Here is a 144,179-nt window from a genome sequence, read left to right as displayed (position 1 = left end):
TAATGTTACCAAGCTAAGGGTATATTTCTGGTTTAAACCCACGTAGAATTAGTTTTAGTACTTGTGCCTATTTCGTAAAACATTTATAAAAGCAGCGCATGTATTCTCAGTCCCAAAAATATATATAAAAGGGAGCAAATGAAACTCATCATACTGTATTTCGTAGTAAAAATACATATAACGTCATTTAACAAGTGCAAGGTTGGCCTCGGATTCACGAACCTATATTAATTATATATATTTATATGTTGGTCAATATTTGTCTAACAATTTTTGGTCAAGTCATAGTGTACCACAATCCTAATGCTCGAGACTAATATGCAAAAGTCAACAAAAGTCAACTTGACTCAAAATGACTTCTAAAATTTATACGTGTTTATTATATAACTTAACTATAGTCGTTTTATATATTTAAATATATTTATTAGATTTTATAATAATAAAAGTCATTTATTAATAAAAATTTATATTAACGTTTATATATAATAAAATATACTTTTATATATCTTAAGTAGTAAAATTTATAAAGTTCACTTAATATCGTAAAACTATAGTGGTAAGTATTATTAATGTAATTATATTACGCGTGGTGAAAAATATCTTTGTATCCCCTATTTATTTGATAAAATAATATTGATCATAATAATAATAAGTAAAAGTTGTATTATTTTGTAATAATAATTATTATTATTCTATAACAATATTTATATTTACTAAAAATGGTATTATGATAAAATGATAATACTAACATAATAGTAATAATGATATTTTCTAATAACAATGATATTTTTATTAAAATAATAACGACGATAGTAATAATAATCATTTTAACAATAATACTAAAATTCAGTTGACTATAACTTCTAATCCGTTCATCGAAACCATTCGATATCTAAATGAAAAGTTCTTAATTTTTCGCTAGCTTTCCAATGACATGCATATCATATACCCTATCTCAGTAGCATATGTATCTAATTCAGGATTCAACAAACCTATCTAAGGACAATATCGAATGTACAAGCATGCATAATCCTATATACTCGAGCACTAGTCAGGGATACACTATTGATATATAAAAGTTAAGTTATGAGTGCTCACGAATCAATATTGAGATTCAATATTGCAGGACAGTACGTAGACGCAACGGAGATGATAAACACTAGATTGACCTCACGAGCATACCCATGAACCATACCCATCACCTCCATAGCTATAACCCATAATTTCCTTAGCTTTGACTCATTCAAAAAACTATTTTGAAATCACTCGGACATCACTCCGTCGTAATATTTTATGTATACTAATAATATCTTGAAATAATACAGAGCAAATATATATATATATATATATATATATATATATATATATATATATATATATATATATATATATATATATATATATATATATATATATATATATATATATATATATATATATATATATATATCGATTGAGAGAGTTTAGAGAAATATATTTTCAAGTTTCTATGAAATAATGAAACCTATTGAATTCTATTTATAATAGATTTTTGAATTATTAAAGTGAATTATTAAAGTATGAATTATTAAAGTGAATTATTAAAGTATGAATTATTAAAGTGAATTATTAAAGTATGAATTATTAAAGTGAATTATTAAAGTATGAATTATTAAAGTGAATTATTAAAGTATGAATTATTAAAGTGAATTATTAAAGTTAAAGTAAAGTAAGAGTAAAGTAAAGGTAGAGTTAAAGTATAGTAAAAGTATAAAAACTATGTATGTATAATACGCGTATAAATATATATAATATTAATTTAAATCGTTATATATATTTAATGAAATAAAATATAAATATCGTTATATTTATTATACTGGTTAAGTAATGAGTTGTCAAAAGTGATTCTAGATATTTATAAAAGTTATATACGTTTTAATAATAAAGTTCTTTTTAAACTGAAAATATTTTTGTACATTTGAAAATAGATTAATAGAATATTATGGAAACCAATTTTCCACTAGCTTTTGTCTAACTTTCGTAAATGACACTTTTTATTTTTATTTATAAATAGCTTTACAAATTATTCCGAATATCGTTAAGAGGAATAGATTTTCTCAAATCATAGTGGACCTCTCAACAGAGAATTGTAATCATAATTCAATGTTTCTGATAATTCAATCATTTAATATATTTTTTTTTAATTTCGTCGATAATCATATTGAAAAAAATACGTTCATATAAAGCATTATACATTTAAATACTTTGTTGACATTTTCAATTTATAACATATACACATATACATACATATTCATATATGTTCATTTAATGGTTCGTGAATCATTCGAATTTGGTCGAGGTTTAAATGAATGTATAAACATAGTTTAAAATCCTTGAGATTTAACTTAACAAACTTTGCTTATCATGTCAGAATAATATAAAGATTAAAGTTTAAATTTGGTCAGAAATTTCCGGGTCGTCACAGTACCTACCCGTTAAAGAAATTTCGTCCCCGAAATTTGATAGAGGTCGTCATGACTAACAATGAGAATGTTATTATAACGATTATAGAGTTTTATCATGTTCAAGAAGAATGGATAAAATAATTCGATTACTCGAAGCGTGTGAGTGAAGTTATCATAAATGAATGAAATAAGATAATAGTGATTCGTCGTATCTTTTGACGTCATCACGATTGATCTCCGAAATGAAAATCTTTGTAATCTATATTGGATTTGATTATTCGGCGATTAAGGAAATTATGATCCTCTTCGAATTAATGCGATAATCCATTTTGATTTCTCTGTCGGATATTTCACTATAAATCCACCTCATTTATTTTCTTACAACTCACACCTTCTCAACTCATATTTTAAAGTATTTGTCAATATGCTTCATCCAGTGCTGATTCTTGATATACTCCTCACTTTCATATCTGTCGCTCTTCTTTTTCATCTGCCTCCGGAAGAATCTATTTACTTCTACTATACTCTTGGTTTTATAGTGTTTTTAGTTCTTCCGTGTCTTTATATTGCTATATGCATTGATATATACGGTTTGTGATTTCTGGGTTGTTGTTGGGTTTTATATCTTCCCTTATATTTCAAAGTCCTTGCTTCTTCTATAATCATTGTCATCCACAGTTAATGCTCTCTTCTATTTGCTATGATTTATACTCCCATTTCTAGTTCGGAGCTTTGTCCTTTCGTTTCTTCTTCTTGAGATTAAGCACCGCTTGTAATAGTCCAGAATTCGCAGATATAAATTTCGGAATGAACATTGTTATTGTTCTAGGAAGAAAATTGTAATGGCACGATCTTGACTTGTCAAATTACCAGAATACCTCGGAAAAGGCCGAATCATCAAGAAATATTTTCTTGATATTTAGAGATCAAAGAGAATACAAGAGTCGTGTAACATAGCACATGATGACGTTATGATCTGTGAATCATCATGTTCCATTTAGAAACTCAGCATGAATTACTGTAATATAATCACGTTGATCAAGTGTCATTATATTATACTAACTCATGCTTCAGCTCCCAACACTTCTTCAAGAATATTCCTATTTTAAATTCAAATTTTTTTTTTTTAGAATTTAGAAACTAACACAGTTTCTTTTTATGTTGTAACGCAGATATTGCGAAGAGATAAAAGATTTCAGATAAGAATAGTTGTGAAAATATCTTCAGGAATATCGAAGATATTATAATAAAAGATACGATAATATGGATGATGAAGAAGATTTGTCTGTGAAGGTTTAGAATAAGAAGTAAGGTGTTTTCTAACTATTTCAGTAGACACTGAATCATTTAGATCCTTTGAAGGCAGGTTTAGTCTTTGTGATTTATCCACAGCCTCCTTCATGGTCTGCTCAATCTGTTTTCCAGTTTCAAACCTTCTCTTTTTCTCAGCTTTACCACCATACTATTCTTTATCATCAAACTTTTGACTGTTAAAGTCTTTTACAGTTTTTGCTGCTTCATCAGCATTTTTCCAATTTCGGAGAACTAGTTCATATTTTGGGATGTTTTTTCAGAAAATTCACATTCGAAGTATGTAAGTCTAGGAGATAGACGTTATATGTATAACTTTTGACGTAAAATTGTCGCGAAATTCAAAATACTGATTGCTAATTCCCAGTAGTTGGTGTGACAATTATTGTTACAGGATGTAGGTGAGTACATGATGGGGTTTTAATGAATAATTATAGTGGCTTTTCGGAGAGGCTTAAGTCGAAGGTTAATGAAAGTTTACTGCTAATGTGGCGAGATATGAAAGGTTCCCCAGTAACAATGATGAAGGGATAATTGTTATAATAAGGTTTATTCGTATAAATAAATGAAGGTGATTTGCTGGAGCTGTGAAAAAACTGTCTATTTTGGAAAGAGAATGAAAAATTATATTTGGTAATAAATATCAAAGGATCTGACACGGATACGTGTTAAACTATAACTTTGGTTTCAAGAGCTTTTCAGATGCATGACAGTGGGTAATATGTGGTTGGATCATCATCTCGCATGTCTTTAGGAATTTTGAAGTGTTTGAACACATATTGTAATTGTTAATATACATATGATGTTCTAAGATTTTGAATGATACAAATATTTTTGTGAGTTCCATGAATAGAAATGAGGTTCTAGGACAGTTTTGAAGTCAAAGTATAGTTTTGAAAGATGTAGGAATCTAAGAGTGATGATTTCGGTTATATCTTGAATCGAATTATGAGATTTAAAAATTAGAATATGTAATTAGATTTTGAATGAGTATGGTTGTTTTGATTTCTATAAAAGAATGTATATTGTTGTGAAAATAGGGAGTATAATGGATGATTTGCTGAATCAGATTCGAAGAATGTAACATATTAATTGTGAATTTATATATCTCTCGGGTATTACATACCCGTTAAAAAAATTTCACAATTAATATTTTGTACAAAAGAATTTTATTACAGTCTTTATGGAAATATATATGTGTATATTTCTTTAGATGTAATATTGATTTAATGAGTTAATATTAAATTAAACTCATTTGATTTATGGTTAAGGCTAGTATAGATAATTTCTAAACTTTAGAAATTACATAATCGCCGTAGAATGTTTCTCCAATGAAGTTATGAATCAATACTTCATCGTTGTGGTATTCCTTGGTATCTACATGGCGTATGACGTCGATGCTCGTGGGACAGATTGTGAAGTTGAGGTTTGCGATGCGGTTGTTGTTGGTGGTGGTAATGGTACTGTTGATGTTGTTGATGGTGGTACTAGTTATGCTGCTGGTGCTGCTGCTGGTGTTTGTAACCTTCGCACCATATTCTCCAAAGCCACTACTCGAGCGCGAAGCTCGTTGATTCTTCTATTACACCGGGGTGATTGTCGGTTCGGATGAGCGGATAAATAAGATCTAGAATTTGGTGTAGTATATAATCATGACGAGATACTCTGGAAATGAGAGAGAAAATGGTGTTTCGGACAGGTTCGCCGGTAAGTGCTTCAGGTTCATTGCCAAGAGGGCAATGCGGTGGGTGAAAGGGATCACCTTCTTCTTGTCTCCAATGGTTAAGTAGATTACGAACCCATCCCCAATTCATCCAGAATAGATGATGGCTAATTGGTTGATCCATTCCGGTCACGCTGCTTTCGAAGCTCATGTGGATATCCATATCGGCATAGCTGTCGGAATCCGAGGAACTCGAACTGGTTGAGGGATCCATCTTGTATGATCAGGGAAAGAATTTTTGGTATGAAATAGATTGTAGAATTTAGATTTGGTATTCTTCAATACATAATTTACATATGTATATATAATACCAAAATCCCATAAATTACGGAGGAATTTACGTGATATGTCAGGCAAAGTTTACAGTAACAGATACGCTAAGATATGGATTAGCAGATACGCTAAGATATGAATTTTGTCTATACACTATTTATGCAATCAATGCAGTAAGACGTGTCTAGACTAAGAATGATAAGCAGGCAATTCCGACAAAAATGATAAGCAAAAATGCAGACACGGTCGAAGTTCAAGCTCACTAATGCATCCTAACAACTATCAGTTAGACACACTAATGCAGACCTGGTTCGCTAAGACCACCGCTCTGATACCAACTGAAAGGACCCGTTCATATATATTATAAACGATTCACAATAGTTGATTACATCGCGAGGTATTTAACCTCTATATGATACATTTTACAAACATTGCATTCGTTTTTAAAAGACAAACTTTCTTTACAACGAAAGTTGACGGCATGCACACCATTTGATAATACATCCAACTATAATTGACATAATAATAATCTTGATGAACTCAATGACTCGAATGCAACGTCTTTCAAAATATGCCATGAATGACTCCAAGTAATATCCTTAAAATGAGCTAATGCACAGCGGAAGATTTCTTTAATACCTAAGAATAAACATGCTTTAAAGTGTCAACCAAAAGGTTGGTGAGTTCATAGGTTTATCATAACAATCATTTCAATATATTAATAGACCACAAGATTTTTGTTTATAAATATATGTACACTCGCAAGTGTATAAAAGTATTCTATAAGTTGTAGGCACTCGGTAACAAGCCTTAACGTTCATGTTTTACCCTCTGAAGTACACCAGATCAGGTGTGTTTAAAATAACCTCGAAGTACTAAAGCATCCCATAGTCAGGATGGGGTTTGTCAGGCTCAATAGATCTATCTTTAGGATTCGCGCCTACCGTACATAGACAAGTAGTTTAATGTTACCAAGCTAAGGGTATATTTCTGGTTTAAACCCACGTAGAATTAGTTTTAGTACTTGTGCCTATTTCGTAAAACATTTATAAAAGCAGCGCATGTATTCTCAGTCCCAAAAATATATATAAAAGGGAGCAAATGAAACTCACCATACTGTATTTCGTAGTAAAAATACATATAACGTCATTTAACAAGTGCAAGGTTGGCCTCGGATTCACGAACCTATATTAATTATATATATTTATATGTTGGTCAATATTTGTATAACAATTTTTGGTCAAGTCATAGTGTACCACAATCCTAATGCTCGAGACTAATATGCAAAAGTCAACAAAAGTCAACTTGACTCAAAATGACTTCTAAAATTTATACGTGTTTATTATATAACTTAACTATAGTCGTTTTATATATTTAAATATATTTATTAGATTTTATAATAATAAAAGTCATTTATTAATAAAAATTTATATTAACGTTTATATATAATAAAATATACTTTTATATATCTTAAGTAGTAAAATTTATAAAGTTCACTTAATATCGTAAAACTATAGTGGTAAGTATTATTAATGTAATTATATTACGCGTGGTGAAAAATATCTTTGTATCCCCTATTTATTTGATAAAAAAATATTGATCATAATAATAATAAGTAAAAGTTGTATTATTTTGTAATAATAATTATTATTATTCTATAACAATATTTATATTTACTAAAAATGGTATTATGATAAAATGATAATACTAACATAATAGTAATAATGATATTTTATAATAACAATGATATTTTTATTAAAATAATAACGACGATAGTAATAATAATCATTTTAACAATAATACTAAAATTCAGTTGACTATAACTTCTAATCCGTTCATCGAAACCATTCGATATCTAAATGAAAAGTTCATAATTTTTCGCTAGCTTTCCTATGACATGCATATCATATACCCTATCTCAGTAGCATATGTATCTAATTCAGGATTCAACAAACCTATCTAAGGACAATATCGAATGTACAAGCATGCATAATCCTATATACTCGAGCACTAGTCAGGGATACACTATTGATATATAAAAGTTAAGTTATGAGTGCTCACGAATCAATATTGAGATTCAATATTGCAGGACAGTACGTAGATGCAACAGAGATGATAAACACTAGATTGACCTCACGAGCATACCCATGAACCATACCCATCACCTCCATAGCTATAACCCATAATTTTCTTAGCTTCGACTCATTCAAAAAACTATTTTGAAATCACTCGGACATCACTCCGTCGTAATATTTTATGTATACTAATAATATCTTGAAATAATACAGAGCAAATATATATATATATATATATATATATATATATATATATATATATATATATATATATATATATATATATGTAAATCGATTGAGAGAGTTTAGAGAAATATATTTTCAAGTTTCTATGAAATAATGAAACCTATTGCATTCTATTTATAATAGATTTTTGAATTATTAAAGTGAATTATTAAAGTATGAATTATTAAAGTGAATTATTAAAGTATGAATTATTAAAGTGAATTATTAAAGTATGAATTATTAAAGTGAATTATTAAAGTATGAATTATTAAAGTGAATTATTAAAGTATGAATTATTAAAGTGAATTATTAAAGTTAAAGTAAAGTAAAAGTAAAGTAAAGGTAGAGTTAAAGTATAAAAACTATATATGTATAATACGCGTATAAATATATATAATATTAATTTAAATCGTTATATATATTTAATGAAATAAAATATAAATATCGTTATATTTATTATACTGGTTAAGTAATGAGTTGTCAAAAGTGATTCTAGATATTTATAAAAGTTATATACGTTTTAATAATAAAGTTCTTTTTAAACTGAAAATGTTTTTGTACGTTTGAAAATAGATTAATAGAATATTATGGAAACCAATTTTCCACTAGCTTTTGTCTAACTTTCGTAAATGACACTTTTTATTTTTATTTATAAATAGCTTTACAAATTATTCCGAATATCGTTAAGAGGAATAGATTTTCTCAAATCATAGTGGACCTCTCAACAGAGACTTGTAATCATAATTCAATGTTTCTGATAATTCAATCATTTAATATATATTTTTTTAATTTCGTCGATAATCATATTGAAACAAATACGTTCATATAAAGCATTATACATTTAAATACTTTGTTGACATTTTCAATTTATAACATATACACATATACATACATATTCATATATGTTCATTTAATGGTTCGTGAATCATTCGAATTTGGTCGAGGTTTAAATGAATGTATAAACATAGTTTAAAATCCTTGAGATTTAACTTAACAAACTTTGCTTATCATGTCGGAATAATATAAAGATTAAAGTTTAAATTTGGTCAGGAATTTCCGGGTCCTCACAATCCGAGAGACTTCCCAATAACAGAGCCAATAACTACGTTCTATTAATTGGAAAAGCGATTGAGTTTAAAGCATAATCGGAATGCATCTAAACAACATACACAAGCCATAATATTATTTCGGCATTATAACTGACTACATTATAGCATACACTAAAGATAATGAAAGGACCCGTTCATATACATTATAAACAATTCACAATAGTTGATTACATCACGAGTTATTTGACCTCTATATGATACCTTTTACAGACATTGCATTCGTTTTTAAAATACAAACTTTCTTTACACCGAAAGTTGACAGTATGCATACCATTTCATAATACATTCAACTATAATTGACTTAACAACAATCTTGATGAACTCAACGACTCGAATGCAACGTCTTTCAAAATATGCCATGAATGACTCCAAATAATATCCTTAAAATTATCTAATGCACAGCGGAAGATTTCTTTAATACCTGAGAATAAACATGCTTTAAAGTGTCAACCAAAAGATTGGTGAGTTCATTATTTTATCATAAACAATTATTTTTTATCATTTTAATAGACCACAAGATTTCCAGATATATAATTGTACACGTAACCCGAGTATAAAATAACACGCGTAAACTGTGAATTAAAAAAAATCCATCTCATATCAGGCATTTCTCATAAACTGCATAGAGATAAAAATCATTCATATGGTGAACACCTGATAATCGACATTAACAAAAAGCGTCTAGAATATCCCCATCATTCCGGGACTCTCATCGGACATGATAAAATTGAAGTACTAAAGCATCCGTAACCCGGATGGGGTTTGTTAGGCCCAATAGATCTATTTTTAGGATTCGCGTCAATTAGGGTTTTTGTCCCCTAATTCTAAGATTACCAGACTAAAAAGGGTGATATTCAATTTGATAATCCAACCATAGAATGTAGTTTCGATTACTTGTGTCTATTCCGTAAAACATTTATAAAAGCAGCGCATGTATTCTCAGTCCCAAAAATGTAAAGAGTAAAAGGGAGCAAATGAAACTCACAATACTGTATTTCGTAGTAAAAATACATATGACGTCATTGAACAAGTGCAAGGTTGGCCTCGGATTCACGAACCTATATTAAGTATATATATAATTATATAATGGTCAATATCCGTCTAACAATTTAGGTCAAGTCATAGTGTATCACAATCCTAATGCTCGAGATTATCATGCAAAAGTTAACAAAAGTCAATTTGACCCCAAATGATTTCCAAAATTTATACACGTTTATTATATAACTTAAATGTAATCGTTTTATATATTTAAATATATTTATTTGATTTTATTATGGTAAATAATAGAAGTCATTTATTAAAAAAAATTATATCAACGTTTATATATGATAAAATATACTTTTATATATCTTAAGTAGTAAAATTTATAAAGTTCACTTAATATCATAAAAATATAGTGATATGTATTATTAATGTAATTATATTACGTGTGGTAAAAATATCTTTGTACCACATATTTATTTGATAAAATAATATCGATAATAACAATAATAAGTAAAAGTTGTATTATTTTGTAATAATAATAATTATTATTATTCTACTAATAATAATAACATTATTTATATTTATTAAAGAGGATATTAATTATGATAAGATGATAACCCTAATCATGATAATCTTAATAATAACGATACTTTTTAATATTAACAGTGATAATAATAATATTTTATAAAGAAAATAGTTCTATTAAAATTAATAATACTAAGATGATAATAATAATGATATCTTATAATAACAATGATATTTCTATTAAAATGATAATTTTAATAAAAATGATGGTTTTAATATTAATGATACTTTAAATAATAATAATGATAAAAATAATAAGAACGATAAATTTATCTAAATCAATATCTTACAATATTTTAATTTCGTCATTATACTCATACTCATTATTTCCTAATCGATTTGTTTAATAGTTTTTAATCGTATTTTATATCGCATTCATATTAATGATAATAATAGTAATCATAATAATTAGGTGTTACTAATATTAGTTTTAATTATAATAATACTAATGATAATAAATATTATGATAATATTAATGATAATACTAATTATAACTTTAACGATAATAACGATAGTAATAATAATAATGATAATACCTTTTATTGATAATGATAATAATAATAATAATAATAATAATAATAATAATAATAATAATAATAATAATAATAATAATAATAATAATAATAATAATAATAATAATTAGATAAAAACTATAACGACGATAATAACGACGATAATAATAATCATTTTTAATAATAATACAAAAATTCAATTGACTATAACTTCTAATCCGTTCATCGAAACCATTCGATATCTAAATGAAAAGTTCTTAATTTTCCGCTAGCTTTCCAACGACATGCATATCTTATACCTTATCTCAACAGCATATGTACTTAGTTCAGGATTCAACATAACCTATCTAACGACAAAATTAAACATACAGGCATGCATAATCATATATACTCGAGCACTAGTCAGGGATACACTATTAATATATAAAAGTTAAGTTATGAGTGCTCACGTATCAATATCGAGATTTGATATTGTAGGAAAGGTACGTAGATGCAACGGAGATGATAAACACTAGTTTGACCTCGTGAGCATACCCCTGAACCATACCCATAACCTCAATAGCTATAACCCATAATTTCCTTTCGTACGCTTAGAAAACATGTACTTTACGTTTCACGACACGTACCTTTATCAATAACTAGACTTAGTCAACGATGAATCATATTATAAGGAATGTAACTTATATAATTGAGCGTTGTGGTCATTTGCTTCTATAAATCAGTGGCTCGTTGTTTATCAAAATATATTATTTTAAATTAGGACGTTTTATGACTAAGTTAAAATATATAGATATATTATATATATATATATATATATATATATATATATATATATATATTTATATATATATATATATTTAGAATTATAAATTTATACATAATATATATATATATATATATATTTTTTTTTTTTGAAATATTTATCTAATGATATAATATTTGTCATTTCAAAACTAATTATATTTCAAAGTTCATTTTTATTTCGTTTAGAAAAATATTATAACACGTAACGTTTTCATTTTTGAAACTTAAATAAATACGATTCATTTATGTACTAACGTTTCAAATATCAATCGCATCACTAAGCGAGTGTTACTATCGCGTACTTAACTAATTTGAAAACATATATTTTTAATGAATACTTCTTAAATACAAGTTGCAAGTTATATATATATTTAACAACCAATATTTCAACTTACGTTTATTTAATCAAAGACATTTTAAATAATCAAGTTCTATTATATCGAAAAGCGTTTTCGTACAATTGAAATTAAATCAATTGATTAATATGCAATTTAGTCTTCCACTAACCTTTGTCTAATTCTTGCTAATGACACTTTTGTTTTATTTATAAATCACTTTACCACATTTTCCGAATACCGTTAAAAAGGAAAGGTTTGCTAAATCAAAAGTGGTCCTCTCAACAGAGACTCTTAATCATACACCGTACCTGATAAATCAATTATTTGATATTATCTTCTAATTCCATCGATAAACATATTGAAACAAATATGTTTATGTAAAGTATTATACGTTTAATACTTTGTTAATATTCTCAAGTTATAATATATACATATACATATATATACATATTCATATCCAATTATATAATGGTTCGTGAATCGTCGGAATTTGGTCGAGATTAAATGAATGTATGAACATAGTTTAAAACTCTTGAGATTTAACTTAACAAACTTTGCTTATCATATTGGAATAATATAAAGATTAGAGTTTAAATTTGGTCGAAAATTTCCGGGTTGTCACAGTACCTACCCGTTAAAGAAATTTCGTCCCTGAAATTTGATCGAGGTCGTCATGACTAATAGTAAGAATGTTATTATGACGAATATAAGCTGATACATAAAATTTTTACCATGATTAAGAAATACAGATAAAATAATTTGATTTCTCGAAGCGTATGAGTGAAGCTATCGTAGAAGAGTGAAATGAGAAAATAGAAATTTGCCTTATCTTTTGACGTCATCACGATTGATCTCTGGATTAAAGAAAAACTTTGTAATCTATATAAGATTTGATTCTTCGGCGATTAAGAAAATTATGATCCTCTTCGATTTAATGCGATAATCCATCTCGATTTCTCTGTCGGATATTTCACTATAAATCTACCTCCTTCGTTTTCTTACAACTCACACCTTATATTCTTTCTCCCTCAACTCATATTTTAAAGTATTCGTCCATATGCTCCATCCAGTACTGATTCTTGATATACTCCTCACTTTCATATATGTCATTCTTCTTTTTCATCTACCACTAGAGGATTTTATTTACTTTTACTATTGCCTTGGGGTTATAGTAATTTTAATTCTCCCGTGCCTTTACGTCGCAATACGTATTGATATGCACGGTTTGTAATTTATGTGTTATTGTCGAGCTTTATATTTTTTTTATATTCAAGAATTCCGTACTTTTGTCTCCTCTTCCCGACTTCAAGTCAAGCGAATAATGGTCAAGAATTCGTAGGTATGAATTTTGGAATGAACATAGTTAATGTTCTAAGAAGGAAATTGTAATGGCACGATCTTGATTTGTCAAATTACCAGAATATCCTTAAAAAGACCGAATCATCAAGAAAATATTTTCTTAATATGTTTAGAGTTTAAGTAGAATACAAGAGTCGTGTAACATGGCACATGATGACGTTATGATCTGTGAATTATCGCGTTCCATTTAGAAACTCAGCATGACTTACTGTAATATAATCACGTTGATCAAGTGTCATTATATTATACTAACTCATGCTTCAGTTCCCAACACTACTTCAAAAATATTTCTTTTTTAAACTCGAAAGTTTCAAAATTTAGAAACTAAAATAGTCTCTTTTATGATGTAATACAGATAGCGCGAAGTGGTAAATGATTTCAGATAGGAATAATTATAAAAATATCTTCAGAAATATGGAGGATATTTATAATGAAAGATACGATGATATCTTAGAATTTCTAATCTCAGAGGATGATGAAGAATATTATCCGCAAGGGTTTAGAGTCAAGAGCAAGGTATTCGATAATAATTTCAGCAGACACTGAATCATTTGGATTCTTTGAAGGCAAGTTTAGTCTTTGTGATTTGTTCACAGCCTCCTTCATGGTTTGCTTAATCCATTTTCCAGTTCCAAACCTTCTCTTTTTCTAAGCTTTTCCAACACACTATTCTTTATCATCAAACTTTTGACTGTTAAGGTCATTTATAGTTTTTGATGCTTCATCAGCATTTTCCAAACTTCGAAGAACTAATTCGCAGTTTAGGGTGTTTTTCAGAAACTTCACATTCGAAGTATATAAGTCTAGGAGATAGTTATACACCTATAACTGTTGGCGTAGACATACTGCAAGATTTCAAAATACTGATTGTTGATTCCCAGTAATTGGCATGACAATTCTTGTTATAAGATGCAGATGAGTAAATGATGGGGTTTCGATGAGTACATATAATGATTTTTTTAAGAGACTTACGCCAAAGGGGTAACGAGTTGCTGGTACATCTGCTGATAATGTCGTAGAATATAAAAGGTTCCCCGGTAACAAAAGGGTAATCGTATATATCAGGGTTATAATAAGGTTATTCTGAATGAAAAATCAGAGTTGACTTGCTGGAGCTGTGACAGAATTTGCTACTTTGAAAAGGATTTGCATGGTTATTTTTGCTAATAAATGCCAAAGGATTTAACGCGGGTACGTGTTAAACTTTTACTTAGGTTTCAAGAGTTTTCCAGATGCATGATTGTAAATAACATGTGGTTGGATCATCATCTCGATTGTTCATTGTTTGAAGTGTCTTCAGGAATTTCGGAGGGTTTGAACACAGATTGTAATCGTTAATATATATTTGATGTTCTAATATAGTTTTGAAGTCAAAGTATAGCTTTGAAAGATGTAGGAATCTAAGAGTGATGATACCGGTTGAATTTTGACTTAAATTTTGATTTGTCAAAATCAGAATACGTAATCAAATTTGGATGAGAATGGTTGTTTTGATTTCTATAAAAGAATGTATATTTTTGTGAGAGTAGTGAGTACAGTTGATGATTGCTGAATCAGATTTGAAGAATGTAACATATAAATTGTGAGTTTATATATATATATATATATATATATATATATATATATATATATATATATATCTCGAGTATTACCTACCCGTTAAAAAAAAAATTCACAATTATATTTTGTACAAAAGAATTTTATTACAGTCTTTATGAATATATATATATATATATATATTTTCTTTTTTTTTTCTTCAGATGTAACATAGATTTTAATGAGTTAATACTAAATTAAACTCATTCGATTTACGGTTGAAACTATAATTGAATAATCCCTAAAGGCTTTAGAAATTACTTAACTTTTACGGAGCATTTATCCAATGAAATTTGAAATTATGAATTAATACTTCGTTATTTGTTGATGCATGATGTTGGTGGTTGTGGAATTCTTATGAATTTTGCAAGGTACAAATAATGTTATCAGAATAGTTTCGAGTACATCAATGATGAAAGTGTAAAATCAAACATATATTTGAATAATATACTTGATTTATTATGAGCTGGAATTCATTGAATTAAAACAGAGATTGTAGTTAATGATGGTTAAGTTGCTGACGAAGGATGTACATCATAGCAGATTAGTAATATGAATTAACCGAGTAGTTAAGATCCATACATAATAGCTTAGTACAGAAAGATTTATTTTGATCTCAAAATTTATATATATATAAAATATACATATAATTTCTTCAGAGGGAATGAGTTAATACTTCATAACTCGTTGATACAATATACACGTTATTGATTCGTAATGATGTCCACAGTGATTCTTGAACTGACGGAGTTTGTGATGTTATAGGTGCTGCTGATTCTGATGATGCTGACAGCACTGACTGTGATGGTGATGCTACAATACTGTTGATGCTGTTGGTAAAACAAGTCTAACTTGTAAATCACACACCATTCTTGTCAGGGTTCCTACTCTTTCTTCTATCATTGTGTTTCACTAAACTGATTTATGGTTAGGGATAGAATAGATCATCTCTAAGACTTTAGAGACTACATAATCGTCGCAGAATGTTTCTCCAATGAAATTATGAATAAACACTTCATCGTTTGTTGTTGTTGGTATTACTTGGTATCTACAGAGCGTATGACATTGGTGCTCGTGGGATAGATTGTAAATTTGAGGTTTACAACGCGGTTGTGGTCGGAGGTGGTAATGGTATTGTTGGCGTTGATGATGGTGGTACTGGTTATGCTGCTGGTGCTGCTACTGGTGTTTGTAACCTTTGCACCATATTCTCCATAGCCACTACCCGAGCGCGAAGCTCGTTGACTTCTTCTGTTACACCAGGATGATTGGTGGTTCGAACGAGCAGATGAATAAGATCTAGAATGTGAGATAGTATATAATCGTGACGGGATACTCGGGAAATGAGAGAGAAAATGGTATCTCTGACAGGTTCGCCGGTAAGTGCTTCAGGTTCTTCGCCAAGAGGGCAATGTGGTGGATGGAAAGGATCGCCTTCTTCCTGTCTCCAATGATTAAGGAGGCTATGAACCCATCCCCAATTCATCCAGAATAGATGATGGCTGATTGGTTGATCGGTTGATCCATTCCGGTCACACTGCTTTCGAAGCTTGAGTGAAACTCCATATCGGAATTCGAGGGACTTGAACTAGTGGAGAGTTCCATTTCGTACGATTGAATAAAAGATTTTTTGATATAAAATGATTTTTCGGCTATCTGGTGGTATTCTAATTACATAGAATATCTATATATATAGAGCAAAAGATTTCGTAGATTACGGAGGAATTTACGGAATATGCCAGACAAAGTTTACAGTAACAGATACGCTAAGATATGAATTAGCGGATACGGTAGGATATGAATTTTGTCTATACACTATTCATGCAATCAATGCAGTAAGATGTGTCTAGACTTAAGAATGATAAGCTGGTAATTTCCTAAGGATGATAAGTAGGTAATTTTTGACACAAAATGATAAGCAAAACTTTTGACATGCAGACACGGTCGAAGTTCGGACTCACTAATGCATCCTAACGACTTATCAGTTAGACACACTAATGCAGACCTGGTTCGCTAACACCACCGCTCTGATACCAACTGAAAGGACCCGTTCATATACATTATAAACGATTCACAATAGTTGATTTCATCGCGAGGTATTTGACCTCTATATGATACCTTTTACAGACATTGCATTCGTTTTTAAAAGACAAACTTTCTTTACACCGAAAGTTGACAGTATGCATACCATTTCATAATACATTCAACTATAATTGACTTAACAATAATCTTGATGAACTCAACGACTCGAATGCAACGTCTTTCGAAATATGTCATGAATGACTCCAAATAATATCCTTAAAATGAGCTAATGCACAACAGAAGATTTCCTTAATACCTGAGAATAAACATGCTTTAAAGTGTCAACCAAAAGGTTGGTGAGTTCATTATTTTATCATAAACAATCATTTTTCATCATTTTAATAGACCACAAGATTTCCAGATATATAATTTGTAGTGACCCGAACTTTTCCATGTTTATATATATTAATTGAGATTGATATTTACATGACTAAATGTTTCCAACGTGTTAAGCAATCAAACTTGTTAAGATTTGATTAAATGAAATAAGTTTCATATAGACAATTGATCACCCAAGTTGATCGGCGATTCACGAACGTAACATAATTGTAAAAACTACATGTTGTGGTATATATAGACATATATATATGGTTGACATAAGATTATGATGAGTAAGTATCTCACTAAATATATTAACAATGTGTGATATACATAAGAAATGAGATTACTAAGTTAAGAAACTCGAAATGATATATATAACGATTATCGTTATGATAACGTCTACTAAATACATATGTATCATATTAAGATATTGATACACTATATTTAACATGATAAAATGATATTTAAATATATCATTAAGTGTGTTAACAATGAACTACATATGTAAAAACAAGACTACTAACTCAAGAATTACGAAAAGAGACTTATATGTAACGATTATCGTTGTAACGATATTTTAATGTATATATCATATTAAGAGATATTCATACATCATAATATCATGATAATATAATAATTTAATATCTCATTTGATATAATAAACATTGGGTTAACAACATTAATTGAGATCGTTAACTTAAAGGTTTCAAAACAACACTTACATGTAACGACTAACGAAGACTTAACGACTCCATTAGAATGTATATACATGTTGTGTTTTGATATGTATTCTTACACTTTTGAAAGACTTCAAGACACATATCAAAGTACTTCTACTTAATAAAAATGCTTACAATTACATCCTCGTTCAGTTTCATCAACAATTCTACTCGTATGCACCCGTATTCGTACTCGTACAATACAAAGCTTTTAGATGTATGTTGTAACGACCCGGCTTTTTCGACTTGCTTTTGTGCCTTGTGTTTTTGCGAAACTGCGTATTTGTGCGTACTGTGTTACTTTATACTCTGGAAACTTGATTTACGTGGTTTACTTCCATTTATATGTTAAAACGTGCCTTAGAGTACGTAGGATACATAACTTGATCATTGGAAGCCTTTATAACCGTTAGTGTTATTTGACGTTTCGAATAAACCGCGAACTTGCGCGCACGTTTAACTTTTGTCATAATCGGAATATTATGACTGCGAAATATTAATTATTATTTTATAATAATAATTACCTGGGTTTTTGGATGCTTAATTACGCGTAGTAATTTAATTATGCACAATAGTTAGTCTTGTTGGACTTTCTACCTTGTTGGGCTCAAGCCCACCCTACTCTAGCTAGTGACCCAATTAATTAGCCCTTGTCTATGTCATCAATCCTTGTCAAATTCCTTGCTTATAAATACTAGCCCTTGTCCATGTCATCAATCATTGTCAAATTTCTTGTTATAAATACTAGCCCTTGTCCATGTCATCAATCCTTGTCAAATTCCTTGCTTATAAATACTAGCCCTTGTCCATGTCATCAATCCTTGTCAAATTCCTTGCTTATAAATACTAGCCATTTACCTCTCATTCAAATCACTTGCTCATTTGGTTTTCACACACACTTGTTCTTTCTTTCTTCCCTTTCTAGTATTGCTTGTAAGTCTTCTTTTTCTTCTTCTTTTCCTTTCATTTTCATGGCCATCATCATCATATTATGGAGATCAAAGTTCCATTTAGCTTTGATCTTGCTTATATCTTGTTGATTCAAGCATGAATCTTTCAAGAACATGGAAGATTCAAGCTTTCTAGCTTTGAATCTTCACCAACTTTGTAGATTCATCTTTCTTTTACTTTAATCTTGTTATTTTGTGATAAAGATTCAAACTTTTGTTTGTTATCTTCATATATCTTAAAGATCCAAGCTTTATGCTTCAAGATCTTCAAGAACACTAAAGGTTCAAGCTTTCTAGCTTTGTAACCTTATAAATTGTGTGAAAGGGATCCAAGCTCTCTAGCTTAGGGCTCCATCACCTCTTTTGACTTGGATCATGTTCATACTTGTTTGATTAATGTAAAGTTTGTAACTTTGTTTGTAAATAGGACTTGTAATTGTGTTAAGACTAAGGATATGATGTAACATTGGTTCATCATCCATCTAAGACTCTTAAATGAGTTGTGTTACCACTTGGTCTTAACATATTGTGTATTGATGGTAGAATCTTGGTCAAAAGTGATGCTAAACCATCAACGAGTTGTACACTTGAAGCTACAAGCATCAAGGATGAGAACCGTGATGAGCATCAAGCACCAAGAACCTCACCGAAGCACTTGTCCACTGATTTTCGTATCTGATCAGACCACCTGGGCTACTGGAAAGTTGATTTTCAGATAGTTCGGTTCGAGTAGATGATTTTCCGTTTAGGCCTCGTCTTAATCCGAGTTACGGTTTAGGATTTATGGCCCTCCGAGAGTCACTACACCCTATTAACGTTGTGCTGAAATTTCTGACCTACTCGCACTTAAACCGTCGCCACGGTCAAACGAAGACGAGTTAGGTTCTGAAAATTGGTCAGAGGTTAGGGGACTCACATACGGAGCCATATCCACTGACTATGCATCTTTTCGATTTACGTAGAGGTCGCAGCAGCTGACCGAAATCAGCCTATTGTTTCGATCTCTATTCTTGTCAAACTTACTTAGCTTTTATGATGATGAATGATGATGATGATGACACTTAAACTTATTTTATGTACTATTAGAATTTATAAAAACAACCTACTGACCTAGTAACCCTTGATTTAGGTTGACGACCTTTCGGACCGACTTACTACTTGCGTACTTTCATTACCGACTTTACCGCTTTTATCACTGTGAGTTATAGCATTCCCTTTTTACTTTAACTTATTTTGGGAACTGAGAATACATGCGGATTTTATGTTTTACATACTAGGCACGAGTACTTAAACTTTATATATGTGTGGGTTATACAACGGCATAAACTTTCCCCTTAGCTCAGTAACGTTTAGTCATTGGTTTTTGAACCGGTGAACGCGAATCTTAGATATGGATCCATAGGGTTTGACATCCCCACTCGGGCTAGTCGCGCTAGCATTTAACGAGTGTTTAATACTTCGTGAACATACGCACTCGCCAAGTGTACTTTCAGGGGGTTATAAACGTTAAGTCTAGTTACCGAGTGCCCACGGTTATACATATACTTTATCATACTGATTTTAATTATTGATTTGAAACGCTTGTTTGAAGCACTGAAATCTCGTGGCCTACATTATATTACTGAATACAAACAAACTATAGCTCACCAACATTCGTGTTGACTTTTTAAGCATGTATTTCTCAGGTGTTTAGACGTTGTTGCTTCTGCTGTTAGCCTTGCTGTTCTAGTCTCGGTGTATAGACTTGCTGTTACAGACTTGCTGTGTTAGACTTCCGCTGCATTACTTAGAGATGTCTCAAGCATGAAACTTTTACTTTGCATTCCCAACTTATGTTATTTTCAAAACAATAGCTTTGTAATGACCTTAGTATCATGTACTCATGTTAATGTTTCCTATTCATCTTTTGTAAAACGTTATCTGTTCATGAATGCAAAACTGGTTTTCAAACAACATATAGTGTTTGACCTTGTAATGATCCTGTTGTTGATGTACCGTACACGATGATTTTGTACGGGGCGTCACAGTTGGTATCAGAGCATTGGTTGTAGGGAATTAGGTTGCATTAGTGAGTCTAGGACCGACCCAAGTAGGATTCATTAATAGGACTAATCTACAACTTGCTAGTTTACTTGTTTCTGCGGAACCTGCTGCATGCTACTGTGTTATATTACTACATGTTACTGCATACTACTACTGCATGCCACTGCTTACTTTTACTACCGTATGAACTTGCTGCATGCTACCGTTTCCTTTTACTGCTATGTAAACTTGCTGCATGCTTTTGCTTATTCTAGCTACTGCATGCTACTATCTGCTTTCGATTGCATGTTACTTCTGTTTAGTACTGTTAATATTGCCATGCTATATACTGCTATAAACGAGCTAGGTTGCTATAGTGCCTGATTACGTGCTTGCTTCATGCCTGCTATTCGCTGCACCGACTTGGAAAAACTTACCTTTCCTAGTTCAGATGTTCTTCTGAACCCATTTCCCACACGTCTAACCCTAAGGATTAGTATTGTAATCCACCTGTTACTACTGTTCCACCGTTCCAGAGATCGAAACGATTCTTCACGCAATCTAGGAGGAGTACCCCTCGGATTACACGCCCACTAAAGTCGATCCTCGGAGGAGGAGATATTGGAGGATTTGTCAGAGTAACCGCACCCCGAGCTCACTCTAAATAGCCACGTACGACGTGTGAACATTCGAAGGTTGTTCAGTTCCTGCAAGATGGCTCGTATCTTGTACGCTTTCATGACCGTCACTTATCTCTTTCGTTCTTCACCACTACTCGACGATCTGACGACATTTCTGGATTTAGTACCCTGACACTCTTAGGCATTGGAGAAGTTGGGAGGACATCTCCTTTCACAAGGTCAGAGTGCCTTCCACTGATGCTCAGCCATACCCAAGGACTTGGGAGTCCCCTCGAAACATATCGTATTACTACTTGCTACACGTACAACTCGACACGAGATGCATATTGAATTTCTAGAAAGGAACCTAACGACATTACCGGAACCCGAATATTTTGAAGAAATTTCGGGACATTTAGGCATTGATGCATGATCTGCGGGACATATGCACCTACACCGAGGAACCGTGAGATTAACTATGTAGATTATGTTTTGAGATAGCATAGATAAAGCAACGTTATATGAAACTGAGTAGAACTTGAAGTGATCACGTTACATTGACCATATGGAGCGATATTGGAATGAACGTGCGATTTAGTACAATATAATGACGCCAGGCCAGCGTGATTATATTGAAGTAAATCATACAGAAGTCCCAACGTTACTACATAAGGAATATGAAGTGATTCAAAGGAAATTTTGGTAGGAACCGCTTGAGTATACGCATTATGGTCCGTTAGAGGTAGGGAAAGAATAACCACGTAGCCTAGATACTGTAACCCAAAAATTTGTTATAGATATAGACACCCTGAATACTTAAGGAAAAAGTTCTTAAACAGGAAAAACTTTGGACTTACTTGCGGTAGAGCAATCGTTACCTCAGTTATGGAGACTCGCATGGATCCTGATTTTAGTTAGGGTACATTTCTTCACAACGTTTATTGTCTCGAAGTTGTTTAATACTAGAGTGATAGAAACCTTACATCTAAGAACCTTAGAGTTATGACTAGTAAGCCATTAACAACCATGAGGGTTAAGTATTCTCTAAGACAAGTTAATGGTAATCTGACAGAGATAGAGGAATAATTTAAGGTAGTACCTTAAAATTAACAGGTGGGTCATTGGAAATGACCTCATGTCAACAAAACTTGGAAAGTTTTAAAGTAGTAGTTGGAAGTTTTAAAGGATTAGTCATCTACGCACAATCAGATGTTATTTGAGAAGGCTGATAGAATTTTTCGCGGTAGTATAATAAGATTTAGTTGGAACAAATTGGCTTTCAAGGATGAAAGCGTAAGTTATTTATAGTAAGAATATTATTCGTATACCTCGCGAGAATGGTGAGCCAGAAGCCATCTGGGTTACTTCAATAACCCGAGATCCTACAATGGAAATAGGAAGGGATGACAATGGATTTCATCCCGAAACTACCGAAAACAGTCAGCAGTTATGACACTATCGGGGTTATCGTTGATCGCCTCACCAAATCTGCTCACTTTCTAGCCATGAAAGAAACCGATACAATGGACAACGATACATAAAGGAAATTGTATCCCGTCACTTCAGCAATTCAAATTCTATACTACCCAAGAATCGTATTTGATACTCATTCTTATGCGACACTGAATCCTAACTTATTCCGAGAGAATTCTTAATCAATGATAATCACACCATCACCCTTCTTACTTTGATATTAGTCATACCAGTTCGGAATTTCCAAAATCAATGGGTAGTTAATTCCCATCCTCATACTCTCCCTTTCGTTTCTCACTTATAAGCAACAACTTTATACTTAAGCATTTTTGGTCGAAGGACTTATGCCCTACTAATAGTCATCAACCACATTAAAATTCAACAGTTTTCATTACCTCGTAATATTTTTGCTCAAATATCACCCGAGATTTTTAAAAGTCTTTTACTCGATTCTCATCAATCTTTTTTCAACTTGTAACCTCTGAAATATGAAAATTTTGTTTGCCAAAATTTTACTTACACTATTTTACTGTGCGATCCTCTCAAAACTTAATAAAAATAAATTTATTTTATTTTCCATTCGTGCAAATTTTTGAAATCGTATACGTTATATAAAATAAAGTAAATAAATACTTCTTTTTGACAAATACATATGAAATTTTACTTTCACTTTTACAAATCAAATCTTTTATTCAAAGGATATTTTACCTTGAATGGTACGTGTTGTACATAACCCTAGTTTGCTAAGAACTTAATTTCTTTTCTTACATCGTCACCTTAAATGAATTCTATAAAATTTTCGTTGCTTGTCAATATAAAATTTTTCGTTGCTTATTCGTATCCAAGTCATCATGAAGACAGACAACTGTCGAAACTAAGAGATTCATGTGTGTGTATGTGATGAAGGCACTTACTACCACGTCATGCAGAGCCTTCGGGCATCCACAAACACTTAAACCATTCAAAATTACTGCGTTACCCCAGGGATCTTTGATGTCAAAGCAGAGGGGTATAAAATACTATTAAATTTTTGCAGGAAAAACCTTTAAGTACGATACAATTTTACACAAGATATTTATTTATTTATAGAATGGATTTACTTAAACCTTGCTACAACACTTATAGGCAGTGTACCTAATCGTACAGTAGTGTAGTTTTTAGTAAGTCCGGTTCGTTCCACAGGGAAATCTTTAAACAAAGCTCAACGCTATATTAGTTTACTTTTATAAAAATATAAAAATATATATAAGTAATATTATTATTATAAAGGGGGGTTTTTACCGTTTAATGACCGGTTTGTCGATTTTAAGACTTTAGTCGCAGTTAAAACCTAATGTAAAATATAAAATAAATACAAGACTTAAATTAAAGCGTAAAGTAAATAACAATAATGAAATTGCGAATAATAAAAATGCGATAAAATTGCGATAATTAAAAAGTACGATAATTAAAAGTGCGATTAAATAACAATAAATAAAAGTGCGATAATTAGAAGTGTAATTAAATATAAAATAAAGGAAATTAAATATGAAATAAAAGAATTATGCTTATTTAAACTTCCGTAATCATGATGTTTGACGTGTTGATTTTAGTTTTATGCCCATGGGTTAATTGTCCTTTGTCCTGGATTATTTAATATGTCCGTCTGGTTTTTGTCCATAACAGTCCATCAGTCATAAATATAAATTGCGAGTGTCCTTGTCAAATTATTATTATACCCGAAGTTAAATATTCCAACTAATTGGGGATTCGAATTGTAACAAGGTTTTAATACTTTGTTTAATGAATACACCAGGTTATCGACTGCGTGTAAACCAAGGTTTTACCACTTTGTTAACAATTACACCAATTACCCTTGAATGTAATTTCACCCCTGTTTTAATTATTCTAGTGGCTATTAATCCATTCCCGTGTCTGGTTAAATGAACGATTATTCGTACATATAAATACCCCGCCCATCGTGTCCGATCGAGTATATATGGTAATTTATAGGGACGCCCAATTGTAAATCTTTATATTAACATTAACAAACTTTCATTTAGTTAAACAAATATAAAGCCCATTAATAGCCCATAGTCTAATTTCCACAAGTGTCGTTCTTTTGTCCAAACCCTAATTATGGTACAAAGCCCAATTACCCAATTTTAGTAATTAGCCCAACATCATGATTACTTCGTTTTAAATAAGCATAATGATAACTTAGCTACGAGACATTAATATAAAAAGGTTGAACATAACTTACAATGATTAAAAATAGCGTAGCGTTACACGGACAGAATTTCGACTTACACCCTTACAACATTCGCTAACATACCCTTATTATTAGGATTTAAAATTAAAATTAAAATTAAAATATAAATTATATATATATATTACGTATATATTGAGAGAGAGATTGAAATAAGATATGAAATTTGATCAGAATTCGGTTTGCTTTATAGCCAGAGTTGAAAATTGGGGCTCCGCGACTCGCGGCAAAAACCCCTTCAAACTCCGCGAGTCGCGGAGATAGAAATTACAGCTCAGTCCTTGGAGTTTTCTCTGCCGACGGTTTTTAATATATATATATAATATATATATAATTAATATAATTAATTATATATTATATTATATTTATATACATAGTTAACTTGTAATTTTTAGTCCGTTGCGTCGAGCGTTAAGAGTTGACTCTAGTCCCGGTTCCGGATTTTCGAACGTCCTTGCGTACAATTTTATATTTTGTACTTTGCGTTTTGAATCTTGTACTCTTGTAATTTCGAGACGTTTCTTATCAATAATTGGAACCTTTTTGATTGTCTTTTGTACTTTTGAGCTTTTTGGTCGTTTGCGTCTTCAATTTGTCGAATCTGTCTTTTGTCTTCACCTTTTATTATTTAAACGAATATCACTTGTAAATAGAACAATTGCAACTAAAAGCTTGTCTTTCTTGAGGAATAATGCTATGAAATATATGTTCGTTTTTAGCATTATCAAATATTCCCACACTTGAGCGTTGCTTGTCCTCAAGCAATATCGTCTTGAAATACTAGAATCACTTCTTTATTCTTCACACTTTGTACATCAGTGATTTCTATACGGCGGTATAAACAATGGTAGTAACGATATGGTTTACAGTCCCACATGACTATAAAAATTTAGATCCATTAAGGAAATTGGATCTTTATGAAAACATTTGATCTTTTGAAAATTAAATCTAGTTTTTACCCTAGATAAGTTTTCCGGAATAACCCTTTACCGGTGTTTGCAAAATATTTTTGTGGGTTTGGTGGGTTTCAGATTTGAAAATTTTAGCTCAAAACTTGCGGTTTTGTGTCACCCACTTGCTAACCTTGTATTTGGAAAGCAACACGTCCAGTTTACTTGTCCCGTATATTACCTTTCGGCAAACTACCGTCCGGTTGTAAAGGAAAGCGTTGAACAAGCAACTGTTAAGGCAATGTCCCGTGACATGCTTTTGATTATGGTCTATAACGTGTCGGACGCAATTACTATCCTTGGTAGGAGCAATAGTAAAGCTCACCCTTATAATTTTTCGGTCTGGCACAAGGTCCTGTCTTTGACCATGCTATGCAACCACCGTTCTTACGGTTGACACCCGATTTAGTTCAGGTGACCTAATGAATTCCAGGTGAATTCCTAGGATTTTACGTTCAATGGTAATGAACGCATTGAAAATAGGTTTTTCAGAAAACAAATCGGTTTGTAATTTTGATCAAAATATTTTCTCGTTTAAGCTCGAGTTTAGATATCATCGAATTCCATGAGTTTGTAATTCTCAATCTTTAAGGTCAATCTCTAGGATTGAGTAATATCAGTCTTAAAAGCTGATTTTTAATCTTTAAGGAGATTATCCTTTCTGGGGATCTGATTCATTAGTCTTATCCAGCTAATTTGCATGGTGCCCCCCCATTGTACGAGATAAATCCTTCTCATGGTTAGGATAAATCTGACCACTTGGCGACCCTGTTTAATGCTGAGGTCCGTGGATTTCCTGCTGATTTTAGTGATGACTTTTCTAGATTTTTCGTCAACCTACAGCTGGTCTGGACGACAACTTCATGACCTAAATCAAGAAGCGCGTTTCTTTTTCGGAAGACTTTACTTCCTTTTAATGATGGAATTGATTCATCGTGTAGATCCATCTCTTCTTTTCTTTCATTGGGTAAAACAGTTTAGTTTAGTTCAAAGCAAAAGTATTTTCAGTTATTTGTTACAGATATATGTGACATATGTTAAGATAACTTGGTAAATTTTCCCACACTTGGCTTTTATTTTCCTTTTTTATCGTCCTCTATTTCATTTTAAATGAATTTTAACATTTTAGTTTGTTTCTCAATTTATGTCCCTTCCGAGGTAACAATAATTTCGGTGTTAAAACCTAGTTTTATCGTTCATAAATATGTATAAACATGATTTTGAATTCATTTAATTGAAAATTTTACTAGAATTGGGTAGTCAGTATATAAGACTAGGGCTGTTCTTTTTTATCAGAGAGCACTAGATTCTAATACAACTACTGCTTTACTAGTATTTTTAATGGTAACCAAGTGTATAAAGTAAAAAATTTTAAAATCCGAAAGAATTTAACCCCTTCCCACACTTAAGATCTTGCAATGCCCTCATTTGCAAGAAATCAGTAACAATTTAAATTATTGAGGGTGATTTGTGTAAAAATGATTAAATTTTTAACAAAGTTTCCAAATATATTGGCGTTTGTTTGCTGAATGATAAATGGTGCACATCATTTGTTCATTCCGTCTTGTTGTTATTTCACATATATTTTGCATCTTGTCGTCAAAATTAGTTGCTTTTGCTGAACTTAATGCCAGTCTTTGAAAATGCGTTGTTTTACCCTGTTGTGTACATAAGATAAACTGCAAACATATATACATATTTTTGAAGTTTGGTTTATTACCCCACATTCAAAAATTATTAAAATCTAAGAATAAAAGTTAGAAATTATAAAAAATGATTACAATATTAACTAAAATATTAAACATATCAATAATTACAAATTACAAAATAAAAAAAAAAATAAGTATACTAAGGATGATATTGGTACCAATAGGGGTTCCAGGCATAACCATAAGTGCTATAGAATGCTTCGGCAGGGTCATACGTAGGATATGGTGGCTGCATCTCTATAGACCAAGGAGGGAAGACGGGTTTCGGTGTAGGAATATAGTTTCTACCTATATGTTGGCAATGCGCTATGATCTGGTTCTGATGAACTTGCCAATCTTCAAATGCTCTCTGTCTAGCATTTTCGTATTCCTGAGAAGCTATAAACCTATGCATTTCTTGCATCTCATTCCCCCCTCCTACATTACCTTGCTCCTGGTTTCTCTCCACCTGTGGATGTCTACCATGGTATCGTACTGCGGCGTTATTCCGCCTCTTCAAAACTTTCGCACCATGGTATACATTTAAACCTATAGTATCGCGGGGTTCTGGCTCTTCTAGTAATAATCCCCCCCGACTTATATCCACACCGAGATATTCACCAATCAAAGTAATAAAAATACCACCTCCTATTATGCTATGTGGACGCATCCCCCGAACCATAGCTGATAAATAATAACCCACACAATATGGTATACTTACAGCGCTCTGTGGGTCTCGAATACATATATGGTAAAACAAATCTTGTTCATTTACTTTTTCTTTGTTCTTACCCCTTTGTGTAATCGAATTAGCTAAAAACCTATGTATTACTCTTAATTCGGCTCTATCTATATCCAAATAAGAGTAGTTTCCCCCTTTGAAACGGTGATGGCTTGTCATTTGACTCCACACACCGTGTGTATCAAAATTCTCATCTATCTTTCTACCGTTTAGTATCAATCCTCTACAATCGGCAGACGCTAACTCCTCAGGCGTATATATACGTAAAGCCTGAGCCATGTCCAGTAAAGACATGTGGCGCATCGAACCGCCTAACAAAAATCTAATAAAAGAACGATCGGTTAAACTAGCTACCCGATCATTCAACTCTATACTACATAACAACTCTTCACACCATACTTTATATACAGGTCTGCGTATGGTGAATAAACATATCCAGTCATTAAAAGAAGAATTACCATACCTCTGTACAAGTAATTCCCTAATTGGCCCGGCCAATTCTACAGCTTCTAAGGGTCCCCATTCTATGACCCTCGGTACCTCAACAACCTTAGAGTGAAGAGTATGCAAACCCCGTTGATATTTTGGATAATCTATCCAAAGTCTGTCAAATCTCAGGTTCGGGTGCAACTCTTCCAAATGCATATCGGAAAAGGTCATGACTGGATGAGGTACATCCTGCTTGTAGTAGTTATCTACCTCCTGTTGTTCCAAATTCTCAGCAGGAGCATTGCGGGCTTGGGATGAAGATTCACCCCTTTCATTCTGCAAAACACATCAAACACAAATTTTGTGCATCCAAATATGCATTAGTGTCAGCAAAATCATCAATCAAAATAATTACAATGACATTATCAATTTATATCAAACTTAAGCTTATTTTCACATTTTTATCAAATCTACACTTTTTCAAATAAGCATATACGAAAATTTTCGCCAAGTTCATAAGCATTCAACTCAAATAACATGTCAAAATAATCATTACTAGCAATTAAACAAGTCTCAAATGGCATTATCTTTCAAAAATCAAGTTCATGAATTTTAGACTTGAAAAAGTCCACTTTAATTCTCAAAATCATGTTTAGGCTCAAAGTTTGGATCATTTAACTACCTAGACATGTTACACTACTCAATTTAGCAACAATTCATGACAAAAATCGGCCATAACCTGTTTATATCAAAAAGCCCCAAATTTGCTCAAGAACACAAACCCTAGATTACTCAAAATTTGAAGTTTAAGGCTTCTAATCATGTTAAACAGCATCAATCTAGGTTATACAAGCATAATACATAAACAATTTAAGTCTAATTACACTAAAAAGCATCAAAATCAAATTGGGGAAAAAATAGCTCAAGAACACCAAAATTCGAATTAATGGTGTTTAGGTGTAGAAATTTACCGTTTTTCTTGAGTAATTCTTAGATAGCATCCTTCTTAACATGATTTTAGCAAAAGATTTGGTGATTAACGGTTAAAAATTGAGATTTTTGGGGTGTTTTTGGGTGTATTTGCGCAGCTCTTTTCGCAGTGTTTTTGGGTGTTTTTGTGTGTGGGAGCTGATCAGTTCGTGCAGCTCTTTTATTTTTTTTTCTGGGTTTTGGTCCCTCCGCGAGTCGCGGAGATTTAGGCTCCAAACTCCGCGAGTCGCGGAGTTTGGTATTTTTTTTTTTTTTTTTTTTTTTTATAATCATTAACTTTTGAAAACAATTAAGAAATTAATTTTAAAATTTTGTTTCCCTTGTTATTTTGGACGAGGTCGTTTCGGATCGATGTCCTAGTCCGTCCTTCGACAAAATTTTAAAATTTGTCTTTTTGTAGCGATTGTTTTAAAAGCTAAGATTTTTGGGTTTTTTCAATGTTTTTGGCATACTCTAATTCAATAAGATTAAAAATAATGATAATAAAAGTTCTCGTCCCTCCCTCGGGTAAAGCAATTTCGGTTCAAAGACCTAGTCTTCAACTTACGACGAATTTTAAAAATCATATTCTTAACTTAATGAGATAAAGTAAATTTTTATTTTTAAATTCACACAACTTAAATATTAAATTCAAAATTAAAAATTAAAAATTCACACCAAACTTAAAATTTGAAATGCATAAAATTAAAAATTTCATATTTTAAAAATTAAAAATTCACACCAAACTTAATTTAAAAATTCATAAATTCATATCAAACTTATATTAATTTTTCAAATATTTACAATTTTAAATATATTGTTTTTACAAAGTTTACAATATTAATTTAAGATTTAAATATTAATTTTAAAAATATGGTAAAAATAAAATTAAAAATCTTTTTGTCTTTTTATCCCACTTTAATCAATCAAATATTATCAAAAATATGCGCCCCTCTTTTCGGTAAAGTAATTTCGGTTCCAAGACCTAATTTAACTCATGACGAATTTTTGAAATATTTTGGGTTGATTGTTTAAAGATATTTATACCTTAAGAATAAACGTTAAATTTCGCAGTGATGTAATAAATTTTTGAATGATATCAATAATTTCGGTCGCCAAACCTAATTTTATTTAATACCAATTTAATACTTTTTAGCGAACAAATTAGCGTTTATTATCAAAAGGTTAAAAATAAAAATAAAAATAAAAACTGTACAGACATACCTGTGAAATAGATTTCTTAGTTATATGATCTATTCCATTCATAAGATAGTCGGTTTAATTGGTTTTCCATGGCTGCATAGGCGTAACCTCGAGCATTCAGTGTCTTTTCTTCTAAACATATGAACGGTCCGTCTCTGCATAAAGTAACAAATTCGGTATTTGAATAGGTTTGATTATTTGAACATTTACCTCCATGTGACCATTTTCCGCATTTGTGACATCTTTCTAGGTGTCGTGCTCTTCTCTTCGCTGCGGATTTTGATTTTCCTTTACCAAATTGTAACTTATTATCTTCGCATCTGGATCCTTTTCTAACTCCGTCCATTCTTTCTCTGATTACTGATACTAATTCGCTCGGTAGTATGTCATTATTACGTTTAGTGATCAAAGCGTGTAGCATTAGACCATGGTTTAGTTCACAGGCAGTCTTCATTTTGTAAAAACCTAAAAAAAAAATAAAAATTCAGAATGGGGGGAGAAGACTAGTTCTTTAGGGTCTGCTAGGGAAAGACCATACGTGTTCCATTTTCGAGAACTACACGAAAACAGACAATCTAACTCTAACAGAAATACATATTATCCTTTAAAGACTTGATTCTCCCCACACTTAGTTAGCTGTGGTGTCAAAATTGTGATTAACTTCGTTGTCGACTTCCATCGGACCATGTATGTAATGTTTAACTCTGTGACCATTAACTTTAAATTCAATCCCATTTGAATTTATTAATTCTATCGTTCCGTATGGGAAAACTCTTTTGACTATGAATGGTCCAGACCATCTTGATTTCAATTTTCCAGGAAATAGCTTGAATCGTGAATTGAAAAGAAGAACTCTGTCTCCTTCTTTAAATTCTTTTGAACTTCTGATTCTTTTATCATGCCATTTCTTCGTTCTTTCTTTATAGATTAACGAATTTTCGTATGCTTCATGTCTTAATTCTTCTAATTCGTTTAGTTGACTTAATCGTAGACGTCCGGCTTCATGTAAATCAAGATTACATGTCTTCAAAGCCCAAAATGCTTTGTGTTCAATTTCTACTGGAAGATGACATGCTTTTCCATAAACAAGTCTAAAAGGTGTGGTTCCAATTGGAGTTTTGTAGGCTGTTCTAAAAGCCCAGAGTGCATCCTCCAATTTAATGGACCATTCCTTCGAATTTGATCCTACGGTTTTCTCTAGAATACGTTTTAAAGCTCGGTTGGTATTTTCAACTTGTCCACTTGTTTGTGGATGATATGCGGTGGAGATTTTATGAGTTACTCCATATCTTTTAAGAACTTTCTCAAGTTGATTATTACAGAAATGAGTACCCCGATCACTTATTAAAGCTTTCGGTGTTCCAAACCTTGCAAAAAGACGTTTTAAAAAGTTGACTACAACTCGTGCATCATTAGTTGGGAGAGCTTGTGCTTCCGCCCATTTAGATACATAATCAATGGCTACGAGTATATATAGATTATTATGAGATTTTGGAAATGGACCCATAAAGTCAATACCCCAAATGTCAAATACTTCACATACTTGGATGACATTTTGTGGCATTTCATCACGTTGACTTATTTTTCCGGCCCTTTGACATGCATCACAGGATTTGCAAAGAAGGTGTGCGTCTTTGTAAATTGTAGGCCAATAGAATCCAGCTTCATAAACTTTTCTTGCTGTTAGTTGAGGCCCATAATGCCCTCCTGTTGGTCCTGTGTGACAATGGTTTAAAATTTTACTAGCTTCATCTCTAAATACACATCGGCGTATTATTCCATCGGGACAACTTTTAAACAGATGTGGATCTTCCCAGAAATAGTGTTTTATATCACTGAAGAATTTCTTTCGTCTTTGGTACGATAATCCTTTTTCAAGGAATCCACAAACTAAGTAGTTTGCATAGTCTGCAAACCATGGGATTTCTTTATAATCTATCTTCAATAGATATTCATCAGGAAAGTTGTCTTGTATGGCTGATTCATTTAGAACTTCTAATTCGGGATTTTCAAGACGAGAAAGATGATCAGCGACGAGATTTTCTGCTCCTCTTTTATCTCGGATTTCAATATCAAACTCTTGTAAGAGTAAGATCCAACGGATTAATCTTGGTTTAGCATCTTGTTTTGAAAATAGGTATCTAAGAGCAGAATGGTCGGTATAGACCACCGTTTTTGCTAGAACGAGATATGATCGAAATTTGTCAAAAGCAAAGACAATAGCAAGGAGTTCTTTTTCAGTAGTTGTATAGTTCGTTTGTGCTCCTTGTAACGTCTTACTAGCATAATATATAGGTTGAAATCGTTTTTCAATCCTTTGTCCTAAAACGGCTCCCATTGCAAAATCACTTGCATCGCACATTAGTTCAAATGGTAGATTCCAATTTGGTGTTATCAAGATCGGTGCATTAGTGAGTTTTTCTTTAAGAATATTAAAAGATTTGATACACTCATCTGAAAAGATGAATGGCGCATCCTTTTCTAGGAGTTTATTCATAGGAGTGGCAATTTTAGAAAAATCTTTTATGAAACGTCGGTAAAAACCGGCATGCCCTAGAAAACTCCTAACTCCTCTAACATTGGTGGGATGTGGAAGTTTAGCAATTACATCTACTTTAGCTCTATCCACTTCAATTCCTTCTTTTGAAATTTTATGTCCAAGAACGATGCCTTCTTTAACCATGAAATGGCATTTCTCCCAATTAAGTACTAGATTTGATTTTTCGCATCTAATTAGCATTCGTTCCAGATTAACTAGACATGATTTAAATGTATCACCGAAGACTGAAAAGTCATCCATGAAAACTTCCATGCATTCTTCTATCATGTCGTGAAAAATCGCCATCATACACCTTTGAAAGGTTGCAGGGGCGTTACAAAGTCCAAATGGCATGCGTTTGTAAGCAAAAGTACCATAAGGGCACGTGAATGTGGTTTTCTCTTGGTCTTCGGGTGCTATTGGAATTTGAAAATATCCGGAAAATCTATCTAGAAAACAATAGTAACTATTTCCGGCTAATCTTTCCAACATTTGATCTATGAAAGGTAAGGGAAAGTGATCTTTTCTGGTGGCGTCATTTAATTTTCTATAATCAATACATACACGCCATCCTGTTACAGTCCTAGTAGGAATAAGCTCATTTTTCTCATTTGTAATGACAGTCATGCCACCCTTCTTAGGCACGCATTGAACTGGGCTTACCCATGGACTATCAGAAATTGGATATATCAAACCTGCATCTAGCAGTTTAATAATTTCCTTTTTAACAACATCTTGCATATTAGGATTTAGTCTTCGTTGGCGTTGCACATACGTTTTATGACCTTCTTCCATAAGGATTTTATGTGTGCAATACGAAGGACTTATTCCTTTAATATCATGAATCTTCCATGCAATGGCTGGTTTATGAGCTTTCAACACAGAAATGAGTTGTGATTTCTCATTTTCAGTAAGAGAAGACGATATTATTACAGGTAATTCAGATTCACCATGTAAATAAGCGTATTCCAAATGGTTTGGAAGTGGCTTTAATTCTAATTTCGGAGGTTCTTCTATCGATGATTTATATCGATATCTGTCTTCTTCTTTTAGCATTTGAATTTCTTCTGTTGTTGGTTCATATCCATTAGCTATAAGTGTAGCTAACATTTCAGCTTCATCAATTGGTTCATTACCTTCTCCTAAAGAACATTCTCCTGTTCCTTGTAATTCTGGAAATTCTTCTAATAATTCTGCATGTGCATCTATAGTTTGAATATAATAACATGTATCATCTGCAGATTGTGGTTGTTGCATTGATCTATCAACTGAAAAGGTAACACTCTCATCCTCTATACTTAGGGTCAGTTTCTTACCGAACACGTCTATCATTGCTTTAGCCGTGTTTAAGAATGGTCTTCCTAATATGAGAGGAACTTGAGAATCTTCTTCCATGTCCAAAACAACAAAATCTACTGGAAATACTAAAGTACCAACTTTAACTAGCATGTTTTCCATTATCCCTCTAGGATATTTTATTGATCTATCGGCTAGTTGTATGCTTATTCTGGTTGGTTTCAATTCTCCAAGGTCTAGTTTAGCGTATAGTGAATACGGCATTAGATTTATACTAGCACCTAAGTCTGCCAATGCTTCTATTGAACTAAGACTACCCAGAAAACATGGAATTGTGAAACTTCCTGGATCAGATAGTTTTTCTGGTATCTTATTCAACAGCACTGCTGAACAATTAGCATTCATAGTAACAGCCGAGAGTTCTTCCATTTTTTTTCTATTTGAGATTAGATCTTTCAAGAATTTAGCATATCTTGGCATTCCTGAAATCACATCAATGAAAGGAAGATTTACATTTATCTGTTTAAACATATCCAAGAATTTGGATTGCTCGGCTTCAAGTTTTTCTTTCTTCATTTTACTCGGGTAAGGAAGTGGTGGTTGGTATGGTTTAACATAAGGTTTATCCTTAACTGTGTTATTTTCATTAACCTTTTCAACTACCGGTTCTTTTTCCTTATCTTGATCGGATTGTGGTTCTTGTGGAGTAGGAATAGTTTCATCAGAAGTTACAGGTATTTCAGGTGATTTAAGTGTTGTACCACTTCTTGTGGTAATAGCTTTAGCTGTTTCATTCCGGGGGTTAGCATTTGTATCACTAGGTAGACTTCCCGGTTTTCTTTCACCTATTAACCTTGCTAGGTTACTCACTTCTTGTTCCAGATTTTGAATAGAAGCTTGTTGATTTCTAAATGCTTGAGCATTTTGTTCATTAGTTTGTTTTTGAGATGTGAAAAACTGCGTTTGAGTTTCAACTAGCTTCGTCATCATATCTTCTAAATTCGGCTTTTTATCATCGGTTTGTTGTGGTGGTTTGTTTTGAAAATTCGGTCTTTGCTGATTGTAAGTATTATTGGATACTTGTTGATTGCTAGGACCTTGTTGGTTGTTGTATGGAATATTTCGGTTATAATTCTGGTTTTGATTGTAAATCGGTCTTGGCGGTTGATAATTATTCTGATAATTATTTCCAGGCCTTTGGTTTATGTATGAAATATTCTCTCTTTGTTCCATTGTTAATTCAATACTGAGACAATCTTTTGTCAAATGTGGTCCTCCACACTGCTCACAACTAATTCGTATTGAGTGAATATCCTTAGTCATCTTTTCCATTCGTCTTTCGAAAGCATCTATCTTTGCGGAAATGGAATCTAAGTCATGGCTAGAATCGGCTCTAGCTGCTTTAGATGATCTAATGATGTCTTTTTCTTGGTGCCACTCATGTGAGTGGGAAGCAGTATTATCAATAATTTTGTAAGCATCAGTTTCGGTTTTCTTCATAATAGAACCACCAGCTGCTATATCTATGTCTTTTCTTGTAGTGATGTCGCATCCTCGGTAGAATATTTGTACTATTTGACAGGTGTCTAAACCATGTTGCGGACATCCTCTTAATAACTTTCCATATCTTGTCCACGCCTCATATAGAGTTTCATTTGGCTTTTGTGTGAACGTAACAATTTCTGCTTGAAGTCTTACGGCTTTAGATGCAGGAAAGAATTGTTTAAGAAATTTGTCAATTAAAACGTCCCATGTATCGATCGCCCCTTCAGGTAACGATTCCAACCAATCTTTGGCTTCTCCCTTTAAAGTCCAGGGAAATAACATGAGATATATCTGTTCATCCTCCACTTCTCGTATTTTAAATAGTGTGCAGATCCTATTAAAGGTACGTAGATGTTCATTTGGATCTTCCTTCGGCGCACCACTAAATTGGCATTGATTAGTCACCATGTGTAGAATTTGTCCTTTGATTTCATAATCTGGCGCATTAATGTCTGGATGAGTAATTGCGTGACCTTGGCCAGTGCGTTTAGCTCTCATTCGGTCTTCCATACTTAAAGGTTCCAGATTCTCCATAATTGAATTTGTTGAATCGGTATCAATAGATGATTCTGATTTAATGGTTCGTTCCTCAACAATCTCTGTTTGAATGATTGGTGGTTCCGGAGGAAAGTTTAATGGTTCAGGATCTACGAACCGTTCCTGAATATTTTCCGGATTCTCAATTGTGAGGTCGGGTTCAAAAAATGGATTATCGGAAATTTGAACTGAAGTACTTGGTCGACTGGATGACGATTCTAAAGAAAAATCAACGGCGGATATATTTGTTAAACGATGTCTTGATCGAGTTACAGGTGGTGAACGTACAAAAGGTGATGAACGTCTTGCTCGGTGCATTCACTGAATATCCTATTAGTTTTAAAAAGGAAAGAAAAATTATAATAAGTTATCCAATCAATAGACTTTTCTGATTTTGCCCACGTTTCGAATAGCCAAAAGATGCAGCAGAGGGGCAGGATTCGTTTGGTCTCAATATAATTGAGGACTGTTTGGCTCCAATAACCCGGTCCACGTACAAATCCAACTATTACTACGAACCAGAAAATTTTGATGTCTATCAATTTAACCACTCAAAATAAATTTTCGTAATTTAAAGAAATTTAGATAAGAAGTAGAATAAAAATCTATGTCCTAAAACTAGAATAGCGAGAAATAAGAGAGAAAAAGAGTTCGTCGCAAAAGGTTGAAAAAGAAAAAAGGGTTGAAAAATAAAAGGTGACGGAAAATTAAAAGAAACTTATAAAAACTTAAAAATATTTAACTAACCTAACCTTATTACTACAACTAACTTAAAATTATAATCGCAAATTGAAATTACTAATTGGAATGATAATTGGTACATAGTAAAAGGTGTCTAAAAATATTAAAGCTTACAGGAAAAACTAAATCCCAAATGGAAATAACTTAAAAAGAAACTAAAACTTAAAAAGGCGTCGCAAAATTCTAAAGTACCTAAATCTTAGTCTAAAGAAAAAGCACTTAAGGAATTCTACGGCAAAGCCTAAAAATCTAGGAGTAAAAATGACTATAGCAAAAACTAAGTTTAAAATTAAATATGAGCTAAAAATACAAATATTACGCTACAACGATTAAAAAGGTACAAAATATAAAAATATACAAAAAGTTGTAAAAAGTACAATTTTTTATAAAAATATTATTTTTATATTATTTATTTAATAAAACTATTAATTTTACAATTTTATTAAACTAATTTATACTAAATACATTAAATTAAATAAAAAGTAAAATTAAAAATAAAACTAATAATAATAATAATAATTAGGTTTAAAATAATAATAATTAATAATTACCGTAATTAATGCTCGATTAGGGCTTCCTGTGCGCGTGTCAGAGAGGCTCCGCGAGTCGCGGCAATTAAAGAAGAAAACCCCGCGAGTCGCGGGGTTCAGAAATTCAGTTGACAGCTTTAAATTTTTACGCGTTTTTCTTTATTTTTTTTATTTTTTTATTTTTTTATTTTATGTTTTCTGTTTTTTAAATAAATAAAAGATTTTAAAATAAAACTTATATTTTTATAAACTAAAATAAAGATAAAGAAACTTATAAAACTTAAATATTTAACAAAATCTTAAAAATACTTATATTTTTGTTTTTTCTTTTTATATTTTTGAATAATTAAAACGTATTTTTACAAAAACGACTTTTAATAAAAGTAACTAAAAATCCTTTTTTTTTTTTATATTAGCGTTGCGCTTCCGGCTTTTAAGATAAGTCCCCGGCAGCGGCGCCAAAAATACTTGATGTCAAAGCAGAGGGGTATAAAATACTATTAAATTTTTGCAGGAAAAACCTTTAAGTACGATACAATTTTACACAAGATATTTATTTATTTATAGAATGGATATACTTAAACCTTGCTACAACACTTATAGGCAGTGTACCTAATCGTACAGTAGTGTAGTTTTTAGTAAGTCCGGTTCGTTCCACAGGGAAATCTTTAAACAAAGCTCAAAGCTATATTAGTTTACTTTTATAAAAATATAAAAATATATATAAGTAATATTATTATTATAAAGGGGGGTTTTTACCGTTTAATGACCGGTTTGTCGATTTTAAGACTTTAGTCGTAGTTAAAACCTAATGTAAAATATAAAATAAATACAAGACTTAAATTAAAGCGTAAAGTAAATAACGATAATGAAATTGCGAATAATAAAAATGCGATAAAATTGCGATAATTAAAAAGTACGATAATTAAAAGTGCGATTAAATAACAATAAATAAAAGTGCGATAATTAGAAGTGCAATTAAATATAAAATAAAGGAAATTAAATATGAAATAAAAGAATTATGCTTATTTAAACTTCCGTAATCATGATGTTTGACGTGTTGATTTTAGTTTTATGCCCATGGGTTAATTGTCCTTTGTCCTGGATTATTTAATATGTCCGTCTGGTTTTTGTCCATAACAGTCCATCAGTCATAAATATAAATTGCGAGTGTCCTTGTCAAATTATTATTATACCCGAAGTTAAATATTCCAACTAATTGGGGATTCGAATTGTAACAAGGTTTTAATACTTTGTTTAATGAATACACCAGGTTATCGACTGCGTGTAAACCAAGGTTTTACCACTTTGTTAACAATTACACCAATTACCCTTGAATGTAATTTCACCCCTGTTTTAATTATTCTAGTGGCTATTAATCCATTCCCGTGTCCAGTTAAATGAACGATTATTCGTACATATAAATACCCCGCCCATCGTGTCCGATCGAGTATATATGGTAATTTATAGGGACGCCCAATTGTAAATATTTATATTAACATTAACAAACTTTCATTTAGTTAAACAAATATAAAGCCCATTAATAGCCCATAGTCTAATTTCCACAAGTGTCGTTCTTTTGTCCAAACCCTAATTATGGTACAAAGCCCAATTACCCAATTTTAGTAATTAGCCCAACATCATGATTACTTCGTTTTAAATAAGCATAATGATAACTTAGCTACGAGACATTAATATAAAAAGGTTGAACATAACTTACAATGATTAAAAATAGCGTAGCGTTACACGGACAGAATTTCGACTTACACCCTTACAACATTCGCTAACATACCCTTATTATTAGGATTTAAAATTAAAATTAAAATTAAAATATAAATTATATATATATATTACGTATATATTGAGAGAGAGATTGAAATAAGATATGAAATTTGATCAGAATTCGGTTTGCTTTATAGCCAGAGTTGAAAATTGGGGCTCCGCGACTCGCGGCAAAAACCCCTTCAAACTCCGCGAGTCGCGGAGATAGAAATTACAGCTCAGTCCTTGGAGTTTTCTCTGCCGACGGTTTTTAATATATATATATATATAATATATATATAATTAATATAATTAATTATATATTATATTATATTTATATACATAGTTAACTTGTAATTTTTAGTCCGTTGCGTCGAGCGTTAAGAGTTGACTCTAGTCCCGGTTCTGGATTTTCGAACGTCCTTGCGTACAATTTTATATTTTGTACTTTGCGTTTTGAATCTTGTACTCTTGTAATTTCGAGACGTTTCTTATCAATAATTGGAACCTTTTTGATTGTCTTTTGTACTTTTGAGCTTTTTGGTCGTTTGCGTCTTCAATTTGTCGAATCTGTCTTTTGTCTTCACCTTTTATTATTTAAACGAATATCACTTGTAAATAGAACAATTGCAACTAAAAGCTTGTCTTTCTTGAGGAATAATGCTATGAAATATATGTTCGTTTTTAGCATTATCAATCTTATTCTTCACATCTGTCGGAGCGATGCTCTATCTTACATAACTCAAAGTCCTGACCTATTCCAACGAAATTCTCATCTAGTGATATTAACATCATTAGTATTCCGACTTTAATATTAGCCATAACCTGTGTGGCATTCTGCAAAGTCAAGAAGCGATTAACTTCTCATCCTCATGCTCTATCCTTCATACCTCACTTTTTAGCAACGGCTTCGGACGTAAACATTTTTGGGCCAAAGACTTAAGTTCGGATAATCATCAAAACTACATATAATTCATTAGTTTTCATTACCTAGTAACATGTCAACCGATGATTCAAAGATTTTTCACTCGACCTTTTTCAACTCGTAACCTATGAAATACGAAAAACTATGTTTATCAAAATTTTTACACATTGATTTACACGTTGCTTATTTGTGCGGTCCTCACGAGATTTATGGACAAATGAAAGTACTAAAAACTTTTCTATCACTTACGCGATTTATAAAATCATATATGTATAAATTTACCCTTACTTATTTTGGGTTAGTACATACTAAGTTATACCTTCAAGATGATTAAAAATCGCTCCTTTATTGAGTTGTTTTAAGTCAAATAATTTTGTGCAAATGGTACTCGTTATACATACTTCTAAATTTACCAAGAACTTCGTTCCATTTATGTTGTCGCATCAAACGTTTAAAGGTTTTTCAAAACTTCCTCGGTTGATTTTATTAAAGGTTTCCGTATTAGACTACACCATGTAGGGATCACACTTCTTCTCTCCCTCCGTTAGGGATGAAGCTTACTATTAAAATCCTTGTTAAAAACGCTTGAGCCACTTTGGGTGGCAGATTTATATAAAAAAAAATTTGTTAGGAAGTCTTTGTACTCGAAAAATGTTCCTTTTAAGGTTAAACATGGCAAAATCGCGGGCCGATAAATCAGTTTTCTGAGGTACACTCAATGGTCACCCCATTGTAGGAAGGGCACTAGGTGGGTTTCTATTCTCAATATTTCACGGCTAATCGCAACATCCTCGTAAAAATCATCTCTATGAATTAGTAGGTTGAGGTACAAGGAATCGTTTTGAGATTCTTTTCACTTAGAGTAAACCGTTCTTTACGATCAAGGGTCCACGTATCTTCTTGTCCGCGCATCTCCTTAAGTATAAGGATAAATTCAGAACAAACCGCTCGAAGAGTTCACCCTGGTTCAAAGATCACACCTTTCGTGCGATTCTCTTTCGGAAATGTAAAGTAACGTACTTTAGGAATCTATGAATCTTGTTATCCTCTTGGAAGGGACTGCTTAAAACATCTGTAATACGGATATGGTTACTCTACACATTCCTTTCTTCGTTGGTTGCAACTATATGTTGTTCTAGTTAATGTTAACCCTAACTTCAACATGTAACTGAAAGGATAAAGTTACATTATGGAACTGTTCTTTCATTCCATCTAAGGATAAGTTCACCTGCAGTATGGTAAACTGGGTGATATCCTTCATTGTTCGTTCAGACCGTCCTGAAGGCACTATAGATAATTATGGCTTGCATTGCGTATAAGTCCGATTATTCACTTTCAGCAAAAGTTTCAATTCATATAGTTAAATGAAACGTTCTTAAATATCGAGTTATTTATGCCTATGGTCTCTTTCCGAAATCAAGGGGTTAGTAAAATCCGTGGCTAACACTATCCAGACATCAAATCGCATGGTTATGATCACCATGTTTTCCATCCTACCTGTCAGCTTTGTATTGCGACATAAGCGCTCAATGTTTTAGATAAGTTTAGTAACATTCATGATGTATTTCATGCATCCAGCTTACTAAAGATGCCTGTAAGGCTAAAAACATCATCTTTTCTTTTGTGGATATATTCAGACAACATACTCTTGTTAACCAGAAACGAAATCAATTTGTTGATCTCCTAAGAGACTTAATTAATAGCATATACCTATTCTTACTTTTATACGCCAGAGTACCTTTCAACGTAAATAGCTCACTTTTTAGCCCAGGAATCTTTCGGAACTTTGATACGCTACTTCTTATTTAAATACAGTACCATTTTTTTTGCCACTCCTCAAATTTCGTGACGAAATTTCCATTAACAGGTGGGTAATGTAACGACCCGGCTTTTTCGACTTGCTTTTGTGCCTTGTGTTTTTGCGAAACTGCGTATTTGTGCGTACTGTGTTACTTTATACTCTGGAAACTTGATTTACGTGGTTTACTTCCATTTATATGTTAAAACGGTCCTTAGAGTACGTAGGATACATAACTTGATCATTGGAAGCCTTTATAACCGTTAGTGTTATTTGACGTTTCGAATAAACCGCGAACTTGCGCGCACGTTTAACTTTTGTCATAATCGGAATATTATGACTGCGAAATATTAATTATTATTTTATAATAATAATTACCTGGGTTTTTGGATGCTTAATTACGCGTAGTAATTTAATTATGCACAATAGTTAGTCTTGTTGGACTTTCTACCTTGTTGGGCTCAAGCCCACCCTACTCTAGCTAGTGACCCAATTAATTAGCCCTTGTCTATGTCATCAATCCTTGTCAAATTCCTTGCTTATAAATACTAGCCCTTGTCCATGTCATCAATCCTTGTCAAATTCCTTGCTTATAAATACTAGCCCTTGTCCATGTCGTCAATCCTTGTCAAATTCCTTGCTTATAAATACTAGCCCTTGTCCATGTCATCAATCCTTGTCAAATTCCTTGCTTATAAATACTAGCCATTTACCTCTCATTCAAATCACTTGCTCATTTGGTTTTCACACACACTTGTTCTTTCTTTCTTCCCTTTCTAGTATTGCTTGTAAGTCTTCTTTTTCTTCTTCTTTTCCTTTCATTTTCGTGGCCATCATCATCATATTATGGAGATCAAAGTTCCTTTTAGGTTTGATCTTGCTTATATCTTGTTGATTCAAGCATGAATCTTTCAAGAACATGGAAGATTCAAGCTTTCTAGCTTTGAATCTTCACCAACTTTGTAGATTCATCTTTCTTTTACTTTAATCTTGTTATTTTGTGATAAAGATTCAAACTTTTGTTTGTTATCTTCATATATCTTAAAGATCCAAGCTTTATGCTTCAAGATCTTCAAGAACACTAAAGGTTCAAGCTTTCTAGCTTTGTGACCTTATAAATTGTGTGAAAGGGATCCAAGCTCTCTAGCTTAGGGCTCCATCACCTCTTTTGACTTGGATCATGTTCATACTTGTTTGATTAATGTAAAGTTTGTAACTTTGTTTGTAAATAGGACTTGTAATTGTGTTAAGACTAAGGATATGATGTAACCTTGGTTCATCATCCATCTAAGACTCTTAAATGAGTTGTGTTACCACTTGGTCTTAACATATTGTGTATTGATGGTAGAATCTTGGTCAAAAGTGATGCTAAACCATCAACGAGTTGTACACTTGAAGCTACAAGCATCAAGGATGAGAACCGTGATGAGCATCAAGCACCAAGAACCTCATCGGAGCATTTGTCCACTGATTTTCGTATCTGATCAGACCACCTGGGCTACTGGAAAGTTGATTCTCAGATAGTTCGGTTCGAGTAGATGATTTTCCTTTTAGGCCTCATCTTAATCCGAGTTACGGTTTAGGATTTATGGCCCTCCGAGAGTCACTACACCCTATTAACGTTGTGCTGAAATTTCTGACCTACTCGCACTTAAACCGTCGCCACGGTCAAACGAAGACGAGTTAGGTTCTGAAAATTGGTCAGCGGTTAGGGGACTCACATACGGAGCCATAGCCACAGACTATGCATCTTTTCGATTTACGTAGAGGTCGCAGAAGCTGACCGAAATCAGCCTATTGTTTTGATCTCTATTCTTGTCAAACTTACTTAGCTTTTATGATGATGAATGATGATGATGATGACACTTAAACTTATTTTATGCACTATTAGAATTTATAAAAACAACCTACTAACCTAGTAACCCTTGATTTAGGTTGACGACCTTTCGGACCGACTTACTACTTGCGTACTTTCATTACCGACTTTACCGCTTTTATCACTGTGAGTTATAGCATTCCCTTTTTACTTTAACTTATTTTGGGAACTGAGAATACATGCGGATTTTATGTTTTACATACTAGGCACGAGTACTTAAACTTTATATATGTGTGGGTTATACAACGGCATAAACTTTCCCCTTAGCTCGGTAACGTTTAGTCATTGGTTTTTGAACCGATGAACGCGAATCTTAGATATGGATCCATAGGGTTTGACATCCCCACTCGGGCTAGTCGCGCTAGCATTTAACGAGTGTTTAATACTTCGTGAACATACGCACTCGCCAAGTGTACTTTCAGGGGGTTATAAACGTTAAGTCTAGTTACCGAGTGCCCACGGTTATACATATACTTTATCATACTGATTTGAATTACTGATTTAAAACGCTTGTTTGAAGCACTGAAATCTCGTGGCCTACATTATATTACTGAATACAAACAAACTATAGCTCACCAACATTCGTGTTGACTTTTTAAGCATGTATTTCTCAGGTGTTTAGACGTTGTTGCTTCTGCTGTTAGCCTTGCTGTTCTAGTCTCGGTGTATAGACTTGCTGTTACAGACTTGCTGTGTTAGACTTCCGCTGCATTACTTAGAGATGTCTCAAGCATGAAACTTTTACTTTGCATTCCCAACTTATGTTATTTTCAAAACAATAGCTTTGTAATTACCTTAGTATCATGTACTCATGTTAATGTTTCCTATTCATCTTTTGTAAAACGTTATCTGTTCATGAATGCAAAACTGGTTTTCAAACAACATATAGTGTTTGACCTTGTAATGATCCTGTTGTTGATGTACCGTACATGATGATTTTGTACGGGGCGTCACATATGTACTATTGGTATATACACTCCAATGATAAGCTATTAGTAGCCCATGTGAGTCACCTAACGCATGTGGGAACCATCATTTGGCAACTAGCATGAAATATCTCATAAAATTACAAAAATATTAGTAATCATTCATGACTTATTTACATGAAAACAAAATTACATATCCTTTATATCTAATCTATATACCAACGACCAAAAACACCTAAAAAAACTTTCATTCTTCAAATTTCTTCATATAATTGATCTCTCTCAAGTTCCATCTTCAAGTTCTAAGTGTTCTTCATAAATTCCATAAGTATAGTTTCATAAAAATCAAGAATACTACCAAGTTTGCAAGTTTAATTCCAAGCTTTCTAATCCATTCCAAGTAATCATCTAAGATCAAGGAACCATTGTTATTTACAGTAGGTTATCTTTATAATTCAAGGTAATATTCATATTCAAACGTTGATTTAATTTCTACAACTATAACAATCTTATTTCGAGTGAAAATCTTACTTGAATTGTTTTCGTGTCATGATTCTGCTTCAAGAACTTTCAAGCCATCCAAGGATCCTTTGAAGCTAGATCCATTTTTCTCATTTCCAGTAGTTTTATATATAAAACTTAAGGTAGAAAAAATATTCATAACATTATTCGATTCATACATATAAAGCTATCTTATTCGAAGGTTTAAACTTGTAATCACTAAAACATAGTTTAGTTAATTCTAAACTTGTTCGCAAACAAAAGTTAATCCTTCTAACTTGACTTTTAAAATCAACTAAACACATGTTCTATATCTATATGATATGCTAACTTAATGATTTAAAGCCTGGAAACACGATGAACACCATAAAATCGGATATACGCCGTCGTAGTGAAACCGGGGGGCTGTTTTGGTTTGGATAATTAAAAACTATGATAAACTTTGATTTAAAAGTTGTTCTTCTGGAAAAATGATTTTTCATATGAACATGAAACTATATCCAAAAATCTTGGTTAAACTCAAAGTGAAAGTATGTTTTTCAAAATGGTCATCAAGATGTCGTTCTTTCGACGGAAATGACTACCTCTTTAGTAATTGACATGTAACTTAAATTTCTGACTATAAACCTATACTTTTTATGTTTGGATTCTTAAATTAGAGTTCAATATGAAACCATAGCAATTTGATTCACTCAAAACGGATTTAAAATGAAGAAGTTATGGGTAAAACAAGATTGGATATTTTTGATCTTTTTAGCTACGGGAAATGTTTAACAAATCTATACAAATCATATCCTAGCTAACTTATATTGTATTATACATGTATTCTAATATACTATGTAATCTTGGGATACCATAGACACGTATGTAAATGTTTTGACATATCATATCGACCCATGTATATATATTATTTGGAACAACCATAGACACTCTATATGCAGTAATGTTAGAGTTAGCTATACAGGGTTGAGGTTGATTCCAAAAATATATATACTTTGAGTTGTGATCTAGCCTGAGATGTGTATACACTGGGTCGTTGATTAATTCAAGATATATATATCGATTTATTTCTGTACATCTAACTGTGGATTACTAGTTGTAGGTTACTAACGAGGACAGCTGACTTAATACACTCAAATCTTTAAAACATAATAAAAATGGTTGTAATTATATTTTGATCATACTTTGATATATATGTACATATTTGTATAGGTTCGTGAATCGATCCGTGGCCAAGTCTTATTTCCGAGGAAGGAAATATCTGTGAAAGTGAGTTATAGTCCCACTTTTAAAATCTAATATTTTGGGATGAGAATACATGCAGTTTTATAAATGTTTTACAAAATAGACACAAGTAAATGAAACTACATTCTATGGCTGGATTATTAAACCGAATATGCCCCTTTTTATTAAGTCTGGTAATCTAAGAATTAGGGAACAGACACTCTAATTGACGCGAATCCTAAAGATAGATCTATTGGGCCCAACGAGCCCCATCCAAAGTACCGGATGCTTTAGTACTTTGAATTCATCATGTCCGAAGGGAGTCCCGGAATGATAGGGGATATTCTATATGCATCTTGTTAAGGTCGGTTACCAGGTGTTCACTATATGAATGATTTTTATCTCTATGTATGAGATGTGTATTGAAATATGAAATCTTGTGGTCTATTGTTACGATTTGATATATATAGGTTAAACCTATAACTCACCAACATTTTTGTTGACGTTTAAAGCATGTTTATTCTCAGGTGAATATTAAGAGCTTCCGCTGTTGCATACTAAAATAAGGACAAGATTTGGAGTCCATGTTTGTATGATATTGTGTAAAAACTGCATTCAAGAAACATATGTCGATGTAATATATTTCTATTGTAAACCATTATGTAATGGTCGTGTGTAAACAGTATATTTTAGATTATCATTATTTGATAATCTACGTAATGTTTTTAAAACCTTTATTTATAAAATAAAGGTTATGGTTGTTTTAAAAATGAATGCAGTCTTTGAAAAACGTCTCATATAGAGGTCAAAACCTCGCAATGAAATCAATTAATATTGAACGTTTATAATCAATATGAACGAGACATTTCAGTTGGTATCCGAGCGTTGGTCTTAGAGAACCAGAAAATTTGCATTAGTGTGTCTTATCGAGTTTGTTAGGATGCATTAGTGAGTCTGGACTTCGACCGTATTTTCTTTAAAAATGATTGCTTAACATTTTTGTTGAAAACTATATATTATTAACATGTAAATATTATGTGATATATTAATCTCTTAACATGTTTGATATTGTGTGATAGATGTCTATCTCTAGCACAAATCCCATTGACTCACCTAATAATAACGAAGAGTCGAATATATATTGGCAAGATTCACAAGTTCCCGAAGAACTGGAAGAAGAGAAAACGGAACCGGAAGAAGAGGAACCGGAAGAAGAAGAGGTTCCGGAGGGGGGAATAGTAGGAACCACAGAAAACTGGTCAAATAAAAGAAAATCCTCAACCAATGGACCAAAGTTAATAATGGTCAATGGTGTTTCCGCTAAGGAAGCAAAATATTGGGAAAATTACCAATTTTCCGATGAATCGGATCCTGATGAGGATTCCGATGATGTTATAGAAATTACCCCGACCCAATTTAATGAGGCAAAAGAAAATAATAAGGGAAAAGGCATCAAAATAGAGAAATCTAATTCCGACCCCGATGAACTTTATATGTACCGTCAACACCCGTATTTTCAATATCGTGACAATAACCCGGGAACCTCTAAACCACCAGGTTTTTCATAACCAATGTGGAAAACGACGACTCGTATTAGAGGAACATCATATATCCCTAGAAGATTAGAAAAAAGAACCAAGTCCGAAGAAGAAGAAACCAGTGATTCAGATTAGAGGGGTGTGATCATGTTGTGTAATAAATGTATTGTATTGTGCTTATACTTTTATGTTCTATGTAAAAATTGCTTGTATTGTTTGTTATTACGAATCTAATCCTTGTCTATTTTACAGTATAAAAACAAAATGGATGTTAAGGGTAGACAACCGAATATTTTAGAAGACCTACCAGAGGATATGATTGAGGAAATCTTGTCTAGAGTCGGTCAGAATTCATCAGCACATTTAGTTATGGTGAAATTAACTTGTCAAACATTTGAAAGACTTTTCAGAAATGCCTTAGTTTATAAAAGACTTTCCTTTGATAGGTGGGGTATATCACATTGGGGAGACTTTAAGTTACGCCGTATTTTCTTTAAAGCGTTAAATGCGGGGAACCCAAATGCAATTTTACGCTACAGGTTAAGAACCTATTTTGACTCAACATATCCCAACATAGGATTTCGTGAATTAGAAAGAGCTTCTAACATGCAACATAAAGAAGCATGTTATGCTTACGGGTTAGTGATGTTCGCTTCTTACCAAAGTGAGAAAAAGAACATCGTATTGCAGCTTTTAAATAAAACTTTCCCACAAGTGACGGATTCAGTAGTTGGGGTGAGAAACAAGGTTTTTAGATTATTACGGGGCCGTTGGACATTACGAAACCCTCGTCCTTTTGACGACATTACAACATGCTGTCTAGCTAATGGTCATAACGATTATTTTCTACAAGACCAAGGATGGGAAGTCGTCTTAGTAAAACCAGAATGCATGACTTGTTTCTGGATTTATGAATTACGTGTCTTTTTTCCTTTGCTAAACAACTTGCGTATTAACTAGATTTATCTTCAAAAATGTCCTGTATCATAGTGTACTATATTTCATGTTATATGTAATATAGCGAATTTGTAAGTTTGAAGAATATTTGTATGTGATATATTATTATAATCAGTTTTTCATATGGAATTGTAGTAGTTGAATTGTATATTATCTACTAAGTATGAACTTAACGGGTAGGTAGTACCCGAATTTAAACTTATAAAACGCTAATATGAAGAAAAAGCTTTTATAAATGAGTTCATATTATGCTACGAGATACTATTGACTACTCTTAATATTCTGTATGATTAAATTGTTTCATTTGACTATTTTGAAGGAAATGGCACCGATTACTCGACACACCTTGAATATGAGCGAAGAGGAATTCGTGTCTTTCTTGCTTCAAACATAGCCGTAGTACAGGCCGCGCTACATACCAACAATAACTCTGAATCTAGCAATGCAGCTAACGGCGCAAGAAATCGTGTAGGATGCTCCTACAAGGAATTCACTGCCTGCAAACCTTCAGAATTTGATGAAATCGAAGGACCAATTGGATTGAAACGGTGGACCGAGAAAGTTGAATCGGTGTTTGCCATAAGTAAGTGTGCTGAAGGAGACAAAGTGAAGTATGCTACGCATACCTTCACAGGTATTGCGTTAACATGGTGGAATACTTATCTAGAGCAAGTGGGACAAGATGCTGCTTACGCGCTATCATGGTCAGCATTGAAGCACTTGATGAACGAGAAGTACCGTCCCAGAACCGAGGTCAATAAGCTCAAGTCATAACTTAGAGGGTTACGAACACAGGGATTCGATATTACTTCGTACGAAAGATGATTCACAGAATTGTGCCTATTGTGTCCCAGAGCGTTCGAAGATGAGGAAGAGAAGATCGACTTTGTGAAAGGGTTACCGGAGAGAACCCAAGAAGATATAAGTTCACACGAGCCTGCCTCCATACAAAAGGCATATAGAATGGCTCACAAACTAGTGAACCAGATTAAGGGAAGAATTAAAGAATAGGCGGCCGAAGAGGCTAACGTGAAGTTAGTCAAAAGAAAGTGGGAGGAAAACGGTGATAAGAGTCTCCAAAACAACAACAACTATCCCAACAATCGCAACATCAATCGCAACTACAACAAACGGCTCAACCACTACAACAATCATCCCAACAACAATAACAACCGCAACAACAATAACAATCAGAAGCAGCTATGCCAAAGGTGTGAAAAGTATCACTCGGGGTTCTGCACCAAATTTTGTAACAAGTGTAAAAGAAATGGTCATAGCGCGGCGAAGTGTGAGGTCTACAGACCAGGGGTTAACAGAACGAAAAGAACAAATGGTGTCAGAACGAGTAATGGCGGAGCAAGTAGTGTCGGAGCAAGTTATGCCAATCTATTTTCTTAAAAATGTGGAAAACCGGGCCACATTATTAGAAATTGCCTGAACCAGGAAAACACGAATGGACAAGGTCGCGGAAGAGTTTTCAATATTAATGCGGCAGAGGCACAGGAATACCCGGAGCTTATTACGGGTACGTTTCTTATTGACAATAAATATGCTTACGTTTTATTTGATTCTGGTGCGGATAGAAGCTATATGAGTAGAGATTTTTGTGCTAAATTAAGTTGTCCATTGACACCGTTGGATAGTAAATTTTTACTCGAATTAGCAAACGGTAAATTAATTTCAGCAGATTATATATGCCGGAATCGAGAAATTAAACTGGGTAGCGAAATATTTAAGATTGATTTGATACCAGTAGACTTAGAGAGTTTTGATGTAATAGTTGGCATGGACTGGCTGAAGGAGATGAAAGCAGAGATTGTATGTTACAAAAATGCAATTTGCATTGTACGAGAAGAATGAGAACCCTTAATGGTGTACGGAGAAAAGAGCAACACGAAGCTACATCTTATTAGTAATTTGAAGGCACAAAAACGAATAAGAAAAGGTTGCTATGCAATTCTAGCACACGTCGAGAAAGTACAAACTGAAGAAAAGAGCATCAATGATGTTCCCGTCGCAAAAGAATTTCCCGATGTATTTTCGAAAGAATTACCGGGACTACCTCCACATCGATCTGTTAAATTTCAAATAGATCTTGTACCAGGAGCTGCACCAATAGCTCGTGCTCCTTACAGACTCACACCCAGCGAGATGAAAGAACTGCAAAGCCAACTACAAGAACTATTAGAACGTGGTTTCATTCAACCAAGCACATCACCATGGGGAGCTCCTGTTTTGTTTGTCAAGAAGAAGGATGGTACATTTAGGTTGTGTATTGACTACAGAGAGTTGAATAAACTTACCATCAAAAACCGTTATCCACTGCCGAGAATTGACGACTTATTTGATCAACTACAAGGCTCGTCGATTTATTCGAAAATCGATTTACGTTCTGGATTCATCAAATGCGAGTAAAGGAGGATGATATTCCAAAAAATGCTTTTAGGACGCGTTATGGTCATTACGAGTTTATGGTTATGCCGTTTGGATTGACTAACGCACCAGCTGTGTTCATGGACCTTATGAACCGAGTATGTGGGCCATATCTTGACAAGTTTGTCATTGTTTTCATCGATGACATACTTATTTACTCGAAGAATGATCAAGAGCATGAAGAAAATTTGAGAAAAGTGCTAGAAGTATTGAGGAAAGAAAAACTGTACGCTAAGTTTTCAAAGTGTGCATTTTGGTTGGAAGAAGTTCAATTCCTCGGTCACATAGTGAACAAAGAAGGTATCCAGGTGAACCCGGCAAAGATCGAAACCATTGAAAAGTGGGAAACCCCAAAAACTCTGAAGCATATACATCAATTTTTAGGATTGGCTGGTTACTACAGAAGATTCATCCAATATTTCTCCAAAACAGCAAAACCCTTGACTGCATTAACGCATAAAGGGAAGAAATTTGAATGGAAGGATGAACAAGAGAAGGCGTTTCAGTTATTGAAGAAAAAGCTAACTACGGCACCTATATTGTCATTGCCTGAAGGGAATGATGATTTTGTGATTTATTGTGATGCATCAAAGCAAGGTCTTGGTTGTGTATTAATGCAACGAATGAAGGTGATTGCTTATGCATCTAGACAATTGAAGATTCACGGGCAAAATTATACAACTCACGATTTGGAATTGAGTGCTGTTGTTTTTGTATTAAAGACTTGGATGCATTATTTATATGGGGTCAAAAGTATTATATATACCGACCACAAAATTCTCCAACATATATTTAATCAGAAGCAACTGAATATGAGACAACGAAGGTGGATTGAACTGTTGAATGATTATAATTTTGAGATTCGATACCACCCGGGGAAGGCGAATGTGGTAGCCGACGCTTTGAGTAGAAAGGACAGAGAACCTATACGGGTAAAAGCTATGAATATAATTATTCGTACTAACCTTACTACTCAAATAAAGGAGGCGCAACAGGGGGTTGTAAAAGAAGGAAAGTTGAAGAATGAGATACCCAAAGGATCAGAGAAACATCTTAATATTCGGGAAGACGGAACCCGATATAGGGCTGATAGAATTTGGGTACCAAGGTTTGGAGATGTGAGAGAAATGGTACTTAAAGAAGCACATAAAACCAGATATTCAATACATCCCGGAGCGGGGAAGATGTATAAAGATCTCAAGAAACACTTTTGGTGGCCGGGTATGAAAGCCGATATTGCTAAATATGTAGGAGAATGTTTGACGTGTTCTAAGGTCAAAGCTGAACATCAAAAACCATCAGGTCTACCACAACAACCTGAAATCCCTGAATGGAAATGGGAAAACATTACCATGGATTTCATTACTAAATTGCCAAGGACTGCAAGTGGTTATGATACTATTTGGGTAATAGTTGATCGTCTCACCAAGTCAGCACACTTCCTGCCAATGAGAGAAGATGACAAAATGGATAAGTTGGCGCGATTCTATTTGAAGGAGGTTGTCTCCAGACATGGAATACCCGTCTCTATTATCTCTGATAGGGATGGTAGATTTGTTTCAAGGTTCTGGCAGACGCTGCAACAAGCGTTGGGGACTCGTCTAGACATGAGTACTGCCTATCATCCACAAACTGATGGGCAGAGCGAAAGGATGATACAAACGCTTGAAGATATGCTACGAGTATGTGTTATTGATTTCGGAAACAGTTGGGATCGACACCTACCGTTAGCAGAATTTTCCTACAACAACAGTTATCATTCTAGTATTGAGATGGCGCCGTTTGAGGCACTTTATGGTAGAAAGTGCAGGTCTCCAATTTTTTGGAATGAAGTGGGGGATAGACAGATTACGGGTCTTGAGATAATACAAGAAACTACCGAGAAAATCATCCAAATTCAACAACAATTGAAAACCGCCCAGAGTCGACAAAAGAGCTACGCGGACAGTAAAAGAAAAGATATAGAGTTTGAAATTGGAGAAATGTTCATGCTTAAGGTTTTACCTTGGAAAGGCGTTGCTCGATTTGGTAAACGGGGGAAACTAAATCCAAGGTATATGGGACCATTCAAGATTATAGATCGTGTCGGACCAGTAGCTTACCAACTGGAGCTACCTCAACAACTCGCGGCTGTACATAACACTTTTCACGTCTTGAATTTGAAGAAATGTTTTGCTAAATAAGATCTCACTATTCCGTTGGACGAAATCCAAATCAATGAAAAACTTCAATTTATTGAAGAACCCGTCGAAATAATGGATCGTGAGGTTAAGAGACTTAAGCAAAACAAGATACCGATTGTTAAGGTTCGATGGAATGCTCGTAGAGGACCCGAGTTCACCTGGGAGCGTGAAGATTAGATGAAGAAGAAATACCCGCATCTATTTCCAGAAGATTCGTCAACACCTTCAACAGCTTAAAATTTCGGGACGAAATTTATTTAACGGGTAGGTACTGTAGTGACCCGAACTTTTTCATGTTTATATATATTAATTAAGATTGATATTTACATGACTAAATGTTTCCAATGTGTTAAGCAATCAAACTTGTTAAGACTTGATTAAATGAAATAAGTTTCATATAGACAATTGATCACCCAAGTTGACCGGCGATTCACGAACGTTACAAAATTGTAAAAACTACATGTTGTGGTATATATAGACATATATATATGGTTGACATAAGATTATGATGAGTAAGTATCTTACTAAATATATTAACAATGTGTGATATACATAAGAAATGAGATTACTAAGTTAAGAAACTCGAAATGATAATTACATCCTCGTATTTTAATGTATATATCATATTAAGAGATATTCATACATCATAATATCATGATAATATAATAATTTAACATCTCATTTGATATAATAAACATTGGGTTAACAACATTAATTGAGATCGTTAACTTAAAGGTTTCAAAACAACACTTACATGTAACGACTAACGAAGACTTAACGACTCCATTAGAATGTATATACAAGTTATGTTTTTATATGTATTCTTACACTTTTGAAAGAATTCAAGACACATATCAAAGTACTTCTACTTAACAAAAATGCTTACAATTACATCCTCGTTCAGTTTCATCAATAATTCTACTCGTATGCACCCGTATTCGTACTCGTACAATACACAGCTTTTAGATGTATGTACTATTGGTATATACACTCCAATGATAAGCTATTATTAGCCGATGTGAGTCACCTAACACATGTGGGAACCATCATTTGGCAACTAGCATGAAATATCTCATAAAATTACAAAAATATTAGTAATCATTCATGACTTATTTACATGAAAACAAAATTACATAACCTTTATATCTAATCCATAAACCAACGACCAAAAACACCTACAAACACTTTCATTCTTCAATTTTCTTCATCTAATTGATCTCTCTCAAGTTCCATCTTCAAGTTCTAAGTGTTCTTCATAAATTCCATAAGTATAGTTTCATAAAAATCAAGAATACTACCAAGTTTGCAAGTTTACTTCCAAAATTTCTAATCCATTCCAAGTAATCATCTAAGATCAAGGAACCTTTGTTATTTACAGTAGGTTATCTTTCTAATTCAAGGTAACATTCATATTCAAACTTTGATTCAATTTCTACAACTATAACAATCTTATTTTGAGTGAAAATCTTACTTGAACTGTTTTCGTGTCATGATTCTGCTTCAAGAACTTTCAATCCATCCAAGGATCCTTTGAAGCTAGATCCATTTTTCTCATTTCCAGTAGTTTTATCCAGAAAACTTGAGGTAGTAATTGTAGTGACCCGAACTTTTCCATGTTTATATATATATATATATATATATATATATATTAATTGAGATTGATATTTACATGATTAAATGTTTCCAACATGTTAAGCAATCAAACTTGTTAAGACTTGATTAATTGAAATATGTTTCATATAGACAATTGACCACCCAAGTTGATCGGCGATTCACGAACGTTAAAACTTGTAAAAATGACATGACGATATATATATGGATATACATATGGTTAACATGAGATTATGATAAGTAAGTATCTCCATAAGTATATTAACAATGAGTTATATACATATAAACAAGACTACTAACTTAAGGATTTCGAAACGAGACATATATGTAACGATTATCGTTGTAACGACATTTAAATGTATATATATCATATTAAGATATATTAATATATCATAATATCATGATAATATAATAATTTAACATCTCATTAGATATAATAAACAATGGGTTAACAACATTAATTGAGATCGTTAACTTAAAGGTTTCAAAACAACACTTACATGTAACGACTAACGATGACTTAACGACTCAGTTAAAATGTATATACATGTAGTGTATTTAGATGTATTAAAATACTTTTGGAAGACTTCAAGACATATATCAAAACACTCATACTTAACGAAAATGGTTACAGTTACTTTCCCATTCTTTTCTTTCATCAAGAATTCTAGTCGTATTCTTACCCGTATTATACACAGCTTCAAAACGTACTTACTATGGGTATATACCAATAGGAACTAGCATGGGATTCCACTCTTGATTATGTCATGTATGACTAATCAATTTTAACTTCTACCATGAGCTAGTCAACTAACTAGAACTCCTTTTAACCCCACTCACCACTCACCAATTACCACTCATCATTCACTCCATTTCACTTCCAATTCTCTTTCTAATTCTCTCTTAACACACACACACACACACTATTATGAACGTATTTTCCAGTAGTTAATCATCATCTTCATCAAAAATCACTTCAAGAATCAAGCTATAATCATCATAGGAAGAACACTTCAAGAACACTTCAAAAATCCCTTCAAGTTTACTAATTTACTTCCAAGCTTTCTAATCCATTCCAAGTAATCATCTAAGATCAAGAAACCTTTGTTATATACAGTAGGTTATCTTTCTTATTCAAGGTAATATTCATATTCAAACTTTGATTCAATTTCTATAACTATAAACTATCTTAATTCGAGTAAAAATCTTACTTGAACTTGTTTTTGTGTCATGATCCTACTTCAAGAACTTTTAAGCCATCCAAGATCCTTTGAAGCTAGATCATTTCTTGTCACTTCCAGTAGGTTTACCTACTAAACTTGAGGTAGTAATGATGTTCATAACATCATTCGATTCATATATATAAAACTATCTTATTCGAAGGTTTAAACTCGTAATCACTAGAACATAGTTTAGTTAATTCTAAACTTGTTCGCAAAAAAAAGTTAATCCTTCTAACTTGACTTTTAAAATTAACTAAACACATGTTCTATATCTATATGATATGCTAACTTAATGATTTAAAACCTGGAAACACGAAAAACACCGTAAAACCGGATTTACGCCGTCGTAGTAACACCGCGGGCTGTTTTGGGTTAGTTAATTAAAAACTATGATAAACTTTGATTTAAAAGTTGTTATTTTGAGAAAATTATTTTTATTATGAACATGAAACTATATCCAAAAATTATGGTTAAACTCAAAGTGAAAGTATGTTTTCTAAAATGGTCATCAAGACGTCGTTCTTTCGACTGAAATGACTACCTTTACAAAAACGACTTGTAACTTATTTTTCCGACTATAAACCTATACGTTTTCTGTTTAGATTCATAAAATAGAGTTCAATATGAAACCATAGCAATTTAATTCACTCAAAACGGATTTAAAATGAAGAAGTTATGGGTAAAACAAGATTGGATAATTTTTCTCATTTTAGCTACGTGAAAATTGGTAACAAATCTATTCCAACCATAACTTAATCAACTTGTATTATATATTATGTAATCTTGAGATACCATAGACACGTATACAATGTTTCGACCTATCATGTCGACACATCTATATATATTTCGGAACAACCATAGACACTCTATATGTGAATGTTGGAGTTAGCTATACAGGGTTGAGGTTGATTCCAAAATATATATAGTTTGAGTTGTGATCAATACTGAGATACGTATACACTGGGTCGTGGATTGATTCAAGATAATATTTATCGATTTATTTCTGTACATCTAACTGTGGACAACTAGTTGTAGGTTACTAACGAGGACAGCTGACTTAATAAACTTAAAACATCAAAATATATTAAAAGTGTTGTAAATATATTTTGAACATACTTTAATATATATGTATATATTGTTATAGGTTCGTGAATCAACAGTGGCCAAGTCTTACTTCTCGACGAAGTAAAAATCTGTGAAAGTGAGTTATAGTCCCACTTTTAAAATCTAATATTTTTGGGATGAGAATACATGCAGGTTTTATAAATGATTTACCAAATAGACACAAGTACGTGAAACTACATTCTATGGTTGAATTATCGAAATCGAATATGCCCCTTTTTATTAAGTCTGGTAATCTAAGAATTAGGGAACAGACACCCTAATTGACGCGAATCCTAAAGATAGAACTATTGGGCCTAACAAACCCCATCCAACGTACCGGATGCTTTAGTACTTCGAAATTTATATCATATCCGAAGGGTGTCCCGGAATGATGGGGATATTCTTATATATGCATCTTGTTAATGTCGGTTACCAGGTGTTCACCATATGAATGATTTTTATCTCTATGTATGGGATGTGTATTGAAATATGAAATCTTGTGGTCTATTGTTACGATTTGATATATATAGGTTAAACCTATAACTCACCAACATTTTTGTTGACGTTTAAAGCATGTTTATTCTCAGGTGAATATTAAGAGCTTCCGCTGTTGCATACTAAAATAAGGACAAGATTTGGAGTCCATGTTTGTATGATATTGTGTAAAAACTGCATTCAAGAAACTGATTTCGATGTAACATATTTGTATTGTAAACCATTATGTAATGGTCGTGTGTAAACAGGATATTTTAGATTATCATTATTTGATAATCTACATAAAGCTTTTTAAACCTTTATTTATGAAATAAAGGTTATGGTTTGTTTTAAAATGAATGCAGTCTTTGAAAAACGTCTCATATAGAGGTCAAAACCTCGCAACGAAATCAATTAATATGGAACGTTTTTAATCAATAAGAACGGGACATTTCAGTTGGTATCAGAGCGTTGGTCTTAGAGAACCAGAATTTTGCATTAGTGTGTCTTATCGAGTTTGTTAGGATGCATTAGTGAGTCTGGACTTCGTCCGTGTTTACTTGAAAAATGATTTCTTAACAAATTTTGTTGGAAACTATATATTTTTAACATGTGAATATTATGTGATATATTAATCTCTTAACTCGTTTGATATTATGTGATAGATGTCTACCTCTAGAACAAGTCCCATTGACTCACCTAATAATAATGAAGAGTCAAATGTAAATTGGAATGATTCGTGGACTGATTCACAAGTTCCCGAAGAGGAACAGGAAGAAGAGTCGGAACCGGAAGAAGAATCGAAACCGGAAGAAGAATCGGAACCGGATGAAGAAATAGAACCGGTGGGGGAAATAATAAAACGGTTAAGTAAAAGAAAATCCTCAACCAACCGACCAAGGTTAATTATTGTAATGACCCGCACTTTTTCGATCGTTCTATACTTATAAGATTAATATTTATATAAATTAAACCTTACCAACATGATAAGCAATCCAAATTGTTAAGATTTATGTTTTTGAAAAGAGTTTTACACAACGTTTGACCGTCTAGTTTGACCGATGATATCACGAACTATACAATATATGATAATTATACATACATATTTAACATGATCTAAGGATGTTTTAATATCTCATTTTGTATTAATAACAAAAAGTCATAAGTATATTTTGAAACTACTAACTTAAGTTTTCAAAACAATAACCATACGTAACGTTATTTGACATAAATACTGATGATTTATAATGTTTATACATATATCGTATAAGTAATGTATTTAATCATTTTTAAAGGGCTTTTATACATAAAACAATATAAGTATATTTACAAAAGATAGTTATATTTGAATTCTCGTTCCGTTTCCTCAATAATCCTATACGTATATCTAGGGTACTATACACAGCTTCTAGAAGTATTTACTATTGGTATATACCAATAGAAATCTTCAATTATTGGAATAATATGTCATTCATGACATAATAAATTTTAACTTATCTTAGATATTTTCACTAAAAACCAAATTTTCAAGCCTATAAATAAGCACCATTTCTAACTCATTTTTACACATTCATTTTCCAAATTTTACTTCCAATTTTCACACACACTTGCAAGAACTCTCTCAACTTTTATTTTACTACTTCTTTCCAGCAACTTTACATTTTAAACTTGAGGTAAAAACTCTACTTCAACTCCTTTTCAATTCATATATTTATAGCTATATATATAAGAGTTTATAAACTAGAACATAGTTTGAATGATTTCAAACTTGTTCGCAAACTAAATAGATCCTTCTAACTTAACTTTTAAAATACTTCAAGACCTGTAATATAACTTAAAAATATGCTAATTTAACAAGGTATAACTTGGTTTTTCAAAGAACACCTTAAAAACTGTTTTTATGACGTCGGAGTGCAACCGGGGGCTGTTTTGGGTTGGATAATTAAAAACCATCTTAAACTTTGAATTGGAGGGTTATTTTCTGGAAAAATGATTTTTACTATGAATATGGTAACACATAAAAATTTCATGATTTAATTCAAAGTATAAGTATTTTTAGAAAAATAATCATTTAAGGTTGTTTACATGATGGAAAATGATCAACTCCATAAGTTTCACTAAAGTTTGACCTATGACCTGTGATTTCGAATACAAACTAAGGTATTTACAGTTCATAGTCTTAAAGAGGGACTCGATCCAAGGAAGTGGCAAGTTGAATCAACGAAAACGGAGTTGTAACGAAGAAACTATGACCAAAACGAGATCGGATATCTAAGACTAGTTTAGCTACGAAAATAATTGGAGAAAATTAAATAAATCACATCTTTTTAAAATAACATGATATTTTATATATATGTACTCATAATTTAATTTTATATGGTTCAGGATCACCCGTAAACAATACGAGAAGATTAATCATAAGATCCCATGATTGTACGCAACACGTCATTTGACAACACCGGTACTTTATGTACGCAACACGTCATTTGACAACACCGGTACCGTGGGTCAAGATTAATCTCGACCAATACATATACGATGGGGGTTTTTATTTATTTCATTGGGGGTTTATTAAACACCTAAAAATGAACCATTAAAATTGAATTACTAACATCGGACTGCTAACTACGGACTAAGAAATTATTAAAACTATTAAAAGTATAAAAAGTATATATATGTGACGATTGTTTAAAATAGAAATATATTGATAAACTATATATGGATAGGTTCGTGATATCAATCGGAGACCAAGTCGAAATTACATATCTTCAAGACAAAAGTGAGTATATAGTCCCACTTTTAAACTCTAAGTATTTCGGGATGAGAATACATGTATTTTATGTTTTACGTTATGGACACAAGTAACTGAAAAATATATTCTACGTTGAGTTGTACCACTGGCATACTTCCCTGTAGCTTGGTAACTGTTATTTACAGCGGTATTGTAAACGCGAATCCTGTTGATAGATCTATCGGGCCTGACAACCCCAACCGGACTGGACGACCAGTATTCAACGGTTGCACAGTACTTCGTTTTGTGACTACACTTGGTACGGTGTAGTAAGATTTCATAATAAAGGGAATATGCGACGTGATTAAATGTTAAGTATGGTTACCAAGTGCTCAACCACTTAGAATATTTTTATTAAAATGTTTATATATGAAATCTTGTGGTCTATATTTATATCGCTGCCGGCATTAAACCTATATCTCACCAACTTTATGTTGACGTTTTAAACATGTCTATTCTCAGGTGATAATTAGAAGCTTCCGCTGCAACATGTTGAATTTAAACAAGATCTTGAGTATGCATATTTGTGTCAAAAATAAAACTGCATATCGGAGGATTTGTAATGTAAAATATGCTAGAAATCGTATTGTTATCATCACATGTAAAGTTTGTAAGTCTAAGATTATCGCTAAACGATAATCATCTTTATTTTGTCTAAAGCTTGTATCAAAATAAGAATTATGGTTTGTAATGTAAAATATATGCAGTTGTTCTTTTAAAAATGTCGCATATAGAGGTCAATACCTCGCAATGAAATCATACGTTATCTAACACGTTCTTATGGTTAAGGACGGGTTATGACATGTGGTATCAGAGCGATGGTCTTAGCGAACCAGGTTTGCATTAGTGTGTCTAACTGATAAGTCGTTAGGATACATTAGTAAGTCTGGACTTTGACCGGGTCTGATTTCAAAAACCATTGCTTATCACTGTTGGTTAAAATTTATATGTAAATATTATGTAGTACTAATGAGTTAGTTGTGGTGTGATAGATGTCGGGCTCAAAACTTATTATCACATTCAGCGACTCCGAATCAGAATCTTCAGATGGTGTTCCAGTCATTAACCTATCCGATGACGAAAATAATATCTTTGGGGAAGACTCACAAATTCCGGATGAACCAACTATAGAAAATCTGGAAAGTGAACCCGAGGAGGAAAGTGAACCCGAGGAGGAAAGTGAACCCGAGGAGGAAAGTGAACCCGAGGAAATTACGAAACAAAAGTTCGAACAAGGAAAGAAACGAAAAGCTAATGAATTAGAAAATTCAAATCCCGAGTTTAGGGAGGATGATGTGGCACCAACTCCACTAGACACTACCACCCCTATTCCCGCTATTCCTATTCGTGCTGTCCCGGCATCCAGTTCTTCAGTCCCACAGCCAAAATATAGGCAGACAGCCAGGATAAGCGTTAAGCGATTCTTTGAACCTAAACGTCCTAGAAAATAGACCAAACGATGCGCTGCCGTATTAAACCATGGGATCATATAATGTTTTGTATAATATTATTAGTGTGGTTTGCTTAATGTTCGATGTAAGATAAGCATATGTAAAATAGTGAAGTATGAAATGCAATAATTTTCCATGGTTAAGTATTATTTAGATTGTAGTAATTGGTTCGGTACTAAGCTATTAAGTATGAACATTAACGGGTAGGTACTACCCTAGATATAATTATAAAACGCTAATAAGAAGAAAAGGCTTTTATAATAATACCTGGTTCATATTATTAATAAGCTATAATGTACTGTAAATATACACTACATCTATAATATTCCATGTGAATAATTATTTTCTTTTCATTCTTATAGAAGAATATGGCGCGATTGAACCGAATGACGGAACAAGAAATCCAGGAACTCATCAATCAGCGAGTGAACGACAGAATGTTATGGGTCGAGGCTGCAAGAGGTGCTGCAGTTAACCCAAATCCTCGTGTAGGATGCACCTACAAGACTTTTCAAGCTTGCAAGCCCTCATCATTCAGTGGAACGGAAGGACCGATCGGTTTAACCCGGTGGATAGAAAAGATGGAGACTGTGTTTAAAATCAGTGGTTGTGTTGAAAAGGACATGACCAAGTATGCATCGTGCACTTTACAAGATAGTGCACTCACATGGTGGAAAAATTATGTGAAGGCTGTAGGAGGAGATGTAGCTTATGATACTCCGTGGGAAGAATTCAAAACAATGTTAATCAACGAATATTGTCCAAGGAACGAGGTTAGGAAGTTGGAAGATGAGTTACGAAGTCTGAAGGTTATTGGTACTGAAATCACCAACTACAATCAGCGATTCATGGAATTAGTTTTGCTATGTCCTGAATTGGTTCCAACCGAAGAACGGAAGATTGAAATGTACAAAGATGGTTTGCCCAAAAAGGTCAAGGCAAACGTTACAGCATCGAAACCTAAGACAATTCATGAAGCTATAACCATGGCAAACGAGCTAATGGATCAGGTCATTTTGGATAAGAAAGCATTCAATACTGATGTGAAGGTATCAGGTAACAAGAGAAAGTGGAATGGAAGCTATGATCGAGGTAATCAACAACAAACTTTTAAGAAACAAGAAACCCCGAAAGGTGCGGGTAGTGGTTCAGGTTTTGGTTACAAAGGACAAAGTCCTTTATGCAACCGATGTCACAAACATCACTTTGGTTACTGTAGTGTGGTATGCAACAAATGTAATCGACAGGGTCATCTTGCTGAAGATTGTAGGGCTCTCGTTACAAATACAAATGGTACCAAGACTCCTGCCACCAATGCAAATAGAACTGCTTTGGCTACCATTACTTGTTATGGGTGTGGAAAACAAGGTCACTATAAGAGCCAGTGTCCGAATCCAGAGAAGAATAATGGATCTGCACGTGGAAGAGCATTTGTTATTAATCCTAGAGAGGCGTGTGAAGACCCGGAGCTTGTTACGGGTACGTTTACCATTAATAACTTATCCGCATCTATTATATTTGATACTGGTGCCGATAGAAGTTACGTGAGTAGAGGCTTTTACGCTAAATTGAATTGTTCATCATTACCTCTAGATGCTAAGTACATGATTGAGTTAGCTAATGGTAAACTAATTAAAGCCGATAAAATTTGCCGTGATTGTAAAATAAATTTAGTCGGAGAAACGTTTAAAATCGACTTAATACCCGTAGAATTAGGAAGTTTTGATGTAATAGTCGGCATGGACTGGATGTCCAAAGTAGGAGTTGAAGTTGTGTGTGCCAAGAAGGCAATTCGCATTCCTTGTAAGGATAAAATGCCGGTGATGATTTATGGAGAGAAGGGTGATTCAAAGCTAAAACTCATTAGCTGTTTGAAAGCCAAGAAGTGTTTAGAAAAGGGATGTTATGCTATTCTAGCACATGTTAATAAAGTCGAAAAGAAAGAGAAGTGTATCAATGACGTGCCTATGGCAAGAGATTTTCCTGAAGTTTTTCCGGAAGAGTTGCCGGGATTACCTCCATTTAGATCTGTAGAATTTCAAATAGATTTAGTACCAGGAGCTGCACCAGTGGCTCGTGCTCCATATAGACTTGCACCGTCCGAGTTAAAAGAACTTCAGAGTCAGTTAAAAGAATTACTGGATCATGGATTCATACGACCAAGTACTTCACCGTGGGGAGCTCCGATTCTATTTGTTAAAAAGAAAGATGGATCTTTTAGGATGTGTATAGATTATCGTGAATTAAATAAGTTAACTATCAAGAATCGGTATCCACTACCGAGAATTGACGACTTATTTGATCAACTCCAAGGATCATGTGTGTACTCAAAAATTGACTTAAGGTCGGGCTATCATCAATTACGTGTCAAAGAAGAAGATATACCGAAAACTGCTTTTCGGACACGTTATGGTCATTACGAATTTTTGGTTATGCCGTTTGGATTGACGAATGCGCCAGCTGTATTCATGGACCTCATGAATCGAGTTTGTAGTCCGTATTTAGATAAGTTTGTTATCGTTTTCATTGATGATATTCTTATCTATTCCAAGAGTGAGCAAGAGCATGAAGAGCATTTAAGGTTGATATTAGAGTTGTTGAGAAAAGAACAACTATATGCTAAATTTTCTAAGTGTGCTTTTTGGTTGAAAGAAGTTCAATTTCTTGGCCACGTTGTTAGTAGCAAAGGAATTCAGGTTGATCCAGCAAAAACTGAAGCCATTGAAAAATGGGAGACTCCTAAGACACCAACGCAGATACGTCAATTTTTGGGTTTAGCCGGTTATTATAGAAGGTTTATTCAAGATTTTTCCCGAATAGCTAAGCCGTTGACAGCGTTAACGCAAAAAGGGAAGAAATATGAATGGACTTCTGAGCAGGAGAGTGCATTTCAATTACTAAAGAAGAAGTTAACTACGGCGCCTATTTTATCGTTACCAGAAGGGAACGATGATTTTGAAATATATTGTGACGCTTCGCGACAAGGTTTTGGTTGCGTTCTTATGCAACGAAAGAAAGTTATTGCATACGCATCCCGACAATTGAAGATTCACGAGCGGAATTATACGACGCATGATCTAGAACTGGGAGCAGTCGTGTTTGCATTGAAGATATGGAGACACTACTTGTATGGGGTTAAATGCACTGTGTTTACTGATCATAAAAGCCTTCAACATATTTTTGATCAGAAACAATTGAACATGAGGCAACGTAGGTGGGTCGAGTTAATAAACGACTATGATTGTGAAATTCGTTATCATCCCGGGAAGGCGAACGTGGTGGCCGATGCTTTAAGCAGAAAGGAACGAGAACCAATTCGAGTTCGAGCGATGAACATAAAAATTCGCATGAATCTCAACTCACAAATCAAAGAAGTTCAACAAGAAGCACTTAATAAAGAAAACATAAGAAAGGAAATAATGAAGAAGTATGAGAAGCAACTCGTTATACGGGAAGACGGAATTCGATATTTTGCAAACCGTATTTGGGTACCGAAGTTGGGTGGATTAAGGAAGTTGATATTAAATGAGGCACATAAGACAAGATACTCGATACATCCTGGAGTTGGAAAGATGTACCAAGATCTTAAGACACATTATTGGTGGCCTAATTTAAAGACAGACGTTGCAACATATGTTGGGGAATGTTTAACTTGTTCCAAAGTCAAAGCTGAACACCAGAAGCCGTCAGGGTTACTTCAACAACCAGAAATCCCAGAATGGAAATGGGATGGTATTACCATGGATTTCATCACGAAGTTACCAAAGACTGCCTGGGGATACGACACCATTTGGGTGATTGTTGATCGTCTCACCAAGTCTGCACACTTCTTGCCTATAAAGGAAACGGATAGAATGGAGAAACTATTACGATTGTATATAAAGGAAGTTGTTTCAAGGCATGGAATACCTATTTCCATTATATCCGATCGTGATAGTAGATTTACATCAAAGTTCTGGCAATCACTACAGGAGGCCCTAGGAACTCGTTTGGATATGAGTACCGCGTATCATCCGCAAACCGACGGGCAGAGTGAAAGAACGATTCAGACTCTTGAAGACATGCTCAGGGCATGTGTGATCGATTTTGGAAACGGATGGGATAAATATCTACCATTAGCAGAATTCTCGTATAATAATAGTTATCATGCGAGCATTAAAGCTGCGCCATTCGAAGCATTGTACGGAAGGAAGTGTAGATCTCCTATTTGTTGGAATGAAGTAGGAGATCGACAATTAACTGGTCCCGAGATCATACACGAAACGACTGAGAAGATAGTACAAATCAAGGAGAGATTGAAAACAGCCCGTAGTCGCCAAAAGAGCTACGCCGATGTTCGAAGGAAACCATTAGAGTTTCAGATCGGTGACATGGTTATGTTAAAGGTGTCACCTTGGAAAGGTGTAATACGTTTTGGAAAAAGGGGTAAACTAAACCCAAGGTATGTAGGCCCGTTCAAGATCATCGAACGCATTGGACCGGTAGCTTATCGACTCGAGTTACTGCAACAACTCGCCGGAGTACATAATACCTTTCACGTCTCAAACCTTAAGAAGTGTCTTGCAAAGGAAGACCTCACCATTCCTCTTGAAGAAATCCATGTCGACGAGAAACTACAATTCATCGAAGAACCAATCGAAATCATGGATCGTGAAGTTAAACGGCTCAAGCAGAGCAACATACCGATCGTTAAGGTTCGTTGGAATGCTCGAAGGGGTCCCGAGTTTACTTGGGAACGAGAGGATCAAATGAAACAAAAATATCCACACTTGTTTTCCGATGACGCAAAATAGGTACAATTTTAAAATTTCGGGACGAAATTTATTTAACGGGTAGGTACTGTAATGACCCGCACTTTTTCGATCGTTCTATACTTATAAGATTAATATTTATATAAATTAAACCTTACCAACATGATAAGCAATCCAAATTGTTAAGATTTATGTTTTTGAAAAGAGTTTTACACAACGTTTGACCGTCTAGTTTGACCGATGATATCACGAACTATACAATATATGATAATTATACATACATATTTAACATGATCTAAGGATGTTTTAATATCTCATTTTGTATTAATAACAAAAAGTCATAAGTATATTTTGAAACTACTAACTTAAGTTTTCAAAACAATAACCATACGTAACGTTATTTGACATAAATACTGATGATTTATAATGTTTATACATATATCGTATAAGTAATGTATTTAATCATTTTTAAAGGGCTTTTATACATAAAACAATATAAGTATATTTACAAAAGATAGTTATATTTGAATTCTCGTTCCGTTTCCTCAATAATCCTATACGTATATCTAGGGTACTATACACAGCTTCTAGAAGTATTTACTATTGGTATATACCAATAGAAATCTTCAATTATTGGAATAATATGTCATTCATGACATAATAAATTTTAACTTATCTTAGATATTTTCACTAAAAACCAAATTTTCAAGCCTATAAATAAGCACCATTTCTAACTCATTTTTACACATTCATTTTCCAAATTTTACTTCCAATTTTCACACACACTTGCAAGAACTCTCTCAACTTTTATTTTACTACTTCTTTCCAGCAACTTTACATTTTAAACTTGAGGTAAAAACTCTACTTCAACTCCTTTTCAATTCATATATTTATAGCTATATATATAAGAGTTTATAAACTAGAACATAGTTTGAATGATTTCAAACTTGTTCGCAAACTAAATAGATCCTTCTAACTTAACTTTTAAAATACTTCAAGACCTGTAATATAACTTAAAAATATGCTAATTTAACAAGGTATAACTTGGTTTTTCAAAGAACACCTTAAAAACTGTTTTTATGACGTCGGAGTGCAACCGGGGGCTGTTTTGGGTTGGATAATTAAAAACCATCTTAAACTTTGAATTGGAGGGTTATTTTCTGGAAAAATGATTTTTACTATGAATATGGTAACACATAAAAATTTCATGATTTAATTCAAAGTATAAGTATTTTTAGAAAAATAATCATTTAAGGTTGTTTACATGATGGAAAATGATCAACTCCATAAGTTTCACTAAAGTTTGACCTATGACCTGTGATTTCGAATACAAACTAAGGTATTTACAGTTCATAGTCTTAAAGAGGGACTCGATCCAAGGAAGTGGCAAGTTGAATCAATGAAAACGGAGTTGTAACGAAGAAACTATGACCAAAACGAGATCGGATATCTAAGACTAGTTTAGCTACGAAAATAATTGGAGAAAATTAAATAAATCACATCTTTTTAAAATAACATGATATTTTATATATATGTACTCATAATTTAATTTTATATGGTTCAGGATCACCCGTAAACAATACGAGAAGATTAATCATAAGATCCCATGATTGTACGCAACACGTCATTTGACAACACCGGTACTTTATGTACGCAACACGTCATTTGACAACACCGGTACCGTGGGTCAAGATTAATCTCGACCAATACATATACGATGGGGGTTTTTATTTATTTCATTGGGGGTTTATTAAACACCTAAAAATGAACCATTAAAATTGAATTACTAACATCGGACTGCTAACTACGGACTAAGAAATTATTAAAACTATTAAAAGTATAAAAAGTATATATATGTGACGATTGTTTAAAATAGAAATATATTGATAAACTATATATGGATAGGTTCGTGATATCAATCGGAGACCAAGTCGAAATTACATATCTTCAAGACAAAAGTGAGTATATAGTCCCACTTTTAAACTCTAAGTATTTCGGGATGAGAATACATGTATTTTATGTTTTACGTTATGGACACAAGTAACTGAAAAATATATTCTACGTTGAGTTGTACCACTGGCATACTTCCCTGTAGCTTGGTAACTGTTATTTACAGCGGTATTGTAAACGCGAATCCTGTTGATAGATCTATCGGGCCTGACAACCCCAACCGGACTGGACGACCAGTATTCAACGGTTGCACAGTACTTCGTTTTGTGACTACACTTGGTACGGTGTAGTAAGATTTCATAATAAAGGGAATATGCGACGTGATTAAATGTTAAGTATGGTTACCAAGTGCTCAACCACTTAGAATATTTTTATTAAAATGTTTATATATGAAATCTTGTGGTCTATATTTATATCGCTGCCGGCATTAAACCTATATCTCACCAACTTTATGTTGACGTTTTAAACATGTCTATTCTCAGGTGATAATTAGAAGCTTCCGCTGCAACATGTTGAATTTAAACAAGATCTTGAGTATGCATATTTGTGTCAAAAATAAAACTGCATATCGGAGGATTTGTAATGTAAAATATGCTAGAAATCGTATTGTTATCATCACATGTAAAGTTTGTAAGTCTAAGATTATCGCTAAACGATAATCATCTTTATTTTGTCTAAAGCTTGTATCAAAATAAGAATTATGGTTTGTAATGTAAAATATATGCAGTTGTTCTTTTAAAAATGTCGCATATAGAGGTCAATACCTCGCAATGAAATCATACGTTATCTAACACGTTCTTATGGTTAAGGACGGGTTATGACAATTATGGTCAATGGTGTTTCCGCCAAGGAAGCAAAATATTGGGAGGATTACCAATTCTCCGATGAATCGGATTCCGACGAGAATTCCGATGATGTTATAGAAATTACCCCAACTGAATTTAAAAAGGCAAAAGAAAATAATAAGGGAAAGGGCATAAAAATAGAGAAATCTAATTCCAACCCCGATGAACTTTATATGTATCGCCAACCCCCGAGGTCCTTAAGTTGTAACAATGACCCGGGAACCTCTAAACCACCAGGTTTTTCTAAACCAATGTGGAAAACGACGGCTCGTATTAGGGGAACATCATATATCCCTAGAAACTTGGCAAAACGAACCAAAACCAAAGAAGAAGAAACAAGCGAGTCGGAATAAGATAGTTGTATTCGTGTGGTGTAATATATGTAATATAGTGTGCTTATGCTTTATGATATATGTAAAAATTGCTTGTATTAATAAGTATTTTTTTTTATGAATCTAACTCTTGTCTATTTTACAGTATAAAAACACAAAATGAATAGACAACCCAATATTTTAAGAGACCTACCCGGAGACATGATTGATGAAATCTTGTCTAGAGTCGGTCAGAATTCTTCGGCACAACTATTTAAGGCGAGATCAGTTTGTAAGACATTCGAAGAACGTTCCAAGAATGCCTTGGTTTATAAAAGGCTTTCGTTCGAAAGATGGGGGATATCACATTGGGAAATCCATAAGTTACGATGTGTTTACTTTGACGCATATATTGCGGGGAACCCAAATGCTATTTTACGCAATGGGTTAAGAAATTATTTTGACTCAATATATCCGAATATTGGACTTCGTGATTTAGAAAAAGCGGCTAACATGCAACATAAAGAAGCATGTTATGCTTACGGATTAGTAATGTTCGCTTCTCACCAAAGTGAGAACAAGAACATCGGCCTACAACTATTAAACAAAACATTCCCACAAGTGACGGAGTCGGTAATTGGGGTAAGAAATGAGGTTTTTAGATTGTTACGGGACTGTTGGACATTACGTAACCCTCGTCCCTTTGACGACGTTACAACACGCTGCCTTATCAACGGCCATAACGGTTATGTTCCACAAGACCAAGGATGGGAAGTAATCCTAGTAAAACTAGAATGCATGACTTGTTTCTGGACGTATGAATTATGTGTCTTTATTGCCTTTGCTGAACGACTTGTGTACTAGCTAGAATTATCTTCAAAACTATCTTGTATCAAAGTTATTGTGTGCTATATTTCATGCTTTATGTAAAATAAGCGGTATTGTAAGTTTGTAAAATATTGTATAAAAGTTTGAACGCGAAATATTATTATAATCAGTTTTTCATATAGAATTGTAGTAGTTGAATTGTATATTAGCTACTAAGTATGAACTTAACGGGTAGGTACTACCCGAATTTAAACTTATAAAACGCTAATATGAAGAAAAAGCTTTTATAAATGAGTTCATATTATGCTACGAAATACTATTAACTACTCTTAATATTCTGTATGATTAACTTGTTCCATTTGACTATTTTGAAGGAAATGTCACCAACTACTCGACACACCGTGAATATGAATGAAGAGGAATTCCGTACTTTTCTAGCTTCAAACATAGCCGCAGTATAGGCTGCGCTACATACCAACAATAACCTTGGATCTAGCAGTACAGGAAATCGTGTAGGATGCACCTACAAAGAATGCACTGCCTGCAAACCTTTGGAATTTGATGGAACCGAAGGACCGATCGGATTGAAACGGTGGACCGAGAAGGTCGAATCGGTGTTTGCCATAAGTAAGTGTACTGAAGAGGACAAAGTGAAGTACGCTACGCATACCTTCACAGGTTCTGCGTTAACATGGTGGAATACCTATCTAGAGCAAGTGGGACAAGACGATGCGTACGCACTACCGTGGTCAGCATTCAAGCACTTGATGAATGAGAAGTACCGTCCCAGAACCGAGGTCAATAAGCTCAAGACAGAACTTAGAGGGTTACGAACCCAAGGATTTGATATTACCACGTACGAAAGACGATTCACAGAATTGTGCCTATTGTGTCCGGGAGAATTCGAAGATGAGGAAGAGAAGATCGACGCGTTTATGAAAGGATTACCAAAAAGAATCCAAGAAAATATAATTTCACACGAGCCCGCCTCCATACAACAGGCATGTAGAATGGCTCACAAACTAGTGAACCAAATTGAAGAAAGAATTAAAGAACAGACTACTGAAGAGGCCGATGTGAAGCAAGTCAAAAGAAAGTGGGAGGAAAACGGTGATAAGAATCACCAATACAACAACAACAGCAATTACAACAATAATCGCAACAATTATCCCAACAATCGCAACATCAATCGCAACTACAACAAACGGCCCAACAACAACAACAACAACAACAACAACAACTACAACAATCATCCCAACAACAATAATAACCGCAACAACAACAATAATCAGAAGCAGCTATGCCAAAGGTGTGAAAAGTATCACTCGGGGTTCTGCACCAAATTTTGCAACAAGTGTAAAAGAAATGGTCATAGCGCGGCGAAGTGTGAGGTCTACGGACCAGGGGTTAATAGAACGAAAGGAACAAATGGTGTCGGAACGAGTAATGGCGGAGCAAGTAGTGTCGGAGCAAGTTATGCCAATGTAGTTTGTTATAAATGTGGAAAACCGGGCCACATTATTAGAAATTGCCCGAACCAGGAGAACACGAATGGACAAGGCCGCGAAAGAGTTTTCAATATTAATGCGGCAGACGCACAGGAAGACCCGGAGCTTGTTACGGGTACGTTTCTTATTGACAATAAATCTGCTTACGTTTTATTTGATTCGGGTGCGGATAGAAGCTATATGAGTAGAGATTTTTGTGCTAAATTAAGTTGTCCATTGACACCTTTGGATAGTAAATTTTTACTCGAATTAGCAAATGGTAAATTAATTTCAGCAGATAATATATGTCGGAATCGAGAAATTAAACTGGTTAGCGAAACATTTAAGATTGACTTGATACCAGTAGAGTTAGGGAGTTTTGATGTGATAATCGGTATGGACTGGTTGAAAGAAGTGAAAGCAGAGATCGTTTGTTACAAAAATGCAATTCGCATTATACGAGAAAAAGGAAAACCCTTAATGGTGTACGGAGAAAAGGGCAACACGAATCTACATCTTATTAGTAATTTGAAAGCACAAAAACTAATAAGAAAAGGTTGCTATGCTGTTCTAGCACACGTCGAGAAAGTACAAACTGAAGAAAAGAGCATCAATGATGTTCCCATTGCAAAAGAATTTCCCGATGTATTTCCGAAAGAATTACCGGGATTACCCCCACATCGATCCGTTGAATTTCAAATAGATCTTGTACCATGAGCTGCACCAATAGCTCGTGCTCCTTACAGACTCGCACCCAGCGAGATGAAAGAACTGCAAAGCCAATTACAAGAACTTTTAGAGCGTGGTTTCATTCGACCAAGTACATCACCGTGGGGAGCTCCTGTTTTGTTTGTCAAGAAGAAAGATGGTACATTCTGGTTGTGTATCGACTACCGAGAGTTGAACAAAATTACCATCAAGAACCGCTACCCACTACCGAGAATCGACGACTTATTTGATCAACTACAAGGCTCGTCTGTTTATTCAAAGATTGACTTACGTTCCGGGTATCATCAAATGCGGGTGAAAGAAGATGATATTCCAAAGACTGCTTTCAGAACACGTTACGGTCATTACGAGTTTATGGTCATGCTGTTTGGTTTAACTAATGCACCAGCTGTGTTCATGGACCTTTTGAACCGAGTGTGTGGACCATACCTTGACAAGTTTGTCATTGTTTTCACTGATGACATACTTATTTACTCAAAGAATGACCAAGAACACTGTGAACATTTGAGAAAGGTGTTAGAAGTATTGAGGAAGGAAGAATTGTACGCTAAGTTTTCAAAGTGTGCATTTTGGTTGGAAGAAGTTCAATTCCTCGGTCACATAGTGAACAAAGAAGGTATTAAGGTGGATCCGGCAAAGATAGAAACTGTTGAAAAGTGGGAAACCCCGAAAACTCCGAAACACATACGCCAGTTTTTAGGACTAGCTGGTTACTACAGAAGGTTCATCCAAGACTTTTCCAGAATAGCAAAACCCTTGACTGCATTAACGCATAAAGGGAAGAAATTTGAATGGAATGATGAACAAGAGAAAGCGTTTCAGTTATTGAAGAAAAAGCTAACTACGGCACCTATATTGTCATTGCCTGAAGGGAATGATGATTTTGTGATTTATTGTGACGCATCAAAGCAAGGTCTCGGTTGTGTATTAATGCAACGAACAAAGGTGATTGCTTATGCGTCTAGACAATTGAAGATTTACGAGCAAAATTATACGACGCATGATTTGGAATTAGGCGCGGTTGTTTTTGCATTAAAGACTTGGAGGCACTACTTATATGGGGTCAAAAGTATTATATATACCGACCACAAAAGTCTTCAACACATATTTAATCAGAAACAACTGAATATGAGGCAGCGTAGGTGGATTGAATTGTTGAATGATTACGACTTTGAGATTCGTTACCACCCGGGGAAGGCAAATGTGGTAGCCGATGCCTTGAGCAGGAAGGATAGAGAACCCATTCGAGTAAAATCTATGAATATAATGATTCATCATAACCTTACTACTCAAATAAAGGAGGCGCAACAAGGAGTTTTAAAAGAAGGAAATTTAAAGGATGAAATACCCAAAGGATCGGAGCAGCATCTTAATATTCGGGAAGACGGAACCCGGTATAGGGCTGAAAGGATTTGGGTACCAAAATTTGGAGATATGAGAGAAATGGTACTTAGAGAAGCTCATAAAACCAGATACTCAATACATCCTGGAACGGGGAAGATGTACAATGATCTCAAGAAACATTTTTGGTGGCCGGGTATGAAAGCCGATGTTTCTAAATACGTAGGAGAATGTTTGACGTGTTCTAAGGTCAAAGCTGAGCATCAGAAACCATCAGGTCTACTTCAACAACCCGAAATCCCAGAATGGAAATGGGAAAACATTACCATGGATTTCATCACTAAATTGCCAAGGACTGCAAGTGGTTTTGATACTATTTGGGTAATAGTTGATCGTCTCACCAAATCAGCACACTTCCTACCAATAAGAGAAGATGACAAGATGGAGAAGTTAGCACGACTGTATTTGAAGGAAGTCATCTCCAGACATGGAATACCAATCTCTATTATCTCTGATAGGGATGGCAGATTTATTTCAAGATTCTGGCAGACATTACAGCAAGCATTAGGAACTCGTCTAGACATGAGTACTGCCTATCATCCACAAACTGATGGGCAGAGCGAAAGGACAATACAAATGCTTGAAGACATGCTACGAGCATGTGTTATTGATTTCGGAAACAGTTGGGATCGACATCTACCGTTAGCAGAATTTTCCTACAACAACAGCTACCATTCAAGCATTGAGATGGCGCCGTTTGAAGCACTTTATGGTAGAAAGTGCAGGTCTCCGATTTGTTGGAGTGAAGTGGGGGATAGACAGATTACGGGTCCGGAGATTATACAAGAAACTACCGAGAAGATCATCCAAATTCAACAACGGTTGAAAACCGCCCAAAGTCGACAAAAGAGCTACGCTGACATTAAAAGAAAAGATATAGAATTTGAAATTGGAGAGATGGTCATGCTTAAAGTTGCACCTTGGAAAGGCGTTGTTCGATTTGGTAAACGAGGGAAATTAAATCCAAGGTATATTGGACCATTCAAGATTATTGATCGTGTAGGACCAGTAGCTTACCGACTTGAGTTACCTCAACAACTCGCGGCTGTACATAACACTTTTCACGTCTCGAATTTGAAGAAATGTTTTGCTAAAGAAGATCTCACTATTCTGTTAGATGAAATCCAAATCAACGAAAAACTCCAATTCATCGAAGAACCCGTCGAAATAATGGATCGTGAGGTTAAAAGACTTAAGCAAAACAAGATACCAATTGTTAAGGTTTGATGGAATGCTCGTAGAGGACCTGAGTTCACCTGGGAGCGTGAAGATCAGATGAAGAAGAAATACCCGCATCTATTTCCAGAAGATTCATCAACACCTTCAACAGCTTAAAATTTCGGGACGAAATTTATTTAACGGGTAGGTACTGTAGTGACCCGAACTTTTCCATGTTTATATATATATTAATTGAGATTGATATTTACATGATTAAATGTTTCCAAAATGTTAAGCAATCAAACTTGTTAAGACTTGATTAATTGAAATATGTTTCATATAGACAATTGACCACCCAAGTTGACCGGCGATTCACGAACGTTAAAACTTGTAAAAACAACATGACGATATATATATATGGATATACATATGGTTAACATGAGATTATGATAAGTAAGTATCTCCATAAGTATATTAACAATGAGTTATATACATATAAACAAGACTACTAACTTAAGGATTTCGAAACGAGACATATATGTACCGATTATAGTTGTAACGACATTTAAATGTATATATATCATATTAAGATATATTAATATATCATAATATCATGATAATATAATAATTTAACATCTCATTAGATATAATAAACAATGGGTTAACAACATTAATTGAGATCGTTAACTTAAAGGTTTCAAAACAACACTTACATGTAGACGATGACTTAACGACTCAGTTAAAATGTATATACATGTAGTGTATTTAGATGTATTAAAATACTTTTGGAAGACTTCAAGACATATATCAAAACACTCATACTTAACGAAAATGGTTACAGTTACTTTCCCATTCTTTTCTTTCATCAAGAATTCTAGTCGTATTCTTACCCGTATTATACACAGCTTCAAAACGTACTTACTATGGGTATATACCAATAGGAACTAGCATGGGATTCCACTCTTGATTATGTCATGTATGACTAATCAATTTTAACTTCTACCATGAGCTAGTCAACTAACTAGAACTCCTTTTAACCCCACTCACCACACACCAATTACCACTCATCATTCACTCAATTTCACTTCCAATTCTCTTTCTAATTCTCTCTCAACACACACACACACTATTATGAACGTATTTTTCCAGTAGTTAATCATCATCTTCATCAAAAATCACTTCAATAATCAAGCTATAATCATCATAGGAAGAACACTTCAAGAACACTTCAAAAATCCCTTCAAGTTTACTAATTTACTTCCAAGCTTTCTAATCCATTCCAAGTAATCATCTAAGATCAAGAAACCTTTGTTATATACAGTAGGTTATCTTTCTTATTCAAGGTAATGTTCATATTCAAACTTTGATTCAATTTCTATAACTATAAACTATCTTAATTCGAGTAAAAATCTTACTTGAACTTGGTTTTGTGTCATGATCCTACTTCAAGAACTTTCAAGCCATCCAAGATCCTTTGAAGCTAGATCATTTCTTGTCACTTCCAGTAGGTTTACCTACTAAACTTGAGGTAGTAATGATGTTCATAACATCATTCGATTCATATATATAAAACTATCTTATTCGAAGGTTTAAACTCGTAATCACTAGAACATAGTTTAGTTAATTCTAAACTTGTTCGCAAACAAAAGTTAATCCTTCTAACTTGACTTTTAAAATTAACTAAACACATGTTCTATATCTATATGATATGCTAACTTAATGATTTAAAACCTGGAAACACGAAAAACACCGTAAAACCGGATTTACGCCGTCGTAGTAACACCGCGGGCTGTTTTGGGTTAGTTAATTAAAAACTATGATAAACTTTGATTTAAAAGTTGTTATTCTGAGAAAATGAATTTTATTATGAACATGACACTATATCCAAAAATTATGGTTAAACTCAAAGTGGAAGTATGTTTTCTAAAATGGTCATCTAGACGTCGTTCTTTCGACTGAAATGACTACCTTTACAAAAATGACTTGTAACTTATTTTTCCGACTATAAACCTATACTTTTTCTGTTTAGATTCATAAAATAGAGTTCAATATGAAACCATAGCAATTTAATTCACTCAAAACGGATTTAAAATGAAGAAGTTATGGGTAAAACAAGATTGGATAATTTTTCTCATTTTAGCTACGGGAAAATTGGTAACAAATCTATTCCAACCATAACTTAATCAACTTGTATTGTATATTATGTAATCTTGAGATACCATAGACACGTATACAATGTTTCGACCTATCATGTCGACACATCTATATATATTTCGGAACAACCATAGACACTCTATATGTGAATGTTGGAGTTAGCTATACAGGGTTGAGGTTGATTCCAAAATATATATAGTTTGAGTTGTGATCAATACTGAGATACGTATACACTGGGTCATGGATTGATTCAAGATAATATTTATCGATTTATCTCTGTACATCTAACTGTGGACAACTAGTTGTAGGTTACTAACAAGGACAGCTGACTTAATAAACTTAAAACATCAAAATATGTTAAAAGTGTTATAAATATATTTTGAACATACTTTAATATATATGTATATATTGTTATAGGTTCGTGAATCAACAGTGGCCAAGTCTTACTTCTCGACTAAGTAAAAATCTGTGAAAGTGAGTTATAGTCCCACTTTTAAAATCTAATATTTTTGGGATGAGAATACATGCAGGTTTTATAAATGATTTACAAAATAGACACAAGTACGTGAAACTACATTCTATGGTTGAATTATCGAAATCGAATATGCCCCTTTTTATTAAGTCTGGTAATCTAAGAATTAGGGAACAGACACCCTAATTGACGCGAATCCTAAAGATAGATCTATTGGGCCTAACAAACCCCATCCAAAGTACCGGATGCTTTAGTACTTCGAAATTTATATCATATCCGAAGGGTGTCCCGGAATGATGGGGATATTCTTATATATGCATCTTGTTAATGTCGGTTACCAGGTGTTCACCATATGAATGATTTTTATCTCTATGTATGGGATGTGTATTGAAATATGAAATCTTGTGGTCTATTGTTACGATTTGATATATATAGGTTAAACCTATAACTCACCAACATTTTTGTTGACGTTTAAAGCATGTTTATTCTCAGGTGAATATTAAGAGCTTCCGCTGTTGCATACTAAAATAAGGACAAGATTTGGAGTCCATGTTTGTATGATATTGTGTAAAAACTGCATTCAAGAAACTGATTTCGATGTAACATATTTGTATTGTAAACCATTATTTAATGGTCGTGTGTAAACAGGATATTTTAGATTATCATTATTTGATAATCTACATAAAGCTTTTTAAACCTTTATTTATGAAATAAAGGTTATGGTTTGTTTTAAAATGAATGCAGTCTTTGAAAAACGTCTCATATAGAGGTCAAAACCTCGCAATGAAATCAATTAATATGGAACGTTTTTAATCAATAAGAACGGGACATTTCAGTAATGATGTTAATAACATCATTCGATTCATACATATAAAGCTATCTTATTCGAAGGTTTAAACTTGTAATCACTAGAACATAGTTTAGTTAATTCTAAACTTGTTCGCAAACAAAAGTTAATCCTTCTAACTTTACTTTTAAAATCAACTAAACACATGTTCTATATCTATATGATATGCTAACTTAATGATTTAAAACCTGGAAACACGATGAACACCATAAAATCGGATATACGCCGTCGTAGTGAAACCGGGGGCTGTTTTGGTTTGGATAATTAAAAACTATGATAAACTTTGATTTAAAAGTTGTTCTTCTGGGAAAATGATTTTTCATTTGAACATGAAACTATATCCAAAAATCTTGGTTAAACTCAAAGTGAAAGTATGTTTTTCAAAATGGTCATCATGATGTCGTTCTTTCGACGGAAATGACTACCTCTTTAGTAATTGACATGTAACTTAAATTTCCGACTATAAACCTATAACTTTTCTGTTTGGATTCTTAAATTAGAGTTCAATATGAAACCATAGCAATTTGATTCACTCAAAACGGATTTAAAATGAAAAGTTATGGGTAAAACAAGATTGGATATTTTTGATCTTTTTAGCTACGGGAAATGTTTAACAAATCTATACAAATCATATCCTAGCTAACTTATATTGTATTATACATGTATTCTAATATATTATGTAATCTTGGGATACCATAGACACGTATGCAAATGTTTTGACATATCATATCGACCCATGTATATATATTATTTGGAACAACCATAGACACTCTATATGCAGTAATGTTGGAGTTAGCTATACAGGGTTGAGGTTGATTCCAAAAATATATATACTTTGAGTTGTGATCTAGCCTGAGACGTGTATACACTGGGTCGTGGATTGATTCAAGATATATATATCGATTTATTTCTGTACATCTAACTGTGGACAACTAGTTGTAGGTTACTAACGAGGACAGCTGACTTAATACACTCAAATCTTTAAAACATAATAAAAATGGTTGTAATTATATTTTGATCATACTTTGATATATATGTACATATTTGTATAGGTTCGTGAATCGATCAGTGGCCAAGTCTTATTTTCGAGGAAGGAAATATCTGTGAAAGTGAGTTATAGTCCCACTTTTAAAATCTAATATTTTGGGATGAGAATACATGCAGTTTTATAAATGTTTTACAAAATAGACACAAGTAAATGAAACTACATTCTATGGCTAGATTATTAAATCGAATATGCCCCTTTTTAGTCTGGTAATCTAAGAATTAGGGAACAGACACCTTAATTGACGCGAATCCTAAAGATAGATCTATTGGGCCCAACGAGCCCCGTCCAAAGTACCAGATGCTTTAGTACTTCGAATTCAACATGTCCGAAAGGAGTCCCGGAATGATAGGGGATATTCTATATGCATCTTGTTAAGGACGGTTACCAGGTGTTCACCATATGAATGATTTTTATCTCTATGTATGGGATGTGTATTGAAATATGAAATCTTGTGGTCCATTGTTACGATTTGATATATATAGGTTAAACCTATAACTCACCAACATTTTTGTTGACGTTTAAAGCATGTTTATTCTCAGGTGAATATTAAGAGCTTCCGCTATTGTATACTAAAATAAGGACAAGATTTGGAGTCCATGTTTGTATGATATTGTGTAAAAACTGCATTCAAGAAACATATGTCGATGTAATATATTTCTATTGTAAACCATTATGTAATGGTCGTGTGTAAACAGTATATTTTAGATTATCATTATTTGATAATCTACGTAATATTTTTAAAACCTTTATTGATAAAATAAAGGTTATGGTTGTTTTAAAGATGAATGCAGTCTTTGAAAAACGTCTCATATAGAGGTCAAAACCTCGCAACGAAATCAATTAATATGGAACGTTTATAATCAATATAAACGGGACATTTCATAATTGTACACGTAACCTGAGTACAAAATAACACGCGTAACCCGCGAATTAAAAAAAAATTCATCTCATATCTGGAATTTCGCTTAAACTGCATAGAGATAAAAATCATTCATATGGTGAACACCTGGTAATCGACATTAACAAAACGCGTCTAGAATATCCCCATCATTCCGGGACTCTCATCGGACATGATAAAATCAAAGTACTAAAGCATCCGTAACCCGGATGGGGTTTGTTAGGCCCAATAAATCTATTTTTAGGATTCGCGTCAATTAGGGTTTCTGTTCCCTAATTCTTAGATTACCAGACTAAAAAGGGTGATATTCGATTCGATAATCCAACCATAGAATGTAGTTTCGATTACTTATGTCTATTCCGTAAAACATTTATAAAAGCAGCGCATGTATTCTCAGTCCCAAAAATGTAAAGAGTAAAAGGGAGCAAATGAAACTCACAATACTGTATTTCGTAGTAAAAATACATATGACGTCATTGAACAAGTGCAAGGTTGGCCTCGGATTCAAGAACCTATATTAAGTATGTATATATTTATATAATGGTTAATATCCGTCTAACAATTTAGGTCAAGTCATAGTGTATCACAATCCTAATGCTCGAGATTATCATGCAAAAGTTAACAAAAGTCAATTTGACCCAAAATGATTTCCAAAATTTATACACGTTTATTATATAACTTAAATGTAATCGTTTTATATATTTAAATATATTTATTAGATTTTATTATGGTAAACAATAGAAGTCATTTATTAAAAAAAATTATATCAACGTTTATATATGATAAAATATACTTTTATATATCTTAAGTAATAAAATTTATAAAGTTCACTTAATATCGTAAAAATATAGTGATATGTATTATTACTGTAACTATATTACGTGTGGTAAAAATATCTTTGTACCACATATTTATTTGATAAAATAATATCGATAATAACAATAATAAGTAAAAGTTGTATTATTTTGTAATAATAATAATTATTATTATTCTACTAATAATAATAACATTATTTATATTTATTAAAGAGGATATTAATTATGATAAGATGATAACTCTAATCATGATAATCTTAATAATAATAACGATACTTTTTAATATTAACAGTGATAATAATAATATTTTATAAAGATAATAGTTCTATTAAAATTAATAATACTAAGATGATAATAATAATGATATCTTATAATAACAATGATATTTCTATTAAAAATGATAATTTTAATAAAAATGATGGTTTTAATATTAATGATACTTTAAATAATAATAATGATAAAAATAATAAGAACGATAATTTTATCTAAATCAATATCTTATAATATTTTAATTTCGTCATTATACTCATACTCATTATTTCCTAATCGATTTGTTTAATAGTTTTTAGTCGGCTTTTATATCGCGTTCATATTAATGATAATAATAGTAATCATAATAATTAGGTGTTACTAATATTCATTTTAATTATAATAATACTAATGATAATAAATATTATGATAATATTAATGATAATACTAATTATAACTTTAACGATAATAACGATAGTAATAATAATAATGATAATACCTTTTATTGATAATGATAATGATAATAATAATAATAATAATAATAATAATAATAATAATAATAATAATAATAATAATAATAATAATAATAATAATAATAATAATAATAATAATAATAATGATAATGATAATAATAATTAGATAAAAACTATAACGACGATAATAACGATAATAACGACGATAATAATAATCATTTTTAATAATAATACAAAAATTCAATTGACTATAACTTCTAATCTGTTCATCGAAACCATTCGATATCTAAATGAAAAGTTCTTAATTTTCTGCTAGCTTTCCAACGACATGCATATCTTATACCTTATCTCAACCGCATATATACTTAGTTTAGGATTCAACATAACCTATCTAACTACAAAATTAAACATACAGGCATGCATAATCATATATACTCGAGCACTAGTCAGGGATACACTATTAATATATAAAAGTTAAGTTATGAGTGCTCACGTATCAATATCGAGATTCGATATTGCAGGAAAGGTATGTAGACGCAACGGAGATGATAAACACTAGTTTGGCCTCGTGAGCATACCCCTGAACCATACCTATAACCTCCATAGCTATAACCCATAATTTCCTTAGCTCTATCCCGCTCATAAAAATCCATTTTGAAATAATGCACTCATGACCTCGTCGTAGTATTTTATGTATAAACTAATAATAATATTAATACTGCTAATAATAATATTAATCTTAATAATAATAATAATATAAATAATAAATATTTACGGAGTAGATAGATAGAGAGATGAGTGAATTATGAACTACACCGAACCAGAATTCGATATTTAAAGAGATGTATCCCATCTAACCACACCATGCGATCGCATGGGACATGAGAGGTATAGCCATGCGATCGCATGGCTATATGTACATGGCCACCATCCATTTTTTTTAAACCTGCCGACACTTCATTTGTTATAAATGATACATATATTTATATTATTTAATATATAATATATTTAATCTTTAGAATTAATTAAATATTATATTATATTCTCGTGCATAGTTGATTTGTAATTTAAGCACCGATGAATTGTACGTTGATGCTCGACTTACGTACCGGTTCCGGTTTTTCGAACGTCCTTTCGTACGCTTAGAAAACTTGTACTTTACGTTTCGCGACACGTACCTTTATCAATAACTAGACTTAGTCAACGATGAATCATATTATAAGGAATATAACTTATATAATTGAGTGTTGTGGTCATTTGCTTCTATAAATTAGTGGCTCGTTGTTTACCAAAATATATTATTTTAAATCAGGACGTTTTATGACTAAGTTAATATATATATATATATATATATATATATATATATATATATATATATATATATATATATATATATATATATATATATAATTATAAATTTATACATAATATATATATATATATATATATATATATTTTTTTTTAAATATTTATCTAATGATATAATATTTGTCATTTCAAAACTAATTATATTTCAAAGTTCATTTTTATTTCATTTAGAAAAATATTATAACACGTAACGTTTTCATTTTTGAAACTTAAATAAATACGATTCATTTATGTACTAACATTTCAAATATCAATCGCATCACTAAGCAAGTGTTACTATCGCTTACTTAACTAATTTGAAAACATATATTTTTAATGAATACTTCTTAAATACAAGTTGCAAGTTATATATATATTTAACAACCAATATTTCAACTTACGATTATTTAATCAAAGACATTTTAAATAATCAAGTTCTATTATATCGAAAAGCGTTTTCGTACAATTGAAACTAAATCAATTGATTAATATGCAATTTAGTCTTCCACTAACCTTTGTCTAATTCTTGTTAATGACACTTTTGTTTTTATTTATAAATCACTTTACCACATTTTTCGAATGCCGTTAAAAAGGAAAGGTTTGCTAAATCAAAAGTGGACCGCTCAACAGAGACTCTTAATCATACACCGTACCTGATAAATCAATCATTTGATATTATCTTCTAATTCCATTGATAAACATATTGAAACAAATACGTTCATGTAAAGTATTATACGTTTAATACTTTGTTAATATTCTCAATTTATAATATATACATATACATATATATACATATTCATATCCAATTATATAATGGTTCGTGAATCATCGGAATTTGGTCGAGATTAAATGAATGTATGAACATAGTTTAAAATTCTTGAGATTTAACTTAACAAACTTTGCTTATCATGTTGGAATAATATAAAGATTAGAGTTTAAATTTGGTCGGAAATTTTTGGGTTGTCACAGTACCTACTCGTTAATCATGGCAACAATATCACAAAGCATAATAATGGAAGACATTATATAAAGATAAAGGATAGAAGTACCAGTAGATTAAACGAGTTTCGAATACAAAAGTGACGACTTCAGACTCCAGACCACTCCTAATACAATCTTCGGCGTTCTTCTACGGGTACTAGATTTCCCACATGGAGTCGAAGACCTTGAAAGTATGACTAATATTGTAGAAAGAGAGAGAAAGAAGTGAATTGAAGTGTGTGTAAAAATGGATGACAAAGACCCTTTAAATAGGAGTAAAATTTGCTTGCAAACGGCTAGCAGGCCGTTTGGCTAACTGTGATGATCCGTCCAAATCCCTTTGGACGAATACATCATTCATCGATTTCACAGTGAGGTACTGACCTCTACATGATACGTTTTGTAAACATTGCATTCTTTTGAAAAGGCACACCATAATTGAATATCAAATTCCAAGGTTTTTGACGTTTGATGATTTCTACATATAGACAATCATCGTAATTAATAGTTTACAATACTATATCCGTTGATAATGCAGTCAAAATAAGATACATGGTGATGATTTTGTGAATGCAACGTTTTCTCGAATAAATCATGTATGACTCCATGCACATAGCTTGTATCACATATAAGCAAACAGCGAAAGACTTCAAGGAACCTGAGAATAAACATGCTTAAAAGTGTCAACACAAAGGTTGGTGAGTTCATAGTTTTAATGTTGCCCATAATCTGTATATAAAGGTGGATCACAAGATTTCAGTTGTTTCATCCAGAAACATTTATCAAAATATTCTACAAAGATTGAGCACCCTGGTAACTAAGTTTTAACGTTATAATAAGTACTCTTGTTTTAACATACATGCAACTAACATGTACAATACACGCAAACCAACGTGTACTAAACTCAAATAGCATACGTATGTTTTATAGTTCAGGCTAGGGTTTCTATACCTGGAATAAACGGGGATGTCAAGCCCTATGGATCCATATATAACTACTCGCGCCCACCAGTTCTTATAACCGGCAGTTACTAGTTACCAAAGCTAAGGGATTTTTGGTTCAAACTCGGTGTAGAATTTAGTATGTATTTGTATCCATTGCGTTTAAAATAAAGTGCATGTATTCTCAGCCCAAAAATATAGATTGCAAAAGCAATTAAAAAGGGAGCATATGAAACTCACCTTAGCAGCACATAAGGTCATTCACCGAAATGTGACCGAAACTCGGAATGCAAAATAACCGTAGATCTCAACCTAGAGAACATATGTTGGTCAATACATGTCTAACAAGCTAGGTCTGGTCATAGTGTATCACAATTCTAATGCTCGAGACCGACATGCAAAGGTTAACAAAAGTCATCTCAAAAGTCAACCTGACCCAATATGATCTTTAAATCTATACATGTTTATTAACATAGTATAATTCTTGATAATTGAACGAATTTATAGTTTATCAAACTCAAAATATTATTTATTTCAGGAGCTATATTATATTTGAATTATCATGGCAATCGAACATGATTTTCATATAGTTTTCCAATACTTGAAAAATCAGATTATAGTGTTTATAAAGCTTTAAAACATGATAAGACAGTCAACTTTGACAATTGTTCAACAAGACGATACGTGCCTTATATAGAAATTCATTTACTCGATTAGTAATATTTGAAATTCCAATTTATCAATCTTATAAACAAGTTGTTTAAATATCAATTGCAGATTCAAAAGCAATTTCAATTAATGCTAATTATAATTCAGTTGACCATAACTTTTAATTCGTTCCTCGAAAACACACGATTTCTAAATGAAAAGTTATTAATTTTTCGACAGCTTTCCAACGACATGTATATCATATACCTTTTATCAATTACATATGTATCAAATTCGTGATTCATCATAAACTATCTAACGACAAAATTAAAGCATACAAGCATGCATAAACATATATACTCGAGCACTAGACATGGATACACTATTAATATATAAAAGATAAGATATGAATGCTCACGTATCAATATTGTGATTCAATATTGTAGGAAAGTACGTAGACGCAACGGAGATGATAAACACTAGGTTTGACTTGCGAACAATACCCATGAACATTACCCATAACTTCCTTAGCTATAACCCATAGTTTCCTTAGCTTTATCCAGCTTTTAAAACCCGTTTTGAAATAACTCGCTTATAACCTCGTCGTAGTATTTTATGTTTAATACTACTAATAATAATAAGATTAATATATTATTAATCTTAATAATAACAATAATAATAATAATAATAATAATAATAATAATAATAATAATAATAATAATAATAATAATAATAATAATAATAATAATAATTATTATTATTATTATTATTATTATTATTATTATTATTATATATATATATATATATATATATATATATATATATATATATATATATATATATATATATATATATATATCGAGAGAGAAGTGAATGGAGTGAAACACAGAAACCAAAATCATTCAATTTATACTACTTGGAACCTCTTACCCTCCCATGCGATCGCATGGGATTTGAGGGTCACAGCCATGCGATCGCATGGCTACTGTGGCCAACTCATTTTCATTTTATCGTGTAGCTTGTCGACATAATTAAATAAATATATAATATATATAATTTATATTAATTGATTATATATTATATTATATTCTCGTACCTATTTAACTTGAAATTTTAGTTCCGATGAATTATATGTTGAAACTCGACTTATGTCCTGTTTTCGTTTTTTCGAACGACGTTTCGTACGCTTAGAAACTAGCACTTCACGTTTCGCGACGTGTACCTTTATTAAGAATTAGACTTAATCATCGATAGACTATATTATTCGAAGTATAACTTATACATTTGAGTAGTTTGGTCATTTGCTTTTATAAATCAACTCCTCGTTGTTTAAGAAAATATATTTAATAATATCGAAACGTTTTATATCTAATTGAATTCTATACATTATCACATTGTAAAATATATATTTTAGTTTAGAAAAATATAAATTTGTATATAATATTTATTTATCAAACGAAACAATAAATGGGTGTTACTATCGTTTACAAAAATAATTTTGAACCTTAATATATATATATATATATATTATTATATATATATATATATATATATATATATATATATATATATATATATATATATATATATATATATATATATATATATATATATATATATATATATATATATATATATTATTATATATACACACACACAATATATATAAACATTTTTTATATACACGTTGCAAGTTATTTATATATTTAATTCAAATACAGTCAAAAAGGAAAGATTTCTTAAATCAAGGTGGACCTCTCAACAAAGACTTATCATAATACTTACGGGATTTATAATTGTTGAAATATCTACTAATCCAATCATTGGTATTATCTTTTAATTTCGTAGATGAATATATTAAGCATATATTGAGACAAATACGCTTAATGTAAAATATTATAAATTTAATGCTTTGTTAACGTTTTCAAGTTATAATATATATACATACATATATATATATATATATATATATATATATATATATATATATATATATATATATATATATATATATATATATATATATATATATATATATATATATATATATATATATATATATATATATATATATATATTCATATCCATTTATAATTTCGTTAATCGTCGAGCATAGTCAAAAGGGTAATTGAATATATGAACATAGTTCCAAAATTTTCGAGACTCAACATTACAGACTTTGCTTATCGTGTTGAAAACATATAAAGATTAAGTTTAATTTTGGTCGAAAATTTTCGGGTCGTCATACTAACCGTTTGGCAGCCCGTTTGCAGGGGCCGTTTGATCAGGCCACCCGTTTCTTGTGCCCGTTTGCCTTGGCCGTGTGGCAAGCCATTTTCCATTGTGGCAAGCTGTTTGGCAGGCCGTTTGGCTTGCCCTGGTTTGCTGAATTTACTGGATCGTAACTTGATTTCTTGTCTTTCACCGTTTTCGCTCTAGAATCTTCGTTTTAGCTCCGATTCTCTTGATTATTTTTGCACCGTCTTCGTGATTACTTGATCTTCAATTTTAAATGACGAAGCGGGTATTTTACCGATAAAGCTTGAAACTTTATTGTTTTTGGGCCTTAATACCAGGGTGAAAACGTGACTTTATAGCTGATATCAAATATCCCATACTTAGACTTTGCTTGTCCTCAAGCAAACTTCTCATTTTTACCTTAAGAAATCTTTTCGGAGTTTCTTTTCTAATAGCCTAAGCGGTTTGCTTTTATATTAAGAGCGAAAGGTAAGGTAAGTTATCTAGGTTAGGGTTGAAGCTATCTCTGCAAGCATGCGAGAAGGTTACATGACTTAGGCGAGCTTTCACGGGTCACTCAAATCACACAAGTGTTTAGGGTTCCCGATAGATCTAAGAAATGAATTCACTCATAGCCAGTCATGTTGCACCTATCGTCATAGGCTTGATAAAGACTCAAATCCTTGCTACTAATGTGAGAGTGGTATTAACCATAGCTTCTAGGTCATTTGTCAATGATGGAAAAGAATTTTAGAGTGGTGGTGAAGTTGTTTTAAGGGGTGAGAAATAGTCTTTTTAAAGACCTTTATTCGGAAAATTCAAGATAGATAGGAATGCTGATTTTTTTGAGAAGCACTTTTGAACTTTTCTCCTTTGGATTGATAAGCATTTTGTGGTCAAGTTCTTCTTCGGCATTTCTCTTTATAAGTTCTGCTCCTTTTTTCAAAAGTTTTTTAAAATTCTTTTTTTCAGAGATTTTATGTCTAGAAACATTTTACCGGTAAACTTTTTCAAGACCTTTGCCATGATACTTGAGATGTTTATAACATCGGGTTTTCGGAAGAAATCTCATTTTTTGGATTTTTCGAGTGATGGTAAAGGTGATGTGGATGAGAAGAAGCAGTGGAGGTGCGAAAGGTTTATTTTGACAAATGGCTAGCTCTTCTGATTATAACCGAATCACATATCGCTGCTTTGGAAATGAAGACCTAAAGCAAGTCCTAATTCTGAGCACAGACATCGGCACTCTCAACGGAAAATAGCGAAGCATTAAAGATGAATGCTAGTCTTATTTGGGTGCCTCACCATAATCAATTTAGGTCGATAATGCCTAGTCATATAATGCTCTATTAGAGATTTGGTTCGTCCCAACAAGATTTCCATCCTACTTAAGCCTTAATTTTATTTACAAACGTTTCAGGTTTTCAAAAATACTTTTTCGGAAAGGCTTTCTTTTGTTAAATTTTTTTGAAATTTGGCTTAAGAACTTGGAATCTTCGTAATGGGTTATTTTAATATAGCATAAAAAGGTTATACCAACATCCCACACTTAGACGAACATTGTCCTCAATGTTCCTAGTGTATCCCACACTTGGGAGTTTTAGTTAAAGATTTGTGAGTATTTGTCTAGAGTTTATTTGGGTTGGGATCCCACACTTAGTGATAAGCTAGGATGTGGCATAATTTTAAATTTGAGCTAGTAACGGGAAGAAAGGAGTACCCCCAGCAGATGTGGTTGTTTGTGAAGAAGCTGGCTAGCTTGTAGTCTTGGAAGTTACGTCCTTTATTGATCGGCCTATTTGTCATCCTTTATTATTATACTCTACTTTATTGCACGGGTTGCCTCCTGAGAAGCGCTTTTGTTTAAGATCGTTGGCTCAACCGTAGTGATGCTTAAAAAGAAGACATTCCCCTCTAGTAGTTGTGATATTGGTCTTCTTGAGAGAATGTGAGTCTCGGTGGATAAATCCTGAGAAAGTGTCGGACCAAAAGTGGTAAAAGATCCGGTACTTATCTTGAAGATCTTCTGAAAGATAGGTAGTGTTCAATTTCGGCTCGTGATAAATCTTGAAGTCCGATGAGAATATGATCCACGGCTCTGCTGATTGACCCATGAATGTCAATCATTGAGGCAGTGCTGGTGGTGATTATCTCTCTGATAGGATGCTCAATTCGGAGGTCTTCAAATAGTGTCAGAAATTGTATCTTCAGTATCTCAAAATCTTCATAATGGTGATTTCCACAGTAGGAGTCTGTAGCTTTGCACAGATTGGTCAACAAGCGAAGCTAAAAAGAAGTGAAAAGCAGTCATGACCCAAGAATTAATGTCACTGTCTTTAAGTATATCTCCAGACATCTAGCTTTAAATATGAAACTTGGATCTGTGGATTCATGGAAGATACGTGCTATCTGCTTCGTAACGTAGGTGGCGATGTTGACTCGGTCTGGTTCAAGATGAGAGAATGAATTGTTACGTCTAACTAAAGATAACTACTCGCTAATTGTGGCAACAACATCACAAAACATAATAATGGAAGACATTATATAAAGATAAAGGATAGAAGTACCAGTAGATTAAACGAGTTCCAAATACAAAAGTGACAACTTCAGACTCCAGACCGCTCCTAATACAATCTTCGGCATTCTTCTCTGGGTATAGATTTCCCACACGGAGTTGAAGACCTTGAAAGTATGACTAATATTATAGAAAGAGAGAGAAATAAGACTAATATTATAGAAAGAGAGAGAAAGAAGTGAATTGAAGTGTGTGTAAAAATGGATGACAAAGACCCTTAAAATAGGAGTAAAATTTGCCTGCAAACGGCTGGCAGGCCGTTTGGCAGCCCGTTTGCAGGGGCCGTTTGACCAGGCCACCCTTTTTTTGTGCCCATTTGCCTTGGCCATATGGCAAGCCGTTTTCCATTGTGGTAAGCCGTTTGGTTTGCCCTGGTTTGCTGAATTCACTGGATCATAACTTGATTTCTTGTCTTTCACCATTTTCGCTCTAGAATCTTCATTTTAGCTCCGATTCTCTTGATTCTTTTTGTACCGTCTTCGTAATTACTTGATCTTCAATTTTAACCAATGAAGCGGGTATTTTGCCGATAAAACTCGAAAATTTATTGTTTTTGGGCCTTAATACCGGGGTGAAAACTTGACTTTTTAGCCAATATCAGTATGCATGGCTTCGAATCTCGTACAACACCAAGGACAAAACACATCGAGATTGACATCCATTTTGTTCGTGGCCAGGTTGCTTTAGGTAACATTTGAGTTTTTTTTTTTTAAAGCCAAAGAAATTTATATATTCAAACAAAAGATGACTGTGGCAATTTTGCCTAGCATTTACACAACTTCATCACAAGCAATATTAACACTAATCTAAACTTATGTACATTAAACTTAAATGATTCCAAGCCACTTATTACACTCCTGCTTGAACGCTACCATTACTCCCGAAAGATGCCAGATTTATCAGCCATTGATGCCATTCGATGTTTAACTTTTTTCCTCTCTTTTTAATCCATTCATAGCTTTTCACTTGAATGTCATTAAAGAGTGTAGAGTTCGGACGCGATATATTATGGAATATTTTTTGATTACGATTCTTCCATAGTAAATAGCCGCATACCCATTCGAAGGCTTGCCATAAAAGATTTCCATTCAACCCGCTAACGTTGTTACATTCGCCATTGAACAATTCATTTACACTTGTAGATGAAAAGTTCCCTAGATTCCACCAATGGTAAACTCTTTCCCACACCTCAAATGTGTGTTTGCATATAACTACTGCATGATCTGTTGATTCCACGTCTTCATCACACATGGGATATCGAACCGTATGTAGATCTATACCGTGATTATCAAGTTCCACTCTTGCGGGAAGTCTTCTACACTTGGCCCGCCATACAAAGATGCCGAGTGATTGAGGTAGAAGTCTATTTCGACCCGTTTCCATTGCACCAGTATTCTGCCCATGTAGTTTTTTGTCAAAGTATACCAGCTAGCTCCTTAGTATAAAATTTACCATCATCACTAACTGACCACTTCCATCCATCTCTTGCATCGTCTATGTGAATTGAACCAGCTATATCCTGGACCATTGAATTTAATTCATCTTCATTTCTCCCGTAAGGTACCCTGCTCCATTGCCATCTCAGTGTCGGGATCAAATTAACCCATGAAACTTTATGACATACTTTGACATCTTTGACCTCTTCCAACCTGTAAATTCTTGTATATTTTTCTCTAAATCATTGATCTACAATCCAATGATCCTCCCAAAACAAAATATTCCTACCTTCACCAATAGTTCTTACAAATGAATTGTTAAAATTAAAGTCACATTTAGATATATCTTTCCCAATCTTTATAATGTCTTTCCATGGGGAGAGCCCAATCCCAATCTGGTTGTGATTCGAATTCCCCCCCCCCCCCCGGTCGTAAATACTTTTGATTATTTTTACCCAAAAAGCATCGGTTCCGGTACGGAACCTCCACCACCATTTCCCCAAAAGAGCCCAATTTTTTGCCTTTAATGACCCAATATTTAAACCCCCCATCCCCATAAGACAAGAGTATGGAATCCCATTTGACCCATGACATTTTGTGACCCTCACCCGACCCGCCCCAAAAAAAATTACGACGCAAACCTTCAAGCAATATGATAATACATGAGGAGGCACGAAACGTAGAGAAGTAGTAAATTAGTAAACTATTTAGAATCTATTTAGTGAGTGTCAAACGTCCCACGAAATACATCATTCTAGATTTCCATACCGAGAGTCTTTTTGGAATTTCTTAATTACCAGTCCCCAATCATCTGTTTTATTCATTTTGGCCCCTACCGGTAACCCTAGATAAGAGAATAGAATATTATCACCTTTGCAGCCGAAAAGATTTTCCATAGAACCAATCTCGGACAGAGGCACAGTACGTTCTCAAAACACATAAGAAGTTTCATAACGTTGCTGATGTTCCTTTTGGACCAATCCCCAATAAAAATAGTGTGTCAGCATACTGTAAATGTGATAACGGGATCTTTTCCTTGCCAACTTTCGCACCATAAACTAATCCTTTATCGATAGCTTCCTTCATTATCAAGTTTAAACCCTCCCCCGCAATAGTAAACAGAAAGATAAAGGATCACCTTGTCTAATGCCTCTTCCTAGTTTACATTCTTTGGTAGGAGAGCCATTAACGAGGATTGAAACAGACGCGGACATGAGACAATCATCAATCCATTTAATTCATTTCTGACCAAGACCCATGAATTTTAACATCCTGATTAAAAACTTCCAGTTGACACTATCAAATGCTTTTGAAAAATCTGCCTTGAAGATAAAACTCTTATTTCTACCTCTCTTTAGATCCACAACACTTTCATTTAGAACAAGAATTCCATCTAAAATTGAATGATCCGAAAGGAAAGCACTTTGTTCATTTTCGATAATTTTAGGTAGCACTCCACGAATCCTGTTGGAAAGTAGCTTAGCAACGATCTTATAGTAGCTGTTTATCAAGCTAATCGGTCGATAATGGCATAGCTCAGTCAGATCATTAGTTTTAGGGATCAATGTCATGAAGGAAGCATTACAACCGTATGATATCTCCCCTATTTTCCAGAACCAATCAATTGCTCTTATAAGATCACAATTTATTATACTCCAAAACTTTTTGAAAATATTAAATTTGAACCCATCGGGTCCCGAAGCCTTCGACCCGGCACAACCATTAACCGCAGCCCATACATCTTGTTCATAGAATTTTCTTTCTAGTTCATTTGCCTCTTCAGTTGAAATAAAGTTTCCTGCCCTCTCAGGTAGTATCGGACATTGAGCACAAGTTTCTTTGAAGGCCTGCTCAAAATTTCTATTACCCTCTTTCTTCACAAGTGACAGGTTTTCCTCCCACACACTATTGAGGTGTAGACCTCGGATAGAGTTCTTGTTGATCCTTCTTTTGATCAAGGAATGTAAATATTTGGTGTTTTCTTCCCCTCTGCGATCCATTTCGATCTTGACTTTTACTTGAGCATGATAGCTTTTACCTTATCTTTCTCTAACCAAACTCGCCTGGCCTCCAACCATTTACCATTTTCGACTTCATTAATAACTCTGTTATCATCATCTGTTCCCAGGAACACGCTTCTGATTTGGATTTTTCAATTTCAGCATCCAAGTTACCAAATTGCTCCTTACTCCACGCTTTCAATGCCAACTTTACGCTTTTTTTTAATTTCAGTCTGAAACAAGTATCAGGCCTGCGTGAATTAACCTCTATGATCCAGGTCTTACTTGCAATCTCCTCTTCCCCCTTTTTTGTTAATCCAACTATTGAATACTTTAGTAGGTTTAGGCTCGTAGTCAATAGTTTTGGATCCAAGTAACAATGGGCATTGATCAGAAAATTTCCTGTCGAGCACCATTACTGATAAATCACTCAACTGTTGTAGCAACGAATTGGAAACAAAAAACCTGTCCAATTTGCTAAAAAAATTTCTCGTTATCAAATATTCGCGTGAACTTTTTCCCGACTAAAGGCAAATCTAAAAGATCCAACCTTGTAATAAAACGGTTGAACCTTGTTGCTCTTCTTTGCACAAACTCACAATTCCTCATTTTGTCCGCATGTCGGACCTCATTAAAGTCACCACAAAGGATCCAATCCTCATTATCGAACTTCATGAGGTTTACTAGGCTTTCGAGAAAGATACATTTTTTATCATCCTCATGAGGTCCATAAACGTTCACTATAATAACATCGTTCGATTTTCCCTTTAGCTTACCTTTTATTGCTAGGGCATAACACCCTTCTACCGCTTGATCCACCTGAAACATGTTAGTGTCCCAAATCAAGACCATACCCCTTGACCTTCCAACTGCAGCCTTCTAAATGTATCTGTAATTTGCATTACCCCATATCGATTCCACATATCTATCATCAATAATATCACACTTTATTTCTTGCATCACGACAATATACGGATTCAAATTAGAAACTAAGCTTCACACCAACCTATCTTCCCAACCTACTTCAACCCAAGAATATTAATTGATAAAACTATTATAAGAAAGAAAACGTACCGAATAAATATTTACTCGATTACTAACTTGTACCTTCCCATTGATGGCCTAATAATTCACCAAAACCATGATGGTTTATGCTACCTTCACTATCCATAGGAGCTTTATTGGGTTTTTTCTTTTGCCCATTAAATTTTGAGTCTTTTCTACCCTTACACTTTGATCGTGAATCAACACTTTTAGATTTTGATTTTGATTTCGAAATCATCATTATGTTCTTCTGGATCTTATGAACACTCCGAGCAATACTCTTAAGGCGAAGAAGTCTAGAAGAGGCTCGCCAACTAACCTCCCTTCTCCAAATAGTATCCATTGAATTACAACGTTTAGCAGCAGCCACTTTACCTTTCTCAGATCTTGATTGATTAGCTTTTTCACTCTGGGGTTTCGATGATTTTTGTGTTGACAAATTATATTCTAATTGAACTGAATCGACAATAAGATTATCCCTACACTCCTCAAATGATATACTGGTTGATTTATTATTTCTTTTTGTCCCACTATATGCTTTGGGTCCAAGACAAGAATCCAAGCCTTCAACATTATTTCTTTCAGGCCCAAAATCATTATCTAGTCCACCTGTTTCCCCCTTTAATTTTTCAATACTATTAGGCCCAAACTTCTACATGTCCAAATATGGGTTTTATCCATATCTAAACCCCGATCTTTCGTCTCCTTTTCTTTTTTGCGCCTTCGGTATTTTTTCGATCCCTCATTATTACCATCGTCGTAATCTTTTTCAACATCATGATTATTATCATTAATTGTATCATCGACTTTGCTGAAACTCTCACTTGTCCCCATGCATCTGGACCCTTGGTCTTCAACCCTATCTTTAGCCACCGTTTTGGTAATCTCATCCATTGCCGGATTACCGTGAGTTTCCGGTGTGGAACGAAAGTTGCAATCTTCATCATTGACTGAAAGATTATGGGTCTCTCATTCACTGTCATTACTGTTATCCTCCTCAACTTGAAAGATATCTCTTGGATCTTCAATGACATTAGCATAAAAGATACCTCCATTGGCTTTTACCATAATTAATTCACGAATTAGATTTGGACCCATGGTCTTCACCAGAACTCGACCATGTGTTAGATTTTGATCCCCTTGTAACGAACAGTTTTTAAGATCAAAAATAGGACCCCACCATGATACAATCTTCCTGAAGGTGGATTCTTCCCAACATGAAATGGGTACCCCAATTATAGACAGCCAAGTGAGGCGGCCATGATTTTTTATTGTCATGTCCCATTTTCTAATATCAGTAATCCACTTTATAATACTATGACTTTCATCTTCAAGAATCATATTCATCATTGCATCTGTGCCACATATTAACATAACATCCAGCCCTCCCAAAAATTTAATATCAACATCTCTTAGCCCTTCAACATCACATATAGACCTAAGTTGGACTAATACCTCCATGTTTTTTACCATAACAACAATGGCTTTATTGAGTACCTTCAAGTTATTGGTGTTATCATCTAGAATGACTATTTTCTCCTTCTCATTACCTTTCGCGTTCTTCGACCTGACCGAATTTGGAGTATCTTCTTATATGGTAGGTTTTCTTACCCATTGACAATTTCCAGTGTTATTCTTATTACCCGCAACCTCGTTATACCTTCTGCACTATGTAAAGCTATTTGTATTAATGGGGGGGTTTTTGACACCAACTACCGCCATCTTATTTAGACCCTTATTAGCTTCTCAGGCTTCATGATCCATATGTACACCTATGACATTTCTAGCCGTTTGTTTAACACCATCGTCTTGATTTCTATTGGTTGCTTTGAAAGCTCTTAGTGGCCACTTTTCTATCATGATGTTGTTAATTATGCGCAGCAAGCAATTGACATCATTAACCCCTTCGAATCTTATGAACGTAAATTTTTGCCCGTTTTGCAATCTCTTTCTTTCCAAATACACATCTCGTAATCCACCATGTTGTTTGAAGAATCTCCAGAAATCAGGGACTTCCCAAGATTCCAGGAAGTTGAAAATCATGAAAGATGTTAACCTTTAGTTGTTTGATCTCACAAAGCAATCCTGTCTGTTGTTACCATTGTACTGCCCCGATCTCCTGCCGCTTGATGTATATCCGTTGCCCTAGATTTGTTTCGGTTTCTTTTACTGTAACATTTGAGTTCTACGTGTTCTTTCTATTATAGAATATGCTGGTAACTTCACCATGGGGCTTCCAACATCTCTATTCACTGATTTTCGTTCCACTTTGAACGTACGGATTTCTCCTTTTGATAATTTTACGAAGGAATGTTAGTGTATATGTATGTGTACATTGTATTTTATAGATAGACCAAAATGGCTCTTTGTATTGTTGGTTCATCAAAGCCCACTAGATGTATTATATTATATTATATACATATTTAATGTCATTTATGCATTCAAAATTCCACCAAACTGTTGAAACATACTCCGTATAACTTTGTGAACCTCGAATACTGTTGATTCGTATATTTTTTAGAAAAACAATATAGTATATAAACTCAAATATACATACTATGATTCCTTTACAATTGTGACAAGAATCACTTCAAATTTACAGCAATTAAGTCGCACAAAATGCTATAACAAGTTGTTTAGCATCCTAAATACAAAGAAAAGATTGTGGATTATGAAGCCAAGAGTGTCAATCGATAGTCTTTGATTTGTAACGTTTCGCAATCCATTCGAATGAATTTGATTGTATATCGCACAACGCCACAGGGGGATTCCAACACTTTTGCTTAAACACCTTTTGGTTCCGATTACTCCAAATAAGGTAACCGCTCGACCATAAAACCGCTTGCTAAATTTTTTGACCGAATGCCGACATAGATGTACACAAATTCCCAAGGAACATTTCGTTAATGCTTAATGAGGTAGTCACATTCATGTTCTACCACTTGAAAACCTTGCACCAAACATCAAACGCGTACTTACAAAAAATAAGAGAGTGGTCGACCGACTCCAAATCGCCATCACAAAGAGGATAACAAATCGAGGGCAATTCGACTCCTCTCTTATCTAATTCCAATAGGACCGGTAACCTTTTATTCCTTGTTCTCCATATAAAAACCTCTACTTTTTTTGGGTATAAGATTGTTACGCGCTGTATCTGTAGTAACCCGAACTTTTCCATGATTATATATTAAATGAAAACTATATTTACATGATTAAATGATTCCAACATGTTAAGCAATCAAACTTGTTAAGACTTGATTAATTGAAACGGATTTTGTGTTAACATTTGACCACCCAGTTTGTCCGATGATTCACGAACGTTATAACTTGTATATGACATGATATTATATATGTATATATATATATATATATATATATATATATATATATATATATATATATATATATATATATATATATATATATATATATATATATATATATATATATATATATATATATGTTTAACATGATGAAATGGTAAGTAAATATCTTATTATGTATATTAACAATGAACCTTATACATAAAACAAGACTACTAACCTAAGAAATTCAAAACGATATCGATACGTAACGATTATCGTTGTAATAATGTCTTAATATTTATATATCATATTAAGATATATTAGTACATCATGTTATCATAATAATGTAATAATTTAGCATCTCATTAGATATAATAACAATGGGATTAATTACATTTAACGAAATCGTTAACTTATACGTTCCGAAACAACATGTACATGTAACGACTAACGATGACTTAACGACTCAGTTAAAATGTATATACATGTAATGTATTAAGATGTATTGTTACACTTTTGAAAGACTTCATGACACATATCAAAGTACTTCTACTTAACAAAAATGCTTACAATTACATTCTCATTCATTTTCATCAACAATTCTACTCGTATGCACTCGTATTCGTACTCGTACAATACACAGCTCCTAGATGTACATACTATTGGTATATACACTTCAATGATCAGCTCTTAGCAGCCCTTAATGATTCATCAAACATGTGGGAACCATTCTTTGTAATCTAGTATGAATTATTTAGCAAGATTACAAAAATATTATCATTCATGACTTATTTACAAGAAAATAAACTTACATATCCTTTATATCTAATCCATATATCACGACCTAAAACACATACAAACACATTCATTCTTCAATTTTCTTCATCTAATTGAACTCTCTAAAGTTCTATCTTCAAGTTTTAAGTGTTCTTCATAAATTCTATAAGTTCTAGTTTCATAAAATCAAGAATACTTTCAAGTTTGCAAGTATACTTCCAAGCTTTCTAATCCATTCCAAGTAATCATCTAAGATCAAGAAACCTTTGTTACTTACAGTAGGTTATCATTCTAATTCAAGGTAATACTCATATTCAAACTTTGATTCAATTTCTATAACTATAACTATCTTAATTCGAGTAGAAAATCTTACTTGAACTTGTTTTTGTGTCATGATTCTACTTCAAGAACTTCCAAGCCATCAAAGATCCTTTGAAGCTCAAGTTATATTCTCATCATTTCCAGTAGGTTTACCTGCTATACTTGAGGTAGTAATGATGTTCATAACATCATTCGATTCATATATATATATATATATATATATATATATATATATATATATATATATATATATATATATATATATATATATATATATATATATATATATATATATATATATATATATATATATATATATATATATATATATATATATATATATATATATATATATATATATAACTATCTTATTCGAAGATTATAACTTGTAATCACTAGAACATAGTTTAGTTAATTCTAAACTTGTTTGCAAAAAAAGTTAATCCTTCTAACTTACCTTTTAAAATCAACTAAACACATGTTCTATATCTATATGATATGCTAACTTAATGATTTAAAACCTGGAAACACGAAGAACACCGTAAAACCGGACATACGCCGTCGTAGTGAAACCGGGGGCTATTTTGGGTTAGATAATTAAAAACTATGATAAACTTTGATTTAAAAGTTGTCCTTCTGGGAAAATGATTTTTCTTATGAACATGAAACTATATCCAAAAATCATGGTTAAATTCAACGTGGAAGTATGTTTTTCAAAATGTTCATCAAGACGTCATTCTTTCGACTGAAATGACTACCTCTTACAAAAATGACTTGTAACTTGTATTTCTAACTATAAACTTATACTTATTCTGTTTAGTTTCATAAATTTCAGTTCATTATGAAACCATAGCAACTTGATTCACTCAAAACGGATTTAAAACGAAGAAGTTATGGGTAAAAAAAAATTGGAGAATTTTGCTTGTTGTAGCTACGTGAACTTTGTAACAAATCTATACTAACCATAACTTAACTAACTTATATTGTATTATACATGTATTCTAACATATATTATGTAATCTTGATAGACCATAGACACGTATACAATGTTTTTACATATCATATCGACGTCATCTATATATATTATTTGGAACAACCATAGACACTCTATATGCGATAATGATTGAGTTAGCTATACAGGGTTGAGGTTGATTCCAAAATAATATATATACTTTAAGTTGTGATCGAGTCTGAGACTTGTATACACTGGGTCGTGGATTGATTCGAGATAACATATATTAATTTATTTCTGTACTACTAACTGTGGACAATTATTTGTGGACTACAAACGTTGAACTGTCAACTTAACAAACTTAAATCGTTAAAATGTAATAAAATATGGTATAATTATATTTCGATCATACTTTGATATATATATATATATATATATATATATATATATATATATATATATATGTGTGTGTGTGTGTGTGTGTGTGTGTGTGTGTGTGTGTGTGTGTGTGTGTGTGTGTGAATCAACCCATGGCCAAGTCTTATTTTCCGACGAAGTGAAAATACGTGAAAGTGAGTTATAGTCCCACTTTTAAAATCTAATATTTTTGGGATGAGAATACATGCAGTTTTATTAATGTTTTACAAAATAGACACAAGTATATGAAACTACATTATATGGTTGAATGGATCGAAACCGAATATGCCCCTTTTAGCCTGGTAATCTAAGAATTAGAGAACTGGCCCCTAATTGAAGCGAATCCTAAAGATAGATCTATTGGGCCCAACAAGCCCCATCCATTGTTGCGGATGCTTTAGTACTTCGAAATTATCATGTCCGAAGGATATCCCGGAATGATGGGGATATTCTATATGCATCTTGTTAATGTCGGTTACCAGGTGTTCACCATATGAATGATTTTTATGCAGATTGCATGTTATTGAAAGATGAAATCTTGTGGTCTATTATTACAATTTGATAAATATAAAGGTTAAACCTATAACTCACCAATATTTTTGTTGACATTTAAAGCATGTTTATTCTTAGGTGATTATTAAGAGCTTCCGCTGTTGAATGCTAAATAAAGACGGGATTGGAGTCTGCATGCTTGTATAATATTGTTTAAAAATTGCATTCGAAGACTTAAGTTGTTGTGTAATATTATTGTAAACCTTTATGTAATGGTCGTGTGAAAATGCTATATTTTTAGATTATCATTATTTGATAATCTTTGGAATGTTTTTAAACCTCTATCGATAAAATAAAGGTTATGGTTTGTTTTAAAAATCGAATGCAATCTTTGAAAAACGTCTCATATAGAGGTCAAAACCTCGCAACGAAATTAATTAATATGAAACGTTTATAATCGATATGAATGGGACACTTCAGTCTCAACCACATTTGTACCTGCAATTATAAGTTTGCTGTCGATCAAACTAGTAAGCTTTTTAGTAGAAAACAGCCCGTTACCATCTAGTTTCCAGCCCCATGAATCACACTTTGAAGGGTCTAACGAGCACGCGAACAGCAGCTCCTTAAGCTCCTTCACTTCTGAATCAGCACGTCTAGCAGGGGTCCTCGACCAGCACCAATTTTTTGTGATTTTCGAACCATTCCACACAAGTCTATCGCACACTTTAACATCTTTGGAGACCTCTAAGTAATGTAATCTTTTGAATTTGTCTTTAAGTGGTACGCCACATAACCATGCCTCATTCCAAAATGAAATTGAGGAACCAATCCCAATAGTCTTGCTAAACGAGTCCCTGAAATGCAAACCAAGAGAATCTACCATACCACCCGTTCTAACAAAGTTAGCCCAAGTAGTAGATAGACCGTGAAGATAATTACACGAATCCAAACCACCCGAAGAACCATAAATGCTCGAAATAACTTTGACCCACAAGGAAGTGGGTTCGGTTTTAAACCTCTACCACCACTTGCCAATCAAAGCAAGATTTTTTCTTTTTAAAGAACCCAAATTTAACCCACCCTCCCCAAAGGTAAGAGAACCTTTTCCCATTTAACCCAAGCAATCTTAGAAACGTTTCTCGACCCGCCCCAAAAAAGGTACGTCTTACACTCTCAAGCCTTTTTAGCACACAAGGCGGGGCACGAAAGAGAAAGAAATAATACAATGGTAGACTAATTAATACCGATTTAACAAGGGTCAAGCGTCCACAAAAAGAAATCGAATGTGCCTTCCAATCCGGAAGTCTTTTCTCGAACTTAGCGATAACTGGTTTCCAACACTCTAATTTACTCAATTTAGCTCCTATTGGGAGCCCGAGTTAAATAGATGGCAATGTACCCATGTTACATCCAAAATAGTTGGCCATATGTTCAACATCAACTTTATCCACCCCGATACCGAATAGGTTACTTTTACGGTAGTTGACTTTATGTTCGAAGTTAACTCAAAACATTTAAGGTGTTTCATGAGGTTACGGATATTAGATTCACTCCATTTCCCAACAAAAAAAATGGTATCATCCGCATATTGGAGGTGAGAAATGTAAACACTATTCCCTCCAACTTCCACACCCGAGAACATACCACAATTGACCGCGCTTTTAGTGAGAGCATTTAGACCTTCCACCGCTAGAATGAATAGAAACGGTGAAAGAGGGTCCCCTTGTCTTACTCCTCTTTCCAAGTTAAACTCATTTGTAGGTGATCCATTAACGAGTATAGAAACCGATGCCGACTTTAGACACGTTAATATCCACTTCCTCCACTTAACACTGAATCCCATGAACTCCATGACTTCCATAAGAAACTCCCAACTCAAACAATCAAACGCCTTCTCAAAATCAACTTTGAAGACGAGACTTTTGATACGTTTACGCGTTAAGAAATCTAGTGTTTCATTCGCAATTAACGCACCATCCAAGATATTCCTACCTTTTATGAACGCACTTTGTTTGTACCCGATGAGTTTAGGAACCACCTTCCGAAGCCTGTTTGAGAGCAATTTAGCATATATTTTATAGTAACTACCGATCAAGCTTATTGGCCGGTAATCATTGAAAGAGCTAGGATCCGAATTTTTTGGAACGATGGTCACGAACGAAGCATTACAACACTTTGAGATCTCCCCATTTTCCCAAAACGCATTGATTGCCTCAACAAGGTCGCCACGGATAATGCCCCAATATTTTTTGTAGAAGTTTAAATTAAATCCGTCGGGCCCGGGTGCTTTAGAACTACCGCATTCTTGAATTGCATCCCATATTTCATTATCACAGAAAAGAACCTCAAGGCAATTAGCCTCCTCGTTCGACAGCCGCTGATAACCAGGCCGAGAAGGCCCACTGATTTCACCCGCCTGCCCCACAGGCCCACTGATTCGTATATTAATTTTCATCGTCTCTTAGTCTGAAAATTTTATTTAGACTAAGTTATACTTCATAGGTTTCAAATTATGTGTATATGTTTGCATCTTTAAATATTCTAAATAAAATACTTCGTATGTAGTTTTGTGGCGAATATTTAAATTGTAACGAAAAGAGTAATTTAAAAATTTTCACTGATAATATATATATATATATATATATATATATATATATACATATATATGTATATATATATATATATATATATATATATATATATATATATATATATACACTAAATTTCTTTTTATTAAAAAAAATAAAGTGTAGGTTTGAATAAAATGTCAATACTTTATCCAGTAGCGAATCTATGATCGAAACATTGCGGAGTTTAAAAAAAAATTCTATATATTTGATGGAAATTTTATTAGCCGTTTACCTTAAAAAAAATTGAAACGTCCTGAATTTTTTTTTTTAAAAAACGGTGAACAGTGCGCGGTGCGCGCTTCTTAAGATTGCACGGTGCGCACACAAAGTTCAGACTTACAAAGTTTCTGATCAATTTCTGTGCGCGGAGCGCACTCCAATACGTGTGCGGCGCGCACGACTAAACAAGATATTTCTGTTGCAGTTTACGAACCCTGGTACTCAGTACTTGTAAACCCTTGTTTAATACCACTAACACATGTCATGGTAGACAGAACCAATAAAATTTTATTACTTTAACGTTAACGTTTATTTTACTAAATTAATGTACATGCCCATTAAGTTCCTTGACCAAAAACATAACATTTACATAATATTACACAAAACGGGCGTTACGCTTTCAATTTAATAATCTTCGCGGAGTCTAGGACCGGAACCTCCACTTACCAAAAGATGAGTCTTCTAACTATTGCATCAAAACTTCTCCTTCCCTTTAGTACTAGCAACTACTTCACCTACAACATCAATACCACATAAAGGAGTAAGCGCAATGCTTAGTGAGCATAAAACAAGTAAATAAAACTAACACAATTCTTTCTGGAAATCTTACGCATATAAATAAAATATGCAAAATATTGATAAAGGATCCGTAGCCTAACACATTTGTGACAACCGCACAAGGCTTATTGTCACCTACATGACTAGCTTTCACTAGTCAACTAATAACAAGTGGGATATAATCCCCATCCAAAATCACACGTCACCGATTGCCCACGAGCAATCAACAAAGTGTGACCTATTTACTAATTTTATACTCACCTTGTAAGGGATGTAACTCCAATTCACACTTTATTAAGCGAAGATCACAAGACCACCAAGCTCCTTAGTGACCTATTCACGTATTTATACATATATTCAAAGTTATAATTTAAGTATTCATTCTACTTCTTGTTCTACATAAGAGAGTATGCTTCTACACACTTCCGTTTATACACTAATTTAACCCAACCCTCTTTGACACCTTCAAGCTTTAACTACAACTTTTAGTAACTCAACACTAACTATTATCTTTTAATCAAAGTAATTTTTAATGGTAAAAGGAATCATATGTAACAACTTACAAATTAGATATAATCATATACACCTTATTAAATTATTAAACTTTCTTCAAAAGTCTATCCATGAAAGATTTAAGTCTTTCTTTGCCAAATTAGGGTTTTTACAACAAAACCCCAATCTTGACCTTAACTATACATCACCATCTTGTAGTTACATAAAAACACTAGATTATAAATTAAAACCATCCCAATTGAAGTAACTAGCTAAAGTCCTAACTAAAACTCAAATAATAAGAATTGGGTTTCTTACAAGTTGAAGAGAAATAGAAGATAAATTGCCAACTTGATCCTAGGGCACCCTCCTTCTTGCCAATCAACTTCTTAATATTGGAGATTTAAGTTCAAGTTGTATCCAAAACTCCCAATTCCAATTTCTTTTAGGTTTAAATATTAAATAGTGGAATGACCAAGAGATCTCTGGAATCTTCAAGTATTAACCAATAAATCGGACTTCACACAAAAGGCCCTCACATTTACAAAATTTACCAAAAACAACCCCTGCTGTTCGAGAGGTGTGCGCGGGGCGCACCTGGCATGAGTGCGCGGCACGCACTATCCTAGAAACTCTGGACTGTTACAAAAATCATAAACTTCAATTGTATACGGGGTCTTATATTAAAATTTAGCGGAGTCTTATGTAGTGACCCGAACTTTTCCATGTTTATATATATTAAATGAAATTGATTTTTTACATGATTAAGTGTTTCCAACATGCTAAGTAATCAAACTTGTTAAGAATTGATTATTTGAAATGAGTTTCATGTAGACAATTGACCACTCAAGTTGACCGGCGATTCATGAACGTTAAAACTTGTAAACGACATGACGATATATATATGGATATACATATAGTTAACATGAGATTATGATAAGTAAGTATCTCCATAAGTATATTAACAATGAGTTATATACATAAAAATGAGACTACTAAGTTAAGAAACTCGAAACGATATATATAACGATTATCGTTATTACAACGTCTTACTAAATACATATGTATCATATTAAGATATTGTTACACTATATTTAACATGATAAAATGATAATTATATATATCATTAAGTATGTTAACAATGAACTACATATGTAAAAACAAGACTACTAACTTAAGGATTTCGAAACGAGACATATATGTAACGATTATCGTTGTAACGACATTTAAATGTATATATATCATATTAAGATATATTAATATATCATAATATCATGATAATATAATAATTTAACATCTCATTAGATATAATAAACAATGGGTTACAACATTAAATAAGATCGTTAACTTAAAGGTTTCAAAACAACACTTGCATGTAACGACTAACGATGACTTAACGACTCAGTTAAAATGTATATACATGTAGTGTATTTATATGTATTAATATACTTTTGTAAGACTTCAATACATATATCAAAACACTAATACTTAATGAAAATGGGTACAATTACATTCCCATTCTTTTTTATCAAGAATTCTAGTCGTATTCATACTCGTATTATACACAGCTTCTAGACGTACTTACTGTGGGTATATACCAATAGGAACTAGCATGGGATTCCACTCTTGATTATGTCATGTATGACTAATCAATTTTAACTTCTACCATGAACTAGTCAACTAACTAGAACTCCTTTTAACCCCACTCACCACTTACCACTCATCATTCACTCCATTTCACTTCCAATTCTCTTTTTAATTCTCTCTCAACACACACCCACACTTATGAAAGAATTTTTCCAGTAGCTAATCATAATCTTCATCAAAAATTACTTCAAGAATCAAGCTATAATCATCTTAGGAAGAACACTTCAAGAACACTTTGAAAATCCTTTCAAGTTTACTAGTTTACATCCAAACTTTCTAATCCATTACAAGTAATCATATAAGATTAAGAAACCTTTGTTATTTACAGTAGGTTATCTTTCTTATTCAAGGTAATAATCATATTCAAACTTTGATTCAATTTCTATAACTATAAACTATCTTAATTCGAGTAAAAATCTTACTTGAACTTGTTTTTGTGTCATGATCCTACTTGAAGAACTTTCAAGTCATCCAAGATCCTTTGAAGCTAGATCATTTCTTCTCACTTCCAGTAGGTTTACCTACTAAACTTAAGGTAGTAATGATGTTCATAACATCATTCGATTCATACATATAAAACTATCTTATTCGAAGATTTAAACTTGTAATCACTATAACATAGTTTAGTTAATTCTAAACTTGTTCGTAAATAAAGTTAATCCTTCTAACTTGACTTTTAAAATCAACTAAACACATGTTCTATATCAATATGATATGCTAACTTAATGATTTAAAACCTGGAAACACGAAAAACACCGTAAAACCGGACATACGCCGTCGTAGTAACACCGCGGGCTGTTTTGGGTTTGATAATTAAAAACTATGATAAACTTTGATTTAAAAGTTGTTCTTCTGGGAAAATGATTTTTCTTATGAACATGAAACTATATCCAAAAATCATGGTTAAACTCAAAGTGGAAGTATGTTTTTCAAAATGGTCATCAAGACGTCGTTCTTTCGACTGAAATAACTACCTCTTACAAAAACGACTTGTAACTTATATTTCTGACTATAAACCTATACTTTTTCTGTATAGATTCATAAAATAGAGTTCAATATGAAACCATAGCAATTTTATTCACTCAAAACGGATTTAAAACGAAGAAGTTATGGGTAAAACAAAATTGGATATTTTTTTGATTGTTGTAGCTACGGAAAATATTGTAACAATACTATACAAATCATAACTTAACAAACTTATATTGTATTATTCATGTATTCTAATATATATATTATGTAATCTTGGGATACCATAGACACGTATACAATGTTTTGACATATTATATCGACCCATCTATATAATATATTTTGGAACAACCGTAGACAATCTATATGCAGTAATGTTGGAGTTAGCTATACAGGGTTGAGGTTGATTCCAAAATAATATATATAGTTTGAGTTGTGATCTAGCCTGAGGCTTGTATACACTGGGTCATGGATTGATCCAAGAAAATTTATATTTATTTTTTTCTGTACATTTAACTATGGACAACTAGTTGTAGGTTATTAACGAGGACAGCTGACTTAATAAGCTTAAAACATTAAAACGTATTAAAAAATGTTGTAAATATATTTTGAACATACTTTGATATATATGTACATATTTGTATAGGTTCGTGAATCAACCAGTGGCCAAGTCTTACTTCCCGACGAAGTAAAAATCTGTGAAAGTGAGTTATAGTCCCACTTTTAAAATCTAATATTTTTGGATGAGAATACATGCAGTTTTATAAATGTTTTACGAAATAGACACAAGTAAATGAAAATACATTATATGGGTGAATGATCGAAGCCGAATATGCCCCTTTTGCTTGGTAGCCTAAGAATTAGTAAACCGATCTACTAATTGAAGCGAATCCTAAAGATAGATCTATTGGGCCTAACGAACCCCATCCAAAGTACCGGATGCTTTAGTACTTCGAATTCATTTTTATCATGTCCGAAGGATTTTCCGGAATGATAGGGGATATTCTTATATGCATCTTGTTAATGTCGGTTACCAGGTGTTCACCATATGAATGATTTTTATCTCTATGTATGGGATGTATATTGAAATATGAAATCTTGTGGTCTATTATTACGATTTGATAAATATATAGGTTAAACCTATAACTAACCAACATTTTTGTTGACTTTTTAAGCATGTTTATTCTCAGGTGACTATTAAGAGCTTCCGCTGTTGCATACTAAAATAAGGACAAGATTTGGAGTCCATGCTTGTATGATATTGTGTAAAAACTGCATTCAAGAAACTTATTTTTGATGTAATATATTCTTATTGTAAACCATTATGTAATGGTCGTGTGTAAACAGTATACTTTAGATTATCATTATTTGATAATCTACGTAATGCTTTTTAAACCTTTATCGATAAAATAAAGGTTATACTTGTTTTAAAAATGAATGCAGTCTTTGAAAAAAGTCTCATATAGAGGTCAAAACCTCGCGACGAAATCAATTAATATGGAATGTTTATAATCAATATGAACAGGACATTTCAGTTGGTATCCGAGCGTTGGTCTTAGAGAACCAGAAATTTGCATTAGTGTGTCTTATCGAGTTTGTTAGGATACATTAGTGAGTCTGGACTTCGACCATGTTTTCTTTAAAAACGATTGCTTAACACTTTTGTTGGAAACTATATATTATTAACATGCAAATATTATGTGATATATTAACCTCTTAATGTGTTTGATATTGTGTGATAGATGTCTACCTCTAGTACAAATCCTATTGATTCACCTAATAATAATGAAGAGTCGAATATATTTTGGGAAGATTCACAAATTCCCAAAGAGGAACCGGAAGAGGAGGAACCGGAAGAAGAGGAACCAGAAGAGGATGAATCGGAAGAGGAGGAACCAGAAGAAGAAGAGGTTCCGGAGGAAGAAATAGTGATACCTACAGTAAATCGTTTAAATAAAAGAAAATCCTCAACCAACGGACCAAAGTTAAAAATGGTCAATGGTGTTTCTGCCGAGGAAGTAAAATATTGGGAAGATTACCAATTTTTCGATGAATCGGATCCCGATGAGAATTCCGATGATGTTATAGAAATCACCTCGACCCAATTTAATATAGCAAAAGAAAATAATAAGGAAAAAGGTATAAAAATAGAGAAACTCGATTCCAACCCCGATGAGCTTTATATGTATCGGCAACATCTGTATTTCCTAAAGTGTAACAATAACCCGGGAACCTCTAAACCACCAGGTTTTTCTAAACCATTGTGGAAAATGACGGCTCGTATTAGAGGAACACCATATATCCCTGGAAAATTAGGAAAGCGAACCAAGTCCGAAGAAGAAGAAACCAGTGATTCAGATTAGGGAGTTGTAATCATGTTGTGTATTATATGTATTATAGTGTGCTTGTACGTTTAAGTTCTATGTAAAAATTGCTTGTATTGTTTGTTAATTATCTTTTATGAATCTAATCCTTGTTTATTTTACAGTATAAAAACAAAATGGACGTTAAGGGTAGACAATCGAATATTTTAGAAGACCTACCAGAGGATATGATTGAGGAAATCTTGTCTAGAGCCGGTCAGAGTTCATCAGCACATTTAGTTATGGCGAAATTAACTTGTCAAACATTTGAAAGACTTTCCAGAAATGCCTTAGTTTATAAAAGGCTTTCCTTTGATAGGTGGGGTATATCACATTGGGGAGACCGTAAGTTACGCCGTATTTTCTTTAAAGCATTAAATGTGGGGAACCCAAATGCAATTTTACACTACGGGTTAAGAACCTATTTTGACTCAACATATCCCAACATAGGATTTCGCGAGTTAGAAAGAGCTTCAAACATGCAACATAAAGAAGCATGTTATACTTACGGGTTAGTGATGTTCGCTTCTTACCAAAGTGAGAAAAAGAATATCGGGTTATAACTTTTAAATAAAACCTTTCCACAAGTGACGGATTCAGTAGTTGGGGTGAGAAACAAGGTTTTTAGATTATTACGGGGCTGTTGGACATTACGAAACCCTCGTCCTTTTGACGACATTACAACATGCTGCCTAGTCAATGGTCATAATGGTTATTTTCCACAAGACCAAGGATGGGAAGTCGTCTTAGTAAAACCGGAATGCATGACTTGTTTCTGGACTTATGAATTACGTGTCTTTATTTCCTTTGCTGAACAACTTGCGTATTAACTAGATTTATCTTCAAAACTGTCCTGTATCAAAGTGTAATATATTTCATATTATATGTAATATAGCGAAGTTGTAAGTTTGAAGAATATTTGTATGTGATATATTATTATAATCAGTTTTTCATATGGAATTGTAGTAGTTGAATTGTATATTAGCTACTAAGTATGAACTTAACGGGTAGGTAGTACTCGAATTTAAACTTATAAAACGCTAATATGAAGAAAAAGCTTTTATAAATGAGTTCATATTATGCTACGAAATACTATTGACTACTCTTAATATTCTGTATGATTAACTCGATTCAGTTGACTATTTTGAAGAAATGGCACCGACTACTCGACAAACCATGAATATGAGTGAAGAGGAATTTCGTACTTTTCTTGCTGCAAACATAGCTGCGGTACATGCTGCGCTACATACCAACAATAACTCTGAATCTAGCAATGCAGCTAACGGCGCAAGAAATCGTGTAGGATTTACCTACAAAGAATTCACTGCCTGCAAACCTTTGGAATTTGATGGAACCGAAGGGCCAATTAGATTGAAACGGTTGACCGAGAAGGTCGAATCGGTGTTTGCCATAAGTAAGTGTACTGAAGAGGACAAAGTTAAGTACGCTACGCATACCTTCACAGGTACTGCATTAACGTGGTGGAACACCTATCTTGAACAGGTAGGACAAAATGCTGCTTACGCACTACCATGGTCGGCATTCAAGCAATTGATGAACGAGCAGTACCGTCCTAGAAACGAAGTCAATAAACTCAAGGCAGAGCTTAGAGAGTTACGAACACAAGGGTTCGACGTTACCACATATGAACAACGATTCACAGAGTTGTGCCTATTGTGTCCGAGAGCATTCGAAGATGAAGAAGAGAAAATCGACGCGTCTGTAAAAGGGTTACCAGTAAGGATTCAAGAAGATGTAAGTTCACATGAGCCCGCTTCTATACAGAAGGCAAGTCAAATGTCTCATAAACTCATAAATCAGATTGAGGGAAGAATTAAAGAGCAGGCGGCCGAAGAAGCCAACACGAAACAACTCAAGAGGAAGTGGGAGGAAAACGATGATAAGAGTCACCAGTACAACAACAACAACAACAATTACAACAACAATCGCAACAACTATCCCAACAACTGCAACAATAACTGCAATCCTAACAATAATTACAACAAACATCCCAACAACAACAACAACTACAACAATCGTTTCAACAACAATAACAATCCCAACAACAACAACCTCAATAACAATAACGGCAACAAAAACCAAAAATAGCCATGTCATAGGTTTGAAGAAAATCATCAGGGGTTTTGCACGACATTTTGCAACAGGTGTAAAAGAAATGGTCATAGCGCGACAAAGTGTGAGGTCTACGGACCAACGTTTAACAGAACTAAAGGAACAAATAATGTCGGAACAAGTAATGCCGAAACGAATAGTGTCGGAGCAAGTAATACCAACGCTATTTGTTATAAATGTGGAAAACTGGGCCACATTATTAGAAATTGCCCGAATCAGGGGAATACTAATGGGCAGGGCCGTGGAAGAGTTTTTAATATTAATGCAGCAGAAGCACAGGAAGACCCGGATCTTGTTACGGGTACGTTTCTTATTGACGATAAATCTGCTTATGTTTTATTTGATTCGGGTGCGGATAGAAGCTATATGAGTAGAGAATTTTGTGCTAAATTAAGTTGCCCATTAACGCCTTTAGATAGTAAATTTTTACTCGAATTAGCAAATGGTAAATTAATTTCAGCAGATAATATATGTCGGGAGAGAGAAATTAAACTGGGGGATGAAACGTTTAAAATTGATTTAATACCAGTCGAGTTAGGAAGTTTTGATGTAATAATTGGCATGGACTGGTTAAAAAAGGTGAGAGCAGAGGTTGTTTGTTACAAAAATGCGATTCGCATTATGCGTGAAAAAGGAAAACCTTTAATGGTGTACGGAGAAAAGAACAACGCGAAATTAAATCTTATTAGTAGTTTGAAGGCGCAAAAACTAATAAGAAAAGGTTGTTACATCATTCTAGCACACATCGAGGAAGTTAAACCTAAAGAAAAGAACATCAGTGATGTTCCCGTCGCAAAAGAATTTCCCGATGTATTTTCGAAAGTATTACCGGGATTACCCCCACATCGATCCGTTGAATTTCAAATAGACCTTGTACCAGGAGCTGAACCAATAGCTCGTGCTCCATACAGACTCGCACCCAGCGAAATGAAAGAATTACAAAGTCAGCTACAGGAACTTTTAGAGCGTGGTTTCATTCGACCAAGTACATCACCATGAGGAGCTCCTGTTCTGTTTGTCAAGAAGAAAGATGGTACATTCAGGTTGTGTATCAAGTACCGAGAGTTGGACAAACTTACCCTCAAGAACCATTACCCATTACCGAGAATCGACGACTTATTTGATCAGCTACAAGGCTCGTCTGTTTATTCGAAGATTGATTTACGTTCTGGATATCACCAAATGCGGGTGAAAGAGGATGACATTCCGAAGACTGCTTTTAGGACGCGTTACGGTCATTACGAGTTTATGGTTATGCCGTTTGGATTGACTAACGCACCAGCTGTGTTCATGGAGCTCATGAACTGAGTGTGTGGGCCATATCTTGACAAGTTTGTCATTATTTTCATCGATTACATACTTATTTACTTAAAGAATGACCAAGAGCACGAAGAACATTTGAGAAAAGTGCTAGAGTTGTAAAGAAAGGAAAAACTGTACCCTAAGTTTTCAAAGTGTGCATTTTGGTTGGAAGAAGTTCAATTCCTCGGTCACATAATGAACAAAGAATGTATTCAGGTGGATCCAGCAAAGATTGAAACCGTTGAAAAGTGGTAAACCCCGAAAACTCTGAAACACATACGCCAGTTTTTAGGACTAGCTGGTTACTACAGAAGGTTCATCCAAGACTTTTCCAGAATAGCAAAATCCTTAACTGCATTAACGCATAAAGGGAGGAAATTTGAATGGAAGGATGAACAAGAAAAAGCGTTTCAATTGTTGAAGAAAAAGTTAACTACGGCACCTATATTGTCATTACCTGAAGGGAATGATGATTTTGTGATATATTGTGACGCTTCAAAGCAAGGTCTCGGTTGTGTATTAATGCAACGAACGAAAGTAATTGCTTATGCGTCTAGACAATTGAAGATTCACGACCAGAAATATACGACGCATGATTTGGAATTAGGCGCGGTTGTTTTTTCATTAAAGACATGGAGGCACTACTTATATGGGGTCAAAAGTATTATATATACCGACCACAAAAGTCTTCAACACATATTTAATCAGAAACAACTGAACATGAGGCAGCGCAGGTGGATTGAATTTTTGAATGATTACGACTTTGAGATTTGTTACCACCCAGGGAAGGCAAATGTGGTAGCCGACACCTTGAGCAGAAAGGACAGAGAACCCATTCGTGTAAAATCTATGAATATAATGATTCACACTAACCTTACTACTCAAATAAAGGAGGCGCAGCAAGGAATTTTAAAAGAGAGAAACTTAAAGGATGAAATACCCAAAGGATCAGAGAAACATCTTAATATTCGGGAAGACGGAACCCGGTATAGGGCTGAAAGAATTTGGGTACCAAAATTTGGAGATATGAGAGAAATGGTACTTAGAGAAGCTCATAAAACCAGATACTCAATACATCCTCGAACGGGGAAGATGTACAAGGATCTCAAGAAACATTTTTGGTGGGCAGGTATGAAAGCCGACGTTGCTAAATACGTAGGAGAATGTTTGACGTGTTCTAAGGTCAAAGCTGAGCATCAGAAACCATCAGGTCTACTTCAACAACCCGAAATCCTGGAATGGAAATGGGAAAACATTACCATGGATTTTATCACTAAATTGCCAAAGACTGCAAGTGGTTTTGATACTATTTGGGTAATAGTTAATCGTCTCACCAAATCTGCACACTTCCTGTCAATAAGAGAAGATGACAAGATGGAGAAGTTAGCACGACTGTATTTGAAGAAAGTCGTCTCCAGACATGGAATACCAATCTCTATTATCTCTGATAGGGATGGAAGATTTATTTCACGATTCTGGCAGACATTACAGCAAGCATTAGGAACTCGTCTAGACATGAGTACTGCCTATCATCCACAAACTGATGGGAAGAGCGAAAGGACGATACAAACGCTTGAAGACATGCTACGAGCATGTGTTATTGATTTCGAAAACAGTTGGGATCGACATCTACCGTTAGCAGAATTTTCCTACAACAACAGCTACCATTCAAGCATTGAGATGGCGTCGTTTGAAGCACTTTATGGTAGAAAGTGCAGGTCTCCAATTTGTTAGAGTGAAGTGGGGGATAGACAGATTACAGGTCCGGAGATAATACAAGAAACTACCGAGAAGATCATCCAAATTCAACAACGGTTGAAAACCGCCCAAAGTCGACAAAAGAGCTACGCCGACATTAAAAGAAAAGATATAGAATTTGAAATTGGAGAGATGGTCATGCTTAAAGTTGCACCTTGAAAAGGCGTTGTTCGATTTGGTAAACGAGGGAAATTAAATCCAAGGTATATTGGACCACTCAAAATTATTGATCGTGTCGGACCAGTAGTTTACCGACTTGAGTTACCTCAACAACTCGCGGCTGTACATAACACTTTCCACGTCTTAAATTTGAAGAAATGTTTTGCTAAAGAAGATCTCACTATTCCGTTAGACGAAATTCAAATCAACGAAAAACTTCAATTCATCGAAGAACCCTTCGAAATAATGGATCGTGAGGTTAAAAGACTTAAGCAAAACAAGATACCAATTATTAAAGTTCGATGGAATGCTCGTAGAGGACCCGAGTTCACCTGGGAATGAGAAGATTAGATGAAGAAGAAATACCCGCACTTATTTCCAGAAGATACGACAACACCTCCAACTGCTTAAAATTTCGGGACGAAATTTATTTAATGGGCAGGTACTGTAGTGACCCAAACTTTTCCATGTTTATATATATTAAATGAAATTGATTTTTTACATGATTAAGTGTTTCCAACATGTTAAGCAATCAAAATTGTTAAGAATTGATTATTTGGAATGAGTTTCATGTAGACAATTGACCACCCAAGTTGACCGGCGGTTCACGAACGTTAAAACTTGTAAACGACATGACGATATATATATGGATATACATATAGTTAACATGAGATTATGATAAGTAAGTATCTCCATAAGTATATTAACAATGAGTTATATACATAAAAATGAGACTACTAAGTTAAGAAACTCGAAACGATATATATAACGATTATCGTTATTACAACGTCTTACTAAATACATATGTATCATATTAAGATATTGTTACACTATATTTAACATGATAAAATGATAATTATATATATCATTAAGTATGTTAACAATGAACCGCATATGTAAAAACAACACTACTAACTTAAGGATTTTGAAACGAGACATATATGTAACGATTATCGTTGTAACGACATTTAAATGTATATATATCATATTAAGATATATTAATATATCATAATATCATGATAATATAATAATTTAACATCTCATTAGATATAATAAATAATGGGTTAACAACATTAAATAAGATCGTTAACTTAAAGGTTTCAAAACAACACTTGCATGTAACGACTAACGATGACTTAACGACTCAATTAAAATGTATATACATGTAGTGTATTTAGATGTATTAATATACTTTTGGAAGACTTCAATACATATATCAAAACACTAATACTTAACGAAAATGGGTACAATTACATTCCCATTCTTTTTTCATCAAGAATTCTAGTCGTATTCATACCCGTATTATACACAGCTTCTAGACGTACTTACTGTGGGTATATACCAATAGGAACTAGCATGGGATTCCACTCTTGATTATGTCATGTATGACTAATCAATTTTAACTTCTACCATGAACTAGTCAACTAAGTAGAACTCCTTTTAACCCCACTCACCACTTACCACTCATCATTCACTCCATTTCACTTCCAATTCTCTTTCTAATTCTCTCTCAACACACACCCACACTTATGAACAAATTTTTCCAGTAGCTAATCATCATCTTCATTAAAAATTACATCAAGAATCAAGCTATAATCATCTTAGGAAGAGCACTTCAAGAACACTTCGAAAATCCTTTCAAGTTTACTAGTTTACATCCAAGCTTTCTAATCCATTCCAAGTAATCATCTAAGATCAAGAAACCTTTGTTATTTACAGTAGGTTATCTTTCTTATTCAAGGTAATAATCATATTCAAACTTTTATTCAATTTCTATAACTATAAACTATCTTAATTCGAGTAAAAATCTTACTTGAACTTGTTTTTGTGTCATGATCCTACTTGAAGAACTTTCAAGCCATCCAAGATCCTTTGAAGCTAGATCATTTCTTGTCACTTCCAGTAAGTTTACCTACTAAACTTAAGGTAGTAATTATGTTCATAACATCATTCGATTCATACATATAAAACTATCTTATTCGAAGATTTAAATTTGTAATCACTAGAACATAGTTTAGTTAATTCTAAACTTGTTCGCAAATAAAGGTAATCCTTCTAACTTGACTTTTAAAATCAACTAAACACATGTTCTATATCTATATTATATGTTAACTTAATGATTTAAAACCTGGAAACACGAAAAACACCGTAAAACCGGACATACGCCGTCGTAGTAACACCGCCGGCTGTTTTGGGTTTGATAATTAAAAACTATGATAAACTTTGATTTAAAAGTTGTTCTTTTGGAAAAATGATTTTTCTTATGAACATGAAACTATATCCAAAAAATATGGTTAAACTCAAAGTGGAAGTATATGTTTTTCAAAATGGTCATCAAGAAGTCATTCTTTCGACTGAAATGACTACCTCTTACAAAAACGACTTGTAACTTATATTTTTGACTATAAAACTATAATTTTTCTGTATAGATTCATAAAATAGAGTTCAATATGAAACCATAGCAATTTGATTCACTCAAAACGGATTTAAAACGAAGAAGTTATGGGTAAAACAAGATTGGATATTTTTTTGATTGTTGTAGCTACGGGAAATATTGTAACAATTCTATACAAATCATAACTTAACAAACTTATATTGTATTATTCATGTATTCTAATATATATTATGTAATCTTGGGATACCATAGACATGTATACAATGTTTTGACATATCATATCGACCCATCTATATAATATATTTTGGAACAACCGTAGACAATCTATATGCAGTAATGTTGGAGTTAGCTATACAGGGTTGAGATTGATTCCAAAATAATATATATAGTTTGAGTTGTGATCTAGCCTGAGGCTTGTATACACTTGGTCGTGGATTGATCCAAGATAATTTATATTTATTTATTTCTGTACATCTAACTATGGACAACTAGTTGTAGGTTATTAACGAGGACAGCGGACTTAATAAGCTTAAAACATTAAAACGTATTAAAAAATGTTGTAAATATATTTTGAACATACTTTGATATATATGTAATATTTGTATAGGTTCGTGAATCGACCAGTGGCTAAGTCTTACTTCCCGACGAAGTAAAAATCTGTGAAAGTGAGTTATAGTCCCACTTTTAAAATCTAATATTTTGGGATGAGAATACATGCAGTTTTATAAATGTTTTACGAAATAGACACAAGTAAATGAAACTACATTATATGGGTGAATGATCGAAGCCGAATATGCCCCTTTTGCTTGGTAGCCTAAGAATTAGTAAACCGATCTACTAATTGACGTGAATCCTAAAGATAGATCTATTGGGCCTAACGAACCCCATCCAAAGTACCGGCTGCTTTAGTACTTCGAATTCGTTTTTATCATGTCCGAAGGATTTCCCGGAATGATAGGGGATATTCTTATATGCATCTTGTTAATGTCGGTTACCAAGTGTTCACCATATGAATGATTTTTATCTCTATGTATGAGATGTATATTGAAATATGAAATCTTGTGGTCTATTATTACGATTTGATAAATATATAGGTTAAACCTATAACTCACCAATATTTTTGTTGACGTTTTAAGCATGTTTATTCTCAGGTGACTATTAAGAGCTTCCGCTGTTGCATACTAAAATAAGGACAAGATTTGGAGTCCATGCTTGTATGATATTGTGTAAAAACTGCATTCAAGAAACTTATTTTTGATGTAATATATTCTTATTGTAAACCATTATGTAATGGTCGTGTGTAAACAGTATACTTTAGATTATCATTATTTGATAATCTACGTAATGCTTTTTAAACCTTTATCGATAAAATAAAGGTTATGCTTGTTTTAAAAATGAATGCAGTCTTTGAAAAACGTCTCATATAGAGGTCAAAACCTCGCGACGAAATCAATTAATATGAAACGTTTATAATCAATATGAACGGGACATTTCATCTTAGGTGTTGTTTGTTTTTCAGTTTGCATACCTTATTATGTCTTATGTGTGCGTGCTCACATACGTTTTTACTGCAAAATGTTTATTTTTTTGAAGACATAAGATAAAATAATGTTTTATTATGTCTGCAATCTCGCAGACTTAGAAATGTGCTTCTAAGTGCTACGGACATAATTAAGTTATTCTGCAGACATAAAAACAAACGGTTTTCGCTATTAAGCATACTGATCTTCAGACCACATCTTCTTTACAGATGTGGTCAGAGAATCTTCAAGCAAAAACGTTTTAAAAAACAAACAGTATGTTATACTATTTTAAAATTATTTTGTAAAAAGGGTTCTAAATTAATGGGGTCACAGGACCCATAGCCGTAAGGTTAAATTCGTCACTGAATTTATCTATCTCGAATATGGAGGTTTCCATAAGTTGACCTCTTTATAGTCAATAATGTGATCATATTGAATTGTTGGTATATTAATGTAGGGTTGTTCATCGGTTCGGTTTTCAGTTTTTCGGTTTATTCGGTTTGTTTTTTTTAGTTTTGAAATTCTAAAAATTAAAACCAAAAACCAAACGGAAACCAAATTCAAATATCAAAACCGAACCGAAAACCAAATTTGAATTCGGTTCGGTTTCGGTTAAAACCAAGTTAACTTCCACATCGAATTTTTTTTTTTTACTTTTTTCTCACGATATAAATAAACATTATATTATTAACTTTGTAAGTATCATACTAAAATAATATATATAATCGAATATATATACAAATTTTAGCAAATAAAATAAGCTTATATAATATCATAATACAATACATTTTATATCAAAAAATAAACAAAATCAATACCAATAATAAAACTAAAACTTTCTCTGTTTTAGTCATAGTGTATACTTTCTAATAATAAACTGTTGTAAAGCAGTGTATATAAATTTGATTGATTCAACGTGCACACACACATAAATTGAACTCAATAGCAAATCGACTTGAAATGATTACAGTTTCAAAAATGTGGAGTTAAAAGGAAAATTATGAGATTAAAGATTAAAATAGGATTTCAATCCAAGTAAACCGAATTTGACTTGAAGAGTTAAAATATCTATTCAAAATCGTTTCTCGTACATGTATACAATAATATAAATAACTTAAAAATTTATTTAATATTGTATAAATTGAATTCGGTTTTATATTCGGTTTTAGGTTAACCAAATTAAAAATTTTCAAAACCGAAAACCAAACCGAAAAACCGAATTAAAATTCGGTTTCTGTTTTTCCCGATCCGAAAACCATTTTTCAAATTCGGTTTGGTTTTTCGATTTGGTTTCGATTCGATATTCGGTTTAAATGGTTTCAAACCAAATGGTGCACACCCCTAATTAATGTATATATGTACTTCTCCCGTTTCACTTTAAGTGTCTACATTTCTATTTTAAGACGTTCTATTTTAAGTGTTTACTTTGTGTTTCAACAAATTAAAAGAGATTATTCTGGGAAGAGAAGAAATCTGATTGGTAAAAAATTGAATTTTTAAAAATTGTGTGGAAAAATTAAATGGACATTAAGAGCAGTAATATTCTAATTCTATTGTTTGAAATAAAGATATTTGGGAATAGATTAGGGAGTAGGTCTGTGCAAGTGAGCAGGGATGTTGAAAAAATCCAAAGGGTTTGTTTGTGGATGACAGAAAATAAAGAAAGAAAGAATCAAATCAGGGGTGAGTGGTCACGTGATCGCCAATTTATGTCAGTCAGCCCAATTCGACTGACATGTTCGTACAGTCCAAATACGACACACTTTGCCTCAGATACTTTCAACAAAATACGGAGTTATTCAACTTTTTTTATCTTCTCCAAATGAAGTAGTCCGTACCTTTTCATTTTTTTTTTTTTTTTTTTTTTTTGTAAAATACAGTGAGTACTTTATTTCTTCGCGTACTACTAACATGTGACCATCTAACTGTATTTCGGTGTAGATACAATTCACTAATTTTTTTAAGAGATGTTGATGATGATAATTTATGTATTTCTATATTCGGATCAAAACGTGTAAGTTGGCAGGGACACGCTAACCCTGTGTGCCGTAGCACCCACCAATCCCACCCCGAAAGAGACCCGTGCCGGCAAAGTACCTCCTCCCAGGTACCACAGTGACGGCAAGGCGATTTTTACCCCAGCTAGCTAGACCCCCGAAACACTTCACAAATTCCCCCCCGGAGGGAGAAATAATTCCATGCGAGGCGCCCAGACTGAGAATCGAACTTGCGCCTTTCTTCGGATCAAAGCTTCCCCCACTGTGGGCCCAGGGATCAAAGGCATCGGGTACCACTGAGCTATAAGCTCGTTGGTATTGGGCTTTTCAATTCTAGCTTTTAAGCGTGATATTAACATGCTATAAAATGTTGTATTATTTAATTAATTTCGTTGAATGATGATTATTCGAATATATAACACTTTTAGATGTATTAATGATAATTTATAAAGTCATGGTTAAAAACACATTTTTTTTTTATTTACCATTGAAAGAGGAGGCAGAGTCACCATATGTAGTGACCCGAACTTTTCCATGTTTATATATATTAATTGAGATTGATATTTACATGATTAAATATTTCCAACATGTTAAGCAATCAAACTTGTTAAGACTTGATTAATTGAAATAGGTTTCATATAGACAATTGACCACCCAAGTTGACCGGTGATTCACGAACGTTAAAACTTGTAAAAACTATATGATGACATATATATGGTTATATATATAGTTAACATGATATTATGATAAGTAAACATATCATTAATTATATTAACAATGAACTACATATGTAAAAACAAGACTACTAACTTAATGATTTTGAAACGAGACATATATGTAACGATTATCGTTGTAACGACATTTAATGTATATATATCATATTAAGAGATATTCGTACATCATAATATCATGATAATATAATAATTTAAAATCTCTTTTGATATTATAAACATTGGGTTAACAACATTTAACAAGATCGTTAACCTAAAGGTTTCAAAACAACATTTACATGTAACGACTAACGATGACTTAACGACTCAGTTAAAATGTATATACATGTAGTGTTTTAATATGTATTCATACACTTTTGAAAGACTTCAAGACACTTATCAAAATACTTCTACTTAACAAAAATGCTTACAATTACATCCTCGTTCAGTTTCATCAACAATTCTACTCGTATGCACCCGTATTCGTACTCGTACAATACACAGCTTTTAGATGTATGTACTATTGGTATATACACTCCAATGATCAGCTCTTAGCAGCCCATGTGAGTCACCTAACACATGTGGGAACCATCATTTGGCAACTAACATGAAATATCTCATAAAATTACAAAAATATGAGTAATCATTCATGACTTATTTACATGAAAACAAAATAACATATCCTTTATATCTAATCCATACACCAACGACCAAAAACACCTACAAACACTTTCATTCTTCAATTTTCTTCATCTAATTGATCTCTCTCAAGTTCTATCTTCAAGTTCTAAGTGTTCTTCATAAATTCCAAAAGTTCTAGTTTCATAAAATCAAGAATACTTTCAAGTTTGCTAGCTCACTTCCAATCTTGTAAGGTGATCATCCAACCTCAAGAAATCTTTGTTTCTTACAGTAGGTTATCATTCTAATACAAGGTAATAATCATATTCAAACTTTGGTTCAATTTCTATAACTATAACAATCTTATTTTAAGTGATGATCTTACTTGAACTTGTTTTCGTGTCATGATTCTGCTTCAAGAACTTCGAGCCATCCAAGGATCCATTGAAGCTAGATCCATTTTTCTCTTTTCCAGTAGGTTTATCCAAGGAACTTAAGGTAGTAATGATGTTCATAACATCATTCGATTCATACATATAAAGCTATCTTATTCGAAGGTTTAAACTTGTAATCACTAGAACATAGTTTAGTGAATTCTAAACTTGTTCGCAAACAAAAGTTAATCCTTCTAACTTGACTTTTAAAATCAACTAAACACATGTTCTATATCTATATGATATGCTAACTTAATGATTTAAAACCTGGAAACACGAAAAACACCGTAAAACCGGATTTACGCCGTCGTAGTAACACCGCGTGCTGTTTTGGGTTAGTTAATTAAAAACTATGATAAACTTTGATTTAAAAGTTGTTATTCTGAGAAAATGATTTTTATTATGAACATGAAACTATATCCAAAAATTATGGTTAAACTCAAAGTGGAAGTATGTTTTCTAAAATGGTCATCTAGACGTCGTTCTTTCGACTGAAATGACTACCTTTATAAAAACGACTTGTAACTTATTTTTCCGACTATAAACCTATACTTTTTCTGTTTAGATTCATAAAATAGAGTTCAATATGAAACCATAGCAATTTGATTCACTCAAAACGGATTTAAAATGAAGAAGTTATGGGTAAAACAAGATTGGATAATTTTTCTCATTTTAGCTACGTGAAAATTGGTAACAAATCTATTCCAACCATAACTTAATCAACTTGTATTGTATATTATGTAATCTTGAGATACCATAGACACGTATACAATGTTTCGACCTATCATGTCGACACATCTATATATATTTCGAAACAACCATAGACACTCTATATGTGAATGTTGGAGTTAGCTATACAGGGTTGAGGTTGATTCCAAAATATATATAGTTTGAGTTGTGATCAATACTGAGATACGTATACACTGGGTCGTGGATTGATTCAAGATAATATTTATTGATTTATTTCTGTACATCTAACTGTGGACATCTAGTTGTAGGTTACTAACGAGGACAGCTGACTTAATAAACTTAAAACATCAAAATATATTAAAAGTGTTGTAAATATATTTTGAACATACTTTGATATATATGTATATATTGTTATAGGTTCGTGAATCAACCAGTGGCCAAATCTTACTTCCCGACGAAGTAAAAATCTGTGAAGGTGAGTTATAGTCCCACTTTTAAAATCTAAAATTTTTGGGATGAGAATACATGCAGGTTTTATAAATGATTTACAAAATAGACACAAGTACATGAAACTACATTCTATGGTTGAATTATCGAAATCGAATATGCCCCTTTTTATTAAGTCTGGTAATCTAAGAATTAGGGAACAGACACCCTAATTGACGCGAATCCTAAAGATAGAACTATTGGGCCTAACAAACCCCATCCAAAGTACCGGATGCTTTAGTACTTCGAAATTTATATCATATCCGAAGGGTGTCCCGGAATGATGGGGATATTCTTATGTATGCATCTTGTTAATGTCGGTTACCAGGTGTTCACCATATGAATGATTTTTATCTCTATGTATGGGATGTGTATTGAAATATGAAATCTTGTGGTCTATTGTTACGATTTGATATATATAGGTTAAACCTATAACTCACCAACATTTTTGTTGACGTTTTAAGCATGTTTATTCTCAGGTGATTATTAAGAGCTTCCGCTGTCGCATACTTAAATAAGGACGAGATTTGGAGTCCATGCTTGTATGATATTGTGTAAAAACTGCATTCAAGAAACTTATTTTGTTGTAACATATTTGTATTGTAAACCATTATGTAATGGTCGTGTGTAAACAGGATATTTTAGATTATCATTATTTGATAATCTACGTAAAGCTTTTTAAACCTTTATCGATGAAATAAAGGTTATGGTTTGTTTTAAAATGAATGCAGTCTTTGAAAAACGTCTCATATAGAGGTCAAAACCTCGCAACGAAATCAATTAATATGGAACGTTTTTAATCAATAAGAACGGGACATTTCAGTTGGTATCCGAGCGTTGGTCTTAGAGAACCAGAATTTTGCATTAGTGTGTCTTATCGAGTTTGTTAGGATGCATTAGTGAGTCTGGACTTCGACCGTGTTTACTTGAAAAATGATTGCTTAACAAATTTTGTTGGAAACTATATATTTTTAACATGTGAATATTATGTGATATATTAATCTCTTAACGCGTTTGATATTATGTGATAGATGTCTACCTCTAGAACAAGTCCCATTGACTCACCTAATAATAATGAAGAGTCAAATGTAAATTGGAATGATTCGTGAACTGATTCACAAGTTCCCGAAGAGGAACCGGAAGAAGAGTCGGAACCGGAAGAAGAATCGGAACCGGAAGAAGAATCGGAACCGGATGAAGAAATAGAACCGGTGGGGGAAATAATAAAACGGTTAAGTAAAAGAAAATCCTCAACCAACCGACCGAGGTTAATTATGGTCAATGGTGTTTCCGCCAAGGAAGCAAAATATTGGGAGGATTACCAATTCTCCGATGAATCGGATTCCGACGAGAATTCCGATGATGTTATAGAAATTACCCCAACTGAATTTAAAAAGGCAAAAGAAAATAATAAGGGAAAGGGCATAAAAATAGAGAAATCTAATTCCAACCCCGATGAACTTTATATGTATCGTCAACCTCCGAAGTCCTTAAATTGTAACAATGACCCGGGAACCTCTAAACCACCAGGTTTTTCTAAACCAATGTGGATAACGACAGCTCGTATTAGGGGAACATCATATATCCCTAGAAACTTGGCAAAACGAACCAAAACCGAAGAAGAAGAAACAAGCGAGTCGGAATAAGATAGTTGTATTCGTGTGGTGTAATATATGTAATATAGTGTGCATATGCTTTATGATATATGTAAAAATTGCTTGTATTAATAAGTATTTTTTTTTATGAATCTAACTCTTGTCTATTTTACAGTATAAAAACACAAAATGGATAGACAACCCAATATTTTAAGAGACCTACCCGGAGACATGATTGATGAAATCTTGTCTAGAGTCGGCCAGAATTCCTCGGCACAACTATTTAAGGTGAGATCAGTTTGTAAGACATTCGAAGAACGTTCCAAGAATGTCTTGGTTTATAAGAGACTTTCGTTTGAAAGATGGGGGATATCACATTGGGAAACCCATAAGTTACGATGTGTTTACTTTGACGCATATATTGCGGGGAACCCAAATGCTATTTTACGCAACGGGTTAAGAAATTATTTTGACTCAATATATCCGAATATTGGACTTCGTGATTTAGAAAAAGCGGCTAACATGCAACATAAAGAAGCATGTTATGCTTACGGATTAGTAATGTTCGCTTCTCACCAAAGTGAGAACAAGAACATCGGGCTACAACTATTAAACAAAACGTTCCCACAAGTGACGGAGTCGGTAATTGGGGTAAGAAATGAGGTTTTTAGATTGTTACGGGACTGTTGGACATTACGTAACCCTCGTCCCTTTGACGACGTTACAACATGCTGTCTTATCAACGGCCATAACGGTTATGTTCCACAAGACCAAGGATGGGAAGTAGTCCTAGTAAAACCAGAATGCATGACTTGTTTCTGGACGTATGAATTACGTGTCTTTATTGCCTTTGCTGAACGACTTGTGTACTAGCTAGAATTATCTTCACAACCATCTTGTATCAAATTTATTGTGTGCTATATTTCATGCTATATGTAAAATAAGCGGTATTGTAAGTTTGTAAAATATTGTGTAAAAGTTTGAACGCGAAATATTATTATAATCAGTTTTTCATATAGAATTATAGTAGTTGAATTGTATATTAGCTACTAAGTATGAACTTAACGGGTAGGTACTACCCGAATTTAAACTTATAAAACGCTAATATGAAGAAAAAGCTTTTATAAATGAGTTCATATTATGCTACGAAATACTATTAACTACTCTTAATATTCTGTATGATTAACTTGTTCCATTTGACTATTTTGAAGGAAATGGCACAGACTACTCGACACACCGTGAATATGAATGAAGAGGAATTCCGTACTTTTCTAGCTTCAAACATAGCCGCAGTACAGGCTGCGCTACATACCAACAATAACCTTAGATCTAGCAGTACAGGAAATCGTGTAGGATGCACCTACAAAGAATTCACTGCCTGCAAACCTTTGGAATTTGATGGAACCGAAGGACTGATCGGATTGAAACGGTGGACCGAGAAGGTCGAATCGGTGTTTGCCATAAGTAAGTGTCCTGAAGAGGACAAAGTGAAGTACGCTACGCATACCTTCACAGGTTCTGCGTTAACATGGTGGAATACCTATCTAGAGCAAGTGGGACAAGGCGATGCGTACGCACTACCGTGGTCAGCATTCAAGCACTTGATGAACGAGAAGTACCGTCCCAGAACCGAGGTCAATAAGCTCAAGACAGAACTTAGAGGGTTACGAACCCAAGGATTTGATATTACCACGTACGAAAGACGATTCACAGAATTGTGCCTATTGTGTCCGGGAGCATTCGAAGATGAGGAAGAGAAGATCGACGCGTTTGTGAAAGGATTACCGGAAAGAATCCAAGAAGATATAAGTTCACACGAGCCCGCCTCTATACAACAGGCATGTAGAATGGCTCACAAACTAGTGAACCAGATTGAAGAAAGAATTAAAGAACAGACTGCTGAAGAGGCCAATGTGAAGCAAGTCAAAAGAAAGTGGGAGGAAAACGGTGATAAGAATCACCAATACAACAACAACAGCAATTACAACAATAATCGCAGCAATTATCCCAACAATCGCAACATCAATCGCAACTACAACAAACGGCCCAACAACAACAACAACAACAACAGCAACTACAACAATCATCCCAACAACAATAATAACCGCAACAACAACAACAATCAGAAGCAGCTATGCCAAAGGTGTGAAAAGAATCACTCAGGGTTCTGCACCAAATTTTGCAACAAGTGTAAAAGAAATGGTCATAGCGCGGCGAAGTGTGAGGTCTACGGACCAGGGGTTAATAGAACGAAAGGAACAAATGGTGTCGGAACGAGTAATGGCGGAGCAAGTAGTGTCGGAGCAAGTTATGCCAATGTAGTTTGTTATAAATGTGGAAAACCGGGCCACATTATTAGAAATTGCCCGAACCAGGAGAACACGAATGGACAAGGCCGTGGAAGAGTTTTCAATATTAATGCGGCAGAGGCACAGGAAGACCCGGAGCTTGTTACGGGTACGTTTCTTATTGACAATAAATCTGCTTACGTTTTATTTGATTCGGGTGCGGATAGAAGCTATATTGTCATAACCCGTCCTTAACCATAAGAACGTGTTAGATAACGTATGATTTCATTGCGAGGTATTGACCTCTATATGCGACATTTTTAAAAGAGAAACTGCATATATTATACATTACAAACCAAAACCATTATTTTTGTTACAAGCTTTAGACAATAAAAAGATGATTATCGTTTAGCGATAATCTTCGACTTACAAACTTTACATATAATGATAACAACATGATTTCGAGCATATTTTACAACACAAATCCTTGGGTATGCAGTTTTATTTTTGACACAAATATGCGTACGCAAGATCCTGCTCAAATTCAACATAATGCAGCGGAAGCTTTAGTAATCACCTGAGAATAGACATGTTTTAAAAGGTCAACATAAAGTTGGTGAGATATAGGTTTAATTCCGGCAGCAATATATATATATAGACCACAAGATTTCGTATATAAACAGTTTAATAAAAATATTCTAAGTGGTTGAGCACTTGGTAACCATACTTAACATTTAATCACGTCGCATATTCCCTTTATTATGAAATCTTACTACACCGTACCAAGTGTAGTCAAGAAACGAAGTACTGTGCAACCGTTGAATACTGGTCGTCCAGTCCGGTTGGGGTTGTCAGGCCCGATAGATCTATCAACAGGATTCGCGTTTACAATACCGCTGTAAATAACAGTTACCAAGCTACAGGGAAGTATGCCAGTGGTACAACTCAACGTAGAATATATTTTTCAGTTACTTGTGTCCATAACGTAAAACATAAAATACATGTATTCTCATCCCGAAATATTTAGAGTTTAAAAGTGGGACTATATACTCACTTTCGTCTTGAAGATATATATATATATAATTTGACTTGGTCTCCGGTTGATATCACGAACCTATCCATATATAATATATCAATACCTTTTCTTTTTAAACAAACGTCACATATATATACTTGTTATACTTTTAATACTTTGAATAATTCCTTAGTCCGTAGTTAGCAGTTCGTTGTTAGTAATTCAATTTTAATGGTTCATTTTTAGATGTTTAATATACCCGCAATGAAATAAATAAAACCCCCAACGAAATAAATAAAACCCCATCGTATATGTATTGGTCGAGATTAATCTTGACCCACGGTACCGGTGTTGTCAAATGACGTGTTGCGTACATAAAGTACCGGTGTTGTCAAATGACGTGTTGCGTACAATCATGGGATCTTATGATTAATCTTCTCGTGTTGTTTACTGGTGATCCTGAACCATATAAAATTGAATTATAAGTACATATATATAAAATATCATGTTAACTTAAAAAGATGTGATTTATTTAATTTTTCCCAATTATTTTCGTGGCTAAACTAGTCTTGGATATCCGATTTTGTTTCGGTCATAGTTTCTTCGTTACAACTCCGTTTTCGTTGATTCAACTTGCCATCTCCTTGGATCGAGTCCCTCTTTAAGACTATGAACTGTAAATACCTTAGTTTGTATTCAAAATCACACGGCATAGGTCAAACTTTAGTGAAACTTATGAAGTTAATCATTTTCCATCATGTAAACAACCTTAAATGATTATTTTTCTAAAAATACTTATACTTTGAGTTAAATCATGAAATTTTTATGTGTTATCATATTCATAGTAAAAATCATTTTTCCAGAAAATAAACCTCCAATTCAAAGTTTAAGATGGTTTTTAATTATCCAACCCAAAACAGCCCCCGGTGGCACTCCGACGTCGTAAAAACAGTTTTTAAGATAATCTTTGAAAAACCAAGTTATACCTTGTTAAATTAGCATATATTTAAGTTATATTACAGGTCTTGGAGTATTTTAAAAGTTAAGTTAGAAGGATCTATTTAGTTTGCAAACAAGTTTGAAAACATTCAAACTATGTTCTTGTTGTTAAAATTTTATACCACAAAATAAGATAGCTATATATATATGAATCGAATAAGGTTATGAACATAGATTCTACCTCAAGTTCCTTGGACATGGTTGTTGTAAAAGAGGAGTAAGAACCTAGAACCAAAAGGGTGATGGAAGTGGATGAAAGATTGGAAGTAAGTTGGTGTTCTTGGAAGGATTTCTTGAAGTGTTTTTGTAAGGTTTTCTTATGAGGTTTAAGTGTTGTTTTTGAAGCTAAATGATGGGGAAAATGCTTGGAGATGATCAAGTATGAAGTTAAGAGTATTTTGAGAGAGAAATGGAAGTGTAAGTATGAGAAAATGGGGTGAAGAAATGGTGTGCATGCATAAAAACGTTTTTAGGTTATAAAGGAAAAAAAAAATACCTAACTTTGTTTTCTTGCTAAATAATTCATGCTACTTGACAAATGGTTGGTTCCACATGTTTCTTAATCATTTAAGGCTGCTAAGGAGCAGATTTTTATTGGTATATACCAATAGTAAATACATCTAGAAGCTGCGTATGATACGGGTACATATACCCTAGGTATACGTATAGAAATCTTTGAGAAAACGGAACGAGGATTCAAATATAGTTATCTTTTGTAAATATACTTATATTGTTTTATGTATTTAAGTCTTTAAAAGTGATTAAATACATTACTTATACGATATATGTATAAACATTATAGGTCATAAGTATTTAAGTCAAATAACGTTACGTATGGTTATCGTTTTGAAAACTTAAGTTAGTAGTTTCAAAATATACTTATAACTTATTGTTATTAATACAAAATGAGATATTAAAACATTCTTAGGTCATGTTAAATATGTATATATACATATATATACACAAACGTATAATTATCATATATTGTATAGTTCGTGATATCATCGGTCAAACTAGACGGTCAAACGTTGTGTAAAACTCTTTTCGAAAAACATAAGTCTCGACAATTTGGATTGCTTATCATGTTGGTAAGGTTTAATTTATGTAAATATTAATCTTATAAGTATAGAACGATCGAAAAAGTGCGGGTCGTTACATTACCTCCCCGTTAAATAAATTTCGTCCCGAAATTTTAAAATTGTACCTATTTTGCGTCATCGAGAAACAAGTGTGGATACTTTTGTTTCATCTGATCCTCCCGTTCCCACGTAAACTCGGGACCTCTTCGAGCATTCCAACGAACCTTAACGATCGGTATGTTGCTCTGCTTGAGCTGTTTAACTTCACGGTCCATGATTTCGATTGGTTCTTCGACGAATTGTAGTTTCTCGTCGACATGGATTTCTTCAAGAGGAATGGTGAGGTCTTCCTTTGCAAGACACTTCTTAAGGTTCGAGACGTGAAAGGTATTATGTACTCCGGCGAGTTGTTGCGGTAACTCGAGTCGATAAGCTACCGGTCCAATGCGTTCGATGATCTTGAACGGGCCTACATATCTTGGGTTCAGTTTACCCCTTTTTCCAAAACGTATCACACCTTTCCAAGGTGACACCTTTAGCATAACCATGTCACCGATCTGAAACTCTAATGGTTTCCTTCGGACATCGGCGTAGCTCTTTTGGCGACTACGGGCTGTTTTCAATCTCTCCTTGATTTGTACTATCTTCTCAGTCATTTCGTGTATGATCTCGGGACCAGTTAAATGTCGATCTCCTACTTCATTCCAACAGATAGGAGATCTACACTTCCTTCCATACAATGCTTCGAATGGTGCAGCTTTAATGCTCGCATGATAACTATTATTATACGAGAATTCTGCTAACGGTAAATACTTATCCCATCCGTTTCCAAAATCGATCACACATGCCCTGAGCATGTCTTCAAGAGTCTGAATTGTTCTTTCACTCTGCCCGTCGATTTGCGGATGATATGCGGTACTCATATCCAGACGAGTTCCTAGTGCCTCCTGTAGTGATTGCCAGAACTTTGAGGTAAATCTACTATCACGATCAGATATAATGGAAATAGGTATTCCATGCCTTGAAACAACTTCCTTTATATACAATCGTAATAGTTTCTCCATTCTATCCGTTTCCTTTATAGGCAAGAAATGTGCAGACTTGGTGAGACGATCAACAATCACCCAAATGGTGTCGTAACCCCAGGCAGTCTTTGGTAACTTCGTGATGAAATCCATGATAATACCATCCCATTTCCATTCTGGGATTTCTGGTTGTTGAAGTAACCCTGACGGCTTCTGGTGTTCTGCTTTGACCTTGGAACAAGTTAAACACTCCCCAACATATGTTGCTACGTCTGTCTTTAAATTAGGCCACCAATAACGTGTCTTAAGATCTTGATACATATTTCCAACTCCAGGATGTATCGAGTATCTTGTCTTATGTGCCTCGTTCAATATCAACTTCCTTAATCCACCCAACTTCGGTACCCAAATACGATTTGCAAAATATCGAATTCCGTCTTCCCGTATAACGAGTTGCTTCTCATACTTCTTCATTATTTCATTTCTTATGTTTTCTTTATTGAGTGCTTCTTGTTGAACCTCTTTGATTTGTGAGTTGAGATTCATGCGAATTTTTATGTTCATTACTCGAACTCGGATTGGTTCTCGTTCCTTTCTGCTTAGAGCATCGGCCACTACGTTCGCTTTCCCGGGATGATAGCGAATTTCACAATCATAGTCGTTTATTAACTCGACCCACCTACGTTGCCTCATGTTCAATTGTTTCTGATCAAAAATATGTTGAAGGCTTTTATGATCAGTAAACACAGTGAATTTAACCCCATACAAGTAGTGTCTCCACATCTTCAATGAAAACACAACTGCTCCCAATTATAGATCATGCGTCGTATAATTCCGCTCGTGAATCTTCAATTGTCGGGATGCGTATGCAATAACTCTCTTCCGTTGCATAAGAACGCAACCAAAACCTTGTCGTGAAGCGTCACAATATATTTCAAAATCATCGTTCCCTTCTGGTAACGATAAAATAGGCGCCGTAGTTAACTCCTTCTTTAGTATTTGAAATGCGTTCTCCTGCTCAGAGGTCCATTCATATTTCTTCCCTTTTTGCGTTAACGCTGTCAATGGCTTAGCTATTCGGAAAAAATCTTGAATAAACCTTCTATAATAACCGGCTAAACCCAAAAATTGGCGTATCTGCGTTGGTGTCTTAGGAGTCTCCCATTTTTCAATGGCTTCAATTTTTGCTGGATCAACCTGAATTCCTTTGCTACTAACAACGTGGCCAAGAAATTGCACTTCTTTCAACCAGAAAGCACATTTAGAAAATTTAGCATATAGCTGTTCTTTTCTTAACAACTCTAATATCAACCTTAAATGCTGCTCATGCTCTTGCTCACTCTTGGAATAGATAAGAATATCATCAATGAAAACGATAACAAACTTATCTAAATATGGACTACAAACTCGATTCATGAGGTCCATGAATACAGCTGGCGCATTTGTCAACCCAAACGGCATGACCAAAAATTCGTAATGACCATAACGTGTCCGAAAAGCAGTTTTCGGTATATCTTCTTCTTTGACACGTAATTGATGATAGCCCGATCTTAGGTCAATTTTTGAGTACACACATGATCCTTGGAGTTGATCAAATAAGTCGTCAATTCTCGGTAGTGGATACCGATTCTTGATAGTTAACTTATTTAATTCACGATAATCTATACACATTCGGAAAGATCCGTCTTTCTTCTTGACGAATAAAATTGGAGCTCCCCACGGTGAAGTACTTGGTCGTATGAATCCACGATCCAGTAATTCTTTTAACTGACTCTGAAGTTCTTTTAACTCGGACGGTGCAAGTCTATATGGAGCACGGGCAACCGGTGCAGCTCCTGGTACAAGATCTATTTGAAATTCTACAGATCTAAATGGAGGTAATCCCGGCAACTCTTCCGGAAATACTTTAGGAAAATCTCTTGCCACAGGCACGTCATTGATGCACTTCTCTTTTTCTTTCTTTTCGACTTTATTAACATGTGCTAAGATAGCATAGCACCCTTTCTTCAAGCACTTTTGAGCTTTCAAATAACTAATGAGTTTTAGCTTTGAGTTACCCTTCTCTCCATAAATCATTACTGGCGTTTTATTCTTACGAGGAATGCGAATTGCCTTCTTGGCGCACACAACTTCAGCTCCTATTTTGGACATCCAGTCCATGCCGACTATTACATCAAAACTTCCTAATTCTACGGGTATCAAATCAATCTTAAATGTTTCTCCGGCTAAATTTATTTTACAATCACGGCAAATTTTATCGGCTTTAATTAGTTTACCATTAGCTAACTCAATCATGTACTTAGCATCTAGAGGTAATGATGAACAATTCAATTTAGCGTGAAAGTCTCTACACACGTAACTTCTATCAGCACCAGTATCAAATATAATAGATGCAGATAAGTTATTAATGGTAAACGTACCCGTAACAAGCTCCGGGTCTTCACATGCCTCTCTAGCATTAATAACAAATGCTCTCCCACGTGCAGGTCCGATATTCTTCTCTGGATTCGGGCACTGGCTCTTATAGTGACCTTGTTTTCCACACCCAAAACAAGTAATGGTAGCCAAAGCAGTTCTATTTGCATTGGTGGCAAGAGTCTTGGTACCATTTGTATTTGTAACGAGAGCCCTACAATCTTCAGCAAGATGACCCTTTCGATTACATTTGTTGCATACCACATTACAGTAACCAGAGTGATGTTTGTGGCATCGGTTGCATAAAGGATTTTGTCCTTTATAACCAAAGCTTAAACCACTACCCGCACCTTGCGTGTTTTCTTGTTTCTTAAAAGATTGTTGTTGGTTACCTCGATCATAATTTCCATTCCACTTTCTTTTGTTACCTGATACCTTCACATCAGTATTGGATACTTTCTTATCCATGATGACCTGATCCATTAGCTCGTTTGCCATGGTTATAGCTTCATGAATTGTCTTAGGTTTCGATGCTGTAACATTTGCCTTGACCTTTTTGGGCAAACCATCTTTGTACATTTCAATCTTCCGTTCTTCGGTTGGAACCAATTCAGGACATAGCAAAACTAATTCCATGAATCGCTGATTGTAGTTGGTGATTTCAGTACCAATAACCTTCAGACTTCGTAACTCATCTTCCAACTTCCTAACCTCGTTCCTTGGACAATATTCGTTGATTAACATTGTTTTGAATTCTTCCCACGGAGTATCATAAGCTACATCTCCTCCTACAGCCTTCACATAATTTTTCCACCACGTGAGTGCACTATCTTTTAAAGTGCACGATGCATACTTGGTCATGTCCTTTTCAACACAACTACTGATTTTAAACACAGTCTCCATCTTTTCTATCCACCGGGTTAAACCGATTGGTCCTTCTGTTCCACTGAATGATGAGGGCTTGCAAGCTTGAAAAGTTTTGTAAGTGCACCCAACACGAGGATTTGGGTTAACTGCAGCACCTCTTGCAGCCTCGACCCATAACATTCTGTCGTTCACTCGCTGATTGATGAGTTCCTGGATTTCTTGTTCCGTCATTCGATTCAATCGCGCCATTTCCTAATGAAAGAAAATAATTATTCACATGGATTATTATAGATGTAGTGTGTATTTATAGTACATTATAGCTTGTTAATAATATGAACCAGGTATTATTATAAAATCCTTTTCTTCTTATTAGCGTTTTATAATTATATCTAGGGTAGTACCTACCCGTTAATGTCCATACTTAATAGCTTAGTACAGAATCAATTACTACCATCTAAATAATACTTAACCATGGAAAATTATTGCATTTCACACTTCACTATTTTACATATGCTTATCTTACATCGAACATTAAGCAAACCACACTAATAATATTATACAAAACATTATATGATCCCATGGTTTAATACGGCAGCGCATCGTTTGGTCTATTTTCTAGGACGTTTAGGTTCAAAGAATCGCTTAACGCTTATCCTGGCTGTCTGCCTATATTTTGGCTGTGGGACTGAAGAACTGGATGCCGGGATAGAACGAATAGGAATAGCGGGAATAGGGGTGGTAGTGTCTAGTGGAGTTGGTGCCATATCATCCTTACTAAACTCGGGATTTGAATTTTCTAATTCATTAGCCTTTCGTTTCTTTCCTAGTTCGAACTCGTCTTTTGTAATTTCCTGTATTTCTTCCTCGGGTTCACTTTCCTCCTCGGGTTCACTTTCCTCCTCGGGTTCACTTTCCTCCTCGGGTTCACTTTCCGGGTTCTCTATAGTCGGTTCATCCGAAATTTGTGAGTCTTCCCCAAAGATATTATTTTCGTCATCGGATAGGTTAATGACTGGAACACCATCTAAAGATTCTGGTTCGGAGTCGCTGAACGTGATGACAAGTTTTGAGCCCGACATCTATCACACAACAACTAACCCATTAGTACTACATAATATTTACATATAAATTTTAACCAACAATGATAAGCAATGGTTTTTAAATCAGACCCGGTCAAAGTCCAGACTTACTAATGTATCCTAACGACTTATCAGTTAGACACACTAATGCAAACCTGGTTCGCTAAGACCACCGCTCTGATACCACATGTCATAACCCGTCCTTAACCATAAGAACGTGTTAGATAACGTATGATTTCATTGCGAGGTATTGACCTCTATATGCGACATTTTTAAAAGAGAAACTGCATATATTATACATTACAAACCATAACCATTATTTTTGTTACAAGCTTTAGACAATAAAAAGATGATTATCATTTAGCGATAATCTTCGACTTACAAACTTTACATATAATGATAACAACACGATTTCGAGCATATTTTACAACACAAATCCTTGGGTATGCAGTTTTATTTTTGACACAAATATGCGTACGCAAGATCCTGCTCAAATTCAACATAATGCAGCGGAAGCTTTAGTAATCACCTGAGAATAGACATGTTTTAAAAGGTCAACATAAAGTTGGTGAGATATAGGTTTAATGCCGGCAGCAATATATATATATATATATAGACCACAAGATTTCGTATATAAATAGTTTAATAAAAATATTCTAAGTGGTTGAGCACTTGGTAACCATACTTAACATTTAATCACGTCGCATATTCCCTTTATTATGAAATCTTACTACACCGTACCAAGTTTAGTCACGAAACGAAGTACTGTGCAACCGTTGAATACTGGTCGTCCAGTCCGGTTGGGGTTGTCAGGCCCGATAGATCTATCAACAGGATTCGCGTTTACAATACCGCTGTAAATAACAGTTACCAAGCTACAGGGAAGTATGCCAGTGGTACAACTCAACGTAGAATATATTTTTCAGTTACTTGTGTCCATAACGTAAAACATAAAATACATGTATTCTCATCCCGAAATATTTAGAGTTTAAAAGTGGGACTATATACTCACTTTCGTCTTGAAGATATATATATATAATTTGACTTGGTCTCCGGTTGATATCACGAACCTATCCATATATAATATATCAATACCTTTTCTTTTTAAACAAACGTCACATATATATACTTATTATACTTTTAATACTTTGAATAATTCCTTAGTCCGTAGTTAGCAGTTCGTTGTTAGTAATTCAATTTTAATGGTTCATTTTTAGATGTTTAATATACCCGCAATGAAATAAATAAAACCCCCAACGAAATAAATAAAACCCCATCGTATATGTATTGGTCGAGATTAATCTTGACCCACGGTACCGGTGTTGTCAAATGACGTGTTGCGTACATAAAGTACCGGTGTTGTCAAATGACGTGTTGCGTACAATCATGGGATCTTATGATTAATCTTCTCGTGTTGTTTAAGGGTGATCCTGAACCATATAAAATTGAATTATAAGTACATATATATAAAATATCATGTTAACTTAAAAAGATGTGATTTATTTAATTTTTCCCAATTATTTTCGTGGCTAAACTAGTCTTGGATATCCGATTTTGTTTCGGTCATAGTTTCTTCGTTACAACTCCGTTTTCGTTGATTCAACTTGCCATCTCCTTGGATCGAGTCCCTATTTAAGACTATGAACTGTAAATACCGTAGTTTGTATTCAAAATCACACGGCATAGGTCAAACTTTAGTGAAACTTATGAAGTTAATCATTTTCCATCATGTAAACAACCTTAAATGATTATTTTTCTAAAAATACTTATACTTTGAGTTAAATCATGAAATTTTTATGTGTTATCATATTCATAGTAAAAATAATTTTTCCAGAAAATAAACCTCCAATTCAAAGTTTAAGATGGTTTTTAATTATCCAACCCAAAACAGCCCCCGGTGGCACTCCGACGTCGTAAAAACAGTTTTTAAGATAATCTTTGAAAAACCAAGTTATACCTTGTTAAATTAGCATATATTTAAGTTATATTACAGGTCTTGGAGTATTTTAAAAGTTAAGTTAGAAGGATCTATTTAGTTTGCAAACAAGTTTGAAAACATTCAAACTATGTTCTTGTTGTTAAAATTTTATACCACAAAATAAGATAGCTATATATATATGAATCGAATAAGGTTATGAACATAGATTCTACCTCAAGTTCCTTGGACAAGGTTGTTGTAAAAGAGGAGTAAGAACCTAGAACCAAAAGGGTGATGGAAGTGGATGAAAGATTGGAAGTAAGTTGGTGTTCTTGGAAGGATTTCTTGAAGTGTTTTTGTAAGGTTTTCTTATGAGGTTTAAGTGTTGTTTTTGAAGCTAAATGATGGGGAAAATGCTTGGAGATGATCAAGTATGAAGTTAAGAGTATTTTGAGAGAGAAATGGAAGTGTAAGTATGAGAAAATGGGGTGAAGAAATGGTGTGCATGCATAAAAACGTTTTTAGGTTATAAAGGAAAAAAAAAATACCTAACTTTGTTTTCTTGCTAAATAATTCATGCTACTTGACAAATGGTTGGTTCCACATGTTTCTTAATCATTTAAGGCTGCTAAGGAGCAGATTTTTATTGGTATATACCAATAGTAAATACATATAGAAGCTGCGTATGATACGGGTACATATACCCTAGGTATACGTATAGAAATCTTTGAGAAAACGGAACGAGGATTCAAATATAGTTATCTTTTGTAAATATACTTATATTGTTTTATGTATTTAAGTCTTTAAAAGTGATTAAATACATTACTTATACGATATATGTATAAACATTATAGGTCATAAGTATTTAAGTCAAATAACGTTACGTATGGTTATCGTTTTGAAAACTTAAGTTAGTAGTTTCAAAATATACTTATAACTTATTGTTATTAATACAAAATGAGATATTAAAACATTCTTAGGTCATGTTAAATATGTATATATACATATATATACACAAACGTATAATTATCATATATTGTATAGTTCGTGATATCATCGGTCAAACTAGACGGTCAAACGTTGTGTAAAACTCTTTTCGAAAAACATAAGTCTCGACAATTTGGATTGCTTATCATGTTGGTAAGGTTTAATTTATGTAAATATTAATCTTATAAGTATAGAACGATCGAAAAAGTGCGGGTCTTATAAGTATTGACGCCTTTGGATAGTAAATTTTTACTCGAATTAGCAAATGGTAAATTAATTTCAGCAGATAATATATGTCGGAATCGAGAAATTAAACTGGTTAGCGAAACATTTAAGATTGATTTGATACCAGTAGAGTTAGGGAGTTTTGATGTGATAATCGGTATGGACTGGTTGAAAGAAGTGAAAGCGGAGATCGTTTGTTACAAAAATGCAATTCGCATTATACGAGAAAAAGGAAAACCCTTAATGGTGTACGGAGAAAAGGGCAACACGAAGCTACATCTTATTAGTAATTTGAAGGCACAAAAACTAATAAGAAAAGGTTGCTATGCTGTTCTAGCACACGTCGAGAAAGTACAAACTGAAGAAAAGAGCATCAATGATGTTCCCATTGCAAAAGAATTTCCCGATGTATTTCCGAAAGAATTACCGGGATTACCCCCACATCGATCCGTTGAATTTCAAATAGATCTTGTACCAGGAGCTGCACCAATAGCTCGTGCTCCTTACAGACTCGCACCCAGCGAGATGAAAGAACTGCAAAGCCAATTACAAGAACTTTTAGAGCGTGGTTTCATTCGACCAAGCACATCACCGTGGGGAGCTCCTGTTTTATTTGTCAAGAAGAAAGATGGTACATTCAGGTTGTGTATCGACTACCGAGAGTTGAACAAACTTACCATCAAGAACCGCTACCCACTACCGAGAATCGATGACTTATTTGATCAACTACAAGGCTCGTCTGTTTATTCAAAGATTGACTTACGTTCCGGGTATCATCAAATGCGGGTGAAAGAAGATGATATTCCAAAGACTGCTTTCAGAACACGTTACGGTCATTACGAGTTTATGGTCATGCCATTTGGTTTAACTAATGCACCAGCTGTGTTCATGGACCTTATGAACCGAGTGTGTGGACCATACCTTGACAAGTTTGTCATTGTTTTCATTGATGACATACTTATTTACTCAAAGAATGACCAAGAACACGGTGAACATTTGAGAAAGGTGTTAGAAGTATTGAGGAAGGAAGAATTGTATGCTAAGTTTTCAAAGTGTGCATTTTGGTTGGAAGAAGTTCAATTCCTCGGTCACATAGTGAACAAAGAAGGTATTAAGGTGGATCCGGCAAAGATAGAAACTGTTGAAAAGTGGGAAACCCCGAAAACTCCGAAACACATACGCCAGTTTTTAGGACTAGCTGGTTACTACAGAAGGTTCATCCAAGACTTTTCCAGAATAGCAAAACCCTTGACTGCATTAATGCACAAAGGGAAGAAATTTGAATGGAATGATGAACAAGAGAAAGCGTTTCAGTTATTGAAGAAAAAGCTAACTACGGCACCTATATTGTCATTGCCTGAAGGGAATGATGATTTTGTGATTTATTGTGACGCATCAAAGCAAGGTCTCGGTTGTGTATTAATGCAACGAACGAAGGTGATTGCTTATGCGTCTAGACAATTGAAGATTCACGAACAAAATTATACGACGCATGATTTGGAATTAGGCGCAGTTGTTTTTGCATTAAAGACTTGGAGGCACTACTTATATGGGGTTAAAAGTATTATATATACCGACCACAAAAGTCTTCAACATATATTTAATCAGAAACAACTGAATATGAGGCAGCGTAGGTGGTTTGAATTATTGAATGATTATGACTTTGAGATTCGTTACCACCCGGGAAAGGCAAATGTGGTAGCCGATGCCTTGAGCAGGAAGGACAGAGAACCCATTCGAGTAAAATCTATGAATATAATGATTCATAATAACCTTACTACTCAAATAAAGGAGGCGCAACAAGGAGTTTTAAAAGAGGGAAATTTAAAGGATGAAATACCCAAAGGATCGGAGAAGCATCTTAATATTCGGGAAGACGGAACCCGGTATAGGGCTGAAAGGATTTGGGTACCAAAATTTGGAGATATGAGAGAAATGGTACTTAGAGAAGCTCATAAAACCAGATACTCAATACATACTGGAACGGGAAAGA

The 144,179-nt window shown here is 33.5% G+C and overlaps 1 protein-coding gene across 1 annotated transcript; it reads right to left on the bottom strand.

Annotated features, from left to right (window-relative positions):
* Positions 1–93,713: 93,713 nt before the first annotated feature.
* LOC139889474 (uncharacterized) lies at positions 93,714–94,247 on the bottom strand. The gene has a single exon (XM_071872424.1). It carries the CDS (start codon positions 94,245–94,247, stop codon positions 93,714–93,716), a length of 534 nt encoding a protein of 177 aa, XP_071728525.1.
* Between the last annotated feature and the right edge of the window lie 49,932 nt (positions 94,248–144,179).

Source organism: Rutidosis leptorrhynchoides, chromosome 2 (genome assembly GCF_046630445.1).
Source record: "Rutidosis leptorrhynchoides isolate AG116_Rl617_1_P2 chromosome 2, CSIRO_AGI_Rlap_v1, whole genome shotgun sequence".
Lineage (NCBI taxonomy): Eukaryota > Viridiplantae > Streptophyta > Magnoliopsida > Asterales > Asteraceae > Rutidosis > Rutidosis leptorrhynchoides.
This window is presented reverse-complemented; position numbering and strand designations above follow the sequence as displayed.

Excerpts from the sequence above, each read along its gene's own strand:
- LOC139889474 (XM_071872424.1), bottom strand. The coding sequence starts at position 94,247 with ATGGAAACGGGTCGAAATAGACTTCTACCTCAATCACTCGGCATCTTT.